General features: G+C 41.8%; 2 protein-coding genes and 1 long non-coding RNA gene across 5 annotated transcripts; 2 read left to right on the top strand and 1 right to left on the bottom strand.

Moving 5' to 3' along the window:
* Positions 1 to 10,476: 10,476 nt before the first annotated feature.
* LOC128907653 (uncharacterized) lies at positions 10,477 to 104,175 on the bottom strand. Of its 3 annotated transcripts, none has more exons than XR_008465684.1 (5): positions 103,984 to 104,175; positions 19,443 to 19,514; positions 17,967 to 18,008; positions 16,546 to 16,602; positions 10,477 to 12,387 (listed from the first exon to the last, which is right to left on the bottom strand). It is a non-coding gene; the product is annotated as an uncharacterized LOC128907653 (long non-coding RNA). The 3 variants fall into 3 exon arrangements; XR_008465686.1 differs by lacking the exon at positions 103,984 to 104,175 and adding an exon at positions 78,677 to 78,717 and having other exon boundaries at positions 19,435 to 19,511; XR_008465685.1 differs by lacking the exon at positions 19,443 to 19,514.
* Positions 44,876 to 47,504, top strand: MAP10 (microtubule associated protein 10). Its single transcript, XM_054196779.1, is given in 2 exon segments — positions 44,876 to 45,483; positions 45,485 to 47,504. Coding segments are annotated over 2 exon segments (2,445 nt in total). The 5' UTR covers positions 44,876 to 44,893; the 3' UTR covers positions 47,340 to 47,504.
* A 2,562-nt stretch (positions 104,176 to 106,737) lies between the features above and the next one.
* Positions 106,738 to 119,800, top strand: NTPCR (nucleoside-triphosphatase, cancer-related). The gene is made up of 5 exons (XM_054196780.1): positions 106,738 to 106,862; positions 109,401 to 109,563; positions 110,666 to 110,762; positions 113,546 to 113,755; positions 118,506 to 119,800. The coding sequence occupies exons 1-5, from the start codon at positions 106,829 to 106,831 to the stop codon at positions 118,572 to 118,574; spliced, it is 573 nt and encodes a 190-aa protein (XP_054052755.1). The 5' UTR covers positions 106,738 to 106,828; the 3' UTR covers positions 118,575 to 119,800.
* The last annotated feature ends 209 nt before the right edge of the window (positions 119,801 to 120,009 follow it).

The following is a 120,009-nucleotide window of genomic DNA, read 5'->3' as shown; positions in this document are numbered from 1 at the left end:
AAATATTCTACCCTATTGAATTTTCTCTTGGTGCAGTTTGGAAGCTGGAAGCAAGGCAAGAAAACCAGTATCACAGACTCAGAAAAAAATCATCAAACATTGCAGAGTCCCTCCAGAGCAAACCGCATCTACTGTCTGATACATGCTTTTTACAGAGCGTTGCAAGAAATTTGAATCTGGGAAGGTATGAGGTGAATTCAAGGAGTATCTGAATTGTTGGGCAGAAATAGCAGGTAAGAGCCTAGACTGTGACGCTATTATAATCTGGGAACCATTGAGATCAAAATCCTGTCAGATTACTGGTGTAATTTTATTAAATGCTCAGACATATACATATTCACATTTATGTATACGGGGTGTCACACCCCCAAACCTCCCATGAAAGCATATTAGGTACTCATATTGCATTAATAGGTATTCATATTGCAATTCGTATTGCAACACTGTTGGCAGCGGTATTTTTTAATTTGTTCCCTGCCAGTAGGAACACCGTGCTAGGTGGCATGTGAAACAATCCCCCCACTACAATTTAGGGCAAGGACAAGACGCCTTAGAAGGACAAGACGAGCAAATGAACAACACGTGGATATTGTATTTTGCCACCCCTTTGTTGGCACAGTACGGCTCACCACCTGCCCAGCAGATATTTTTCATATGTTAGTTATTTAGAGTACGTCAACAAATGCATTCTTATGTATAAATGTTAATTATGCCAATGTAAAGGAAACCAAGATGGTATTAATGATCCTCTCTGCACTCCGCTTTGAGTTTGTTTTCATTTGATTCATTGAGTTGGCCTCAGAGTGAGTTGCAGGGTGGCTGAGGTTTAAAGGTGCACATGATGGATCTCTCAGGCTGGACTACCCAGCAGCCTTTGTAGCGAAGGTCACGTCTTAAACCATTCCCTTGCTCGTAATCATGTCAGAGTCAATAAACATTTATACCTGAATACCAAATGTAGCAGTGCTGGTGGTTTAGATTAAGGAGGAAGGAACACGGGTCAGGCAAAGAGACCACTCTATTGGTTTTCTCTGTCACAGTACCTTTGATCAATACAACTAGCATCTCTCACCACCTGTCCCACCACCTGAGAATATCCTACCTACCTCCAGAGAATAGCCTGCCTGTAATCTCTTATAAAAAATACTATTACTCTCTCGGTATTTTTACAAAACCTTGAAATGTGATCTGTTCTGGTCTTTCTTCAAGGTGAGACCCGATCTTTTCAGCCATGAATTCGCAAAGCTAATAAAACAATTCAGACAAGTTCATGAGGGTGTTTCCAATGTCACCAGGACAGATCATAAATTTTGCCGCTTCTGCCAAAAACAGGAGATAAGCTCTAGGCTAAATTGCAAACTCTGCTTAGTCAGCTCAAGGCTGAGCCCGAATGCTTCTGACACCCCCGCACATATGTTGAAGTACTCGTAGTTAGCCTCTGGCTTTCAAAATTGGCATTTAAGTAGGTAGAGTTTGTGCTCCTCTGGGTCTCAAATATATTTTACTGAGTGCAAAATAAAGTATGTAAATTATTAGTCCCAAGATTTGGGTAATTAGAGGGTTAGTCATTTATATCAACAATTGCAACAACAAACAGAGTGCTACAGTATGCCTTCTGCATCTCGCAGGACCATTTGGCACTTAATGACAGTGAAATTCAAGGTATGCTGCCGACAAGCCATCCCTCCCAAGTGACAGCCAGAGCTTGTGAACTGCCTTCTATGATTTTTCTGCCAATGCTGCGTGCAGGTTGCTTGAAATCTCACTTTTGTGGGAAATTGGGGAAAATGAGGGACTCATGGCTGACTGAGCATTTGCAGACTAAATTTTGTCTAAAGCAATGTTTGTTTTTAAGTGGTTTCAAATCATCCATTGAGAGCAATCACTGAAGGGATGGGTTCACTGTGGCAAAACAAGAACAGTTTAGGAAACGTTCTCAGTAATTTCAGTAAATTTGGAATACCCCTTTGTGTGCCTTTCCTTTGAGCAACTGGTGGTCTAGACAGTTTTAGAAGACAAAAGTAGAGAAAAAAGAATAATCTGAGTTTCCGTGGAGACCTTATAGCAGCTTTCCAGTACCTGAAGGGGGCCTACAAGAAAGCTGGGGAGGGGCTGTTTGCAAGGACATGTAGCGATAGGACAAGGGGCAATGGTTTTAAACTAGAGCAGGGTACGTTTAGATTAGACATTAGGAAGTTCTTTACAATGAAGGTGGTGAGACACTGGAACAGGTTGCCCAGAGAGGTGGTGGAGGGCCCATCCCTGGAGACATTCAAGGCCAGGCTGGATGAGGCTCTGAGCAACCTGATCTGGTTGAAGATGTCCCTGCTTACTGCAGGGGGGTTGGCCTAGATGACCTTTAAAGGTCCCTTCCAACCCAACACATCCTATGATTCTATGATTCTGAGTTTAGAATCCCAACATGATGCAGCATCTGAGTGCGATCTGGGTGCAGCAGACCTAAAGCACATGCTGTGGTGGTGCAGCCAAATTCTTCACTGTCGTGGAACTCAGCGAGATATTCATGTCAATGAAAACTTGTAAAAGTTACTCTCCCATTTTGCACCATCATACACAACCCTTTCTTAATTCCTATTTATTGACATGAGAGTCCATTCACCGTAAAGCTTGGGAAGCCCTGAGAACATGGACCAGTGCTCGCTCTCCTACACTGTCAAAGACACCAATGACAGCTGAAGGTAGGTCTTCAGTTGCCTTGAGATTTCATACTTCCTGAGGATTCGCACCCATCCCCTCCTGTTACTGATGGGTTTTTATTTGATATGCTCTTCAGAAAGTTTTACCCGCCAGCACCATGCAGTTTGGTAAAGCAATTCTACCCCATGAAGCAGATAATTTGAACGCTACAGAAGGTTGACATTTTCTGACACGTTAATCAGTAAACAGTTACATTTAAGGGAAAAAGAGAAAGAGAGGAATAGAGGAAAAGAGAGAAATTAGAACTCTCTAATTGATTCACAAACCAAAAGGATCAAGAACACTTTGGATTATTTATTCACAGTTAACAATTTATCCAGCCCTAATTACAGCCGCTGGAACATTTTCTTAGCTGTAATATTAATTATACTTCTTTCATGGCTGCTATTTATATGAGCAGAAGATGAAATATGCAATTAGGTGATCAGATGCTACAGCAGTATCACTGATAATTTTTTTCACAATAGGTATCATTATCCTCTTAAAACGGTGCTAAAGGTTGGGCGTAATTGCTGCCCGTCGTTTAGCATGGAGTACAGAGAGTTCCGCCCTTACAGAGGCGAGAGCGGGTCCAAGGCATTCCCTGCCCCACAAGCAAGCCCAGATCACCCAAAACAAAGGCAGAAGTGTGCAGAAAGGTTCCTCTATTTGCAAAGGCTTGAGTATCAGTTACAAGCACAAAAAGAAACAGAGAAGCTAAGGGAGAAGGCTGCCAAGAAACACCACATCAGAGTCAGGACAACACTAGGCGCACAGTCCCGAGAAAAACTAAAACAAAGGGAATTCTGCACCTACATGCTGAGTGGAAAGGGGCTCAACGCCGCAGGCAAGGACACCAACCAGCTGGAATCCCCATGCCGTCAGAAAAACAAGACTTTGGCTCGGCCAAGAAGAAGAAATTCAAAGAAACCTTTGATTCCATCACCATTTTCTCCAGCTATGGAAACAATCTATCGTGACACTTTATATTTAGCTGAACGCTTGCGTCAAGAAGGATAAAAACAGGAAGAGCACAAATATCTTGGTATTTTATACTGCTCTTTGTATACTGCTTTTAATAAGAGGTAACACGTTATTTCCATTTTGCAGGTAGTAAAGCTGAAGCAGAGAGAGACTAAAAATATGCTAAAGCATTACTGTATAACGCAACAGAAAAAATAATATTTCCATTACAGAAGCGCCTATAAAACCTATTAAAGCAGTAAGGTCTTAAAATTACTTTTTATGGCATGTTAAAAAAGAAAAAAATAAAAGGAAAAGGGCAGATACAGCATATTTAATGCCATAGACTCTTGGAGTAAATTATCCACATGAAAAGGTCCATATTAAAATCTGACAGAACATATACTGGCTTTATCTCTGCTTATTGTACATCTCACATCCTTTGTTCCCATCAAGATGATCTTCCCTGCAAAAGAACAGAGGAGCCCTATCCTAAGGCTTCAGTTTCCCTACTCTCAAGTTTGAGAAGGAGGGGTTTGCAAACTATCTTTTTCCCCCTTCTTTCAGCAAAAGTCTGTTCTGGTCAGTTTTGTGAGCCTGGCTTCTAAGGTTAGTTGACTGTTTGTCCTTTCTGTGCGGAAAATGAGAGCACTACCACAGATTCAAGGATTTCCTTTCAGAAAGAGAAGTATAAATACGAGAGGATTATCACATTTACTATTTAAAGTCCCAGCAATCTGCAGGATTTATTTTTATGAGTCCTGTTAATTGTCACAGTTATAGGAAACAGTAAACTTTAACTAACAGAAAGGAAACTGGGATGCTTGTGTTTTGCCCTAACACAGAGAACAAAGCCGAGCCAGACTTTTTAGTTATTGCAAGTGTGTGCAAATTTGAAGGCCCAAAAAGATGACGTGTGTTTGCAGAAAGTAAAACAATTTGGTCTGTGATTTACTGCTCTGGAGGGGCAGCTGTGAGGCTGAATCTCAAACCGGTGAGAGGATGCCTAACACTTGCCCATCTGCGAGAAACGCTTTCACTGAGTAATTGGGAGCAGCCGGATTGCTGGTAGGAACACCCCGACCCTACCACACTCTGGCAGGGCACAGTTATTACCCAAGCGTTAGTTAAAAAATATTTGGTGGGCAAAGGTTTCTTTAAAGCTTCTCCAGAAGTGAAAATTTTTAAGGGAATGTGTCAACCTGGGCCAAGTTACAAATAAGTGAAAGCTTAAATAAATAATTTCCACAGCTTTGCGTTTACATCAGCTGTTCCATTCTGTTAATGTCAGATTGTTTTTGTGAGGCAAAACCATTTACTTTTAAGCCGATTATTTTGACTTCTATTTAAAATACTAAGGCATTATGTTTAATAATTGATATTAAACTATTGCAGTGTGACCAGAATGAAAAAATTAAATGTTTTCAAATTAATTTTAAGCAGGAATTTCCTTTTCAATACTTTAAAAACTTTGATTCCTATTCATAATACCAATTTTCAAATACTTGAGTTTCCATTTTCTAACCGGTTTTTGCCGGTTAAATTGCCTTACGGTTTCATAGTTCGACCTAATTTTCACTGTTTCTTTGTCCATTTAATAAATAATATCTCTTCCTACAGCTCATTTGGAGCTCACTGCTGGAAGTATATTTCTGTAGGGAGTTCTTTTTTTATGGCCATGACACATTTCGTTCCAAAATTTAACGTATTGAATTCCTTTGGTTTCCTTAGCTGACCTGGGCTTGCCAGGGAGAAATATGTCGCTTAATATATTTGAGGCAATAGGAGCCCTCATGCAGCTGATGAAGCAGCAGCACTGGCTAAGGTTAATGGGGAGAAACAATCCCCTTCGAACATGCTCGGTGTGGTACCATGGAAATCAGAACGATTTCGCTAAGCGAAGAAGACATTTTTCTTTGAATACTGCCTTCTTCAAAGCAAACTCGACTCCAGCCTTGCTCCTCAGAACCGTGCACTACTTTCTAAGGCTGAGACACATGATGGATGGCCCACATTGTTTGAAGACAAAGCTGTTTATAAATATCTCAGCCTATGACAAAGGGCCTGATCTCACTTATACCAATTTTAGCCCAGCTTTACATTAACTTATGTGAAAGAAGATCCGTAACATATAAACTCTGGAGAGTAAAGTTTCTTCCAGAAATGTGATCTGCTTCCTGTATTTAAAAGATATTTATGCTCCCTCTGTAGCAGGCTGGAGTCTGCAGGGATATTTTTTTTTTCCTGAGGAAAGATTGATTTATGATGCTCTATTCATGCTGCTCTGTAGTCAGTCCCCTCCGCATTTAGAAGGTCTTTACCTTCCTACCTTCAGCAGCAGGACTTCTCAGCAAATGCATCCAGAAAAAGGGGATCACCAGGATGAGGCTGTCACCTGACGACATCTGGGCAGACATGATGTCATGCAAATTTCGGTATCTCACAACAAAGACTCTGAACACAATCGCTTAGAAAACCAGATAAAATACCTCCTGTCCCCACTTTAATGAACATATGTAATTATCTTCCCAACTCCTCCTTCCATAACCTTGCAGCCATTGCCTGCTTGCCCTCCTTTCCAGGCTTGCCGAGAAATATCCGTAGATCCTCAAACACGTACCACTCAAGCCGATGGACTCATATGTCTGAAAATCAGTGATGAAGGCGAGCTGGAAGATTAGAGAAATGCCACAGTAGGTCATCCAGAAGAATCAGCTCTGGAGGGGAAAGCAGAGTCCATTAATAACAGACTTGTTTCTTTCCACTTCAGGGCTCCCAAGGTGCAAAGCTTCAGATGTGCAAGACTTGACAGGCCTGTAGCACTTACAATTAGGGTGCGCAGACAGGGGCATTTGGCACCAATGAGACGGTTTGTAGGGAAAATGTGCCATTTCAGTCATCTGAAAATGGGAACGTTAGACACTTGTCACAGGCAGAAATTGGAGAGAGACGGCAGCCGAACGGGGGACAGAACACTTGTAGCCAGCCCAGAGTTTAGTCAGTGGGAGAGGGGTGCCTCAGTGATCAAATATCCAGAGAAGAAATGGAGCTGTAAGAAACATTCCAGGGGAGCAGCAGTGCAGTTGGAAGAGGGGTCAGTATCGCTGAGCCGAAATATAAGACTCCTCAGGACCCAGAGGAGAGAGTCAGTGAAGCCAAAGCTGAAAACCAGCAGGTTCCACTGCACCCACATTTACAAAAGTTGAGTTTCAAACCAAATCAAGGGCCCAGCCTCTCCATGGGTGAGTCTCTGAGCGGCTGCCTATGGGATGTGAACGGCCTGTACCCAGCTCGGCTGCTGCACCCACTCCCAGGGAAGCAGCTCTGGGGCTCCGTGAGAGGCAAACGAGCAGGGGCGATGTCCGATTAGCATGGGACTGATGTTTCTGGTTTCTCCAGTCTGAAACTCCAGCCTGAACTCTTAGCAAGTTAGTGTTTAACATTCACTGATTAAAAAAAAAAAAAGGCAGAAAATTCCCACCTCAGACATAAGCAATGTAGTATTAATCAGCTTCCCATCTGAAATACATGATGCTTAGGAAAAACTCACCAATACAATCTCCATAATTAAAATGAAATGAGACCACTCATTCAAAACAAACAAACTCTTTGAAACTGAAATTGCTTTCTTAATTACAAATTATTTTCCCCTTCAGCTCATGTTCTTTTGGATTCCTTATTTCAGTGTGAAAAGAACTTGAATTTTTGGTGGTTTTTTTTTAACCTTTATAATCTCTCCAGGGCTAGATTTTGATACCACCTTCCACACTAAGTTCCTGTTGGCATTGTTGGTCTACAAGAAGTAGTAAAGTTTACTTTATAAGGGAAATCTAGCTTGATTCTTATCTTTCCTTCATTAATATTATCAAAAGATGGCTTCATCTAAGTCAGCTGTCTAAAACTAGTGAAACAGAGCAGGGGGAAATAAAATCTCGGTATTTCCACCACTGTTTGTTCTATAAACCCTGGAGAGACTGAATAGCTATTCTGTTGATCATTTCTACTTTAGCAAAAAGTTCCTAGCCACTCTCCTATAGCCTAGCTTTATGTCTGCTTTTTTTTATAAACTACACCATATCAAGGATTAAAACCCACCTCTTGAATCAGTTTGGAGCATAGACTTGACTTGTCGTATCTGCTCAAGAATGCTTACTTGAACACATCTTGAACATGCTGGTAGAAATACATCCTGTGTCAGGGAAAGCAAACCTCAAGAGACTAGCTGCTGATTTTATCCATGCAATGAGTTACCATAACACGCACAGTAACTGTATATACAAAAGGACTTCCTACAGAAACGTGGATTTATTTTACTACAGGAAGAAAGTAAGTGAGCATACTAGAGCAGTCCATGTGAGGAACACAGATTAACAGTGTGCTTGGCACTAAAGTCACACTGGTGTAAAGCTGATTCACTTCTGATTTACATTAGTGCAAATTCAAACTGGCTGTGACTTTTTGGTTAACGTGACGGTAAAGCTCACTAGTCACTGATCTGAAGTGTTTCCCTCAGGGCAACTGTGACAGAGTGATGACTTCAAGAAGGCTTGTGTCACTTGTGTCACTTACCGTCCATAGAACAAAATAAGCTTCAGAAACCTGAAGTATTCATTAAACCAGTGCAACATGGAATTGGAAAAATATCACGCTGTATGAAGAAAATAACACAGAATAAAAGGCCTTGCCTTTTTATACAACTCTTTTCAGCAAATGATGCAGGTGTAAGACAGTGTAAAATCATACCTCTCCATTAGTCTATGTAAATGACAGTTTTCTAAATTGTCTTTGTATTTGTGTCTCAGTTGGTGAATCACTTCCTGTGCTCTTGCTACATACTCTTCAGTAATGATGACGTAAACTACTGCTGTAAATGACAGAAGAAAAAATATTTCTTTCCTTTCGACAGAGAAGTTGAAGTCCTCATGGAAAAGGAAGAGCTCTGACTGTTCGGCACCTGCAGCTATAGCAACCTGCCAGCATGATCATTTAACAAAGTACAGAACAGTGATAAACCTCTATTGCATTCTTCCCAAATCAAATAGATTTTCAGCATAGAACAACACGTACCTAAAACTCTGCAAAGTGAGGTGAGATTGCAGTGACGAGCAAACTCAGAGCAATATGTCACAAGCAATCATATGTCCTGGCCAGTCTTCCAGAAGACAAGCAGACATTTTATCTCTCAAGAGGGCAAAAGTAATGAAAGGGCTTAATGCATTCGTTCTGTTCTCAAAAGCAGGGTCCAATTCTAGCATAATATCACAAGAAACATCTGTTTCATGTTGGCAATCAGTCATTCATCAGCATTTAAGCCACCGTAAATTCATCAACCTGGAAAGCTCCTGAGGGAAATCCTAGGACTGGAAGAGCAGGAATGTTGCCGGTCCAGATGAAGACAAAGGGACAGCTCTAGGTAGGGAAGGTCCCAAGCCCCAGTGACGGGCCCCCTCCTTTTAAATGTGTACGACCAGACCTCATCCAAATCACACAGGCACTAAAGCCACGCACACGCATACCATGCAAAAAACTAAGACCTCTTTGCTGACCCCTATATCCAAGAAGAAAATTACCTCCTCAGGGCCTGTCCAACCTGAATGACTCTATGACCGCATGGTGTCAGTTTTTGCCACTTCCCAGTGGTATCTATTGCACTGGGTTAAGCAAACCTGAGAACAAGGTGCAGCCCACTGCCCACGGGCAGCACGAGGCACCTCTAGCCAGGCGAGCGTCTATGCTGCCTGCCCATTCCCCGGAGCTGGCTGTGCCCTCGGTGCCAGGCTGGGGAAGGTTGGCATAACTTTAGCCTTTACTTCTGCTGATAGGAGGAAGACGTCCGTACGCTGGAGAAGAACGGCCACAAAGACACCGGCATTGCAGCACTTGCCGTCTTCAATAAGCACTGAGGAAGGCAGGATGGCTGGACTGTTGCTGCCTCTGCACAAAATAGGTTTTAATGTCAGATACTTAAAGTGGCCTAAATATTACTTTACTGGGGGTAACATCAGGTACCACCATCTGACTCTGCTGGCCTTAACTCACAGCGATCAGACCACTTTATTCCGGAATGTGCCACCACACCTGCTCCTATATATGTCTTACAATGCCCCCCTTTACAGTGACAGTTCCCACGAATTTAGCTTGGCTAAAATCAAACTGTACGTGTGTACATCAACAACCAAGGAGGTAGTGATTTAAATTCATTAAAAATACTTTGGATACACAAATTTCTAATTTCTTACAAATGTTTTCCACATAGCTGACACTAAGTGCACCCATTAAGTGCACCCTGGATGACTCCAGTCGCAAATTGAGCTGGAAGGCAGCTAGGAGTGACTGTCACCTTCCTCTGCCTCACTTTCCCCACCTGGCAAGCAAGAGAGCAGCCCGGCCCGCAAGCACCACCCGAGTGCACTTCAGGGTCCAGCACGGTGCTGAACTGGAAGTCTCTCCCAGCAGCTTGTTGCATCAATGCACCGTGTGTGCTTTTAGAGACACTTACTTATCATCTCCGCTCCTCACAGTTAATTTTTACAAACACAGGCCAAATACAAGAAGTTAACAGAACAAAAGTCTCGAAAGGTTTTGTTTTACTACAGAGGTTTGCCTGCCCTCTTCCTCTGGCCCAGAAAACCTGATGTTTCCTTGTGCATTTGTCATTCTCAGGCAAAGATTGCACATTTGGTGCACTCAGAATATTTGATTTAGAATTCATATGTATAAAAATTCACTGAAATCCCATTTGCATTTAGTGTTTTTTTAATACAGGAAAAAATTACAGATATTATGCAAGATGGCAAATACTTAAAAGGAGCATCCCATGGGTGCTACATTGCTATATTTGGCTCAAGCAGTGAGCTTTGGATTTTTTCTTTTGGGGTGAGACGTAAAGTATATTCAACACACCTAGTACCATTTAGGATCTCCTAGGATATCCAAGCCACATCTGACACAGGACTTCTGGGAGGCCATTGCCTGCTGGAGAGGGAGGTAGGAAGCTAAGTAGAATACTTTTAGAGCATCTCAAATGATGCTAGATGCTTGCAAATTGCTAAATTGTTTCCCAAATCTTGTTTCTTCCAGTGAAGAAAAGAAGGCAGTTTACTAGCTTAAAAAGTTTCTGCCAACTATCCCAGGAGACTCCATATCCAACCCCTCTCTCCTTCTGCTTCATTTTAAAGTCAATTATCTGCCAGGGACAGAAGAACATTTCCTTACTTGCTAAGTTCATTTGTGTGTTCAAAAACCTCGAAACCCCTCAGTCCATATAACTTAGCTCTGAGCTCCTATTGAGGGATCCACCTTCAGAAGCAAATTAGAAATCATAACAATCATCTCAGATAGATAACTCATTATAGTTGCACCTTCTCAGATTTATGTATACGTGTGCAAGAGCTCTGATGGGTCTTGGATGCCTCTCTGTAAAACAGGCCAGGCCACTTAAAAAGCAGACATTTGCCAAAACTACTTATGGGTGCACCAGTGTATTGGGTGGTAGCCTCATATATCCAGCTAGTCTTACTACAAAAAGCAGAACTCTGTTGAAGTTGAAGGCAAATGTTTTACTTTCATAAGGTGATGGTTCCTGGATCTGAGACTCACTTATTCACAGTTATTAACATTTTTCAGGCTAAGAGTATGTCATCAGGAGTATAACAATGTCAATGTAACAACGCATAACAAGTAACAAGCCAATTTCAGTGAAGCAGTTGTAGTGATGGATTGTTACCAATTTTAAAATACTTGACATACTTCCTTATGTCTGGAGTTAGGAGATATCTTCACAGGCTCTTTGACAGATTTGACAAAACACAGACCTTTACCCCTGCGATAGCTGCCTTGAGTCTCTGCACAGACAAGGAAGCGGACAGACACTTGTAGGACACGATGCTCGTGTCTCAGTATGGGTGCCTGGAAAGGGCAAATGAACTGAGCCATAAAAGGGCTTATTTCTTCCCATAACGATAACAGGCGTGCAGGGTGATCAGCTCAGCTCACAGAGACTGGAGAGTTTCATGTTCAGCAAGAAGGGTCCCACGGGAAGTGCCTGTCGTCTTCATTTTGGTAATGGCCCCAGGCACTACGACAGATTGAAGGGGAAGATACGCAAGCAGAAGGCCAAGGGCTTGGCCTAGATTATCTGAGATGTTAAAGAATCACATACCACTCTTCACATATGTTTTCTTCTTTTCAAAAAGCAAAAAGTGAGTATTATTATTTTTTAAGGTGGGTCCTTTGCCATAACCCTCAACCAGGCTAAGAAGGACAGCTGAGGGCGAGCAGTTACACTGAAACACAGGAGGACACCCTCTGCTTTTTCTATCCAGTAGGCAAGGCTGGGATGTTTGTAAACAGGAAAACAACTTTGATTTATGCTGTTCAGGAAAAATGTCTTTGTCTCTATAACTGGAAATGCAGCTCTTCGTGAAGTCAAAATTTCTGTGGGTAAAAGTAATTTTTCACTTTTTCATTAGAACACAGAAATGAAATGCCTTTGAATCATGTCAGCCTGAATAGAAACGTGTCAGATGGATTTGTGGTGTGTCAGTTCAGCACTAAGCTGCGTCCACTTGAACTGCTGCAGTGCTACACACGAGGCTTCAGCATAACATAAGCTTTCCCAAGAGGACAGTTTCTCAGGCTGCCCCTTCGGCTGAAACCTTACACGTAGATGGTCAGCGCGTGACGGTGGTGTGGCCAAACGGGTTCAGTCCATTCAAGACACTCAACCTGGAGAGAAAAATCAAAACCAGGGAAGCTGGAAGTAAATGTCCCACAGGACTCAGATTCTCAGTCTTCTAGACACATTAACGATAAAAAGAAAAAAAAAATAATAAAAGAAGCACTTCATTTCGGTTAAGAAGCATTATGAGTAAATGTGAGACTGGAAAGTTTGGATCATTCCCAAACTGTCTCAACTTTTCATTCAAAGCCATCAGGAAGAAAAATTAGAAGTATCGGAATTTTCCACAGGATGGAAATCCTGGTCTTATTGTCCACCTACAAGAATGACCTCAGATTTTCTGCATTGAAGATGGATGTGGACAGGAAGTGCAAAGATGAGATTTTTCTTTCTCAACATTAGTATTTCAATTTATCAATGATTCAGGAAGAAGAGAGTCTACTGATACACATTTAGAGGCAGCTTTTTCAAAATAAAAATAGCCAGCTTTTTTTTTTTTTAGATGAAAAGTTATATTTAGCAGAAAATAAAAGACAGAAATCCTACAGTATGTATTTCTAGGAGCTATAATTATAGTTCACCTCTTTTCAAGACAGATTAAATACATGATTAACAACGCTTTTGCTAAGCACCAAAATGATATTTGGGGCATATTCTATGCCCCAAACCTTTTTCTTATTTTGTCACATTTCTAAAGATGAGATTCTTTCACATGTGAAAGATTCCCTGAAGGACAGGTGTTTATAATGGAAGTGACAATGAGAAGTTGATGATTTTCATCTTAATTTAACCAAGAATGTGAAATCATTGAACAGTATCTCTCTTTAATTATAAAACAAGAACATATTTTTCTTCTGATTTTGAAGCAGCACAAGTAGAGCTGCTGCTTTAAATTGATGCTTCAGGCAATCTCACACATTCCCTGATCACCTTAACATTTCATATACGGGTGGTATGCACATTTATTTGCAATACATGCCCAAGGGTCAAAGTATGGTGTAGGCTACCCAATTAGAGTTATAAAATATTTATGCAGATGTATAACTCTGCTGGATATGCTTTAAGTGCTCCAATGCAAGAAACAAAATATGTGTGTGGAGGAAAACAATCTGCACGATACAAAGGCTATCTACGTGCAATAGGTGCTGCAAAATTTGTTCAAATAATATTACCCAGCTTCTGCTTTTTTTATCCCAGGCTGTCCAAGAAGATGGTATTACTGAAAAAAATGAAAGTAGCAGATCCTAGATTTCTGCCTCACTTAATTCATTCCTTTCTAAACATCTATACTCTTAAGTGCGATGGCAATGCTTTTTTTCTACTTGCTACTGTTGTAACTTGATACAGCAGTTGCACATACAGAGATAAAGTATTTAAGAATGTGCTGCCTTGATCATAGTTAACTTCATATGTCTTGCCAAAAGGCAATAGGTTTCCCCCTCCGGGAAGCAGAGTCAGCCATAGCTATTTCCAGTTAATTTACGAAACAATTTTATAGTCTCAGGATCCCAAATTAAGGTGTAATGAGGTGGAGGAGATCTATGTGCTATCACAGCATCTCGTGATAAGTAACCTTCAAAGGAGTATTAGATGAAATAGTCAGATGTGTACTTTACATGCATCGTTTCTGGGACCTATCCCCAACTCTACATGTCTGGAAAAAAGCAATTGGCAAATTACTTGTGAAAATGAGGGAGTCCCTTTGTTACTAAGGTCTCCAGCCACCCCTGGGAGCATGGAACTGCTTATTCAATGGCAGGAATTAATGCCAGGCTAAGGGACTTTGAAGAGGCACCTCATCATGTAGTGGCTTTCAGCCTGGGATCTGCAGACCTGTGGCATGCAAAGTGTCTTCCTAAGGTGACCACGAGAAAAGGTTAAGGAAAACAAGAATATTAAAGTAAGAGGCTTAAATACCTCAGTACCTCTTCTGGAGGATGTTTCTGGCCCATCAAATAAAAATAAAAAGCCCTCAGCCTGCTCTTAGTCAGTGTGTAGAACAGTCCCGTCTTAGACTAAAAAGTAAAAGGATTGCCTCCAACAGAGTTAGAAAAAACTGACATTTAATGAGAGTTGTTTCTAACATGTTCTCTGCAATCTCATCTTTTAGATTGCATAACATTTTTTGTCCTGTCATCTTGCTGCTGTTTTCATTTCAGAATTAACTGTGCAAATTAACTCTTTGTCACCAGAAGCAATGGACGTTTCATTTTGGTGTCTAGCTGTGAGAGTCCCAGATCCTTCTGACTTCGCACAGCTTAGTTTGTGATCAGTAGGCAGACCTCCTCATGGCTACTGCGTCTGCCATAATCTTGAATATTATGCATGCCCACTCTATTTTGTAAAACGCACAGTGACTAAACACCAGACTGTCTTTGAAAAAAAAACAGTCCTTCATCAACTGAATAGCTTTTTCTGGGCTCTTTGCATACATCATTGAGTTCTGTATACCAACCATACTCCCCTTGAGTTTTCACTGACTTGCTTGCAGTGTCAATGCCCACCTAGCTGTCTGCAAGCAAAATGGATGTGCCAGGAAGGACAAACAAAAGTCTAAGGACACAGTCACTCTGGTAATTACCACTCCTGAGGAGCTGTGCTTGAGGGGGCCCTTTGTATGCCCCAGAGCAGGGCAGTGGTTGTGACCAAGTCAGAGGGGCAAAGCTCTGCTTGGGACTTCCCACAGCCACAGCTGGATGGAGCCGGGGACTGGTAAGGGATAGAAACCGTCTTCCACATCACATCTCTTTCCCTTCTCTCCCACAGACAGCAGAATGGGACTTATTATCTCTGATAATTAACAAACCCAAGGGACCACCGCTGAGCAAGTACCGTGACCAGCTCTGGCGTAGTCAGATTGTAATCGCTTCTGCTTGGGCTTGCGCTGAATTGGCTCTCATGTATCTCTACGGGACCAGTGCCTGAGAGGCAGAACTGAAAGTGCCACACCTATCTTCTGGAAGAATCAACACTTGACAAAGTATCCTGAAATGTGTTTCTCTGCCCGAAGTTACACAGCACCAGGTTAAAGCGAAAATTCCTCGTTGCTATGGTTGCCACTTGCTCTCAATCTCTTTACTACTCCTTGTTGAACAGCAGCAAAGGAGAATAAAAACATACACAATGCTCGTAATTGCCTGGTGCATATTTTAACATTTCTCTTTGGTGGCTGCTTTAAATTATGCAGTAATATTGCTGGCATGCTTCTCCAGTCCCTCCTCCCTAAGAGGATACATTTTACATTGCTGAAATTGGACACTGGGTGTAAGAATCACATATTTGAATATTTTTTTCAGTAGCAGATGTGTCACATGCAATGTATTACAACTCAAGCTGTAAAAATTAAGTGGCATTTGCATTCATTAAGCATACATGAAATCTAATTCCATTAGGTCCAGCAGCATTAAGGTCTGTCTGTTGCTGCTGATGTTACAGCTTAAGAACATTATATCTTCTGGCTAGATTCTGTTTCATAACCTAATAAAGACAGGAATTACATCCTGGCTTGATGCCTTTGCAAATCCAGCTCAGCGAACATACAACAGGAAAACTGGAGGTGTAAATTATTTATATTCATCATTGTCCAAAATATCAATTTACAAACAAAGGTTTAACAGATTAAGCAAACTACAGGCACCATTCCCACAGCAGAACTAATTTAAAAGACAACAATATGATTTGCTGAAGCCAAACCTCACTTCTAATCTTCCCGCTTTGTTACCAATACGATACAGAAGAACTTTTAGCATTTCATCAAGGCTATTTAAAGAATCAAAACCTTACAGTTACATTTCAGTCAACTTCCCAGAAACGCTGATCTGCACAATCCCCCAGGAAATTCAGGGATACTTTACTTTTTAGATTTTGATGTTTTTAGCTGACATAGAAATTCCATAAAGAAAAGGAAGGCAAAATGTGAAACAATTTGAATTGCAGCTTTTATAATTAATTCTGCTGAAAGGATATAAAATAAACCAACATGGACAAATCACTTTGGTCTGCATGTAGTTTCACAGAAGACATCACGACCAAGAACACAAGAGTGCCTTCCCTTACTACTCTGAATCTATCAATTAAAAAGCATGAACTGAATTTTTACTGGCACTTTCTGTGAGACGAATCCAGGTGCCGGTGTAAATTTTCATCCACAGCCCTTAATTTCCAACTATCAAATTAACAAGTGTTCATGAAGTAAAAGTGCTTACCTTCCAAAGTCTTTGATTTCTTCTCTGATTCTTAGTGGCATTGTCAGGCTAGTCCTCCTGTTGGAAGTACCAGCAAAATGTTTATTTCTAATGAGCTGAACAACAGATCTATTTCCATGGAGATGTGAGAAACAGAAAAGGTTTACTTAATTATGTACAAATGATGCCTTATTTTCCTATAAGTAACTTCCCAGTGGTCTGAGACGTTATTTTTCAGAAATCAAAGTTCTCAGCTGTATCTACAACATAATTTCAATGGCATAAATGTCCACCACAGGCAAGAGATGATTATTTTTGCCTTTTCAAGGATTCCTTATGGACAACCTTAACTTTGTTTCACTTTAAAATGTGCTAAGTGTATATCTTTTATTTATATGTATAAATGAAACATAAATGAAAATATAAAATTAAACTAAACTCATGGCAGCTTTATTTCCATTTCCAAATCATTCCGTCATCTCTTGCAAAAATCCCTCAAACTACTAAGATAGCCTTTGAAATTCTTCAAATCTACTCTAAGTCACCCATACCTTTCTCCGTAGTCAACAGGAGATAAGAACCTTCAGAAAACAATTAATCTCATCTTAAAATAGGTGGCTTAGATACGAGACCTGAGCCATTTTGGAGGTCACTGTTTCCCTCTAGGAAAGCGTGCATTGGCCAGCTTGGATCAGTAACGCTTACAAAGCTCAACTTAACTGAGATCTCACCTGGTTATCTGCTTTAACTGAAATACACTTTGAGAGCACACTATCAGCAGTATGTTTCCTGTTAAATTATTGCAACACTGGGGAAAGAAGCTAAGAAGCTGTACATCTCTTTAGTTATGAGTCAACATAAATCATTTCATCTATAAGAAAAAAGCACGCAGGGGATGACTTAGCAACAAATGGTCCAGGCTGCCTTGTGTCCAGCTTAGAGAAAAAGCCATAATGTAAAGTCCCAGTCATATTTAGGAAGAAATTAAATAAATGTCTTTTTATGAAGTTGGAAAAAAGTGGCATTTCATTTTTTGTTCTCTATTTGTCATGTTTTCACATTGGTGTCTGTCTGGAACTTGACAGACCACAATATATGAACCTATTTCTGTGACACTTAAAGCTGGAGCAATGCAGAAGGCTGTGATCAGAGTCCCTGGCTGCTTTGCACTGCAGAAGTGATACAAAACATGCAGAAAAGGCCTTTCAGGGGAAGCTGAGTTTACTTCTGTCTACAGCTTGTCTGCAATGCATCAGCTGATCCTGGCCTTTCCACCACAATACTCTGTGCCAGATGTACGTAAAAACATTCGACTCAATGCAGTATGGACTCTGAGCTGGGAAACATTTTGGGCAAGGGTGGTGGCGTAGGGGAAGGAGATTTTTCATGGATGCTCATGGCCCAATGTAGGAAACTGCCTTTCATTTACAGAGTGCACTTACCTTCCTTCTCCTTCTCTCTCTGGCCCAGCACAGAGCTCCTGTCTGTAACAACAGAAACGTGTTTTATGTAAATCACTTCCCAATGGAGTCACTGATTATTAATGCAGACAGCTCTAAAGGGAGAAACCCATGGCATTTAGCAGCAAGAACTGTTAATGAAAATGTCATTAAAGTCAATCTGCAAGCTATGAAATGGCCTCTCTACCTTTTCCTTTTTTTCCTGTCTTACGCACCTCTCCATCTCTGGGTACATTTCCCTCAAGTCAATCTTTTTTTGGCACCAAGTCACAGCTTCATCTGGAGGAGGGCATCAGTTTCTGGCAAACTGGTCATATTTGAGAGGAGGCGCTATTTAACATTGCGGAAATGTGTCAGAAATACATCAGATAGGTATGGGACTAAACGGTAAGGCTGAGGAAGCGGAGATCCAATTTCCAGCAGCACTGACCTGGAAGTTGCAATGTAGCCCTTTCCTACATATTCAGTAGGATTGATGACTGAGCATCTTGTTTGCTTAGATTTTCCAACTTCTTCATGCTTGTAACTCATAATATTCAGTAGAGTATCTTTCTGGCACGTGTGTGTTGTGGGGAATCTACTTAGCTAATTCAAAAAGCGTAATCCAGTATTTCTGCTGAAAATTTCCCTACTCCTTCAGACCATTCATATCTTAGCATAACAGACTATATTAACTGGAAGCAACTGTCAAATAAACTGACTCAAACGGGCAAGGAACTTCCCTTTTTTCTCTGTTTCCTTGGGACTTTCTATTTCCATAGCTGAATATTGAGGGCTTTCCTTTGGAAAAAGAAGCTATTGGTACCAGGGAGAGGTCACCCTGGTCTGGGTGCACATGTGCTGGTCATGGCTCATGTTCATAAGCTGTAAGGGAATTGGATACCTTTATCCTTAGATCTGAGAGCTTTCAGGATCTGTATTTTATGCATGTGATTATACTAAGCCCCCCAAAATTTGTTGATAAAGCCAATATACTTTATTAAAACAGCTACCATATTTATAATTATAACCAAGATTTTAGGCACACAGAAGGTGATGAAAGTACGTGTCCAAAAGTCTGTCCATTTTTTTTCTAACAACTTTATCAGTCAATTAAAAATAACACTACTCCACTCACAAACCTTATCTCCCTTATGACCTGACAAAATTATGGCTACAACGGCCTACATTCCATAATCACAGGATCACAGAAGGGTTCGGATTGGAAGGGACCTCTGGAGGTCACCTCATCCAACCCCCCTGCTGAAGTCACCTAGAGCCGGTTACCCAGGATCACATTCAGATGGCTTTTGACTATCTCCAAGGATGGAGACTCCACAACCTCCCTGGGCAACCTGTGCCAGAGCTCGGTCACCCTCACAGTAAAAAAGTCCTGATGTTCAGACAGAACCTCCTGTTTAAATATACTGTTTAAACTGTACATCAACCTTTATTTGTGCTCAGTACACACCATCCTACCTTGTCAGTACACTCCTTTTCCCATCAGCTTGGAAATGGGTTCAGGCTTTTACACTGCCGTATTACAACCTACTGGTGGTAAAAGGGAAAATTATGATGAGTCTATTTTTTTCCCAGCACAGAGTGGCAATTCAACGCGATGTGGCAAAAGATGGCAAAAATAAAAAAGAAAAAAGGAAGCACCATTTCCCCATTCTGCAAAGAAGCAGAGGCACTGAGAGACTGCCACCAGCATAAGTCTGTTCCCCCTTCCCCCGTTACTGTCCTTGGCACGAGGAAGGAGAGAGTACTGAAAATGTTCACACCAGGCAGTAATAGACAGCCAGCAATGGGCGGGGAAAAGCAAAGCAAAGCTGTGTCTCCCTGAAGTGTTAAGAAATAAATGGAAGTCCACCAGACAGACAAAACGTAACCAGCATTTCAGAAGCTGCTCTTTTTGCCTTTGAAACTTGTGCCCCGGTTTGGCAGCTGGCACTGGAGAAGGCCACTAGCCCATTCTGGCTGCCACAGGATGCCTGTGGGACAGCCGGCAGCGCTGTGTGACAGCCCGCAGTGATTTGCTGTGGATCGTCCCTGTATCCGACTGCGATTTATTGTGCAGGACACATATAACGTTATGCCTCGGTGGATGTACTTCACTGTCACGCCTGATCAAAAGTGTTGCCTGGGAGCGATCTTAGCTTGAGAGAACCCCAAGCAGTTTTATAAGTAAGAAGTCACCCCAAGGTGACACTTGAGAGGAGCAACATTAAAGTGTACTCATCTCTCTTGTGTCCGTGGCTACTTCAGAAGCTCACAAACAAAGCCTAGCTCTGCTAGCTGGTACTCAGAGAGTAAAAGGATCCTTATGCCCTTGTTCATGTTTTATCAGTGCTTCCCAAGTAGAAAACTAACTAAAAATGCTGACTCCAGTCATGAACACTGGAATTTTAAGTAAAGATAGTTAAGTAAAAGATTTATTTTAAGGATATTTAAGCAAAGATAAAAAATATGTAAGCTAGTGAGCTCACTCTTTCTCAAACCCAGGGAGAGACCAATGGCACAGAAATGACACTTCAGGCCTGATCTCAATGCACAGAACAGATGGGTTACACACAGAACAGTCATATACCCATGCACACATGCAGGCAATCCCCCTGTGCAACGCAAGCTGCAGTCCACCAAGGATTTTCCTTTGACTCCAAGGAAATATCTCCATTGTGCACAGAGGTGTGGAGCAGAGACGCCTGAGCTAGCTCCAGAGCCAGCAAAAGCACAACACCATGGGGCAACACAGCATCTGCGCTAAAGCTCCTGTCTGAGACATGCCAAGTGCAGGTTTTCCATATGCAGGGCTGAGGCACCACACCATCTCTGCGCCACATGGAGATTGTTCAGCACAGAGACAGGCTCAGTGCGGGGAGAAGGAAACGCTCTCCCCTTGAATCCACTGCATGCAGAGAGCAGACAGTCCTTTTGAAACATGCTTCTGGTCAGCACTTACAGTATTACCACCAAGACCACGCTTTCTTGCTCTTTAATTCAGTCTGTCTGTAGCATCCTTACTATTCTGTCTAAATTGATTTTCTCCCCATTGGTACAGTAGCCACAAGCAGACAAACAGATCAAATTCTCTTTACGCTTTTGTCATCTTCTTGCTAGGCTTATTCATAAAAGTAAGGTTCAAGTGTTGTCTTGTAGCCCTCCATCAGCTCTGTACCCATCTGCTGAAGTCAGGAACCGAAATCTCAGACGACGGGCCCCATCCAGCAGCCACGAATGGGTTAAGTGAGTCTCCTGGGCAAAATAAAAAATGCCGCTTCTCTGTTAGTAGCTGAGATAGGACTTGCCTCAGGTAAAAGCACTTGGGGTGGGACTGCCAGTGCTATTTCTCTCCTCAGCCTGACAAACAGTTGAAGGGGAGGATTTGTTAAAGATTCATCAACCTTTCTCATTTGTTTAAGAACTGAGAAATCCCACCCAGGAGCCCTCTGAGCAGCCCTCTTCTGAAGGCGGGGGGAAAGTCGCAGGTGAGAAAACAAGCAGGGCAGCTTGCTTAGGAGCAAGAAGAGCTACACTTTACAGATGGTAGCCACCAGAAAGAAGCAAAGCAGGCCACCTTCTCCTTTCCCAACCAGGTCAGCAGGGGAATCCCGGTTCTGTGCTATGCCGGAGGTCACCGCAGACACTAGAACAGCCTCTCTGCTTTTACAGTTCAGGCAATTTTTAATCTGCCCATGTGGAATCCAGTAATGCCACCAAAATTATCCTTTGTCATCAGTTAGCCCCAAACCCTTCTGTGGCATCAAGTACTCTAGCAGATTTTTCTTAATTTGCTCTACTAAAACTGAGTGAAAATGGCTATTTCCTCTCATTTTTCATACACATGATAATGTAAGTTTTTCATGCATCTTTCTTTTTACTACACAGTGCACCAGGGTCCGGTGTCCCAAAGTCCTCTGAAGAGCTAAGATATCAAAAAGATGCATATCAGATACTACCAAGCTATGTAAAATGGACCACCCTGAAAAAAAAAAGTCTTTGGAAGCTTACCAGAAGACTTTGCAATCGAAAATACAGTAAAATTAATTTAATTTTTCTGAGCTCTTTGAAAGATTCAATGCCGCCAAACATTTAGAGATAGTTCATGAAGTTCTTCAATGAATGAAATGTTTGGGATTTTTTATCAGAAAGTAGCAAGTGGCTGAAACAAGTGTTTTGCAGTGAAACACAGCAGCATTGCCAGAACTTTTGTCAGGAAAGATTTTTCATCTCTAGGGTGTGATTTATGGTCAAAACCCAAGAGGCTTAGGCTTGACAATAGCCTAAAGTCCTGGGCTCTCACAGACCTGAACTTAAGACCCCTGTGTACTAGGCAGGTACTATAAATCACCAAGCTGTTAACTACCTACCAAAGTCAGCCTCTCACTTTCACAGGTTGGCGTTGCTCCATTATGCATTAAAAAAATTGAAGATTATGCAGGAGATTCCTGATATTTCTGTGGTCAGAGCACTTTTCTGGAATGTGGGAGACCAGTAATGCTGAATCTTTTTCACCTGATGTGAGCTGATTAATGAACTGTTGGCTATGCTAAATGAGGATCTTTCTTTCTTTCTGCAATTTTTTCCCATAAAAATAGAAGGAACTTGGTTTCAGGCCTATATGGAACAGAAAAGTGTTCGTTTGGGGTTTTTTTTTAACCCTCAAAGTTGTGTACAACTAGAAAAACATCTCTCACCCAGCTGTTAGAGATGACTCATCCCTGTAAGATGGCTGTAATTTTCTTTTGGGACATTCAATAGCTTCCAGGTGAGCAGCAGTGCAGCACATAATGGGCACGTCCTGAACTGTAGGGGCTTCTAAAGCAACCCTGGATTAAATGAGGCTCCTTGGAGTTTAGGAGCAGAGATTCAGATTTAAAGTGTATTTAGAGGGAGAGAGCTGCAGCAGCTGAGAAGTTGCAGGGTTTATACTTTGCCTGTGTCTTTACCAGGGCTCTACTGCTTCATGTCCAGGGGGAATCAGGATTCAGGAACAAGATATTTTTTTTTAAGCAGTCTGCTTTAGATATGGGCAATAAAATGAAACATTTGTTGCAGAGGGACCCCACAGTTTCACAGTTTGGGTGGATCTAGGTCCCGTTTTAGCCTTAAATCAACTTCGGAATAAACAGTGCATTCTAGTCTAGTGCCCCTGCCTTCACCTTACCACAGGTTAACCAGGGGCCATCATACAGAAAGTTATTGTTTCATGTAACCAGCAATAAAACTAGTTATCTGGATCACTGCACACTTACATATCAACAATAGGACATGATTTAGGAGTCCTTGGTCCTACCATTTCAGATGCGAAACCACAATGAAGTGTAGCCACCATGTCAAAAGCCACTCTTGGGGCTAGGGTTTGCGCAAAGTGGAGTGTACCCAGGAGATTTCACTTATGCAAGACAGATGTTTCTGAGTTGTGCCATTACAAATACAGCCTGCATATATACATACTTGCACATCCCAGCTAAGTGAGGCGGGAACAACTACTGGCAGCCTGGAATTTTTACTTTTGAGCATCCCAGGATGGCTCAAAGGATGGGCTAAAGAAGCAGGCTGCCTCCTGCAGCCCATGGGCAACAAGGTATCTGGACAGTTGGATTTGTGGTGTGCTCCCACGTGAGCAGAGATGGAGGACTGTGTAGCATTAAACTTCTCACAGCTCTTCTCAGAAATCTCCTCCTTCTCCTCAAGCCCAGGCAAACCTTCCTCCCCAGGCCCTGAGCAAGTTGCCTCTGAAATGGTCAGGTCTCAGGTCCCACCAGCTCCAGGAGGCAAATATGGTACTTCTCTTGCAGCCACTCAGCAAGCGTAAGAGCATATCAGACCTGGATGTATATTGTCACTCTTGTCCCTTCACATTTTCACCCCCATTTCCTCAAGCAGTCACAGAAAAAAAAAAAAAAAGAAAAAGAAACCAGTAACTTTATTAAAACTACCTGCTTCACCTGCAGCAGGAATATATTCTACTGAGAAAGTATTCCCTTTGCAGGTTAAAAGTCAGCTGCACAATTCTTTAGGATAGAATAAAAAAGCGTCCCCTCCAAGCAAAAATGTACCTGGGTGTCTAGGGATCTCTTGAAAATCTCCAGCTTATCAAAGCACTGAAATAGCTAGAGAGCTGGGAGAAAACATGATGAAAGCAGAAGCTGATCTCCCTTTTCCAGTCAGTCCCCACCCACATCATCCCCAAGGAAGCGGGTATAGCTACCCTAGCATTCCTGCAGCAATTACTTATCCTTTTCTTGAAGACTTCAGATGGCTGAAGGCCCACTGTCCCTTTGAAAAGCCAGTTGAAAAGTTGTTCTTCCCCTTTCACTCCTCCAAAATAAGTTTTAGACTGGCTCTTACAAACATGAAATACCATTTTTCTTCTGAAAGCTTCCTGTGAAGACGCAATAACTCTTAAGACCTGGGTGTTGGGCAAAAATCCTCTGGGATGTAAAAGGCGCTGCCTTCATTTCAGGTGTGCTGGCTGACAGCTGACACATACTGACAGTAAACATGCAATGACACAACTATGTTTATCTGCACATACTGTTTAGCTTGTGGCCATCGTCACAGTAGATAAAGCTCTCGTGTCCCATTTGAAGAGACAGGTAAACAGATGTAGCTTAAAATAAGAATACCAAGCACCTATAGTATTTCCTGTGTGACAGACACTATGTGTTTGTGCATATGTGTATGACAGACAGTGCTGGAATATTTTAAACACTAAACTGCCGCATGCAGAGATTGGTAAATTAAATAATCATTCATTAGTTACCATAGTGATGCAGATGCAATCGCAGCGAACAAAGAAGGAATGGGGCAGGGGGGTACGACAGAACAAATGCTGACAGGAGCAAGGCCCTGCATTGATTTTTGTTAATACATTTTTACTGATTAAAGTCCCCAGACTGCAAGATCTTGTTCCATATTCATTAGTGTTTCACCTGCCTGCAAAGGGAAACGGCAGATACTCTGATACAGGCTGAAAGATCCAAATCCTGAGCTGGAGCAAATTGGTATAGCTCTATTGACTTTGGCAGAGAGCAGCCAGTTTACGGCAGCTGGGGATCTGGCAAAAAAAGAGCATCTAATTCTCTTTAGCTTCTGCAGCAACTGAATACTACTGCATCCTCTGCTACTTCATAACTTCTTACAGCAGTGCTCTCCAGTAAACAAGCACAGACAGGGAGAAGCCGTCTTTCCCAAAGCCAGAGCGCAGGTTTAGCCATATAACTGTCATTAATTTCAATGGCAACTATATAGCACAGTCTTCTAGTCAGCCTTGAGAATCTCATCAATAATGCCTTTGCCGCTGATAAGAGAAACAGCATGGGGTTAAGAGTAGTGCTCATCAAGCAGGGTTGAAGCAGAGGGGGATGCCCAGCCCATCGGTCCTCCTGCTCGCAGGTAGGGCTGCACCCAGCTGCGTCACCCGGACCCCTGCAGCACCCAGGCACGACAGAAGCAGTATCCATCTGTAGGAGGCTAAATGAGAGAGACAAAAAGAGGACTCTGCCCTCCTTCGGGTCACTGGCAAACATGCCCATGGCCAACTGCCTGACGATAATGCTAAGTGACTGACCTGCTGAAAGGCCAATTAAAACTTCTTAATTTATTTCTGCATGGGTATTCAGATAGAATAGAGTGCACTGATAGATGGAAACTGTGCTGAGACTAATGCCGAGGTCTGGGCTAGAGGACAGGGTCTTCCCCAAACCAGGGCAAACTGCCTCAGCCCTGTCCTATGCCATATGCCCCCCTTGCCCCAGCCAGTGGCAGTGGGCAGATGAGCGCCTGGCCTGCTGCCCTGCACGGTAAACCAGCAGCAAAGGGCACTTTGCACTGAAACACCAACACTAGCACCTGACATGGTTACAGGTCTCTTTTTTTACTCCACCACCACTTATTTGCTGGTGATAAATTATGACAAAGGAATGGGGTGGACAACTGGGACAGTAACAGCTCAGATGCAGCAAACACAAGAGAGACACCAGAGCACATGTCAGACATGGAGTGGCCTTAGAACAAATCCCCACCACAGCCTGAGTTTCTTGCTCTTTGGGCTTCTGATGCTTGTCTTAAAGCCAACGTAAATCTCCCAAAAGCTGTGACTAGAGCCATCCTTTGGCTAAGGATTCTCAAGAAAGTCCATGTAGAATAGGTGACCTATTGCAACCCTTTTTAGGAAGTCAAGTATATCTGCCATATATTGGAAATATTACATAGATGCTCCAAGAAAAATCATCAACATCTTAGAGGCAGAGGTGAAAGTAGGAAACTGGGTAGCATTGTGCCCAGTCCACCTTCACAGTACCCGAATGTTTCTGTCCAAAATGACCACCAGCTATCACTGACCATTAGGGCCAACATAGCACATCATGTGAATGAAGCTGTGCATACTCATCTGAGCTGCATTCTCCAGACACCCATTGTGAGATCAGGCACTCTCTACAATGTAGGAAGCAGAAAGCCAGGCTGAGATCCCTTCTCCCAGCTCTAGATCGGTGCTGTAAGAAAGAAAGGACACAGAGGCATAAAGAAAGCCCCGAAATATCCAGTGGCTACCCCTACTGCAAATGGTATAAGATGCAGCTGCAGGTACGCCCCCCAAGCAGGCACTTGCAGACAAGCCCCAAGCTGGAGGTGCAACACCAGACAGCGCGGTTCAACAGAGGCTGCTGGCACGCAACTGATAAAAGAACACTATTTTCTGCAGCATGTGCTAGACACTGGGAGCAAAGCAGCCATGCTGCACTTTGGATAGCAATTCAGCCCCTTTTCTTACACTACTAGCCAAAGACATCTGCTCAGTAATGTCTTAAATCCTTCAGCATCCTGTAGCTTTCATTTGAAGGGCCAGTGTTCTTCAGCCCTTTACGTATTATTAATAATACCTGGTAGGTATTATTAAATCTAGTTAGACATCTTGAATACAGTAAATAATAACCATCTTTACATAGAAATCTTCTTGATGATAATCCCACTGGAAATGACCAACCTTTTTTATCTGAAGGTAAGAGAACCAGTGTTAAGCTTTTTTCTACTTCAATGAAAAAAAAAAAAACACCTCATTGCTATACAGTGAGCTGTGAGAGGAAAAAAAGCTTATGTTTACAAGTCATATTTTGTGTTACGTTTTAGCTGATTGTAAAGACTCTCTATATACAGCCTGAGTCCTGTAAGCAGACCTCTGTGCAGAAGAGAACAGTCTGAGGTTGCTGGTCTGTGTTTTTTTATTTCTATTATATGTGTAAGTAAGTGGCTAATAGCCTCAAAAAACCCTCTTTGCAATCACAGCACTCTGAAAAGCACAAAACCTTGAAAACATGGTTCGTCTCCTCCCTCACTTCCACAGGTACCAACTAGGAGTAATGCTGCTGAATACAAGAGGAAAGAAGCATCTCTCGCCTGCTCCTATGGCTGCTCTGCCCCTGCCGCCCTGCGGACATCACCCCTCCCCGGGGATGCGGCCTTTTACCAGGACTCACACCTCTGGCAGAAAATCCTCCTCCCCACACAGCAATCAGGTGGCAGCAGCAGATTAAACAGCTCCCCATTTCCCTTTGCAACGAAGCGAGTGCCTCGCTGCAGCTGGGCTCCGTCCGTAGCACTTGCTATTCTCCTCAGGCATCAGTAAATCTTGGGCTGGGAACGCTCTTCCCCGTATGAGATGTGTCCCGCGCTCTTACCCTGTGAAGTCGTATAATGGAACCGCATATGGGGAGCACGTTGACATTGTTAAGGTTAATGATATAACAACAGAAAGCACATTTACAGGCAAACAGATTATAATAATTGCTCGAGCGAACAATACGAGCAACATATTGCAAATTGGCCTTTGGTGTGCTTTAGCAGTGTTGTCGTCATCACCCCATTTTCACAACGGGTAGTACACTATCTGTGATCCTGGGGGATGCAATACTTTCCGCAGAGACTCTCTGTACGTAGCTGTTGACCACACATAAGACAAACACGCACCCTAGAGCTTACTGTATACCCTAAGGCACCATCAGGTGCCCCTCCTGCAGCTTTGCGGCATTCAGAGAAGGGGGCGATGCGGTTTCAGCATCGCATGTGTCTTGCCTTTGACTTCCCAGACAAATGATCAGCTACTGATTGCAGGTGTTTGGCAGCAAGAAGCCCTCAGCACGAACCCAGTGAGGCATTAACTGCTTTAGCACCATGCGCTGAGGGGGCGCAGAAAATAAAAAGCAACTAAATCCAGAGATTCTCCTCCCCAACCCAAACCCAAGGGGAGCCGCTTCTTGATTTCTTTACTTGTTAGTCCTTTTTGGGGATGTTTTCAGTAGCGGTCATGACTTTTTAATGGTTTTGAGTGATGAAAGCCTTTGACAAGAGCATGTGTCACAGAAAGCACAGTGGTGAGCCATGGCTTTCATATATATGTTAACCAGCCTTTATAGCATTACGGGGCCTGGGCGACACAAGAGTAATTCAGTTAAGCTGCAGCGAAGTACACGGTTTCCGTACTATACATCAGAAGACGGAGGAGCATGGGACTGAAAGGCGAACAGCCAGAGAGCTGGGGGAGCTCCATGGCGTCCCACAGCACACGGTTGATATGGAAATGCCGCTGTGTGAAACACAGTGGGACACGCTCTGCTGGGGACAGGGCTGCTGGGACCACTGTGTTGGGAAAGCAGGCTGCGAAGAAAAGCCTTTCCAGCCAGACAAGTGTTTACGCACAACTTAATGCTGAAGTGAGAATTCGGGACAGCTTGAAGCGCTGAAGAATATCACGTTTCTGCTGCAGATAGATAGCCAGACTTGCCCACAAGCAAAATTCACTCAGAGACATATACAAAGTGAGTTTGCTTTTCCCTCTGATAACATGTGTCCTCCCCCACCTCATATAGGAGGAATCTCTGGCTGCTGTATATCTGCCTTTGAATGAAACTCATTACTCTAAACTCCTTGGGAGCTTTTTTGAAAATCTTACTTAAAAAGTCCTGGTTTCCACCAAGATAACAGTTGTCTTATTTAGAAAATGACAATAGCCTCAGCAGCTGTCCAAATTTGCAGTCTTTAAGGAGAGCTCCTGAATAAACGCAAGTATTCTGCTTTGTTGGTTTTTTTTTCAATTTAGTATTTTCTACAGAGGCTTAAAAAGTATCGTCTACTATAACACAGAATATTGAGATGAACAGAACAGAATAATATGAAATCAAACATTTCTGAGGTTAACGTAGAGCCGTTTATTGGATTTCTATTTCTAGGCTTCAATTAGAGTAACATAATTTGTAAAAAGCTGAACAGGTAATCAAATTGCAATCAGCAAATCTTCTTAAAAAAAAGAGACAGAGAGAGAAAAGATTTAAACAACAAGCTTTACAGATAGGAGAATAAAAGTAAATTCACTTCTACAGCCCCATGGGAAAATCTAGATGTAATCAATTCAGGGTAAAATTTAATTAAAAGACAGAGCAGTGGGATGGGGGACAAAATTCAGGTATATAGGAAATCTTTGAGAAATACTCCTGTGAGAACACAGTAAGATCATTGTTATTCTGCTCATACAGTTGAATCATATCAGTAAGCAATCCGTATACGTGCATCATCTGACTTATGGGGAAAAAAATAGACTCATTTTCTCCCCCTACCCAGATAACTCCCAGCTTAGAGGGGCTAAAAGACCATAACAACTGCTTGACAGCATTCCAAATATTTCTGAGCCTATCACAAAATAGTAACTGGTTTATCAGTTCTGCTTTATCTAAGTCTTAACTCTTCACTGGCCTGCCACAGAGTTTTGGTTGAAAATGACCCAGAAATTAAGCATAATAATAATTACAAAAGGGAGGGAGAAAGAAAAGGAACAATCAAGGTTATCTTTAACTAAAACTGCCAGTGTTGAGCTCCCTGAGACAGAAAACCTATTCAGTAAGGCACATAATTCATTATTAAAGACAAACTTGTAACTCATAAGGAACGTTAAGTTAATGTACGCTACAAATAGCAAATTATGTAAAACTGCATAAACTATTATATACTTACTATAATCAAAAGATTATACAGCTGCCTTAGAAAACACCTGGGAAATGCTAGCCATTGAAAGATAGTGTGAGGAAAAGATGCGGAACATAACAAAAATGGAGAAGAGTCTGATGTAGCTCAGAAAGTGTTACATTTGATCTGAAAAGCATGACAAAATGAAGCATAAAATGCCAAGAGAGAAATTAATTAAATCCTCCATTGCAAAGTGCAGATTATATACTGCATTTCATTTATTGGGCTTTTTTCTGCCAGGACACTGCAGCGCATAATGGGCCAGATCCTCAGCCAGTTGTTACCAACCTGTGAGTCAGCTCAGGTACCTGCACTGCCCACGGGAACGCTGAGAGTGGACCAAACAACAACACGTAAACAGCTCAACACCAAGGGCATGCAAACAGAAATAAAAGACACCTGGCAGGTGGGTCAGAAACCTCCAGCGATCTGGAAACAGCACACAGCACCTTTGCGGCCACGCTACAAGTCCAGACGAAGGCCAAGCAAAAAAAAAAAAGTAATGTTTCAAACGTCCACCTCAGCAGAGAACTGTCAGGACAGTTAATACGCATTTCGGCACTCATAGTAGTGAGAATATGCGGGAAGATTTTCCCAAGGCTGGTCAGTTCTGCCAACTGTGTGAGGCCACTCATGGTGTGCTGCTCCCTGGGGACTCTTCCAGCACAGAAACAAGTACAGGCAGTGGTCCCAGACCACTCCACGGTGGACTTTTGTGGTCACTGCCCAAAATATAAATAGCTCCTATCCATCACTACCACTCCCCGCGGGCTACTTTCTCCTCAGCATACTACTTTCTTGCTCCTTCCCTGGTATATCTGTGCCTTTACGGAGGCCTCTGGGTCACGCTGTAGCATGCAGCTGCAGAAGAAGGGAATTTGTGGGTGAGAACTACCCCCATCCGCATCAGACCTATTTTCCAGATAAATATAGGGTTGTCTAAAGAGTAACCACCAAGATTTTCATATAAACTAAAAACCAAACCAAAAACCCAGCCCTAATTTCAAAACAGCTTTAGTGCTGTACACCTGTGACTCCTGCACACGTACGGCAGTTCTGCACCTGTATGTATAAAACTAGTCTGTGCCCTCATTGTACAAGAACAGGGAGCTCAGTGATGGGCTGTAGGGAAACCTCGAGGCTAGGTAGCGAGCAAAACGCTGTCAGAAGGAGGAAGTAAAAGTGAAAAACAAGGAGAAATATATCCCCCTAAACCCTGAGTGAGCTTCATGCTGTCCTCGTAACACCAGGAGGTAAAACATTTCAGGCAGAAATATACAGGCAGAAATGTAGTTGTCTAAGTTGACAGCATTCCTTCAAAACTCTGCGGTATGATGATAATGAAGAGTTTCCTATTTGTGCTTTCTTGGGAGAGGTTTCCAATTTTCAAAAGGAAAATGAGAGAGTTTGCAGAAGAGAGATTAAAAAATCTCCCATTGACAGATGCAAGGAAAACGTTGTTCTGTTTTGTTTAAATGGCCTTTATAAAATGTTCATTGTCTATCAACTGAGGTATTAATTATTGATAGGGGAAAACCAGCAGGCAGCGCTGCACTAAGTTTGATTGAGAGAGGGGAAATGTGCTGTCTTGTACCACCAAATACAGAAAGTGCCTGATGCAGCGGAAGCTGTCCCAAATGCAAAATCATTTTTAAAGGAAAATTTCCACATGAAAGGATGACGCTGGTAAGAATAAACCTTGTTCCTCTCTCAGTCCCACTTTCTCTGAGTAAATGGGTATGCTAAAGGGCTTTTACTTAGCTGATAGGGTATATCACATTAACATGCTTTCTTAAACTTGTATTCTAACTGCTAGGAAAACAAAAGTGAAAAATAAGTTAAAAGCACTCAAAACCAAATGAACAGCAAAACCTCTAGCAGCCAACAAGGTTCTAATACAAAGTAGAAGAAATACATACATAAAAGAGATGTCTCCAATATTTGCTGGAAGCTATCTGGAATGATGGATGTGCTGGAAGAGCCACTGTCAGATTTTGCTTAAAATCAGATCACAGTTCAGTGTGTCAGGAGTTAAATTGTGTGTCAAAGAAACCTCCTGGAATTTTAGGCCTAAATAGGAAAAACTCATGACACCAACTATTTGTAAGAAATTTTGCCAGCATGGCAAAAAGTTCAGCTGAATAAAAAGTCGAGGTGTATGCTCTGTGCGTGCTGGATAAGCAGCGAGTATTGCCCAAACCGAGATGCGTTTTCAAAGTTCACTTCCAAAGACAACAGTGGGGACGGTGTTTTTTCCAACCTAAAAAAAATCCTTCTATTGATTTTCTTCCCTTTAAAGAAATCACATGCCTACCACATTTCAAAGGAAACCGTCCATCCTGCAAAAGCTCTTGTTTTTCTGCTGTTGCTTTTCCCCGGGTCTCAGTAGGGGTGCAGCTACACGCTTGAAATGTGTATACAGCAGGCTAGCACATTGCTCACCCACTGTATAGTCAAAATCCCTGCAGGCAGGCAGGCAGGCTGGCCTTACTGCTAACAGCAATTGCAGAATAAGAGATTCAGAAGTGCTAATGAAAGCCCTGCTGAAGAAACTGAAGAATTTTTGAGACACTGTAAGAAAGCAATCTGTAATCAGGTGTATAATTACACAACCTGGTTCACACACAAAGTCCCACCTAAACTTCCGGCTTTCCTCTCCTCTTCGCACTAAAATCTTCCTTTTTCTTTTTTTCCTTTCTCTCTTTCCTTCTTCTTCTACATAAACTGTATTCTTGGCCCTTTGAGTAGATTTACAAGATCTACTCCTGACCTACTTTTCTATTGTAACTCCTGCAGCTCTCATCAAGAAACTTGGCAGAACCAAAAGGCTTAGTAGCAAGGCAGTGAAGTCCTCTAACGAGCTACATCAGCGAGCAAACCTTCCCAAGCCTCACCCTGCCCTTGTTTCAGTTTCTTTGTCATTCAGGTCAGGAGCAAGCTCTCAAAGGAAGAAGCCTGATCTCCCTCATGGAGCAAAGACTGCGGAACCAAGCTCTTGAATTTAACCAGGATAGCAGCCCATGGAGGACCTTAGGAGCAAGCAAGGACATTTTGAACTTTGAGAGAAGAAACCAAACTCACTTGTCCTACTTGGAGACTTAGAGCTTTGAGCAGAAACATCTGATTTGGCGTACCACTCTTGGAAGCTGATAACATGACAAAACCTAACAATAAATGCAAAGATACAGGCAAGGACAAGAAAAAACGGCAATGTGGTTAACTTGGATATCGCACTTGTCCAAAGAAGTAACAAAGAAAGTGACAGTGAAAACTAATAGTTTTGGGTTTCCTTCTGCTCATTTACTTTTTGCATCTGGCAGAACTGTGTTGCTTTTCACTCTTTCATCTCTCAGCTATTCTCCATTCCTGCAAGACAACCCATACAGCAGGTGCCCACGTGTGCATACAGCTCCCCCGGGGCTCTGACAGGCCTGTACACCAGCACAGAGAGGCACCCCATCAGCCACCAGGCGGGATTTGCAGCGTGATTTAATACATTTCACCCTTGCTGAAAAGGTCCTTTACAAAGCTCCATCAACCTCCACCATTCCTAACTAATAAAGGGAAAAAAAACACCTTAAGAAACTGAAAGGAATTTTAACAAGAGAAGTCAGTGCATGCTCTTTTTTTACAGGGTGTTATACTAGAAATGGAAATCTTTTGCAACTTAAAAAGCAGCTAGACATGGAGCATAACCAGGACCAACACTTCTCCCACTGGGGAAGCTTCAGTTCCAGATCTGGAGCTTTACATTATCTCTAGCCTTCACACATCCCACTACAGCATCAGGGCTCCAGAAGGTGCAACCGCTGGCACAATATAAAGGAAAGGTTTTGGTTGTCTGGGCAAAGTTGATGTTTTCAGCTTCCCTAGTGTTCCTGCTAGGTTACAACTATAAGTAGTGTTCATGAAGAGAAGCCTTTATTATGTACAGTACAGCACAGTGCAGTTTATTTTCTTCAAGCAAGCACAGAATATGTGAAAGTAGCCAGAATTACTGTTGTAGGAGCTAAAGTACATTTTTTTCCACAGTATGAGTAGACTCACTGACACCATGAGCCACACTTGGTCCCTGTATTATACTAATATGTATCTCAACCCTGGGAGTACCTCTCAGTGATGCACAGATTTTTTTGGCCAGAAGAGTCTATTATGATAATTTAGCTTGGTCTCCTGAACAGCACTGGCAACATCCATTCGTTTAGTAGCTCCTTTCAAGAATACCAGCAGAGGAACCAATTAATTTTGTTTGTGATGGCAATCGTCGTTTGCAGAATGCCACCTCTCGCCTACTGACAATTTCAGCATGGCAGCTCCCCTTCTCTGGGGCCAAGAACAGCCTTTGGATACCAGCGATGGAGTGACGGAGCCACAGGCAAACCTGTGAACAACAGCTGAAACTCTCTGTACATAGTTACTGGTTCCCAGTGTGATCCAATATGTTAGTGCCAGAAAATCACAATCAGCGTGTTTTCTCTTAGCTGGCTTTAAGTACCTGCAAACTGTGATTTCCTATTCTGGAAAAAGCATGTATTCATGGATCTGTTAAGCTGATAGTCTCACTTATTTAAGCTAATATCGTTTCCTTTTTGCCTGTGTGATTTCAGAGGAGTATCCAACACGCTTCACCACATCTATGCAAATATCCTGCCACAAATTATATTGATGATATATCCTCCAGCTTGCAGATCAGATGATAGGATCATAGCACACTGTTTAAAGATCTGCCTTTTATACAATCAGCGACTGTGCCAAGCAGCAGTACATGACAAAGCACAGCCTTTGTTTATAAAAGAAAAAAATAACCCCCCACCGAAGATCTTGTTGTTGTGTATATGGGAAATTATAGGAGTAAAATTAGACCAGTATAGTTTAACAATAAAAGCTACACTCCCAGGGCTGACATTTTTCTTGAACAATATGCTTTTTCCTGACCCCCCTTTTTCACAGGGATTTACGATAGAGTATTTTACTTCATGTTGGGTCAGTTAAGGCTGTAAACATGGTCACTGAGAGCCGCAAGGTTCATCAGTGCTCCTCAAGTTATCAGCATCAGCATCCATCAGCTGTCTGCACTCGTTCACATGCTCAGGTTTGATCTAATCACCAGATTTGGAACAGGGAAGCTATCCTCTTCCAGATTAGCTCATCAGAGACCGCTGTTTTTTGTTTGTCTTCCTGTGCAGCACAGTGCACGGTCTGGAAGCATCTGCAATGTCACCCAGCAAACCTCATGCTTGCCGGGAGGACTTAGAAATGCTCTTGATCTCTCCTGTTCTCCTCCTGTGGCACAATAATAACGGGGCACTTGCTCTTCTAGCACAGACTTGGAGCCTGTTGTGAGAAGCCTGAAAATGCACAGCACCCTGGGGTGAGATGAGCTACAGCGCACAAGGCTGCGCATCTGCAGCATGCCTTTCTGCAAGTTGAGAGGCACTGACTGAGAGGATGACTCAGGTGCTGCCCTTCGGTCCTGTATCTTTAGTTCACTTGCGTGGCAGATCCTTTGCTCTGGAATGACTGCCACGGAGGGAGCTCTGCAGGCATTGTAGATGCAATTTACCTTCATATCTCTAGATGTATATGTCTACCCCTGAGCTATTGGCTCTAGGTTCATTTATAGTGTGAGGAGTGAAAGAGAGTTTTTCGGGGTTCATCTCTATTTATGTCTACGTTCAGTCTGCATTTGGTCAGACAAGTTCCACCTGCAATAACAGTACCATTTCAGGCGCCTGCTTTAACTCCCAGTGTTGATGTAAGCAATGTGCTGGGCTTTGCTTTACACTCTGGTTGTGAAAAAGACTCTTAAAATTTAGCATAAGAAAAATAAAGCAACTAAGTGCTCCATTTGCCTGCCAACCTTACGAAAGACTGAAGCGTAGAGACCAAGATCACCCTGCTCAATTGTAGACATTTAACCAAGACAGCCAAACAAGTCTTGGTTCCTGTACAATCAACAGACAACAAGAGGCTCCTCAGAGAGGGAGCTGGTTAACCTGAAGATCTGACGGCTCTGAAGAACCTCCCTTCCTCCCTGCAGCAGAGGACAAATGTGACTAGGTTGCCTCCGCTAAGCAGGATGAACACAGGCCTTAGAGTAGAGATGAACAAACTGGGAAGATATACGAATGAGAGCAGAGAGTGAAATGAAAGCTGCTGCAAATTTGGCATCTGTTTTGTGCAGTGTCTCTTTCTCGCACACAGATTTGAGGTGCAGGGGTTGCACTTTGCTCACCCCTTGCTGAGAACCGCACGTAGCCACCCCCTCTCACATGGGCTGTCCCACCACAGCCAAATACTCCCATTCCAGGCTGCAGCACCACGTTCTCAGTGCACTTGGGAGAATGAGCCTTTTTTCCTGCCTAAGATCAGCCTACAAAAGCACAGCTGAGTTTTCAGAAAGTATTTTACCCCCTGCCTGCTCGCAATGATACAGATAGCTTTCAACAGAAGTGAGAAAGTATTGGGGGGAAGGAATCCTCCGCGGAGAATTTCCAGTGTTAAGGCCTTCATGAAAGATGTCATTATAAAGAAATGAATGAATGCATTTGTCAGCCTCTGGGAGGTTTCAGAGTGGCTTCTATTTTTATCTCTTTTATCCCTTGAAGGAACTGAGAACTAATATTTGTGATGCCTGACTGAGGATATTAATGTTTTCAAAAAGCTGCCATTCCTTCCAGGGCAGGAAATAGAGTAACCCGTTTGGGTTTTTTCACTGGTTTGTCTCTTGAAATGAAATTTCTGTGACTGTGTTTCCAGTAAGATGTGCCTGCAGGACCATCCAAACCTTCTATTCCTGTCTATCCAGTATCAAACCCTAACAAACCTGAATGATGTGTGATCAGCTAATACATGTCCAAAATACACTTCTTTTTCTTTTCTTGCAGTATTTTTGCTATGCTATGTGCTATTGTTTAGTTCAGGACTTAGAGACAGCCCAGAGACCACAGGTTCATGTAAAATCACGATATGTGTTTACTAAAGATAAAATGCTGAGAGGAGGAAAAAAAAAAGAATGAAAAGGATGTTTTCAGAACAGAATAATCTCATGGGTAACTGTTACATCGGTACCAAACTCTCTGAGGGTAATGATTTGCCTGCCTGGAGCAGAAATATTTCTATTTATAGTTAACAGAGTGGTAAATCATTAGTCCAGTTACCGGTACATTCATGCCTTATACAAGCTTCCACAAATAAGAGAAGGCTTTTTGAAAAATCATCACCCGCTACTGCAAGACTAGATGAGACTTGTCTAAAAGACCATTGATGTTGCATTTGATGAAGCAGATGGGTCACTGCTGAGCACACACTATTACCTTGCCAGAGGCTAGGTCTATTGTCAGAGCAACCCTTCTGGCCTCCATTGGCCCAAACAGCAAACCATCAGCAGCGGAAATTGAGACTGGAGATCCCATCAAAAGGAGATGGCAAAAGAGCTCACTGTGTAACGTTGTATTAAGGACCCTTCCTTTATGGAACAGAGGTTTAATATATATTTTCATTTGTTACGTTTCATATCTCACTCTTCACAACATAAAACCATTACCAGCCTAGTCACGTGCCCGCTGTCTCAGGACTTAGCGTGGGGAAGAGGATGAGACGCTGCAACCTCTGAGTGCCCTGCCGCAGAAACAGGGCAGGCTTGCATTTTTCAGAACTTTTTCTTCTTGATTATTTCCTCTCCAAAATTAAAATAAGCAATTTAAAGGCAAATTTGAATTAGCATATTGAGGACAGTTTATTATTTATGAGATGGAAATCAGGATCTTGGATGACTGAACTCATTAAAGACCATTTGGAATAGTTCCCATCTATTTCTTCCACGGTACCCACACAACAAATAATTCACACAGTAATTAATGCCACGTCTTCCCAAACAATACATGCTTCCGACAGGAACTGTTCAAATAGGAAATGCACGAAACTGCACTGAAATAGCAATAAGCTTAAAATACATACCAGCAAAACCAGGAAACTCTGTGTTAAGGCAATCAAAGCTGCTTTAGCTGAACTTACTGGGCCAAAGACATCACTGAATTAGCTCAGAGAAGGTTAGTGGAATTAGACAAAGGGGGAGTCTGGCCTCTGCGCTGGCACAGCTCTTGTCTGACCTTGTGTCAGGGGTTTACAACAGGCAGCGCCCTGCCCTTCTGCCCATGCAAACTACACGATGTAGCACAAGCCTATTTTCCTCCCTGGCTGTAGCCCACAGGGCTATTTGCATAGCAGTGAATTAAATACTTATCCAGCATTGCAAGTACCTGTGAAAAGTTCCTACAGGCATAGCTATGCTCTGCAACGCAGCACAGTCCTGGGATCCCCCAGACAGGGCCAGCCGAGGAACCGGCAGCAGGACAGCTGTGTCAGCACAGTGCCGTGCCTGGACTAGCCCTCTCAAGAGCTGGGGAGATAATTAGCTCAGGCAGGCTGCCACATTTTTAGCGCCTGAGAGCCCTGCATGGCAACACGGAGCACTACGCAGATGCACAGGCCTCTCAGAGCATCTCCCCTTGTGCTGCAGTGCTCGCTCCTGAAATGCAGGAAGGAGCTGGTCAGGTCTTGCAATAAGGAATTGCTCGCTTCCAGCTGCTCTTCACTGCTTGTGAAGGGCTGGTGGCCTCACCACCGGGCTGTGGTATTGCATTTCAGAAGCAATCAAAACAATCCCGATGATAGCCACTTGCCATCACTCCCCAGGGCAGGGGCCTGTGGGGCTGGCAGGGATGCTGTGTGCTCTGTGCATCCCAGAGATTTGTTCGCTTCCAGGGGGTACTTACCCACTCAGCATCTCTGTGAAACACTGGTCATGTCTTATGAGAGGAACTCAGGCACAGAGAAATTAGATCTTCCCAAGGAAACATACGGCAAAGGAGAGCTGAAGCTCGATCTCCAGATTCCCACATTTATCATCCTAAAACACAGTTTATTCTTTCCTTCTAATCAATAAAGCCATGTAACAGGCCATGATTTTGCCCTGTCCGTACGTTTAAGTTTCACACCACAGCCGCAATTATGTTAAGTAAGAGTCAGCAAGTTACATGCATTAGCAGGACACCAGTGGGAAGTTCTCCATACTTACCACCTGGCAGAGTAAGAGTAAGGACAGAAGCTTGAAGGGATGAAGCGTGCGGGAGGGGCATCACTGTTGAGATCCCTGGAACAAAGCTGTCAGCCAAGAAAAGGACCTTATCTTTAGAGCGGAAATCCCACTGCCAGACAAGCCAGGGACAAATGTTCATTAGAGAGCCATCTATCTCACAGTCCACCTTACTGAACCATGGGATTGCCACCATGCCTCCTTGGAAAACAAGAAAAGACATGAAAAATACAGCGCTAATTGGTTCCTCTTCTTGTGACCTCCACAAGCATTTTCATACCTCCTGTTCACTAAGTGGGGTGGAATATTTCTGCCCCCTTCCTACCAGGCACAAGCACACGGGTATCACTGAACCTCATGCACAAGCAGTGAGGAGGATCTGGTCCAGCTCTGCAGCTCTGCATAACAACATCCCTGGCTCTTTTTGTTCTGCGCTCTCTAAAGAAGAGCTCTCAAAGCAGTCAAATTGATTTTGATTAGTTTTTAAAGGGAAAAAGAGAAACAGCTTAGAGGTTGAAAATGTGCAGTAAACAAAACAGCTGTACTGTAAACCTCTCAAAAAACATACGTTGCAATGGTAATTATGACAGATTAAACAATGAGTGTCATCAGTGTGATGGTACAATGCACACAATACTGTTTCCTACTCAAATATTTGCAGACATCTCCGTTTTTTTTTTATTTTAATGAAACCTCATCTAACTATTGAATTGACTTTAAGAACCATCCTGAGGCTCACAAGAGCTTTCACTGTCAGAAGCTCTGTCAGATATTTGAACTGCAATTTGCCCCCAATGGTTCCCAGCTTGAGCTAGAGAAATGCTGTAAATGTAGCTTTTTAGGGGGTGGTGAGTCTGAAAAATCACTGCCTACAGAGAGAACACAAAACCCTGAGTGGCACTGAGGACCTATCCTGCTCTACAGTTACAACAGGAATTACAGAAGGACCCCACACACACCTTGAAGAAAACTTTTTTTGCAGATTTTCTCTGCTTCTCAAACATATGCACGCAACTGTGCTGCTGTGTGATTAAGCTGCCCTCGTCGGATGGCTAAGCACCTGGAATCCTTTCGTCATTCAGAACCTATGTGCATGACAAGTATGGGCCGCAACCACGAGGCCAAAGAAAATAAATTGATCCCTCTGAGAACTTTCTGAGAGCTTCCCAGGTATTGGATGGGGAGTAACACAATTTAAACAATGATACATTAATTAATGCTAAATGACAGCATCAAACCCGTGGGGTTTCCATTAATACCAAATGAGTTGATGATGGTTTATATCAAATAAAAGGAAAGACTGATGGTAAAGCCTCCATGTGCTAATAACACACAGTTATTTAAGGAAATTGGCTTTGCATGTTACTGGGCATTATGCAGGGAATATTAATGGTCTGAATCCTGAGGTTGACCTTTCTCTATTGTTTTGTTTTAAGCAAAGAAGTCTATTGGCTTTAGTAAGAACTTTTTTAAAATAAAGGAAATCACCTCAGATGTGGCCCTTATGGATATGTCTCATTGTCACGTTCAATATAGTTGTCTAAGCTCCTGTATTTGTGACATCCTGCTTCCTGTTGGCTCTCACAGTGTCATTCTCTCTCGAGTATTGGCCAGATTTTCCCATGTTTCCTTTAAGTGTCTGCTTGGACTGAGTTTCCTCAGATCCAAGAGAGACGATGAACGCTGCTCCATACAGAAGGAGAAGCTGTGTTTTGCCACAGTCCCATTAATCCTTGAAGAAATTTGGAGTCAGAAGGCAAGCTGGCAAGGGTTGTATTTCCAAGCTGACTGTGAAAGCCACGGATTCACACACATCTTAAAGTCCAACGATTTTTCCCCCCCTGAGGTAATGAGAAAACAATCCTGTGTGCCACCCCTGCTGACTTCACAGAAGTAACTCTGCCATAAGCCTTAACTCTCACCACTCTGAGAAAGTAAAATACTAAGGACAGCAATGAAATCATTAAAAAGACAGCGAACAGAGTGGTGTTTGCCAAATGGAGAAGGGCCACACAACTAGGTGAATAATGTTTATTTTAACACTCCCCAAGTCTGCTAAAGATAGTACAGAATGAAAATAAATGTGAGAGCTACCATACTGAAGTGACAGGAGTTAACAAGCATCTTTAAGGTAGCAACGCAAGGGAGGTATTTTGGACCTGTACGTCTGTACAGGTTCTGTACCAGCTGTTCCAGCCACCCAACTGATGGGGCACTTTGTGGACAGGAGGGTACACCCTGAGAAGTGGGGAGAAACCACGGTATCCTTCATTTTGATGGATATCAAAATGCCTGTGCCAATAATGCCATCGCAACTGTTCCTAGACTGCTCTATACATCACTAGATCTGGGTCAGCACGAAACTAAAGATCATGAAGTAGAATTTAGACACAGAAAACAGCTAAAGCTCCCTGCAAAACTCTGCACAATATAGAAAAACACGGGCAAACGGTAATTTCTGAATAGATTTAACATTCTCATTTTACTTTATTTCTTTTCAAAACCTTTCCTAGGCTCTTCAAGAGAGAAACCTAAATATATTGCAAAAACCTCAAATGCTTTGCTCGTGTATTTTATAATTTTTCATTTTTTCTGAACTGAAGAAGAGAGTTTATGAAAACTGAGAGAGTTATCAAAGGCTGACATCCTTATTCCTGAATTTCTTCCTGTTTATTGCCCTTTTGCGAGTGGCTGACTCAACAGACAACTGCAAAAAGACTAAATAAGTCTTCTCTGGGTGGCATTTTAAGCTGGAGTATTTTAAGAACTGCTATTATGTTGCAGCTGAATATTCCAGCAGACTGTCTGACCCCCTTCCGAATCAGAGTGCCACCAGGCTAAATATTTGCACAAATTCCAAGCATTGCCCTGCAGATTCTGCACTGAGAAAGTAATTTTATATCCAGGTGATCAATGGCTCTTTACTCCAGCATCTGATCTGTAAAAAACGCAATCTTTAGAATGATACCAGAATAAGTAGATTTATTTGTAGATCTCGCAAAATCCGTGTTTTCTCAAGATCTTTTTTTTTTTATAGTCATATTTCTCCACCCTTAAACAGCTATAGAACTGTATAGAGAGCTCTCTCTGTATAGAGATCAATAAATCTGAAATTTTACAGAAATTAAGGGCAAAAGAAGGCATTTCAAAAGATAGATTTGAACCTAAATTGCTGAGTTGCTGCTAATGATACCAATTGTCTGGGTTGGAATTTTTTGAGATGAAATGTTAGCACTTCACACATACAAATAAGGTCAGTGAAAGACTTCACTGAATCAGCAAAATTCCTCAGTCTTCCAGTCTTAGAAAAAAACAGAAGAATTGAAGTCTAGTTCTGAGAAAGGAGGACTGAAGAGATTCCACTGAGAAGAACCAGAGCTATTTTAAAAAGATTACTGAGTGTAACTAATGTAGATTCTAACACATACCTGCTGTCTTTAGCGCAGTAGCAGGTAATGAAACTTGGTTCCATAACCCTGCTTCTCTGAGGCACACCTATTTTCTAAACCACTCTTTTGTGACATACAATTTAAAGAAGTGTTATCACAAGTCTCCTTAAAATGGTGGTTAGTAGAAACTAGGACTATTGGAAAGAAAAAGGTCTTCTTTTTTTTTTTCTAACTTGCAAAATGCTGTTTTCTGTTTATTTTGAAGAGAAATATGCTCTTGTGACCAGAGGATTGTCTTAATAAAACACACCAACAAGAACAAACTTAAAAATCAATACCCCTTTCTATTTGAATAATTGTTTTGTCACTAACTCACTGTTGTTACACAGCTTATTAACACCTATAGTTTTCACAAGTATTCAGTAATTTTTATTTATATTGTCTGTGCAGAATGAAATACAGGAATAGGGACGTGAAACTGAAAATTTCAGTTTCACATGAAACTGTTGGGAGTGCAGAGGCTCAGCATCTTAAAACAAGGCCTTGGTTTCTCCATAATTTAGCCCCTAACTTCAGTCACAGTTGCCACACACAAAGATGGGTCTCTTGGCTCCACAATTTGCAAGTTTCAAAATTAAGAGTTTAGAAATCTTGGACTAATTATCATAGTCACAGTATGCCCATCTGTAAAATAGGCAAAATGCCTATCCATCATCTTCCGGGGGATCTCAAGAGCAACTATTTGACCACTGTTAAATGCATCTGTCATTTCAGCGTATCAGAGGGTCTTTTGTCATTCTTCCTTTATGGAGAATGACAACTAAACTGTTAAGCCCTCCTGGGATGGGAATGGGCTGGAGGAAAAGGAAACACAAGGAAAGCAGATGACTGATGGCAGGAGATGAATGTGGCAGCAAAATGGACTGGCCATTTGTTTCATCTGCCACAATGACAATACAATGGCAACAACCGAACACTAGCAGCCTTGATGGCAGAGGACTTGTGGCTCTTTGAGTCACGCGCTTAGAATAGAGGCAGTGGAGGAACTGAGAAAAACTTAATTATTTACTTCTTAAGCCCTGGTCACAATTCAGAGATCAAACTCCTTAACTCTCTTCCCTGACATAACAGCTAATGAAAGGTGTGCTTTAAATAATAATGATCAAGGGACCTGACCAATAGTGAAGGGTTGGATTCTTTAACCATTTCCCGCTGGTTTCCACTTTTCTAAAAAGTGATTGTGATTTGGCAGGGGAAGGAAAGGGGAAAAAAGGAAGGAATTAAAAGAACAAAAGGAGAGGGGATTGGTCTTTCTTTCAGTTACTTCCCTAGTGGTAAATCATGAGGATGTACTGTAACTCTAACTGAACACCATCAATTTAGGATACATTGTTTTAGAGTCAACTTACTAATGAACAAAACAATTTTCTTCCCAGCTTGGCATGTATTTGCTGTGCATGTGGCAAGGAGACTGTGGTGTAAGGGAAAGGCGGTCAGAGAGGGAAGGGCACTCTCTTTGCCAGGTGGGAGGCGAGGAGTGAAATTCTCCACAAAGGTGTCCACCACAACTCCCAGTTTACATGCGGACAGAAGAGAAAATAGGACTTTATCAATGCATGTCCAAGGCACTCAGGCATTACAGAGATGGAGACATTAACTATGAAGAAGTAACATTTACAGCCGATGAGAATAATCTGATTAATGTGAAACCACCGTTTTTAAAATCTGAGATATGTACAGACCCTCAACTGTGGAAAGACTCCAGCACACAGGCCTTGGCACAGACTTCAGTGTTTCTCTTGGGGTGAGAAGGGGCCGCAAAAAAAGCAGAAAACAGTTTAACGTCCCTCCCTGCCTCCACAAGCACTCCTGCTGACTGAGCACGGCGGGCCATCCCACCCCTGCCCCCCTGGCTGTTACTGGTTGTGAACCACGATGGGGAAAATATGACCAGGGCCTCAGCCGCTGCCTTCAGAACCAAAGAGCAGGGGCACGGCACCAGCTGCCACATTACGAAGGGCGCCTGCGGGCAGGCACCAAGGAGCACCTGGTTTTAACCTGCCACCTCTGCTGCCCCTCACCCGGCCTGCCCACTGCAGCCTCTGCCAAGGGCAGGCCACAACACGGCTGCTGTGAGCCCTCCACTGGGGCCACACAGGAGGCCACGGAGGCCCCTCAGAGTCCCTGCCCTGCAGGGGGTGGCGGGCAGTGGCTCCCAGGCCTGTCCGGGGACGCCGACGCCCCCCTCGGCCCGGACTACAACTCCCAGAGCGCTTTGCGAAGGCGCGTTACGGGGAAGGCCTCCCCGGGGCGGCTGAACGCTCACCCCGCGGCGCTCCTCTCGCGAGAGAGCTGGCGGCTTCCCCTAACACCCCTCGTACGCACACACAGAGCTCTCGCGAGAACCGGGCCCGGGGACCGCCATGGCGGCAGTGGCGGCTGGGGGTGCGGAGGGTCTGTTCGCGCTGGAGGTGCTGGTGGAGGCGGTACGGGTGGCGGCGCCGGGTCCCGCGCTGCGCCCGGCTGTGGCGCTGCGCCTGCTGGACTTCCCCACCCTTCTGCTGCGCCCCGCCGCCGGGCCGCCCCTGCGGCCGGGACGGGCCTTCCCCTTCGGCCGCGGCAAGCGCTGCCTCTTCCGCTGGCCCCGGGGCTCGCTCTGCGCCGCGCTCCGTCGCCGGCCGCTCCGCGCCCTGCTCCTGGCGCTGCCCGCCGAGCTCGCCCCGGGGCCTCCCCGCCTCCTCGGTAGCTGTGGCGTCTCCCTAGCCCCCGCCGCCGCCGAGCTGCTGCAGCGGCCCGGGGCGCCTGTCTCCTGCGGCCGCCGCGGCCGCTTCCCGCTGCGGGACGCCGCGAGCCGCCCCGTCGGAGAGATGGTTCTGGGCTACCGCCTCACCAGCCTGGAGGCCGGTGAGGAGCCGGCACCGCCCAGCCCCGCTAGCCCCCGTGCTGCCACGCTGCCTGCCACCTCCCCTGAGCCTGGGGGGGAGGAGGAGGGGGGTGAGGAGGAGGAGGAGGAGGGGGGGGGAGGAGCTGGAGGGCAACATCTTTTGCCCCCCAGTGCTGTACTACAGCCACGAGCCTGCTGAGCCTCATCCACTGCCAGCAGCAGCAGCCATGGGGAAAAGGGAGCATGTCGAGGCCTGGAGACCGCAGGAGAAAGACGAGGGCCAGAGCCCCCCACGTCCCAGTGCTGGGCCCTCGCTGTTGCACCCTGCCAGCCCTCAGCAGCTCCACAACACCCTGGGGCAGCTGCCACTGCTCAGCGCCTTGCTGGCAGAGCTGTCATTGCTCACCCACAGCACTGTGCCTGCTGCTGTCCACCCCCATCTGGTCCAGCTCTACCAGGCCCGGGGGAGTGGTGGCATGGCTGCACGGTCCCCCAGCCACTCCTCTCCCCTCAAGCCTGCAGAAGCAGCTGAGAGGCCTGGTGGAAGCAGTGGAGCTGCCAGCCCTCGATTCAAGCAAGGCAGGCAAGAGGCCACCCAGCCAAGGTCTTCTCGGGCTGGGAGAGGACCTAAGAAAGCTGTACCCCAGGGAGATACAGGCTCTGAAAGGAACTGCAAAACTAAGGAAAACAGACCTCCCAGAAGAAAACTCTTGTATGGGCTGACAAATACATTGAGGCTACGGCTGCAGCAGACCAACCCTGATAAGCTGATAATTCATGAAAGGAGAGAGCAGTACAGAAAAAAGCAAATGGAGATGCTGAAGGGGAGGAGCCCTTTATCCAAAAGAAAGATGCTCAGAAATGCTGGAGAACAGCATGTGGTTTCTTACAGGCATTGTATCAAGGGAGACAGTTCAAAGCAGAATAATCAGTTTGATAAAACTGTTGGGACTTCACTAGAAAACGGTGCTCTCACAGAGTGCATTTCTGTGATGGGAGATGTGTCCCCTGACCTGCAGGAACAGGCTATTGCAAGTCTATTGAAGAAGGACGAAATTGCAAGTGAGGAACGTTCATGCAAAGTAAATACAGACCCCTTGGTGGATGAACCTGTATTTAAATCTGCTCAAAAGGAAAAGTATGTGAAAGCCCAACTGCCAGCAGCTTTCCCATCAGATGCTAATGTAAAGGGAAGTAATGAGGAAGCAATACACTTAATCCATCGTAAAACCACGGAGCATGATACAGCATCTGTTGTCAGTGATCATAAACCGAGCCCCAGCAGGAGTGTTGAAAACAATTCTGAATTCATATACTCAGATGACTTTGTTGCTAGTCCTGAGGACACAGTTTATTCAGAAGATTTCACCAGTGCTGAGTGTACGGGCAGGGACTCAGCAGCTCTTGACAGCAGTCCTGAACCTTTGTGGCTTGAAAGCCCAAAGCGAGGTTGGTCAGATACAGAGCCGGAATCCAGCAGGTCCAGAATTTCAAAGACAAGTCAAAGAGCTGAAGGTACTTCAGACCTTGTGCCAGTTCCTTCAGCTTCATCTCCAGTCCAGTCTTTGAAGAGAAACAGTGACTTAAAAACCAGCAAGAGAACTAGTGGTGAATCTGTTGATTCACTTAACCTTGCTCAAATGGAGGCATCATTATTAGATGAAGAACAGGAAGCTCAACAGATCAGTAAGGAAGAGAACAGGGCTGATCAGCACATTAAGCAAGTATCTACACTGAGAAGCAAACAAGTTAGCTCTGTTACTGATCGGAGTATGGGAAAGGGGCAGACCTCTGCAGGAAAAAGCCAGCCAGTAACTCAGGTTAGCTCGCTCTTGCCGTCTAACATGTCTGATCTTCAACTTAGTGTCCTGGAAAACAGTATGTCAGACAAAGAGGATGATTTTCTGGGAAAACTATGTGTTCCTAATCAATACAAAGACATCAGTGAACTTGTAATAAACAAGCTTCCGGGATACACAATGTAATTACAAGCCGCTGCCTGGATTAAGATATGAGATGTAAACTTTATAAGGCCTGTTACGTTTAGCTGCAATATATACAAGTTAATTTAAGACTTTATCATGCACATTTAATACACTGGTGAATTTACTTAAGAGGTCTTTTAAATAAACGACTGTTTGAATCTCTAACGAATGGCTCTTAAGTGGTACCTACAGCATGAGTTCAGTGTCAGTATCTTAATACAAAAGTAATCCAAACAGCACAAGAAGCATAACTTAACTGTCAAAAGCAGAAATGAAGACAGAAGCACCAAATGCAGTCAGTACCCACAAAACTTGTCCAGGGTAGAAGTAACAACGTACTACAGGAACAGCCAAGTACAAAATACACTCCTAACTGAACATTTTTATTCCTTATGAAAATAGTTCCATGCTTCATTTTCATTACAAATAGTTACTTAAAACATACAGTCACAGCCAGTAACAGCACAGACTTTTATCAGCTAATCTGTATAATGTATGTGATTCACTGTTCTGTCACTAAATATGGTGACCAGAAATAGATGAGCCCTTTTAGAATTTCTTAGGTTGAAGTTTCTCATTTAAGTTAGATTTCCACAATTTATTATAAAATAGTTTAAGAATTATTGGTGACAGTAAATCTATATAATCTGGGAGAGCTTTGAGAGGTTGATGGAAGTTACTTGACCTTGAAGACTAAGGGTGTGCAAAGAGTAGGGAAGAGTACAGTAAATTTTCAATGCTTCACAACTCCCTGATTGCATTCTCTGACACTGGGGAAAGGGGGGAGTCAGCACCCACAGTCCAGAAACTTGAAACAAACGAGCATATTACATCATGATTTAAGGATTCAAGATAATGAAGAATTTGCCATGTCCTCTTTTCTGTTCCATTGGTTGAACTACTACCCACCACATCCCCTTGTCTGTTGCAATGGTTGAACTACCATCTGATGTTTTTGATTTCTGGTTTGGTTTTTATGACTTCCAGTTTGATCACTGAACTTAATGTCTTTGCTTAACTGCTGAAATTTTTTAGAGTCCATCTCCCTGTTAGAAATGTCAGAGACGTTCTTTGACTTGAATCTGAAGAGAGCTCAGAATTCCTGCTTTAGTTTTTATGCCTCTCTTGTCCCCCCCGCCTTTCCACTCTTTTGAATAGTTTGTCTCCTTTGCCAGCTTTACATTCCTAACTATCTCATCATTTAGGGCATTTATCCTCAGGGTTAAATGAGAGACTTACCAACTCCTCCTTTCCTTATAATTTACAATCTGACTTCTTTCCTGACTTTTTTCATTTCTCACTGTAGTTTTCCATGTACTTACTGCAAGAGCCTGTGTTTACACTTTAACATCTTGGAGGCATTTTTTTTATTTCCATCCTACTATGTGTTTATTTTGTAGGAATGAGAGTACCTCTTCTATTTAAAGTACTAACATCTGTGAGGATTATTCAAGTATCTGGTGTTGACTTCCGAGAACACCACTACTGATTTTTAATCTAAAGGTAAGCATCTGAAATTACCCATATGTCAAAGGAATTTCTGGACAGAGCAATTCTTAAATGTTATTTAGGGTACCTCTGTTTCATCAGCTCCAATTCCAGATCAAAATGTTTTTTTTCTTTTTTCTTCTAATGCCGTGGACTTCTTTGATACACATGGATTCAGACTGTCATTTATACATGGCAGTAATTCTGATTTTATTGATGGAATAAGATCTTGTAGTTCTCATGGGCAAAACTGTCATTAAAATACAATACTGCTCAACTATTTTCACTGTGCAGCTATTTAAATGAGTTGCTAACACTGAGTCTATGATTTGAAGATGATTACTTAAGAAAGGTTTATTTTAAAAATAAAGTTAATTTTCAACCCCAAATGGGTTGAAACTCAAGGGTGAATTCTCAGTCCTTTTTCTATCCCCTATCCCATGTTCACTTTTCAATTTCCAGAAGCAAATATGGTAGGAACAATATTTCTTTTGTTTAAATAATGAAACTAATCTCTTTTCAGCTGATTTTATTTGGGATAACATTTCTAATGTTTGTTGTGTAATAGTGTTTCTAATTTTATCAGGAGAATGATGAAAATGACAGAAAATGCATACTAGGAAGACAATAGGAGACATTACACAAGGACAGAATGTCAGCATCATGCTTACATGTTTTAGTCTGGTTTTGTCTTCTCAAATATAGACTCAAGGTAGTTATTATTGCATGGAGAAGTTAACAGTTTCTCCTATCTGGGATAATATACTTTCAGATATTGTCTACATTGTTGTGAGAGTAAATGAAATTTTACTTAATATTCAAACAGCAGCTCTCTGTCAACAAAAATGGGAAAGAACTTTGTGTCACTGATTTATCATTGGAAATACAAAACATTGAAAACACATATGAAAACACATATTGGCAAGAAATACCTGCTAATAACATAGCCCTATATATCAACCCAACAGAGGAAAACAAGGGATACTTACTATCAGTATAAAATACGGAAAAAAAATAGCAGCAACAAATTCCCTTTTGTACAAATCCTGTAATAATCTACACTCAACTACATTATACTAGCTACCCCATTTTGTCATTATAACTTGCATCCTGTACCCCTGTGATCGAGTTGTTAACGTCAAAGATTTAATAAAGAGATTTCTCTACTTTAACGGAAGTATTAGACCAATTTTTCATAAAGACGTCATTTCTAAATTGTAAGGGCTAAATTGCATGGATTATGTTTGTGCAGGAGACATGGCAATATGCTGGGAGAAGCAAATAATAGAAGCATATCCCCCACAGTTCTTGCACAGCCTTTCCCAATGTAGGATAGACACTTAAGAATACAGGCCTGTTTCTAAGGTAGCCCATAAGCATCCTGAGAAGTAGAACCATAGTGGTAGAGCTGGCGTGTCCAAGTGAAGTAGCAGGAGAAGTGTCGATGCTCTCTCTGGTAGCTCTGCACTACCTTTCTGATTCAGTCCTAAGAAAGCCAATGCAGGAAAACTAGGAAGACTACTTTCCTAGAAACATCTCAACTAAACCTGTTCCCTAAGGACTGCTTCACAGACTAGAAAAAGAGAAGATAGATGAAGAATCAAATCTTGTCCCACTACGCACGAAAACCCTGATTTTAGATACAGCTCAGAATAACATATTTTTCCACATGCATTCAATCCATGGTTCTTTGTCAGAGTTCCTGTAAAGATTATTAATTAGTACTTATTATGGTGTGGGCCCTTTTCCGCTGGGAGACTGATGTAAAACCAAAATGGTTTCTTGCGGTCCCCCAGCAATCTTCTTGTAAGAGCTTTCAGTTGTTACTGAAGGTTGAGCAATCCTCATAAACATGCAGTCTCTGTTACAGATTTGTTACGTGCTTGACAGAGCCAATGGCTAGTAACAATGCAAAGTGCTACAAAACCAAAATATTTACTAAAATCTCCCTATTTCCTAATTTCCATAGCCCTTGAGATTTCATATATAATCGTATTTTGACTGAATTTGCTGTAGTTTTTGGTTTGGTCTCATTGACTCATTAACTCTAAAATAATTTCCTCGCTCCACGCTATTAAGAAGTAAACTATAGTTACTTCAAGTTTTACATTGTTGTTAGTTACACTTTAAACTTTACTACAGTGAAATTAAAATGTGAGAAGTAATGACCTCAGTTTATTATAGATTCTCACTAAACAAGGCCATCTAGCTTCCTACGTTCGACTTGTTACTTTAGCAACTGATCTTTGCTTTAAATCTGTATGATATTCTAGAAATAAGGTAGATGGGTGTTCAAAACCATAGTTTTATTGCTTAAGATAAGGGTGGTTAAATTAGCTCAAATAAAATTGAACTTAATGTTTCACCACCAGTCCCAAACCGAGAAATAAACTCTTAGATGTACACATTAATTCTTTTCAAAATGTATGACCCTAAAACAAGTTTGCTATGACTGTATCTTAAACAGTTATTTCAGCATACTATTTATTAAAATAAATTTAGATAGCCAGTACTATATAACTGCTGGTGTGATGGGAAGAGCAGGATACCAAATATTGGCAGTTTGGGTCACTTTACCTCTTCTATTGTAACCGTTTCCTGCTGTTACGTAGGTCTGATCAGTCTTATTACTCAGTCAGTGGCGAGGAATATTTTTAAGAAGTCCCAGCCAGGCATGTTTCCTCCACTTAATTTTGTGCTTTCAACACTGATGAAACAGTTTCTTTTCTGTTTGTGATTTCTCTGATGATAGTTCCTACCACCTATTTTACAATTTGTAATCCCGTCATCATTTTGATGTCTCATTGAGAGTTGGGGTTGTTCAGCCTGGAGAGGAGAAGGCTCTGGGGAGACCTTATAGTGACCTTCCAGTACCTGAAGGGGGCCTACAGGTAAGCTGGGGAGGGGCTGTTTGCAAGGGCATGTAGCGATAGGATGAGGGGCAATGGTTTTAAACTACAGCAGGGTACATTTAGATTAGACATTAGGAAGTTCTTTACAATGAAGGTGGTGAGACACTGGAATGGGTTGCCCAGAGAGGTGGTGGAGGGCCCATCCCTGGAGACATTCAAGGCCAGGCTGGATGAGGCTCTGAGCAACCTGATGTAGTTGAAGATGTCCCTGCTTACTGCAGGGGGGTTGGACTAGATGACCTTTAAAGGTTCCCTTCCAACCCAATACATTCTATGATTCTATGACAATTTTCCTCAGTTTTCTGAAATTACATCCAGCCCTGGTAACTGTGTGATTGAATTTTTTGACTGAGTTACTCATTCTTACTGCTTTCATTTTTCTAGGCCCCAGTATTTTATGATGCCTGCTATTATAATCATTTTGTTTCTCTTTGTGTAACTGCTGCTCAGAGTTAAATTCTAGTCATTATTTGGAAATCTTTGGGACTTTGCTATTCTTTTCTCTGCATTTGTCACCAGCATCTACTTTACTGCTTGCTCAGCTTTGATTGTCTAGAAAGAAGTCAAATCATTGAATCTTACATTTGTATCCTTAAAAGGATCTTCACCAGCTCCTGTGAAATGTAACACCGCTCATTCAGAGCTGCAGAATGACCATCCAGGACTGTGAATGTTGGCCTGTAGTTATCAGACATCAGGTTTCTCTACCTCTCCCAAATTCTGCCTTTAATCCTTTTCTAAAGTTTTCCAAACTAACCTTTCTTTTAAGATGACTGAGGCCATCTCTGTGAGAACAGATGCTGGCTTTAATTTAACATGCATTTAGAGCTAATGGCAATCACTTCTGCTATAGCTAATGTTTGCTACCAGCTAGCTGCTTGCATTTTCCATCCTCCCTTTTAGTCAGTATACTTTTTTATTTTAATTTCAGTTTTGTTCACATTCAGATTCTTCCCTCATTTTAAATGCCTTGTATGTATGCAGTTGTGCTGTGTTGAAGTCACCCAGATGAGCTGCAGCTTCACTGCCGCCTTCTTGTTTGGCATTAACATTCACCTGTATTAAACCGTTTTTGTTTTGGTTTGGCTTTTATGATTTCACTTGTCTGAATTTTATATGACAATTGTAATGTAAACCTCCCCTGACTTTATGGAATTGCTTGCATTTTCCCAGAAGGGCAGTCATTGTTCTCTGTTGGTTTCTAGAGGATGAATTTGAATGTCTTATGCTGGAGAAAACTGTATTAATCTTCAGTTCTGCAGAGACCACTGCAAGTGATTCACTTACCAATTGTTTAAAATAACATGGCTTGGTAAAGGTAGTGTTTAAATAACATCAGAGATACACATTACTCCTAACTAAATTAACATTTAAAGATTGATTCAGGTACAGTTAATAAAAAAAAACAAACCCAAACTTAAAATGCTAAGTAAAAAATCTTCAGATGTCTATTATATATATTTATTCTAATCAGAGACATTTCTCAAGTATTTTGAGTGACAGCCTAGTAGATTTCCTTCATACATTGCAGTTATCTAAGCTAAATCAGCTAAGAATTTGGTTCTCTACGTATCCATTAGCAGAAGGTAGCAGGTTTTCAAAAGGAAGTAAAGGCATTTACATGGTCAAATCCCCTGAAATTCCATGGGAATTAGTCACCTCAATAAAGGGTCGCAGAATGGAAACCCATGCAGAAGGCTCTAACAGTATTATCTCTTGGAATGCAAAAATGTTTTTGAAAGAAGATAAGTCATGCTTCAACAAATATTTTCAGAGCCATTTGCAAAGTTTAGTGCTATCATGATTGAAAGAAACTCCCTTGGCGTCAAGGAAATTCCAGCTCTTTTTCTCTTGTCTTTAACTGTTGGCAGATGCAGTATTTTTCCTGTCCCTTATGCTTATGTACTAAGAGTACATAACCTTTACTGTCCCCTAAATTTCAATGCCACCACGCAGTTATGCCTGTTGTTCCTCACAGTATCTCCAGAGCTTTATCTGAGGGACATCTCCCCTCCACCCCCAAATCCCTGTTGTGCCTTTCACTTTGATGCCTTGCCTGTTCCAGCTTCTCCTCATCACGTATTTCATGCCATCTCCACAGCTCAGCTTGCCCTACTTACCATTCAAAAAAAACCTCCAGACACTTCTCAGACACCTTCACTGGCTTGTTCTCAACTTTGGTATCAAACTGAAGCTCTGCCTATTGTCTGCTGGGCTCTGCATACCCTTCCTGATTCCACTCACCTTAGTTGCCTATTCTGTGCCCATTTCTATGTAACTCTAACTTCTTCCATTCTCAAAAAAAAAATATTAAAAAATCTGGAACTTGCTGTACGTCTGTGTTTCCTTCCTTCATCTCAGTCCTGCTCTTTCTGCCTGCGGGTAGCTGCATTGCTTAGAGTTCTTGTCCACAGGAACATGCCAGACATAGAATTTCAGAGAGAAACCACCAGATCACAGGCTGATCTTCTCTACATTGCAGTCCTTAACATTTCATCTGCTTAGTCCTGACTGCTGGTGTCAACACTGGGATACGACTACGCTAATGATAACACTGATCAAAAATTAATGGCATATGCAGTGAAGGAAACTCTTCAGGAAATGTGGTCAAATTTTCTAGCCTAGAACACAATATAAGTAGCATGGGATGCAGTTTTAATTTTCTTATCCATAACACTAACAAGACTCAGCAATAGTATTATTGTATGTAAGAAAATGTGGTTTCTCATTCATAGCCATAATTCATAGCCATTGCTGTACTCTTCTGAAATGCAGATAACAGTCAAATTGTTGCAGGTCTCTCATCTCCTACTGTTCCTGTAATGCTACTTTACAGCGCTCCAAACATTGTGCAGTTTTATTTCTGAAGTGGAAAAGATGCATAGGATTTCTTCAAAACAAGCATCTAACCAGTTGTTCAGGGTCCTTCAACAGAAAGGCAAGAACCCGAAAGCAAGGTACTTCAGTACATTTCCTACATACCCATTTTTAATAACAAAATATTGGAGCAGATTCACCATTATCAAAACCTTTTATCAACAGGAACTTTCATTCATTTTCAATAAGAGCAGCAGATTCACTAACCCTTGGTTCACTTCCTTGGTTTTCATCACTGTTACAACACCACCTTTTAATTGCATCCTTTTTCCAAATTTTTAGCTGTTGATTAAATTTGGTCAAATTACACAGATGCTGTGTGCATTTAGTTTGGGTTAATACAGTCAAGGACTGTATCGAGGAAAGCACTAATTGCAACAGAGTCATAACTGAAATTTGCTTTCCATTTTTCTGAAACGTTATAGCAGTACAGGAGTCAGCCAAAGAAACATCCCTTGTCTGTTGCTGGCATCACATTTATATGTCCAGAACAATGAGTCATGGGAAAACTTAAGAGAAGTTTGGTGTCAAGCTGGGGGCTAAGTTCCAGATGTTCCTCTGAAAGTTTATTTGCTTCTTTTGAAGTCTTACAATGCAACTGAAATTTTGTTTCCCCAGCCTCTATGAGATTTCTAACAAACCTAAGGGAAGACAAAAACTAATTTTCTAGAAAGCGCCCCTGTCTTCTTAAACACACACCAACCTAGGCAGAGGAAAGCTATTCGAGGAATGTTTACAGAAACAATTCAAGAAATATTTCTAAGCACTTTCCCATTCCACTTAACATCCCAAATAATTTGAGAACAGCTTCCTTCACTGTATTTATTACTTCTACTTCTGATCTCAATAGGATGAACTGTGAAGATATGCATTTTGTTTTGGTTTGAGTTTAGCAATAGTGTAGATCCCAGCAGTCCTGCTTTTACTGGAGCCATCTCACACAGGCCTGCCAACAGTTCCGCAACTGGAGTAAATACTAAAGTTATGGATCAGATGTACAGCATAAAGCAGAGTAAAGCTGTACTGATGCGATACTAACAACAGGAGTTTGCTCCCTGCACTCCAGGTCAGAGAAAGTATGTCTCTCTGGAACAGCCCCACAAGCCTTGCATTTTGACCTGCAGGACATTAAAATGAAGACAGACAAGAACAGGAAGGAAGGAGTAAGTTTTAGGGACGAGTCCCTCTTGGAGGGACCCTAGTTTCATTTGCTTCTACCCTGGCAAACTTAAGCATCTCAACTGGTCTCTCAGTAACCTTCCTGATTGCATGAGGAAGAGTTTGTCTTTTAAGACAAACATCTGGATAAAAATTACTTATATATCAGAAATGACATCGTGGGTTGGACTCTTAAAACAGGTAATAGCCCATCCCTGCACAAAACACCACAACTTGCTGATCTTTACTCTTTTTTCAGTTTGGAAGTTGTTTTGGACAAACAGTTAAAAACAAGCAGTACGCGTACAAACACACACACCACCAAACACCCTTTGTCACCCCAATTAAAGATGACAGAATAAAGCAAGAACAACGGAAGAAGCAAAGAGGAAAGCCCTGACACTTGAAGTTTAGAAATTGCTATAAAGCCACCAGTGGTGACAGGGATTACTTGTACTCTCTTTTTGCATCATCTTCCTGACAGCTGTTGGGGAGCATCAACAAGACTTTTAGACACATCTGGAGGGTGAGTGCGTTGCAAACACATCTCTTGATTGCAAATGAGTTGCTCAAATGCATCATCTGGGAAACCTCCCATCCCCAGTCCTGCAAGTGGTCAGGAAATCCATCGGGCACCATATCATCTATTATTGCACTCTATTTTCCAAAAGCTGCCTTTGTGATTGCCCTCAGTTCCTATGTCTGGAGTAGGCAGCTGGTTCTGTCATTCAGTATCATGCTTGTTACTTGTGAAGAGACCTAAATAGTTATGTCCATTTCTGCCTGAAAGCTCCCTCTCGCCGTTTACTCAGAGCAGGCCAGATTGCAGCTCTTACAATAATCCTCTGCAAAAACTTTACCTCCTACTGCTTCATTATCCCACACGCAGTCACAGAACCAGCTACGAGGAAAAGGCCAAGCTACCACTTCTTCATGTACATGACCAAAAGGGAAAAGACCTTCAAGGACACGTTCAGGCAGACAAGCAGGGTCCAACCCATGCCTGCAACTTTAATGGGCTTGAGTGATCCTCCTCCCTTTCTGCCCTGGGTAGGCCTGCCCCGCTGCAATAAGCAAGCTTTTCTAAGCCCAGCACGAGTGTATTTCCCAGCCCAAAAGGTCCTGAGCGAGAGTTTGAGAAGTATGAAGTGTGTTGATGAACATCCTCCCAGCATGTATCCTTTCTTGCCTTTCATAAACCTGCGATGGTCAGCACATTTTTGCCATTTGTTTGTCCTGTTAACATCTCCTACTCTAACTTCCTAATTTGGGTATCCCATCCCACATCCTGGAAGGCATTTGCCTCAGGATGAGTGTTACTTACATTGCACATACTGATTTGATGAGACAGTGTAAGTTGAACTACCTCCCTGATTGGATCACAGCTTTTACAATCACAGAAATTCTGATTTTTTAATAAGGAACCCCTGGTTTATTGTGGATAAAAAGCTGTTAGGGTCTTATTGATGGTTTAGGAAACAAAACAACAGCAAAAAATCCCAACTTCAAGAGTTGCCTATGGAAATTAATTACTTCACACTGTTTAATAAATCCTGAAGCAATTCTTTTTACATTATTTAAACAGTAAGTTATGTATATTAAAAATTTGCACAGTACATATAGCAATTGTCCCAATAACATTAACACAAACAACATCTGCTGCAATTCAGCACAGAATATGTGGACATAAGAATTAGGAACCATCTGGTGACCTGTCACTTGCCAGTACAAGAATTAAATTTCAATTAAGTTTTATTATCAGAAAGTGTAAGTGGCAGCTCCCACTCGAAACCCCAGAGCCAGTAAACTGTCCAAACAAAGAGAAGGATGTCACTCAGTTAATGGTTTGGATCACGCCACTTGATTACATACTTTGTAAGTAATGCGCTCCCTTCCCATGTTCTTGAGCACAAATTGCTTATGCAGTTGGATTTTTAAGAAGAACTGGCTGTGTGGCAGGTAAACTGGGAATCCCATTGCAATTTACTGAGAACTGGGCAATACAATAGATGAGTCAATCATTTCCCAGGTTTGACAAGCCAGGATTGAATCTTGTGCAAGATAAAAGCCCAGCTGAAAAACTTTATTTGAACAATAAGGCTATGCCAGCTCACACTGAAACTGTGTTTGGGTTTACCTGGAGCTGTGAAACAAAACTCGAAGTGTGAGAAAACCTCTTCTCTCCTACCTCAACGCTTACCTTACCATCAGAGAGTGATTCCGGTGATGGTCTTCAGGGTCCCAGAAGTAAACTAGCCCATCAGCACTAGATGAACAAGCCCTAGATTTCCTGTCCTCTCTTGGCCATTGATAACTATTTTTGCTATGATTTTTTTTCTTTAGTATTTAGTATATTATATAACACTAACGGTATGTCAAAAAAATATCAGTCACCTCATCCAAAAATGCTTCATCTTTTCTACATTACAGTTGAGTTACAGTTCCAGTTGCATTAAAGAAATTGACTCTGCAGCTACTGACCCATGAAACTTACTACAAATCTCAATTTTGTAGTCAAGAAACCAATTTGTGATACAATCACAGCACCTGGAGGAGGTTTGTTCGGCTTCAACCGACCTGCAGTTGTCTAAACCAGAATCAGAATTTACAATAAGAAAATTAAATCCAGATTGTGACCCACTGCACTTTGAGTTCACTCAAGAACAATTCCACAAACCCACACTGCTGAAGAGAGTTACAGCCTCAATCTCTGGAGAATTTCTCCAGTGCACATTCACAAATATGTGTATATACTTGACTTTGCAACATTAACCATTAACCTTAAAGTATCCATCAGCTTAAGAAGGAAAGTAGAGGATATCTATAGGTTCATTTTAAAGTTTTCCTCTTTTAGCAAAGGTGACTGTGCAGACAGAAATCACTACCATCCTCCACACAACCAAACCATCACAGCCTTTAGATTAAGCTTCATTGCACAAGTATAATATTGTTTATTGTTTATATCTGTGCTTTTTGGGCACTTTGTATTAAGTAATGTATTTTTCAGTCATAAAATTATTTCTCACAAGCCCTACATTTAGTAAGGCAGCAAGCTTTGTATAAACAGAAACTATTCTCAATGTTGAAAAACCCTAACATAAATTGACTCTACTCCAGAATTCAAGCAAACATCAGTAGCATAATCCTGTTCTCAGAGTAAGCTCTGCTTGGAAACTAAATGGCCAAAGTGCTCCCAAGGGCAGCAATTAGTATTTTAGCCAGTGGAATCATTTGGGGAGACTCTTGTAAATTTAATGAATTCCCCAGTAGCCAATCCATCATAGTCACTAATATCCTGGCAATATTGCTACTGATAATGTTGCCAATACATTATAAGCCGTCATTTATTGCCTTAAATTTTAATTCAATGAATTCTGCATATGAACTCTTCTCAGATGGTGATACTTTGTGCTAATGCAATCATAGATGGGCCATTTGGGAGCATAACACGACTGAACTCGGTACGCTTTGCAGGACGTCACTGGGAAGGCAAGACATTTCTCACCCAAGCTTCTGTTCTTTATCTATTACCTCCCTAATACTTGTGCCTCTAAACTAGAACATAATTAGATCTACCTGTTCTGGGCTTCATTTTATGGATTAGAGAAAAGCACAGGGGAGAGGTCTGAGTGAAAACTCAGGCTCCCTATGTATTCAGCCAGCTTGTAGACATGAATATGGAAGTGCTGAATTCAGCAGTGACATACAGAACTACAGACAATAGCGCTTGGAGGACTCAAGACTTCATCTCAGCCATCCTGTTCCCCTTAGGCAAAAATCAACTTGGAACTATATCAGTCCTGACAGATTTTTGTCTAGTTCATTTTTGAAAAAACCCAGTAAGAGAGATTATCCGTCTTCCCCAGGCAACATGTTCCAGTGCTTAATTATCCTGAATGTTAAAAGTTTTTCCCAGTGTCAAATCTTGGTGTCCCCTGATACAATTTAAGTTCATAATTTCCCATCTCATACGCTACAGATACAGAGAACAAATTATTCTCTTCCTCTTTAGGGGAGCTTTCTGCATACTTAAGACTTACTTTTCCTCTTGGTATTTCTCTGGATTAAGCAACCACAGGTCTTTCAGCCTTCCCTCACAGGCCACTGGTCATTCTTGTTGCTTTCCAATTGCAGTCATACCACATCTTCTGTGACATACAGTACCCTGAGCTACACACAGTCACTCCAGTGGAAGTTTCCCTAGGACCTAGTAGATAGAAAGAACTAACTCACACACCTTTCAGCCTCTCCCCTTTTACTATTATCTGTGAGTGTAATACACATCCTTCCTCTTCTATCAATTAGCTGTTAATGAAAATAGTGAGCATACCCAGTGTCATAACAGACCCTTACAATGCCTCACTACTACTTATTTCCATTTGGGCAGTGACCCACAGAGAACTATGCACTGAGAATACAAAACCAGCCACATGCGAAATTTCCCATCCAAAGCATGTTCCCCAGCTTATCTGCAGGAATGTCGGAGCATCCTAATGTCAGGACTGGTGACATCTATCGATTCTCCCCTATCCAAACAGCCTGTTACACAGTCATAGGAAAAAAAAGATTAGTCTGATTTAATTTGTTCTTTGCAAATCCATGCTGGCTATTACTCATTTCCTTGTTAACTTCCAAGCACTTACAGGATGTTTATGTGATTATTTGTTACAGCATTTTTCCTCTCGGATTTCAAAAGGAAAACAGTCAGGCAATGTGCAGGTAAGCAGGAGTAAGGACAGTCTTTCCAGAAAAACAAATGATGAATAAGGGAACACAACATACCTCAGTGGCTTATGTCTATAAGCAACCAAAACTCTAATAGATCAAAGTGCAGTTGAAGAGCCAAAAAAAAGGCTTTAAAGTGAGACTAAAGAAATCCTTTATGTTCCTTACTCATCTTTACTCACTGTTAAGGCAGACCCACAAGAACACACAGAAATGTAATAATGATAGCATTAAGCCATAGCAGTACGATCAGACTCATTCAAATTCCTGAACAACTTTGCTTTAACAGGATAACTGTTACAAAACTACACTAAAAAGACAAGCAGTTCAAGATGCTCTAAAGAGAGGTAGGTATTTACATGAGTCAGAATAGAAGTTGCATTTCCACTAAGTAGAAATTGCATTTCCATGTAGGTTGGAAATGACTTACAGTACAAATTTCTCACCATCAGTACTTAGGAAGAACCTTCCAGGTGTAATCAGGAAGAGGATTATCATCATCTGCAAAGCATCAGGCACTGGTTCTTGCTGGTGACAGAAGAACCCAAATCAGAAAGAAATTCAAATGTTTATGGGGACGTAGTACTTGGGCTACGTCAAAAATAATAAAGTAAGCAGGGCCAGAGCATAGACCTATGCCTGGTAAATGAACAACCATGCTGTATAACAGCCTGCACCAACTACAGCTGGGCTTTTGTTGCACCCATCAGCCCTATCCCACATGTGCAAGCTTGGTTTGGGGGACAGCATGAGCTGGGGGCAGTTCCCAGGAAACAGACCAGATACGACCATCCCTGTACAGCAGAAAATGAATGTGATGATATGGAAATGATTACAATTCTGCTACTTGACGATGGGCTGGAAGATAGATCTCGGCCTGCTGTATTTACTATTATACATGTAGCCTTGGAGACCAGCCTGGAAACAGAAAGGGTTTCCCAAAGAGGCGTAAAGAACCTTACTAAGAATCTGTGACAAGCTGAGAACATGCCTCACCCAGTCCCTCACTGCCATCTCGATGTTGTATTTTTGGCTTAACCTGGCAAGCAGCTTGCTCTCTGGCTCACCACATCAAGAGGCCAGCCTAGGCATCCAATGGTTCATATGGAGAGGGCAAGTAAAAAGTCCCAAATCCCTACAAGCCTTGCCCCTGGATCCTAGTGCATGCCTGGATAGGGAAGCACAGATGCCTTTTTTCCCCCTCCAAGAACAGCATATCCCTCTTCAGCTTATGGCAGATCCCAGTGCAATCCAGGAGAAATAGGTATAAGCCCCTTTTCCTTAAGGAACAGCATAATGTCAAAGTGTTCTTTTTCCATGAATGACAGGGCCCCTCCAAATCCCAGCTTTCATGGTAGAGAGTCTTGAATGTAGTTGAAAGGGCAGAGATATTGCAGGTCTTCAAATAAACTTCAAAAATAAAGCAGAAAGTGAAGCCAAAATGTGCTGTCATGCCTCCACGTCCCACTATCTCCAATCTTTATCTCCTTCCTTGGACCTGAGACCACCAGAACTCAACCCAGTAGAACCAATTTACTTAATCATTGCTTTAAACCTCCCTCCACCATTTCCTTCCACTCCTGTATCCCTTGATTACATTTCAGCTTCCGACCAACAGTTAAGCCTTCTCTTTTCAAATTTGTACAAGCTCTTTCTGAATTTTCACAGCTGGACTCAGATTATATTTCCCTCAAATAAAAGGCTGCAGCATCCTTGCCTCCCTACAGTTTCAATACTGTTTGGATTCAAGCCTACACCGAGTCACACACTTCATGCTTTGCAAAATTTTTGAGTTTTCCTTTCATTCATTTTGACCATCCAGTCAGCACTTTCATACCTAGAAAATACTTTTTAAAGAAAAAATATTTTCAGTTTATTGTTTACTGTGTATTGAGCACCAGAATGAATAAAGCTGAGGGACAGACACCTTGATCAAAGGTAAAAGTTAATCTTCATGTCTCAGCAAACACTGGTGGAGTCTATAAAATCTAAAAGAAGATTCTTTGGAGCACAAGGACAGAGTATTTCAAGAAATGTTTTTTTTAAATAATCACAAATTTAAACAATAATATTGTTAAGAAAAGCATATGGCACATCACAGGTGAACCAACATTTGCATGAGATAGATCCGTAAAGGAAGAGAGAAACATAACTGGAGAATAGCTTTAAAAGTTATGAACATTAAAACCAGCAGCAGAATTTGCAAAGCCACAACAGAGCTAGAGCATGCCTTCCTTCATTGCTTATGCATGACTCCCGCTTTAGTGTGCTTAATAAATCATTCTGAACCTTGTATTCATACTAGATTTTTAAAAAGATATATCAAACAGATAGTTCTTTAACTTCTGTATTTATAATTAATTTTGCTTTAACCAACCAAAACGTATCCTTTAAATACACACTTAAACATGTAACTATCAGAGTAGGAACTGCTATTTTTAATTTTAAATGTGCCCCGCAACCATATTAATCAATTCTTATTTCACAAGGGAAAAAGACAGTACCACCCATAAATGTACTTTGCATTTTCTGATTCAGTTTGATTTCACTGTTCATAGATAATCATTAGATGTGATGCAAGAGCTTAATATGGTTTTTCTTAACACTTTCGCTATAGAAAGCTATTCCACAGCTACTGGGGTAGCATAGAATATGTTTGTGTGTTACGCTCTTTTTCGCATGGTCCATGATAAGAAATTAACTTTTGACTCTAAACTTGGTTTCTGTTCTCCAAAGGATAAAGTACAAAGCACCAAATCTGAAGTGGATTTGCTTGGGTGGTTTGGGATTTCAGTAACAATTGCTTTAAGCATGGATATGGGGCTTTTAATACAGTTCCTGTTACATTATTCAGGCTTAAATCTATTATCAAAAAAGTGAATTTGTAACTTGTAAACAAAAGAGAAAAAATTTATTTACTAAGTCAGATTTCCCATGAGCTTGGACTGGAGGCTTCTTGGCAACAGCAAGAGCTTTGCCTTCTGTGTTACTCTCCCTTCAGCAAAAGAGATGAGTTGTGTGCTTTTACAGTATGGAGATATATTCATGGGATGTCGATTTTTATCTGTAACCTATCAGATTTAACAACAGAGGCAACTTTGAATTCCAGGAGTAAATCCTTACTTAGTGCAAGCAAGGAGGGGAGGAGGAGCAGAACTCAGCATTACAGACTGGCAACAACACGGAGAATCTGTCATCTTACTAAATACATTTAATAAGCCTATTTTTGAGTCAGCTATTCTTAGATTAATTTTTTTTTGGATGCACCCCATTTAAAGGTGTTAGCCCTCAGAGCATAAAAATTCAAGAGTAAGAAGCTGTAAATTATGGAAGAGATCTCCCTTCAACAGAGGGCAAACAGGAGAATTTATCACAGAGCCAGAGCGCAATAAAGCCTGGACTTTCAAAGATAAGCTGAAAAGGCCTTTCCGTCGGGAACAAACTGTGTAGTTAAATAATGACATGCCAAGTTTTAAAAGCTGTTTTATCTGGGGCTTTACAGAGTGGTTGTACTAAAGGTCCAGTAAAAAGTATAAGAAAGGGGCACATGTACAGTGGCCCTTCCTCATTTTACTCCCAGCCTTTGCTGGAGGCATTGTCCCAGTGACGCACCCTTGACAACATGCTGATGATCCCTGCAGTGCTAAAGTAATCATTTCAGCCAGCTGCATCCCAGACACCCTTGCTCCATCCTTTTATCCTGTGGGAAAGCACACATGGGGCTCTCTCAGATCCCTCTGACTTCCATTATTTTCCAAGGGCCTGTGGTGGAAACTGCCATTTTTCCAGAGGAGCAATGGAAAAAGCAAAGGATGATTCACAACACACACCTTAGTTACAATTTTAGAAAACAAATCAAATCAGACTAACATGATTTGTGACACTGGAGATACTTTTAGGCTGACCCGATGGTCAAGATATCCCAGATCAACTTAGAAAGATTATAAATTTAAATTAGGTTCTTTTAAATGATAGTTATTGTTCTCAACAAGAACATTAGGCATTCATCATACCATTAGGCAGTCTTTATTTCCAGTGCACTTCAGAGCTTGAGACCACCATACGGATAAATGCTGGCTGAACACAAAGGTAGATTAAGAGCCTGTAAGTAACATCTTCTCTTTCTGCACTCTTGGCTGATCAAGAATGGCACCCTGTCCATCTCTGGAGTGCCAGAAGCACTGGACACAGAGTTAGTGTTATTTTTCTAAAAGACTGATTCTTTTCTTAGGCCCCTACACTGGCACTGGCAATGATGTACAAGGCAAAAAGGTCAGTTGCTTCTCCACAAGCTCCACTGAACATGCTCTCTTGAAAGCAAGAAGAGCTCATTTCTATGGATGAGCCCAGCAAACAAAGATCTGGAGTTACTGACAGCGTGCTGGAAGAGCTCTGGTTTTAGAATGGCTGCTGGTAACAGGAAGGCTCAGTGATCAGGCATCTCCATCCCTAGATTCCCACAATGCCCCAACATACTGTGAGGTTACGAAAGGCTGTGAAACATTGCAAGCCTAACTGAAGGGGAAGAGAGATCACTAGGCCTTTAAAAAGTCTTCACTTTTGTCTGTCATTTAGAACTGGTTCTACAAAGAGGTAGAATATATAGTTTTACCAGGCTCTTTTAGCCCCCTGAGAGCCCCTGAAGCATAAAAAGGAAGACATTTATTTTTCCCTTAGATACCTCAGAGTTCAGAAACAATACAGGTCATTCATCAGTGTCAAGTATTGAGCTTCTTCCTTTTCAAAATAGGTTTTCAAATAATAAATATTCATTTATTGACCCAGAAAATCTGACTTTTTGTAGGCTTTCTCACTCACGGCTACAAAATTAAATACTGCATTTTCATTTGTATATTCTCCATCCTCAAATACCCATCCTTCTTTAAAAATGCTATGGGTAACAATAGTAATAATAAGAAAGTAGTCCCCAAAATAATCCAAATCCTTGTGTAACCTGCAACAAATCAAGGCAGAAGGGTTATTGTGGGAAAGGAATTAGACCATGAGGGACCAAGAACAGGGTGATGGGATAAACTTTCCGTGGGCAAATGCCCTACATGATTATTGAGTCACAAGGGTTTCATACTTATTCATAAATTATATCTGGAAAAAACAGAGCTTCATAAAGAATGTGGTCATCCAGGTAGGTGGAGCAGATAGAAACCAGACACTTCAATAATTTCTTTTCAAAACCAACCCAGACGAGTAGTAGTGAGAGATCAGCTCCAGCCTAACTCCCTTAAGTCTCCCCCACTTCCCTCAGAATGTGGAAATAAATAGCCTAAGACCTACAAAAACACCCACTAACCCTCCACTCCAGTGGCCCATCTCTCTGCCTTCCCACAAAGCAGTGACTTGTTCCCTGGGCTTTGACTGTCACCACAGGGACAAGCCAGGACATGGGCCAGCTCAACAGAGCCACAGAGAGCTGGAGACCAGCACTGCTGCAACATCACTAGAGCAGGGACTGATGGCCCCAAGGGCTGAAATGGGGCCCCAGGCCACGGGCTGAGTGGTCCCAGGTAAGGCTTATCAGGGCCACCGAGGCTTGTGGGTGCCTCCAAGGCCATGACGCTCTTCCCAATCCCTTTAGCTAGTACAACATAGATCTTGCCACTGCAGACGCAGCTGGCATCAAATTCAGAGCCAGACTTCAGTGTAGGTCTTCCAAAGACCCCCTGCCTTTCAAGATGAGATTGCCTAAGGGGTCTCAGGGCTGTATCCCCATCCACACAGCTCTCCCCAGCAAGAGATGCCCTCAGCCATGTGATGGGGAGCAGCTGTGGATCCTTCTTCCCCATCCAACCCACCTGGGGCTGCATTCACTCCTGGCCTTTCCTGTCCCGCTCTGGAAAATGGAGCCAGCACACAAATCCCCCTTCACTTCTCCCCGGTAGCCTGGGCTGGGGTTTGATGTGGCACACTAACCACAGGCACTGCTCGAAGACACGTAAATGTAAAAAAGTGCTGACCCTTGTAATACCTGTCTGCAGATACCCTGTAATACCCTCTCTGCTTCATCACCACAGCATTTGGCATACTCTATTAAGCACTTATTTTTTCCATAGCTTCCCACAAACCCAAGCAGGGGAACGGCAGTGACAGTAACCATTTGCCATCTAATAGCACAGGGGGGTTTCCTGCAACTACAATTTACCTAAATGCCATCTGCTCTCCCACACACTCAGGAACGTTTTTCTTGTGTAAGGAGTTCTCCTGGACCTAGTTTATGCAACCCTCTGAGGCACGTTAAGCTCAAAGCCTAATTGTTTTCGAGACGAAGACATATTGTTTAGACAATCAGGGTCTAAAATTACGTGTTCTGAAATCTAGTTGTGGTTAATTACTGAAAAAGGAGTAAGAAAAAAAATTCGTTTTTCTCCTGCCTTTGCCTCTGTGTGAACTCCCCCAGTTTGTTTTTGTTAGCTCTCTTGTTTATAGCCATTGTGGGTCTCACACTGGGTTGTCCCAAGGTGCATTAATAATTTCAAAGCACTCTGTTCTTCTGTGTATTCCTCACCCTTACTAGAAGAGCATTATTAATCACCTAACAGTCCCATATGTCTCCAAACTGAGGGGCCTATCGCTGCCTCCAGAAGCATCTTCCCAAAGCCTCGTGGGTGAGCCTGCTCATTCTCCCTGTGCCTTCCTCCACTGACCTGAGTGTGTACAAATTGTGCTGACTTTTTAAAAAAAGAAATGACTGCAGGTGCCTAGCTCTTTGTTTATTCTGGCAAGGCTGAAAATAGCAACTGATAACAAATATTTTGCCCTTCACAAGGCTTCTCACAGAGATGCAGCTGTTATCTCATCTAGTAAAAGTGCCAGCCCTAAGGGGAAAACAGACACATAATTAGGTTAGGATAAGCTTCAAAAAGGTGACTATCTAAAATTAATACCCATAATGCTGCGTGGGCTCAGATCCTTAAACCTAATCCTCACTTGTGCGGTAGGGAACAATTATTTCAAGCTTTTTGTTTCCCATACTTGTCTCTCATGGATTGATGGCTCTGTTTAATCATCAAAATCACCATGTAAGAGGAAAAAGCATGGCTCTGTTGAGGTGGACAGACCCCCGGGACATAACCTTAAGTTTCTGGGGAATATATCACCCTCTGGATTCCTGAATTTACAAACCTGCCAAGGCAAAGTGCATCCACAGAGAGCCCACTGAAGGTTTTACAGTGAGGCCAAGATGTTATGCAGAACTTTGGGATTTTTGTCTGCACCCTGTGAAAATCCACACAACAAATGGTGGAACCTGTGACACCTTTTCCCCAGTAAACTTTAGCACCCTGACAGAAGCAGCTTCCTGTAATTAGGGACAGAGTAGTTAGTGCCAAATTTGAAAGGAACAAATCCAGGTCAGATTCAATTATTAATACACATTCCAAAAATATATTGGGCTTTGGACAAATAGCCTCCAAAGTGAGATAAGAAATTTTATATTCTGAGCCTCTACCATCCATACCAAAAAGAAAAAGTTGTTCAAGTACATTGCCATTTTCATGAAATAGCAATTAAAATAGCACTAATACAGAACGGAATTTGTTTTGGAAATTGAGCCACATCTGAGAGCCTCACTGAGGAATTTCTATCTCATGGTCCACTGCAACAGTGTCTATAGGAAAAGCTCCAACAGAGAGACTAAGCAAAAGGTCATACCAGAACATTTATAATGGCTTAGTCTGAGGGATCACAAAGCTCCAGGTACAACCCATTAATCCATTTTTGCAACACCCCATCATCCCTTTTTATAGATATCCAAGAAGAGAGACATAAATCATGGGCTTTCTGACTTAATTTTTACATTATGTCTGCAACAAAGGCTTGAAAGCTTGCCTCAAAAGTTTATGAGGACAACCAGGGCAGTCTGTCAAGACTATGTTTCCCTGCTCACATATATGAAACTATTTTTAAAATTACGGGGTTCTACAGTCTGGTTAAGAGGCAAAAGGGATTAAGCCTGATTTAAAACACTTGAGGCTAAACAATGTTTCATATTTAAACAGAAATACCTTCCTGGGACTTCACAGGGCACATGTCAGTTATATCTGTAGTTACACGTAAGCACATAGACACACACTCAGTAACTTACTGCAATTAAAAATAAATATGCCAAGTCCTTGCATGAATCCTTGAAAAAGCAGATGTAAAGGAGACTACAACCAAGCAGTTCTGGGTTGGTAAGATAATATTTTTAACAGTTTTGACTATTAATGCATAGATAGAGAGAAAATTAGAAAGCCAAGAACCTGCATCAAATAAGAAAATACACCTCAATGTTCAGCTCCCAGTTTTGACTGTCATTCTGTTTTTCTTCAAACTTGCAGACTTCTGTGCCCCACTATTCTGCAGGCAAATGCTTATTGTAATAAAGATGGAAATATTCCCTTGCCACTGCCCCACACAGTCTAAGGAAATAAAAGAAATTGCCTTCTTTTCTCTGGATGGATTCCAGCCTCTGTACATTTTGATAGTTAAAACAACAATAAACATTCAGATCCATCAATAAAATGAATCATTAAAATCCCATAGTTTCTCCTCTCTCACTAGGGGAAGAAAATCAGTCGAAAAGAGACATTGTTATGGAAGATCCCAGTGTAAGTATAGCAGCTTCTCATCCAGAGAAGGTTTTGTATATGCCTTGGGCCATGGCTCTGCTTTTTCCACGAAAAGCATGGAATAGAAAATACGTGGACAAGCAGTCAGGATGTAGGGACACATATTACAAAGGCTAATGTGTATCACAACTGTCCCTTTTGTAACACTACAGCTCATTCATCAACAAGGAGGGCTGGAAGAAGCTGTGGCTCAGAGCTCCCTCAGGCCAAAACCAACACCCGTGGGTTGCTCTACAAACTTAGCTTATGGTGGATGATAGCTCATGGACAGGAGCTGCCTAGCCCAGTTTCTATTGCTGTTGCAGATAGCAACCCACAAGCGTTTCATTGGCTCCAGCTTATTCTCTTTACTTCATTTCACAATGCTGTGATTCATGACTGGATGGTATCCAGAGTTCCCACTTGTAAGGCAGTACAAAATAACGAGCAAGGGCGGTTTCAGGGGTCCTGACGTGACTGACTGCCAGGCACATTGAGCCCACACTAACAGTTCTGTTTAAGAGCAACAACAAACCTCCAAGTACGGTCCATGCTGAGCATGCAAGGGGAAATAACCCCACTGCTTCAAGAAACTCATAAAGCTGCAAAGGCTTCTGTGCCCAAGGACAGATAGGTCCTGATGTTGTAACTCCTCAGAGAGCTAGGCAGGACACGTCTGTTTCAAGGATATACCTTGAAGAAGTCACCCTGTCACAAAATTTGAGAAATTCAATAGCAAATAGTAAGTCAAAAGCACTTACATTTACTTCTGCCGAGGGGAGGGAAGGCGGCAAATAAGTAAAGGGAGAGCCCTAAAATGTTATGCAAAAAAGTAATCACTGCTAGATCTTGTCTGTAAAATATACACTGCTGATATCAACTGACAACCTCAGTCACAAACCTTACTGAGCCTTTTCCCAAAACAGTATCAAGCTTCAGATTTCACAGTCAGACCAGCTGAACTTTGCCTGATTCCTAGTTTTTGGCACAACTATTGGAAAGCTTCAGACGCCAAAAAATTATTCTTTCAAGATAAAAGGTAACATGGATCATAATCAGTCATGTTGCAAAAGTACAGAAGTGGCTGGAGTTACACTGGGGAGCAGCCTGACCTACCATCTTCCAGCCTTAAATGAATTACATGAAAAAATTTGCCTTTTTTATATTTTGCTTTTACAGGTCATTAAATACCAATGTAATTGCTGTGCAGTTTCATTTCTAGAACATGAATTATAATTAATAGCATTGCAGTAAGTTAATTTAATATGGTAATAGCTTCAGAATAGCTTAATTGTTGTCATTATAGAGCACCTGCAGATGTTCATCCAATCAGCCCATTCATTATCTGACCATTCTCATGTATCCATACGTAGAGAAAACTTTGCCTGCAGGAAGGGTTATGAAATGTTTCCAGTGTTACTACTGGAAAAAGCTTCGCCTTTTCTAAGGGTGAGAGGTCTAAGGGGAAGGGGGTGGTTGTAGCTACACAGGAGAATTTTTTTTGACATCACTGACATTTTAGGAAATGGAACCATCTCTCAATGTCTGTTACTGGAACGTGCTGTCCTATACTGCCTTCCACCTGTGCAGCTATTATACTATGCCCACAAGCTCTGTATAAGTCAGCACTGGGCCATTTCTGCATCATTTCAAGCAAATTCTCATGAGGACATGATTGGGAATAACCAGATGGCACTATTCTTGCTCCACTTAATGGTGCTTATCTAGATGAAAAAAACATGTTGTTTCTGGAGACCTAGAAGCGGGGAAATTGACAAATACACTTTATAATTTCAAACCCTCTCATCAAGAAACCTTCTTTTTTTTTAAGGCGTTACAGCAGCGTCAGAATATTTGAACAACTGGCCTGCAATTTTTTCAGTCTTTGCCTTCCTAAAGGCTGGCATTTTCTTTATGACTTGTATACCTCCAAGTGCACCCTTGGAACTAAAAAAGACAATAAAAATGAAGGACCTAAGTTTCATGGAAGTAAAATACTACATCCAGTATGAAGGTAAGGAAACAGAGGAAAACAGAGTGAAGTGACTTTCCACAGTCACTTTAGTTAAGAAATAACAAATGGAACAACCTGGAATCAAAGAAAAATTGAGGTGGGTCTGGAGCTTGCCTCGTCCAATTCCCCACTCCCTGCAGGGACACCTTCAAAGTGACAGCAGGTTGCTTAGGGCTTTGTCCAGTCAAACTTTGTATACCTCCCTCTCCGCCTTCCCTGGGCAATGTGTCCCTGTGCTGCATCCTCCTGGCTGTGACATTTTTGTCCCTGTACCAAGCTGGTGTTTGTCTCATTGCAGCGTATGACTGATGCCACAGCATGCCTGTCACTGTGCACCTCTGGAAAGAGCCTGGGTCCATCTCCTCATCCCTCCTAGCTGGAGGCAGCAATCAGATCTCCCTGAGTTTCTTCCAGGCTGAAGAGACCAAGTTCGTCCATCTCACCATTGCGCTGAAACTGTTTCCATTCAGAAGCGAGTGTGCTTTTATTCTTGGCTAGAGCTATACAGATTTGCTTGTCCTTGTTTCCATGTCAGGGTTGGTAGCTTTTCAGGACTGGCATGCAAGACTGTACTTTGCTTTCCTAAATTAGAGGCTCTGTGTGCTGGTAGGAAGCCAGCAGGAGATGCTTCCTCTTCAGCGGGTAAGACAGTGCCAATCAGCCTACAAGTAGTACCAGGCCTCTGTGTGAACGAGTAGCTCCTGGCAAGTGTAGGTCCTGGGGCTCCTCTCATTCCCAAATGCTATCTTTCCCAAAGTGCTGCAGGCCCCAACTCTTTGCTTGGAAATCTGCCTGCAGTTAGTGCTGCCTGAGCTGCCTCGGTCATAATGACTCAAATAGATGTAACCTTGTTTCCAAAGCGTGCTGCAGTTATGTAAAGCATGAAAGGACGGTTCATCTCTTTATGAAAGGCAATGGGTGTTCTTTACAATTTATTCAGGTTCTTACTCTGCAAGTTAAAACTTACAACATTAATAGAGGCTCTACACTGACAGCCTTTAAAAAAGAAGGACAGATGACCTTTGTGGCATGCGCTGTAATTTTCTGTAGCACAAGAAACATTATAGCATCATTTTTAGGAGAAAAGAGACAAATTTCTGGCAAAGGAGCAAGACTAGGTAAAAGAAGCTGAATTTGCCTTGCAACCTTCTCTCCTCAGTAGCAGAGATCTGATTTTGCTCTTAGATTTGTTCAAATATAGTAAAATAACAGCAGAATTCAGCAAAGGACAGACCCTTAATTCACAGCTAGGTAAATGTGCCCTTCATCCTTATCTATATATTTGACATTCAGGTTCACTAAGTCCAGGGACCATTGTGCAGCAAAACTATAAAAGAACATTCATTCTGATTTAGTTTTGTGATTAATCTGAGGTCCTTGGATCTAATTCAAGGCCATCTCAGTCTCTCAGATTTTAGAACAGTTGTTCCTATTTTATACCAGCATGTGTTAAAGAAAATATTGGCCTCTTTTCCTGGAGCTGGACTTGTGCAACGCTTACATGTAAAAATAATCCCACTGAGACCCCCATAGCTGCTTTGATTCCAAAAAGCTAAATGTTCCTATCTACTATGAAGCGAGGAAAGGAGCAAAGGGCTCTGGGAACTGGAAGAAAGGACAAGATGAAAACACCGATGAGATGGGAGAGAGCTTTGCCCCATATTCCTGGTGACTTCGCAGAATCTCTTCCACATTAACATTGCAAAGTTTGGTATCTGCAAGGTTCAGAGGAGCCAGCGAGCAGTCCCTGGAAAGAGCATAACCCTTAACGACCAGCATGTTTTTCAGTCAAAGTTAATGCTGCTTCCAGCAATGTTAGCAGCACCTCAGTGCAGTTGCAATTGTCCCTTGCAGCACAGAGCAGCAGCAAAGCAGCTCTGTCAGGAGGGGTTTTTAAGGACTGGGCTACCACTTCTTGGGATAGTGAGCAACAGCAAAACAGTGCCGCTGCCACAATGGAAATACTGCCCTACTGAGTCTAGTTGGAACAGCCTCTGCCAGGCTACATGACTGTGGGGACATGAAGGTGATGTCTCCTGAGCCTTTCTTTTCTTGCTGCAGGGAAGTCTCAGATTTGTGGTGTGCACAGGCTATTTGTGGAGAGCTTTCCGTGTCTCATGCTATCACAAACCTCTTTCCTCTTCAGGAAGGTGCTTCGGGTTTATGTCAGTTTGCAGAGCATTTCAGAGAGTTTCTCCTTTCTACCAAAGGAGAAAGGTAGGAGGCATTTCACCAAGATGAGCAGGAGCTAGCACAGAAGAAGAGAAATCACTCCTCAATTTCACAAGTGCTGAAGTCTGATCAGCTTTTGGCTGACAACTAGGAAAAAAATGAGAGAGATGTGCTTTCTTTGCCTGCTTTTGCTCTCAGGAAAGATCTTGAAAAATCTAACTTAAATGAGACTGAGAAACTGAAGAAAAGAGACAGGGGAGGTAGAAGAAAGATGACCCCAAACTGACTGTTCGCTCTCTCCTCTGTGATTGATTCCAACTCACCCACCTAACCTGCAGACAACCCCTTCCAGGAGAGGGGGGAAAAATCCCTTTAAGGGACATTTTTCTCTGAATTGAGAATGCTCAGCTATCTGCAGTTTCCTCCCTCACTCTGTGAGAGACTGCAGTCCAGAATGGAATCAGGAGGCCTGTCGTGGCAGGGATGGTGAATAGGGTAAGTTATCTGCTAGTGAAACAAATGATGTCTCAAAATGAAGAAAAAAAAAAGAAACACGCAAAAAAACCCAACCAAAAGAGAGATTCTGCCAGATCAGACATGAACACAAGAGTCTACTTATCTGAGAAGAGTTACCCGTGTTCTGTCTGCTATCTCTGTAATGTCTGAACTATCTCAAAGGGAAAGACGGAGCGTTAGCATACAAACAAGAAAAGCAGTAAGAACAAAATGATGAAGCTTTGCACGAGAGATATCGGAAACTCAGAGACTTTCATGCCAACACACGGTAGTGACAGTCTGTTGCAATTGCTCTGTTTGACATCAGTCCCTAGGTGTGGTCTCTCCTCTGTACATTCACCGCTAGCTGGCTGGCCATGAAAGGTGTCAGGCTGACAGCCAGGCAGACAAACCTCCACTGTAGTGGCCTTTGGGGAGGTGGCTGGAGCTGGAAGGAAATGCATGGAAGTGGAACTGCTTTTCCTTTTATTTCATTAAAAAACTGAAACAGTGGTGTTTCCCTTCCTCTCCCTTTCCTGAATCTGGGAGGAGAGAAAGGTAAAATAAAATCTGTTTCAAAAGGATAACAAATTTTCAGCTCCAGTGAATTATCACTATCATAAATGTCATTATTTTTACTTAATGATGCATCTCAAAGAAACTGTGTGCACATTACTTTCTGTTAGTGCACATTAGTGCATGTTAGAAAGCAGAGAACAATCTTATCAGTCTTCCTTAAATTTAGAAGTTTTGTATTTAGAAAACCCTGCAATACTCTGAGCTTATATATGCAAGCTATAACATTTATTGTACCATACTGTATTTTGCTCAATCTTAACACAGTTCTGCAACAGTCAGCAAAGAGTCTATTCGGAGATCTTACCAGTTACAAATTTTCCAAAGGAAATTTGTTTTCCAGGGCAATTTAAAAAATATATTCTATTCCAAGCTGTTAGAGGACTTTTTTTGTCTTTGAACTGATTTCACTGTTTGTTCTCTAGCAGGCAGCCCACTTGCAAAGAATATTTGCAAGACTCGTTATTCACATGTGAGATCCCAGCAACACTGCAGAACCCACCACTGAAGATGTGTGATACTGAATCAGTTCCCCAGCAGACTGACCTAACCTCCATAAACGTGTCGTTAAAAGCTAACTACTTCCATCCCCCATCTGCACATGGAGGGAACATTAATCTTGAAGGCTCTCCATTTTATTCTCTGGGAATATTTGAGCAATTCCAATTTGCAGCAACACTTAAGTGACTACGGAAAGATGTGATCATAGCTTAAGTAATCACTCAAGTGCTAAGACTATTTTCTTCTCATTCTGCAGCCAATTCTCAGACCCCTTTAGCCGATGAAAATGAAGTTGTCCCTTGGGATTTGGAATTATACTACGTGCCGCAGATTCAGCTAAAAATGTCTTAGCTGCTGGACTACAATGTCACACAAAGCACATGTCGGTTCCCTGAACCACTGCTCAATCCTTAGACAGCCATTTCTTTTTCTAACCATGATAACTGACTGGGGGCAGTGAGTGATTCAAGTGGAGGGTAGCAAACGTTGTGTCATGGCAGCGAGAAAAGCTAAATCTGTTCATCCCATGGCTGAGTTTGTCCCTTTCTGCTATCAGCCAAGGGTGACAGATGAAACATTGTGTTAACCTGATGTAATTAAAAGATAGACCTGGGGGGAGACAGTACAAGCGACAGCTGTCAAAACATAGTTCAGGCACAATATTTAAGCGTCTCTTATCAGTGTTTATTCATTCAAAGGTTGTACTAATAGAGAAGAGCTTGTGTAGAGCTGCACATGCATGTCTGTACTTGGGAAGACAAGCAGCCCTTGCAGGCTTCTCACAGAGCTGTGCAATACTTTGGTGCTGGTTGCTAACACACCAGCTCAGTACTTTGTATCTAAGCCTACCTCTAGACAGTGTTTTACTTTTGCAGTGTTACGCATCACAGAAGTAGAGGCCAGCGATTCCTTGCTCGGCAGTCCTGTTTCTCCATCCCAGTGATACCCAACAGGCTTAACTCAGCAGAAATTGTCCCTTTGGATACCTTCCGCCTAGGCGATTTCTAGCTTGACACTGCTTCCTTTGTAGTTAAATACAAGTACTGCAAATGAAAAATGTTTGGCTAGATTTTACTCTCTCTAGCAGGGATGGGCAGGGAAAACACTGCCCTGTCTTACAACAGTAGCTTGGCTAATTCCTTGTCAGCCTTCAATTGGCAGGATTCATCCCAGTTTCTTGGCTAATTCCTTGTCAGCCTTCAATTGGCAGGATTCATCCCAGTTTCTTGAAGCACAGTTTCTTAAGAAGTGCCCCAGGATTCGATCCAAATTGAAAGCAAGTCTTCCACACTTCAGTCCGAAGAGACAAATTCTAGTGTCTGAGCCATTTGTCTGGCTCTAGTCACAGGGAATGCTTCCAGGTACCCTATACAGGCTGATACAGGGAAGCTATACGTGATCCACTTGCAAACTGCACATGGCTCAGCAATCGCAGGTTTGCCATTCCTCTTACAGTACTACTCTGTCACAAAAAAGCCAAAGGTTATCCTTAGATGGATGAAGCTAAAATGTCATACTAAGCTATATAAATAGATTAAAAGAAATTTAAAAAACTTCTGCTCCGTGAAGTGCTGGTAAGGCATGGTCTAGATTACTGTATCCAATTTTGGTAGCCCACTTCAAGGAAGAGATCTAGAGAAAGTGTGCAGCAGGGTATGATCAAAGGGATGGGAGAGATTTAATCTGGAAAAGAGAAGGCAGAGGGGAAACTGTAAGCTTCATGTACACAAAATGCTACTGCAAAGCAGGGAAATGACTCTTCCCAATGCCTGTTGCAATAGGACAGAATTAATGTCTTCGATTGCACAAGGGAGATGCAAATTTGACATTAGGAAAGCTTTCTAGTGGGAAGGTTAGTTTAGCACTCTGGGTTAAGACTGCCTGGGGAGGTTGTGGAGTCTCCATCACTGGAGGTTTTTAAGAAGAGATTAGACAATCATTTGGTCAGAACAGGGGGAGTGGATTCAAGAAGCTCTCCTAGTCTCTTCTAATCCTGTTTTCACAGTCCTAGAAAAGAATTTTTTGGTTTGGTTTGGTTTAGCTGCAACTGTCTGTTTCAGACTCTTGCTGGCAGGGATGACATTTGAGAAGAGTGATGGGTAAAACACCTCAAAATGGATGTTTCTACATTTGCTTTGCATACTACTGTAATCGCTGAAACTCCCCAAACTTTAATGTGTTAATCCACCAAAACAGTGTTTTTTTCTTCCAAATCTGTGAGTCTGTACTGGAAGAAGGGCTGGATGTTAGGCATAATGAAACCTTAATCCTAGAAGCCCTGAGTGGTTTCCCTTTGATTTTGTGATCACAATAAGGTTTCGACACACACACACACATACACACAAGTATGATACAGAAGGAATTAATGATATGCTTTTATAGCATGAAAAGTTCATTTGAGCTCACAGCATTCAAAGTTTTCCTCACAAAGATCTCAGTTCCATAAGCCTCACTCATGCAGATAAATCCCCTTAAAACCAAAGGTACAGAGCCCATGAAGGAAACAGGACAGCTCACCAGAACAGGAGTCAGGACTTTGCATGGCCAAGGCACCAGTTCATTGCAGTACACTACTACTATTGCATGACATCCTTGTAACTACTGGCAGCTGGAAAAAGGAAGATGTTATCTGGAATGAAAATTGGAGATTAGGCAAAATTTATTTTCCTGCTGCCAATGAAAACACCAACACAGGAGGCCAGATTTTAAAAAAGAACATGTGTCAATATGCGGATATGCATGTGTTATCTTTTAACACTGGGTGTTCCCCGCTGCTGTATGTAATTTAAAGATCTGTTGCCATCAAAAACTTATGTATCCAGTCTTGCTTGCACTCCATTGTTACATCTTACTGTTCCTATTTTCAAGGACAATTTAACATTTTGGTACACATTTTTTTAAGGGAAGCCCCTGCTGTACTTTTCCTCCAGTGTTTTATTTTCTTCTGAACCTTTGACCTAACTATAAACAGGTTTTAGGTTACCATATTTAATGCATGTATCAAGACAAAGTCTCATCTGGACCTTCCTCATCATCCCTTTCCCACACCTCTTCCCCTAGGCTTCACATTAAATTTCAGGATTAAAATTTTTGTAGATGACAATACGAAGTGAGTCACTCTTTGGAAACTCTTCCTGCAGTGGTATGGGAATTTTAGTGGTAACGTGATGTGCCTTCACAAAGCACAGACGGGGGGATCTCTGTTCTGTGACTCCCGTTTGCCCATGCAGCACATACTTCAGTACACGTTGCATGCTGTGCAAGGGATCCTCTAGTCTTAAAGTATAATTCCCACTTATAGCTGTGAGCATTAAATGAAATTAGGAGGTGGCAAGAAGTTCAAAGCAAACAAGAGATTCTTGATACAATACATGGTTAAACTGCAAAACATCTGAGCACAGGAATACATGTAAAAATGTATGTATGTTCAAAATAGGGCAAATCCACAATCAAAAACCTGTTATGGACTCTTGAATACTAACATACTGCCACTGTCTTAGATATTCCCTGAGCCAAAAATCACTGGATCTTGGGAGAATATTCTGGGGAGGGATGGCTACAGGCTTGCTCCATTTTTACACTCCTCTCCAGTCCTCCCCATTTGGCTATCACTGGAAACAGGACAGTGATTAGGTGAACCTTTCTTCTGACCCTGGGAAGTTCTTTGCATTTTCTTATATAAAATTGTCTGTCGGTGATACGGAATGGACTCTGCTCCATGCTTTCCAGTTTCACACTGGCAGATGACTCTCAGCTACAAAGCTGACAATATAATGCAGACCCCAGCAAATCTCAGTTACTGAGCACAGGACTTACTCTTTGCTGAGAGCGCAGCCTCTCATGTGCTTGCAGCACAGACACATCTTGCTCGGAGACCCCCATAGCATAACCAGCCATCTTCAAGGGCAATGGCTGTGCTGGGTGGCTCCATCTGGCATGAGGAGTCCTGGAGTGGCAGGGACACCAGGATGCTGCATCGCAGGACAGGAAGTATCTTGGCAGGGGACACTGCTCAGGAAAGGCACACAGGAGTCAAAGGCATGCTTCCAGCTGCAGCCTAGCACATGTTCCCACCTTATCATATAAGCCAGTGTGACCATTCTGAGACCCCTGAGGTCCAGAATCTGTGCCTCAGTTTCTCCTGAAAGTAATATAGACACAAATACTTAGTGATAACACCTCTGCAGGTTGATATACTTTCAAAGACACTCAGGAAACAAACAAAAAACCCTTGTCATAGCAACTACCCTGTTGCTAACCCAAAGTTTAGGCTGTTGAAATCTGTGGTCCTGGGTGGTTTTCCCTGGTTCTAGAAACGCTGTGATTCCTACTGATACCAACCACATCACTTCACTCAACGTCACACACAGACTAGGCATGGTGGACAGAAAGAAACAGAGAAGAAAGTCTCCACTAAGAAAAGCAGCAAACTATTCCTTCAGCAAGCTGCAATGTGCCTGCCTCATACAGTGTAACTGCAGACAGACAGACGGGTCTCTCCAGATCTGTTTAAAACACAGTGATGGGAAAATTTTAGTCCTCCCAATTAGACAGCTGCCTAACCTGCTGGCGCCTTCTTTTCTCTCCTGCCTTATGCCCTCTTACACAATGAGCACCACGGAACAAGAAGTGGAGCCAAAGCAAACATCAGCTCAGATCAAGAGTTTGACAAATTCACAAGCAAACACCTACCAGATTTTCAAAAGGAATGACTGCTGCCTCAGCCTATAAACAAGGAACAATCACACACACCATCGGAGTTACAAGCCTAGCACTGAGACGAGGAACCTGGTCCCCATTGCTGGGGCTACGCTGCATCACTTCCTTAGGAGATCAACAGCGGGCACCCACCTCATGAGCATCTGGCAGCTCGTAACAGACCCAGATATACAGAAAGCATATATGAGTCCCAAATTGTTAACTCCAGAGATGAAAGTCAGTGAGAACGATAAATGTAAGCCTCTGTTCCAAAGTCCATGACATAAGTTGCCTTTATCATGTTATTCATTAGTCATATTATTCTGGGTATACTGTGTCAGATTTTGTTCAGCCTCAGAGCCCCAAGCCCTAGACAAACTATGCTATTTGGGAAAGACAATTTCAAACCATTTCCTAAAGAACAAACTCCTATTTGTGCATATTTGCCCGAACAGACTTAAAATGAATTCCCAGGTCTTTGCGGACTTCACACAATTCATCAATTTCTCATGATCAGTCTGGGGAGGCGCAGAGGAAGGCTCATGGTACTTTCATGTTTTCTCATTAAAAAACACCCATTGTTACATTAATAAGACAAGAGCATCTCAGCAGGACATGCAGCTATGTGACATTTCAAGGCTTTTGAAGAAAATGCACAGAAAGGAAGTGAACCCCAGCAGCTACAGCCAGCAAGAAAACAAGTAAATGAGCTTTTGGTGCAGAGAACAAAGAGGTAGGGAGACAGGAATGGATAAAGAAAGGGGAGATATGACAGAAAAGGGGAGAGCATTCTGCCTGGGAGCCTCATTAGTATCAACAGACCTGAAAGAATGAAAGACTTCAGAGGTCAAACCATTCTGATGTGTCCACCTCACTTAGGCTAGGATACAAGACACCAAAACCCCACCGTCCCACTCCTTCCAGTGTACCACACCCTGTACTCAGCCCCATTCTGAAAAGGCTAAACAAACTGGCTGCATTTATTGAGTGTATGTATTGCACCCTGTTTATTTTTTAAGTTTTTCCTGCAGAGTAGCCTGCGGAGTAGGACAAAGATGCAGGATACCATGCCTTATGATAGGATTCCAGGAACCAGTTCTCTTAGATTTAGTCGCAGTAAAGCCAACATATCTCAATTTTTTTTGCAGGCGTGCCTCTCTATTTGGGCCCATTCATCTTCATGTGATTATCCTTCCCTTCTTTCAAACACACTTCATCTGAGACCACACAAGCCATGCCTTCATGGCTATCAGCAGTAAATCCCCACCTCTTTGATGCTGCTGCCATGTTGATCAGCACTTCTCCACTGGGAGCAGCCATTAAGTGCCACCAGACTGAGGGAGTGAAAAGCATCTGCAAATACTGGCTGCAAGTCTAAACACTGACTCCCCTGCTCTGGAGAATGAGCAGCTACTGGCAGCAAAAGCAAATAAATGCATTCTTTCCAGAAACACTTACTAGTAGTGAAAAACTGCTTTTAAAAAGTAGATGCAACTGTTCAAGATTGCCTTTGCGTGAGCCTCATAGTTTGAAAAATACAAGTTTAGTGTGTACCTGGCCTAGTGCATTCCTCACCACACGGAACCCACTCCACCTCTATTAGAAAGGTGTCTCCCTTTAGCAAGAGGAAAGCATAAGCCTTTTATGTACTCACTTCAATCGTTTTCTCTTTTTCCTGTGTGCTTGACAGCCATCCTTCCAAGAAGCCTCCATACTTTGTTAACATGCTGAGTATATTAATCCCATTTTACAGTTTACTGAACTCTCTGTCTAACCCTTCACTTTGACCAAGCAATTCAACTTTTATAGTCAAAGGTAGAGAAATATCTTAACATCTTACATTTTTCATCATATATCCTCAGGCCTTTTAGATATATTTGCACATTTTTTGGCATATAACTCTTTGGGGGCATTCCCATAAACCACGTCATAGTCTTGCTTTTTTAAAAACCTTGGGGGGGTGGGGGGGTGTCACAATGTAGGAATAAAATACTCTCACAGAAATTCCACATGGCATAAATGAATCTTCCAGTTTGTTGTACTGCTTTGGAAATTTGCAGTCAGCAAATCAGACAGGATCTGTTTTAGCTGTCTTAGAAATACTGACGTTTATACATTTCCAAAACATTTTCCTCCTGGTCTAAAAATATCCACATTTAGACTCTGACAAAGGACAGGGTCTTTTTACTCACACAATTGGGTCAAATTGCCTTCAGTTTTTAAAAAATGTTAAAAAAAATCATGCTTCAGTGCTATAATCTTATAAAACATACCTCAACAAACAAACTTCAAGATACGTGGATACATTTTTTTCATATGGAGGAAATCAGAAACTGAAATTGCTTGAACCCACCACGAAAACAAAAAGAAAAAAAAAAAATCAAAGAAACTGCATTAGTAAAAGGTAAAAATACCGAACTTTTAATTAAAAGATCTGGTTTTCCCCTTAAAGAAAATCCCTAAATAGTTTTGGGACTTGTGACCTTTTAGGGTTGTTTGATTTTCATAAAAATCGAGCATTTTCATTTATCAAAATATTTTCATGAGGAAAATAAGCAATTCCCTGACCAGTTCTTTGAAGCATCTTGGATTATCTATCCATATTTGTCACATACAGGAAAAGAATAAAAAATATCCCACAGGTGGCTTTTTCCAAACTGACTCTAATATTAGTAGGCAGATGCAAATAATTAATTTATGAGCTGATATTTATTGTCATTTCAAGGTGATTAGGGATGTGCGTGTGAAGTAATGGAACTTACTGGCCTTAAGGAACTGTTCAGCACACTCAGCCCAAAGCACGGCACTCATCTCCAGAAGCCCCAAAGACAACTAGCAGAAAAGAGTACCATGAACAGGAGGCATTCTGAAATAGTATTCCTACATAAAAATTAAGTTGGAGGAAAATAAATACTGGCTTTTATTCCCGTATGACATGAAGAAACAAAGCGGATTTTTAATACTAAATGCTTCAAATTGATCCTTTGGTATTAAACTGCAAATAAACTTTCAGTAAGAACTCCTACAAATCCAGTATTACATTTGCAACAGAACTGCTGACAGTCATTGGAGCAACAGTTTACGGTACATTAGGCTGGTAGACCAGAACTACAGATAATAAAGTAAGCATATTTCCAGCACAATTATAATCTGTAAAAAGAATTGTTTAGGTAATATCTAAGCTTGTTTTCCTCAGATGCACAATCAGAAAATACTATTTCCTGAGTCAGCTCTTAGAGAAAAAGTATTCACATTTTTCTTCCTCAAACTTATGCTAATAAGTTATTAATAAGGTTCTTCTAATGAGATTCTGATTTCCGGGATTTTCACCAGAAGTTGTCTATAGATACCAAACATGCCACTGGTTTTGGTGAGTAATCAAACTAAAAAGTTCACTGTATTATTTTCTTTCCATTAAAAAGAAGTTAATTTTGTGAGAGTTTAAGGAAGCTGACAGTCCCTTCTTACTCAACAGGTACAATCTGAACAGCCTCCACACCTCTGGCTAATGGTGATAACCCTGGCAAGAGCTTCTATTCCTAAGCAGAGAGACTGAAGGAAGAAATTGTCTATGAGGGTGTGAGGCTGTGGAGCAACTTTTGGTCGTTTGGACATTTGAGCTAACACTTCCAAATTGTTTCCCATCTAGCACTAAAATAGCACTATTTGGATAATATATTAGAATCCAAAGCACACCTATTGTCCTTCCAGTGGTTTGAGCTTTTTTTCTGTCCCCCTTCAGATACTGAAAGCGGCCATCACTTCCTGCGAGAAGCCACACCAAATACCCATTATTCAACTACCCTTGATTTATCCTTGTGGCAATTTGAAACAGCTGCAGCAGAAGTCCAGAGTAGAGATATAATGAAGTTTGTTAAAAACAAGGAAGGCGAACACTGCACAATACCACACAACCTGCTCCAGAGAGCAGCACCTCTGGGAGGAGCTCCATTATGTCGATGCTACGAGCTGAAGTAAGAGTACGGTGCTGTCCCAGACAGATAACACATCAAACAATGACGAGAAAAACCGGGCAAAAAAAAATACACTGGTCTCAACAACTGTGTACTGAGAGTACTGCCTACGACTAAACCACGCGGTTCTGAAGAAATGTTTTATGGTTATTTCCCTATCTTTGTTGTTTGTTTTATTTTTTAACTGTTGACACAAGGGAAGTTTGCGCTATCCACTGCCAGTTTCAAAAGCCATCTAGTTTACATTTTGAATCAGGCTTTCTATGTGTATCTGTCTGTCCTCTGTATATCTTTTCAATGCCTTGGAAAATTTAAACAAAATTTGACACAGATGCTGATAAACAAAACAAAATAGGCCACTGGGTAGGGGAAGAAGACTACCAAGAGTGTGATGTCTGAGGGAAAGGAGGTCGGGCGATCTCACATGTTAATGGTCACCAAGGAAGGCACATGGGAAAGTGAGACGTTCCTAGTGCTCCAACCATGGGAAAGTCTTAACTGCTGCAATTGCAGTTCAATCACAAAAGAAAAATCCAAGGGGCTCCTTTTGGAACCAGACCTCAGTTTATGGTCGCTGGATCATCACTGTGCCACTGAGGACACAGAGCAGGGGCTTCCACATAAGCACTCTTGCTGGGTCTCCTGATCTCAGCTTGAAGCCTGGAGACAACCTGCCAGTAGGATCAGCAAAAAGGGAGGGCGCAAGGTTATGCCATTATCCCAGCCTCCCCTCTTCTGTGTTTCCCCCCTCCCTCCTCCTTTTGCCATTCCCTGGGAGTCTTTGGGAGGGCCTGTGCTACCCAAGTTTTAAACAGTACAAAGTTCCTTCTTCTACCAGGTGTGTCATTCCACAGTTGCACTACTGCTTTAGGTAAATGGATGTACAGTATTTTTAAAGTAAATATTCATATTAATATTAAATACTAAATAGTAAATATCTGGTCAGTCAGACTCCTTGCAGGCAAAGATTTCAGTACATAGTATTGGGTGTTGCTTCACAGTTCTCTGCTGTCCTATTGAGCTCACCAGTCTGTCAAGCTGGCAAATCCCTGTTAATGAGGGCACCCAGAATGGAAAATTGGATGGTCCCATCAGAGCACAGGAACAGAGGAGCATCTCCACATCTTCTGAGTACGTGAGATGAAAAATCAAAACATCAGATGTGTCCTGTAGTCCCCAAATGAACAGAAATGCTTTTCCTCATTCTCAGAACCTCCATTAAAGGAAATTACTGCACTTGTCTCAATATAAACAAGCAGTTCCATGGGCAGCAAAGCTAATCAAACCTATTTTACTATGAGCTGTTCTTTGTGGTTGGATTTACTGATAATTAATAGGATGGTAGAGCTGCTTATATAATCTTTTGCCATTAGGGCCTTATACTGTTTTTCTCCTGTGTGTACTCTCTGGTGTCTAAAACAACACAGATCTGTCTTGTGGAGACACTAATAAGGGCTCTCTCCCCCCTCTTCCTTGGCTTCCTCCTGAAGCTTGTAGGATTATTAACACCTCTGAGATCAATCCCCTCCTGCCAATCTGCCTGAACCTGTTGGTCCATCTCAAAAGTTGTTCATGGGGCCAGCAGGCATGATCTCAAAAACCTTCTTGACTTAAAAAAATGCTGTAAGGAGACAAGACAGCTGTGTTCATTTTTGCAGCTTCATTGAGTGGTAGAAGATGCTCTTGTACCCCTTTGCACTGCACTGAGAGAGATGTAAAAAAATCCTACAGAGTTCCCTTCACTGAACTTCCTCTTGAATGAAGAGGAAAGGGAGGAAGTATACGATAAAGGTATGCAGCACGAGAAACATTTTCAAAATTCATTTCGAGAAAACAGCATGACACAGAACACGTGTTCCCAGATGAGAAAACTCACTGTAGCTTTTTCTACAGGCACACTGTCAGTGGGATTTGTGGTTGTGTTTTGTGGCTGCTGAGATAGCAAGGAGCCAGAACTGGCAAACCAGCTCACAGACTCAAAAAACAAAACACCCCACCACCACCCCTGAAACCACTAGACTTTTACAGCAGCATTGAATTGTTATTTCTCAATTAACCGATCAGGACTTGAAATTTCTGTTGTTTGTCTGACTTTTTCCTTGCTGTCTACAGGCACCCATCTTTTCTTTTACTTAAACAGTTCCTTCCCTGGCTGAAGGGGCAGGAAAAATTTCCTTGTAGTCTACCTCACCCTGTTCTTCAAAAGCTTGCTAGTGTAATAAAAATTGAACACTAAATAGCCAGTATTTAAGGGATTGGCAGGTCTGTATAGTACAATACAATAAATCAATACTTACTGTGTGACAGCGTGACAGATACCTCAGAATGGTGGAAAACTCAAAAAGTATTGCATGAACTTTCTGACAGCTGTATGTATAGCCAAGAACTTTTTGTCTACAGAGCTAGAAAAGCAAGATAAAAATCCACTTCCTTCACAGACTTAAGACAGTGAGAACCAGTTAATGTAAATCCTCTATACCAAAATAAGGAAGATAACAAGTCTTTTGAAGTTTCACATCCTCACCTCATAAGAACAAGTGTGAAATATTTTTACTAGATTCATAGGCCTCTGTCAGTAACACCTACTGGTTTGAGGACAGTCAGTCTCTATTAACAGGAATGAACCCACAACCAGCACAGCTGCTGTTCGCAGTGCTCTGTGGTGTCGGCCTTTGAAGAGCTCTGGTGAAAGACAGGGGATTCACTGTTAAGCTATGGATGCTTAAAAGAAGGGGGAGTTAGTCCTAAATGTTTTTGTTCTGATTTATAAGTCCGGACAGGTCATGAGCAATACTGTTGCTTTAACTTGTGGTTTCTATGACAAAATAAGGCCTCTCAAGGTAGTCAGGGCACACAGCGTCCACAACGCATGCTAGGAGCAGAGGGCACAGATGCCGGAGAGAGAGCAGAGACCTCACAAGCTCTGTATCCAGATGCAGTGCAAGCACGTCAACACTGCAAAATACCTTTCTGCAACTTAGAGCCTTATTACAGAAACAGAGATTGTGCCGTTTCTCCCTTCCAGAGCTATAATCTGCACATGGACAAGAACAGAGCAGATAATACCAACTCAGGTCACTTATAGCTTTGGCATCGCCATGCCAGACTCCATTACAATTGCAGAGATGCGCCCTCTGAGAACTACAGAGAAGCTCAGCCAGGGGTTGCACAGTGGAGAGGGAACAGCAGGGCTATCCAGCCAGGGAGACACCCTCCTTAGGTTGCAGCCAGGACCACTGGGAACTCAGAGATGCAGGTAACTTAGAAACTACAATATATATCACTATACCCATGAAGGTGAATGGATGATTTCCTCCACTCCTGCGTGATTGCTTCAGTCCTGAAACATGATTAAAATGTGAACTAAGCACGACACTGAATGGGACTGAACTAAAAAGAAAGGCAAGAGTCTCCCTGAGACCCTTTCTCCAAGCGCACTTATTCAAAATGTTCAAAGGGAAAAGGTGACCTTTTTTTCTTTTCTTTTCTTTTTAATTGCACCACTCTTGTGTGATTCTGGGCAGCCTGGGGAAGCTTTGAGAGCTAATGTATTTCCTGGTGTTGGGGACTTTACCACAATTTCCTCCAAACCAAACTGACTGGAAAAGATACCAGTTTTATAACACCCAAACAAACAAAAACCTTGCTGTGATGAACAACCAGCAAGTTAGTCCAGAAACCACAATATTAAAAGATTTATGCTACTATAGTCACTCATAAAAGTAGTAGAGATAACTCTGACAAGGAGTAAAGCGATCCAGTGAGGACATGGGTAAACAGGATGCCCTGAAAAAACTAGTGCTGCCTCAGAGAAAAACCACAATGACGGAGAGCGTTTCCATTCCTGCCAACACAGATTACAGTGATCTGCAATTATAAAGGTGGTTTATACTTTCAGGAAAATTGAACCTTGGAACTTTATGCAGACCAGGACTGTACATCAACTACAAGTTTAAAACAGAAAACACTCATCCAGCCAGAGCAGACACCCTCACCAACAATTCCCAAGTCACTTTAATAAGCTGCAGTCAAAACTAATTGTATGGAGAAGTGTACAATCAGATTTAAGGTCTTGGAAGTGATGGAAAATCCATCGTGAGTGCTATGTCCCGGGAGCTAATTACCATCCCATTAGAAAATTTGGCACTCTATTTTCAATATGAGTTGGTCCAATTCCCCTATTAGAGCTCATTAAAACTGCCCTACAAACCTTCCTGTGTGTATTGAGAGTGATTAAGTCACCTCAAGTCACCTGAATGGGTGAATTTGAGAGCTTACCTTTTATTCTGGGAGACCTAATGAGTTTTCTACACCACCTTTCTCTCTTCTCTCCTTTACTAAGTGTATTAACATCAGCATAGGACAAGGAGGCCCAGCAACAGGCGCACTAATGCTGCATAACGGCAGAACATGCTTCTCCATCCCTGCTCTGGATTCCCTCTGCTACACTGCCAAGGACTGTGCTAGCTACTCAGCCTCAGCGTAAAACCAGGAGTACCTGTTCAACCAATTACACTTCAACCCCTGGCCCTTCCCCGTCCTTTCTGAAGCTTTCTTTCTCAAGACACAGCTGCCACTGTGTAAGTGGGATCTACATCTTTTTGCTTCCAAAACATGCAGCCTTTCATTTGTCATGCATAAATGCATCCAGTTCATAATGTAACACCAGTTGCTCTTCTTAAATGACCTACCTTGCTCATTTTTTTCATTCCACCCATTTTTCTCATCTGCAAACTTCCATGCAATGGCCTTGTATTTTCTTCTTGCTACAGACAAAAACTAATCCTCGAGATGAGGCATGAGTATTTTCTTAGCCTCAAAAAACTGCAAGCAAGATTTGTACCTTTCCTGAACAAAACATGGCCAGCAGCATAAAGGAAATCAGTGTTTCTATTGATGCAGACATGCCACAGTTCCACTAAGATACCAAACACAGTACAAAAGGCTGTTCCTCCATTCACCCCTCATAGCTTGTTTGGATTTATTTTTTTTAAAGAAAAAACTCCAGCCTCACAGTTCTTCCTTTGATGGAGGACACTGCCAAAAGTGATATTTGGTGGCTACAACTTGCATTAGCACACAAAATTCACAGCTAATTTTAATTACAAAGAGCTAATGTTTTGGAGCTATGCATTCTCTGGTATTTACTAGGACCATAAGATATCTAGGAAAGAGGAGAGGAGACGAGAAAAATTACTATCAATCATCTTTATTATGGAATACGTCCTGAAGTAGCTTTTCTACAAGTACAGACTTTTCAAAATCACATGAGCTTATAAAAAAGAGCATTGTTACTATTTCTGTTGTGGTTTTGTTGTTGAGTTTTGTTTGTTTGTTTGTTTTAAGGTACACTTAGCAAATCCTTTTAGCAAAAAGTTCCACAGGAAAGTCGAAGTTGGTCTTCTACAATCTGTCTGTTTTTATGATAGGAAAATATGAACAGGTGTACAGAATTTATTGTCTGTCTGACATTATTTTAAGTGTATCTTGACACCAGTTCTCTTTTTCAAACTATGTTCTGTGATGCATGAAGACAACTGGAGGAGTAGATTGAAATAGACTGATTATCCTTAACAAAAAGTTTCACTGATTTGCATTCTCCTCAATTTGAATGTTTCAAGAGGAAAATGACTTGGGGTTACTTGTGGATGAAAAGCTGGACATGAGCCAACAATGTGTGCTTGCAGGCCAGAAGGCCAATCGCATCCTGGGCTGCATCAAAAGAACCATGGCCAGCAGATCCAGAGAGGTGATTCTCCCCCTCTACTCTGCTCTCATGAGACCCCACCTGGAGTACTGTGTCCAGCTCTGGAGCCCTCAGCACAAGAAGGACATGGACCTGTTGGAATAGGTCCAAAGAAGGGCCACAAAGATGATCAGAGGGCTGTTGCACCTCTCCTATGAAGACAGGCTGAGAGAGTTGGGGTTGTTCAGCCTGGAGAAGAGAAGGCTCCAGGGAGACCTTATAGCAGCCTTCCAGTACCTGAAGGGGGCCTACAAGAAAGCTGGGGAGGGGCTGTTTGCAAGGGCATGTAGCCATAGGACAAGGGGCAATGGTTTTAAACTAGAGCAGGGTACATTTAGATTAGACATTAGGAAGAAGTTCTTTACAATGAAGGTGGTGAGACACTGGAACAGGTTTCCCAGAGAGGTGATGGAGGCCCCATCCCTGGAGCCATTCAAGGCCAGGCTGGATGAGGCTCTTAGCAACCTGATCTGGTTGAAGATGTCCCTGCTTACTGCAGGGGGGTTGGACTAGATGACCTTTAAAGGTCCCTTCTAACCCAACATATTCTATGATTCTATGATTATTTTTCTGAAGTCTGGTTTTCTCCAGATAATTATTTCCCTTACCTGCCTCTTAAAGAATTCTTCTCCAGTGTCAAGGACAACATTCTCTTTTCTAGGCAGTTCTAGACATTTTGTTAGCAATTCAGCCACTCTGTTCTCAGGTTCCTTCAGAATCAGACCAACACTGTAGCTGCTGGTGACTCATTGCTTTCCAATTTTCCTGTTCACTCCAGTATTCATTTACTGATGCAGCTTCGGTGTAGAGCAGGAGGCAGCACAACAGTTCAGATGCCTACTACTGCATGACCCTAAGTGCCCATTGTATCAGATTGGTAATGGCAAGGAGGGACAGAAGTTGGGATACAATCTTGTAGGTGCTCTGTCTGCCTAAATCTGTCCCTCTATCTCACAGGACAAAATATACATTCTACGTGAATAAAAAGTAGGGAATAGACAAGGATGTTCTGCCATCCTGTCAGAACACAGTGAGCCAAACTTTCTGCTCAGTTTCACTCTGGAGGCCACATTCTGCCTCTTATTTTTGGCTTTATTGAGGCTGTAAAGTGCATAGGCTATTACCAGGCATAAGAGAAGGAAGCGATTTTTAATCTGACTCTGTGTGAAAGTAAGAAAACTTACATGAACAGAAGTGTTTAAGTATTTTTATAGACCAGAGCCCCTGAAGACCTACTCCAGTGGAAGATTAAGGAACAGAAACTAGGCTGAAAGGGAAAACTGACACCAAAAATAGTTTGCGTGGTTGTTTTCGTTTCAGAGTGCATCACTGCAAAGACAGAAAGAAGTCAAAGAAACCAACTTTTCACACACCACAATTCTTCCGGGATTCCACATACATCCCAGGGCACCATAAACTGTAATTGTGGAATAAGTGATAATTCATGGCTTTGTTCATTTCTAAGCACAGGAAGTTCTCTCCACTTGTACCCTCTCCCTTGCCCTTCTCCTGCTGTTGACTGGGAGACGTAGTAAAGAAGCAATCGAACACAAGAAGCATCAAAGGAATAAGAAGTCAGAGTTCAGCGGCTCCTACAAGATAATCAGTGCATCACACTTGATAGAGACTAAGATCAGAGGATTAAAAAAACCCAAACCCATAGTTTTGAAGTGGTAAATAGTTCAGGAAAGCTACTTTGTGGAGACTGAAAACCATCTGGAAAAACTTCCTCCCATGGGTTTTATTGCATGTGCCTGGGTTCAGCATCTTACTGAGAATCCTTTATGATGAGAAGTCAATACCTACAACAAACAGTAAGACAAACAGTACCTACAACAAATTTCAGCTACAAAATTAAAGATTGCACTTTCCAGTAAGGAAAATACAGCAATCCAGTAACTTTTTACAGTGCAAGGGGTGAAAGACTGTTTACATTAAGTGGCATTGAGCTTGTGCACTATTTTTAACCTCTTTAATTGTTTAAGTATGTGCAATACTTAGGGATTATGCTAACAAAACAGCAAAATCCTCAATAACACCTAAAGATTTCTTTTTAATTCTTCTTGATGTCCATAAATCTAAACTGAATAATGAGCACTGTTCACCACTCTGTGGTCTGTGCTGTATTCTCTCCAATTTATACGTCATCATGAATTACTGACACACTGTAATACTAATTTTCTGTGTATGATAAAGATAAAAGACAACATGTAATCTGCTGACTCATTCTCAAAAATCAATTAATCTTCTCTAAATGCTGTCTGCTTTGGAAAAAAAGTGATGGAGAAAAAAGAATGTATGTCATGATGACGCTATGCAAATATTAATGCCACCATTGTGAAAAAATGTCAAAATGTATTGTCTAATGCACACGTCTGCATGAAAGTGGACATGCAGCTATGAAACTTGACAGGCTACAGACACTGTCACAAGGTTAAAAAATTCTATAAATTCAGGGAAATCATCTAGAATCTACATTGCTGGCTCAGTCCTGACCTGCAGACCACACAGTCTGTACACTGAATGTCTTGGCTGAAAAAATAAAACTCTCCGTTAGAAAAGGAACTTTCCTAACACTGACCTCAATAACCAAAAAAGGTTTAAAGGAACTTGTTATCCCAAGAGGAAGAAGGAACTGAATTTAATGCCTCTTCAGTGAGGAGAGAAAAATGGAAGAGTTTGTTCATCGTTTTGAGAGGCGCCTGTATTTTAAGACTAGGAAGTGGGATAGATGCAAGAGGATGCAAGATCTCAGGCTGACGCTTGCTAAGAATATGATGTATGGAGAGCACTGAAGTCATTTCAATTTTATTTCACTTGATTGTATGATACGACTATTTGTGTTCTTTCCCTTAAACATTCATTTTCCACCTCAGCAAAACTCTCCAGCATTCTGAACTGTAATACTCCTAGGCAGATGATTATATTCAGCAAATTATGAGAGTTTTCTCCTACTGACAAGATAATCTTCATCAAATCAAACTGTCCTTATGGATTCCATGAGGCAACTTAGATGTCACATTTAAATCAGACTTCTTAAGGGGAACAGAAGCCTTTCAATCTACCAACATTTCCATCATGCATCATCATAGCAAAGCAATTTCAATTTGAGCCACACACTGCAAGCAAAAGTTAAATTAGGAATTAACTTAAACTGGTAAAGAATGTTTTTTTAACTGTAAACAGACATCTGTTTTGATACTGACAACCATTCATTAGCCCTGGTGTTTGCCAACATAGTGCAGCAGATGTTAGTTTCTTGTGTATTTTCATAAGATGCGGTCATTGTTTAAGCTACATTCTAACAAGGACTTGGAATTAAATGGAACTAGTTAAATTTAAAATGGAATGTTATTCTCCAATGTGAGACACATTGAAGTGAGAAGAAATAATTCATAATATGCAAATGGCTGCAAAATGGTTGTAATGCTAACATTTGGCTGATCTTTATGCACAAGTGGAAATAAGTATACTGGAAATGCCTGTTATTGTGTCTCTGAGCATTCTTTTATAACATAGATGTGTGTATAAATAATGTATATTTGACAGAAGCACTATATACATGCATATATAAACACAGTCAGGTATTTAAATTATAGATTTTTGTCCAAGCCAATGTATTTAGTGGAAAAAGACAAATTAACTTCAATAAACAGGAAATCTCTATCTTTTCTCAGTCTCTCTAAACTGAAATGCAGCCCAGTATATTAAAGAAACCTCCCAGAGTTCAGACAGTTCACTCCCCATTTCTCTTTTGATACAAAAAATGGTGAGATATAATGAAGAAAGTTGCCCTCACACTATTTCAGTTTAACAGCAAAGGATGGTAAACCTATGTAAGATATCTCCCTAGATTTGAGTGGTTCATATATGTATCTGATAACAATATCTGAAGTGTTGGATGCTCATTTGGACTGAATTTTAAATCTCTGAAGGTTCATCCATTATCACCAGCTTACAGTCTGCAGGAACAAGAACGCTATTTACTTTATATTTTGTTTTTCTTATCTTTCCTTTTTTTTCCAACTTTACTACTGTGTGAGGTCCAAAATTACTGTAACTGGAGATGAAACTGGACAAAAAGATGTTCTATTTATCACCAGAAAAACTGCCCTACCTTGGCCTTTCAACAAAACTTAAGTCTGAAACTTAAAACCAGTCGCCAGATTCTGACTACTATCATGTCTTTCGTTGTTGTGCATTTAATAAAAACTTTATGGCCCAGTTTGAAACTCCCTATTCAGCATTCAGGGAACACAGAATAAGTAAAGAATTCTACAGCTAAGGACAAGACAAAGCTTGTAGGTCAATGTAACTCTTTTATTAGACCAACAAGTATAGCTTTTTGAAAAACTTGAATAAGCTTTTGGACATGCAGTCTTTTCTTGGGGTATGAAATACATAATAGAAGCAGCCTACTTAAGAACCATATAACAACAGAGAAAACTGAGATCTGTGACAATTACAACAAAACACCACAAGACCATTGAAAACCATTGAAATTTTGCTTTTTGAAACTGAGTACACAAGATAAAGGCAAGAGACAAGTTAAGCATGACATCTCTTTCCTAAGAGATCATAGAGTCACTGCTATTAGCCCTACAGTTAAAAGCACATGACTAAAAGTCAGTACATGTCCCAGGCTGTGTGACTATGCTATTCTCTTGCTATCTGTAAAACCGTAGTATCAACTTTCTACCTGTTCCACTAGAGCAGGCTCACACCAAGTACACTAATCTGTGTAAATTGCATATAGGACTTTGAAGGAAAGACATTTAAAGTACAAAGGATTTTATAATTAATAACACTTAAAAGAAAAGCCAAAACAACATGCAATGTTAAGGCCCAAATATCCACAATTATCCGACTATCAGGTTTTGCCTCCAGCTAGAGTTCTGAGGAAAACTTTGGAAGAAAATCATGGATGCAGAAATCATGGATGACAACAGGACCTGAAGACCATTTCATTTATTGAGATCAGTGGGTCTTTCTGAAACTACAAGATCTGAACCAGTGCAAGTGAGAAGGGGAGAGAGCACACTTCTGCCATAAAGAACCCCTTCCCTTCCAAGGTCAGCAGCATATCAGGCTATTTGGAGGACACAGGGGCTCAGACTTGCAAGGACAGGGGCAGCAGCAAGCCTGCTGTCTCTCACACTGACAGGATGTAATTGCAATCACCCACAGGTTCCAGCCCTTGAAGCAGGCAGTGTGAATCTGAGGTGAAGCCCAGCTTTTGTTTTGATTCCGTTCGCCAGGAAGGAATGAGTTTCCAGCAGCTTTAGTTATGAGGCAGGAAGCAACAAAAAAAACAGCAATAAAAATTAAAGAGGGCAAATAGGAGTCAAGAGACAACATAGCAAGTTAGTAGCGAGACAACATGCAGGATGTATGTGCATGTGTGTGCCTGTGCAGTATTAGCGCTTCCCATAAGACTTAGATATATGCCAGAACTTGGCTTACTGCTGATCATCATAATTTGAGACATCGGTGGCTGGTATTGTCAGAGGACATTTAGTATCATTGTTCACTAGGCATGATGTCTGAATATCATTCCATCCCTTGAGGAATTATATGCCAGACTTAAGAAGTAAAGTACTTTAAATAGAGGTATATTCTTTGCATGCGGCTTTGATTGATGCAGGTTATATAAGAGCTAATAGCACCTACTGGAAAGGCTCTGGGACCAGCTTGTGCTGAATAATGGTTAGCTGTGGGAGCCAGGATTCTCAGCCTATTCTCTTTAAGTAAAACCCCAAAACAATAGGATTAAAGAAGAGCAGGAAAAGCACCAAAGAACTAGCACTAGCAGCAAGGAAAGAGTGTCAGAAGTGTATTTAAGACTCTCCAAGCAGCATTCAGGCTTGTATAACAGTCTTGATAATGATCTTAAACTTACAGAGCATCTTTCATCCAGAAGGATTCATTTATGGGCTGTACGCGTATCATGGGAATAACTGTCTTCCCTTCTGCCAACTTACACAGTGAAATGCTGTTTACACCTCTGGAGGAAAATGTTGTGCTATGCGGATTGCTACATCACAAGCAAAATGGATTAGGACAGGCAGTGCCAAGTGCTACAACAGTCAAATACAAAACATAGTAGGGAATTCGAAAGAAACAGAACATAAATAAGCAAAACCACATTCTGGTCAGGACACCGAGATTAACAGAGAAACTTCCAAAATGGATCATGGTCTTAGTCATCGAACTTTTGCTTTTAAATCTCCATTGGACTTTCTGGCTGTCACATAGATTCTCTCAATGTATACTCATACAGGCTGCTCTCTAAAACATTAGCAACCAGCCAGCTGAGCCTGACAGCTGTTTCCAAAACTTTAAATAGTTATGTTAGATATAATATATGGTAATTACTGGCTTTTTAACTGTACCCAATGTAAAACAAGAAGGTTTTTAAATCAAATAACATGAAGAAAAGCATTTATAGAATAACATTTATATTTTAAATGCATTAGGATAATTCTCACTAGGGCCAACTACCCTCTTTAATTCAATTTCTTTCTGACTTAGTCCCATCATCCTTACTTACATAAGTTGTTTTTTTCCCATAAATGTGGAAAAGAACATGACTGTCCATCCGAGATAACATGAGCAAACTCAAGACTCCTGCAACATAAGAAAGAGAACATAAAAATGGTATTGACTGCAACATTGTAATAAAGGCTGGGGTAATTTTGCACTTGCCAGGGTGCAGTGATGCTTTGTGGGAATGGATATGGGCTGAGGCCAGGGTCCTGACAGTGCATAAAGCAGAGACTAAATTCCTCATTTTGTCACAGGGCAACCAACTCCATGGTAGAATAAGGAGGAGCCAAAAAGCCCAAAGCCAATCTGAGCTCCTTTAACTCAGTTCCAAGAGGGGAAAGTGTTCCACTTGCACCCAAAAAGGGGGAAGCAAAGCCACAACCAAGCTACCCAGAGCTACATCCTTCCATCCAATCAACCAAGCAACCATCCAACCAACCAACATACCTACTTACCTATAAATGCCCTGCCCTCAGGTTAGGAACTCAGGACAAGAACACAGACAGAACCATTCTTGCTATTCTTTCAGCACAGCACTAGTCTACTGCACAACCCCGGTAAATAATATAACCATTAAGAGCGTGGGTCAGGAGACTTATGACTAAGGGAAAAGAGAGCATCTTCCTGAGCCTTAACTCTTCCCCCGCAGCCCCACGTTTTCTTCCTTTCATGGTTTCCCTAATTAAAAAAGGACTTTTGTCACATTATCTCCCATTAGCTTAACAAGTCAGAGGAGTCAGCTCTCCTTTTGACACCAGACTGCTCAGGTAATCTTTTGACATTACTTTCCAAAATGTACTTTCCAACAATTAAACTTAATTCCAGGTTAACACAGATTTAGACTTTTCCCCTATGGAATAGGAATAATACTAAATGGGGAGAAGTTTCCCAGTGCAGAGGCAGGTATTTCCAATGAAGTTGGAAGGAAGGAGCCTTCCACCACCCCTAGGAACAGGCCATGATATTGCTGGTCCAAGGACCTATTACAACAACTAACGGTGGCAAGACTGAATACAAACCTAAGCGCTTGCAGGATGATGGCCAACCTCTGACACAAGGTCATAAGGCAGGGACCCATCCTTTACGAAATTTTAAATGTAGAATGTATTGCCTTGCTATGATATTTCTGCCCACTTGGTGTTGATCCACTTGCTTCACTCACAAAGGATTTTTACTTGAAAAACACCTAAACTACAAATGGATCCAAGTATCCATCATGCCGACAAAGCACGTTTTACGAATAAGTAAATAACAGCTTTTTCTTCTGGGAAGAAAACAAATCCTCAATTCCTGGCAAGGAAGCAAGCCACTGTTCCTAGCAACTAAGACTTCACAACAACAATCTAAACTCATGAATCAGAATTTCTAACGACAGAAACAGAATTATACACAGCCCTCTACAAGGGTTTATAGGAGAAATTAAACATAACTACATTACCAGTAACATGACAAATGCAGCTAAGCTAGAAAACATGATAAAAAATAGTAACTAAAGCAAATGGTAACTATGAAGATGGTTTTATCATTTTAAAAATGCATTTCATCCATCTGATTGCTCAAATTACTTTTTTTTTCCCCGGTAATATTGAGCTGAATTGGCTATTCAGCAGTTTCAATACCATTAACTGCTAATGCTGAAATAGGGTTTTGTTTTCCACATCAGGCAAGAAATGATTGACAGCCATGCCAGAGTTTGTATAGATTTTAGCGCAGGAGAGACTGTTTGTTTACTCTCTGTGAATTTCCTCATTGTGGCTGGGCAAAACCACAGGTGGCACTAAGAGGAATTTATTTAGCAAGCAGAATTTCTTTCCTTTGTTCTTTTCTTGGTAGAAAAAGAAAGAATAGAAAAGTAACTACCAGCGACTGGATTTTCTTGGGAAAATGTGTTTGTTCTTATAACAAGAGCAGGGGTATAGGATCTGCCTTAAACTAACAACTAGGGTGAGGGGGAAGATGTAACAAGAGAAACGGACAGGCATTTCTTTGATATTGACACAAATGTAAGCACACATTCTATCAGATTAGTAGAACAGCATCCAGTTTCTTTAATTAAACAGACAAAGACATAACAAGATTCACTGGCTGAAAAAGAAAGCTAGAAAAATCTGAACAGGAAGAAAAATGCGAATTTTAAATTAAGGTAATTAACTACTGGAATATTTTATTGAAATGTGCTGGTAGATTCCTCAGCATCCCATTTGGATTGCTTTCTAAAAGATAAACCCTTAAAGAAATATCATGTATTAGGCTTCACACAGAACAAGTGGGTAATATTTCATGGCATTTATTAAAACACAGATACGAGTAGATGTGCATAATGGTCTCTGCTGACCCTGAGGGATCAAAAGCTTTAAACCAAACTGAATATACAAAAGAACAAGAAAACAATTTATGGATCCTTCTGCCAACTTCATTTATGCTGATTAGTATCTTACTGGATAATAAAATCTAACTGAAATAATTTCAAGGTATCACTAGTGTGAGTAAGGCTGGCAAAATCGCAAACTTCCTGTTTTATGGAAATTAGATTTTGTAGTTATGCTGTCTCTCCCATTTCTTCAGACTTAATAACTTTTGAAACCAATAACTAAGTTAAAAAACAAATGGGACACTAAGTGTCTAAGAAATTAAATTCTTGAAGCTGAGGGGCCAGGTGTATAATTTGCTTTTCCTTATCACCAGCAAGAATCAACCTATTGACGTGCCCATGTCTGGAGACTTAATACAAGAATGTGGTGCCTGGTCCTGGCAAGAAACCAGTCATGTTTCACACATCTCCTGGATTTTGTTGGGGCACATGGACATAAATAATCCGAACGACAAAGGCCGTTTGGGTTTCCAAAAGGCCTTTGAAAAGGCCACTTGCCTAAGGATTTTGGAGAGACAAACTGCCATGGAATAATCTTATTATGGGTAAATAATTGCATAAAATACAAGACAGAAAATGTAGGGGTAAATGGACATTTTTCATGATGATTAAGTTCATCACTAGATGTCCAATTGTATAGAGAAGAGAGGACAGTAAAGTGACAAGGCTTGCTGCTGATGCGAAATTATTCAGGATAGAAAAAAAACAAAAGCTGAATGGCAAGAGCTACAGAAGTACTTCACAATACAGAACAGCTAGCAATAAAATGACAGATGTGGGGTAAAACAATGCCATTCATTGTAAATATGCAGAGTCCCAGCAAACCAGGCTTGGTTTAGGCAGTGAAGAATTGTACTATCTGCAGATCCAGCCAGTGGGGTAGGACATTAGATTCTTTTGCTCATTTACGAAAGATTCAAGTAATTTTACCTAGCAAGAGGAGGGATAGATTGTATCACCTCCTGAAATGCTTTGTGAGGGCAGGAAAAAAGCTTGTCTGCTCACCTCATCTGTTCAGTTATGATTAAAGGCTTGTCTCCACACACACAAAGGAACACTGAGGCATGGTGGCAGGCAGGGGAACCCCAATAATCTCATCAGAGATACTTGTCTCAGCTTCTCCAGAGCCGTCACAGGAGGGGGATCAGCCCACAGCCAGAGTGTGGAACCCCTCAAGATGAGTCAGTGGAAGACCTCTCCAGAACACCTTACCAGACTTACAGGATGTTCAGGGGATGAATCAAGGTGGGGAAAAGGAGGGATGAAGGTGGTTTGGGGAGGAAGCATGGAAAAATAGAGGGATAGAAGGGAACAGTTTTATGTAAACAGGTTGCTAGTCCTCACTCTTACCCCTCCATGCTCTGCACCTGATCAGCACAGCCTGTCCTGTCTTCTTATTAAGCTCCATTTTAAAGTATTTTCTTAGGTGAGGGGACCCTCTATTCTGTGTGCCATTGTGTGTCTAAGGTCTAAGTGCCAGCAACTGGAGTCAGACCACAGGTCATAGGAGCAACTGGGGAGACTGGAGAGAGTAAGGGGTCTAAGTGCCAGCAACTGCAGAGGGTACCATGAGACACAAGGACCACCATGTCTAGGGTGCAAGCAATAGGAGAGGTCAGAGCATATGGAGGTCTAATTGCCAGCAACTGAAATAAGGAGCACAGGTCATAGTGACCTGTGTGTCTGGGACGCCAGCAACCTCAGAGACCAGAGTGTGTGTATATTTTGTGGGTGCACATGTCAGTATATGACCATTAGCTGAAGCTGGATTACTGTGCAAGTAAGATAAAGGGGCTTGGGAACTGGGTATCAAAGCAGCCACAAGTCTGGGCCAGATACTAGAAACACCAAAGGGGCTGAAAGTGAGCTACTGGAAGGATCCAGTGGTCCAAGCCAGCTGCTGGAGAGACTGTGAAGTCTGGGTGTCAACTGAGAGACTTGTTTGCATGTATATATCTGTGCACAATGCAACTGCAGACAAGAAGATCCAGGGCCAGCTACTGGATAGACTGAATGTCTGTGGCCAGTTCCTGGAGGATCCATGTGTCTGTCTCTGCATGCACGAGTATGAGTGCATACATAAGAGAGTCTGAGTAACACCAAGCCTCAGAGGCGTGTACAAGCAGATACCAGCAGCTGGGAAGAGTAGGAAATCCAGGAGACAGCTATTGGATAGACTGAGGATCTAAGGCCAGCTCCTGGATAGCTCCATATTGTATGTATGCGCATATAGATATATAGGTATGTATATTTTCTGTTAAAGGGCTTTCACTCTGATCAGCCAGAGAGGGGAACAGGATGAATCCATTGCTACTGTTTATGCTGTGTTTTCTGTTGGTGTTGATCTGCATGGCAAATCATTTTGTATGTACATACGTACACTGTGTGTGGGTGTGTGTCTACTGGGACACGTGCTCAGTCTCACTACTAGTTTAATGGGGGAACAAGGAGCAGGAGCAGCCTTTCCTCTCTGAAGCCACCAGATTCAGCAACTCCAAACAACCTACACGGTCACTCCATATTTGCCCTCTTCTGTGTGGATGCCAAAGAAACATAAGGACCTTCCTCGAGCATCTTTACACCTGTCCACCAGTATACTGCAGGGTTTACCATTGCATCCTTTATGCATAAAAGCTGTTAATCAAAAAAGGAGCATCTCTGAGGAAAATAAATCTGAAAACTACATTCTTCTAAATACATATATACCTACAGCTTGTCAGACTGGCTTAGCTTTTCTTTGTATTCTCTTAACTATTCACACCTGATTGATAACTTTGGATATTTTTTTTTTACTGCATTTAAGGAGATTAGGCCCCAGTGGGAGATAATTTGCTTCACTTCCCTGGGATTTTTGTATTCACTTCATCCTGTGGTTTCTCTGATTGAACTGTCTTACAGGAATTACTGCTCGATGCTCTTGTTCCAGTATAGCAGCTTGTACGAAGCACTCTGCCAACTGTCACTCAAAGTAGTATAGAAATTCACTTACATTCCTGCCTATGTAAAACAACAATCATAAGAGTGACATTTTCTTCACAAAATTGTTACAATTTAAAAAACAGCAATTCAAAAATTTAGGAATCCCATCACATTTATTCTCCATTGCAATGAAGTTCTTCCTCAATTACAGGCTATTCCATTGACATCTAGCACACAGCAGAATTCAGTTGAAATTTGCAATTTGCAGGTGAGTATCTATGTCAAAATAACAGATTTAACATAGTAAATTTATTTTTATCATCCCATAACAAACCAAGCTGGATTTTTTTTGAGAGTGAATGCTTCCTGCTATTTCTACTAAAAATATAAGAATACCATATAAAATGTCATGCAGTTTCAAGGACACTATTTTCTTTTTGAATAAGTAGGAGGGGGAAGATTACTGAAAAGAGCAAACAAGAAAGCTGTTTCATCAGGAATAGGAACACTGAAACATGGTTTCCTATGGATTTATGCTATGGGTTGAGCTCTATGTGGCTTCTCTCCTGCCTAATAAGGATTCTGTTTATGCTGCATAATTTCCCTCAGACCATTAAAAGGTTCTTCCTCATATATCCAGACATATGTTTGAAAAAAATGTATAGCAATTTATTAGATTTTTTCCTTTTTCTTCTCTGCCAAACTGGCTGCAATCAATTGCGCAGGAGGTTCAGCATGCTATGCTGGTAGAGTCAGAAGACTGCATTCTTTGAAGGCTGATTGGTCTCTGTCTACAAATAGTAAATTCAATTTCATAAATATTCTCCAACTTCCACAGAGAGAATATTTATAACATTTGATATCATTTATTTCTTACGTCTGTTTTCAGGAAATACTTTCAGGAATTTCTTCTCTTCTGGGGAACACAACCATTGATGGAACATAAAGGATTTCTATTGCATGAAACACAGACAAAAGATCCATAGGTAAATCACTGATAGAGGGAGTACCACAGTTTTCATGTAGAGGAGGCCCTGCATGTAGCTAATGGTTTATCTCCCTGGAAAGTTTAAGATCAAAGACTTTAAAGGCAGGCTGTAGATGCTCAAGGGTTATTCTCACACACCTGCTGACACCATGATAACTCCACAGGCAAAACAAAGTCAAGCCAGAAATACCATCACTAATATCATTAGATGGTCAGTGGGATACAGTTAGGCCCACTATGTGTGAGCAGGAGCACTCTCTGCAAGTGAGAACAAGGACAAAATAAGGAACTCTCTAAAATTAAATCTCTTAAAAAACAAAGTGTACTTCCCTACCCTGACGTAAGCAAAATGCTGTACAAATTTGAGGTACTATGAATCAAAAAGACAAGATCTTTTGGATAGCAAGAAAAGGGTTTCAAACTAACCATTCTCTCTCCCATGAGGGGAAAAAAACCCACAAACCTAACACCAGATAAACCAAGGGCTAAAACTGTAACAACGTGTGGAGCCTTCCTTGAGGCAGAGTGCTGAAATGTAAACTACTGCCCAATTGAGGTTGCAGGTCAGAAATGGTAGATTACACTCTCATTCCTTCCAGCTTCTACTCTAGGGAATACCATAAATATCATAAATGACCTCTTTTCTTAGCCACTGGTCTGGAAACTTGCAGTTAATTAATTTTACCCCATTCAACATAAAGGTCTAGGACTCTAGCCAAGTGTTTTTTAGTGAACATCCAGCAATAAATGCAGGCTTCCCTAGGCTTAGCTAACAGTTTGCAACAATGACTGGCAGCACCTTCCAAGGTCACTTGGAATCACAACCTGCCCTAGTACTCCAGAGGGGGTCTTTTCCAGGCAGCAGACTTCTGTAAATACTTCTTTCTTTGCCTTGCCCACCCATACAGTTCAATTCAGTATGAGCTGAATTTAACTGACCCTCACCTAGCAAAACCAGAGTCTAGGTAGTTGGACAGGAAAATATTTTTAGTTGGCAAACTTTTAGGAATAAATGACTACTAATTACGCTAACCATATTGGAAGAGGAAAAGCTGGGTTTTTCTCTCCTCATCCTAAAAGGAGTAAATCCCATGTCGTCTATTTTCTTTTAGAGCTACCTACACTGATAGGGTATGGGCTGTTTCTATTAATTTCAGCTAACCATCTCAAGCCAAGAATGCAAAAAATCCAGCATGCAGGCTGACTCCAAAGACTACTGGTTACAGCATACAGCTACAGAGAAGACAACTTGCATGCTGCAGCTCATGCTTCTTGAACAACCTGCATGTTCTATGCAGTCATCAGATTATAGAATAAAAAAAAAAGGAACAAACCTAAATAATGAATCTTCGAGGAAATACACATAAAACTTCCGATTCACTTAGCAAATACAAGGTCGTCTTAACAGCAAAACTCTACAAAAGCATAACTGGCATAACTACTTCCTGGTTTTGTTGCATTTAAATGACTTCAACCTAGACAGAGCATTCAGAAGGAAAGAACACTTTATGGTACAAATTACAATGGAAATCAAAGTGGAATGCTAACTAATTTAAACCCTGATGCTGCAACTGCTTAACTAATACAGTAGTTTGCAAGACCAAGGTCTTGGCCACACAGTGAAATAACTGTCAGAGTCTTGTATCTGAAAACAGGATGAAATGGATCTTAGACTATGCTACCAGAAATCAAGGGTTCTGTCAAACAATAGCGATAGCTCTAAAATTCTCCACATGCACTTCTGAAAATGAAAGGTTGATTTTTAAAACCTAGTAAAACTCTTACGTTGAACAAAACAACATTGTCTGGGTCTTTTCATGTGGCCTGCCTGGGCGACCAGCCAATAGACTGAAACCGTTTAATATTATATAAAAAACCTACCTGTAAAATCAATCACAGTAAGCTCTGCACAGGAAGTTCAGGGCAAGGGTGAAGTAGCCAGTTATAACACGTTGTTCTTGTGTTAATAGTCTAGTAAATATGCAGTTCTTCTCTGTGGCTCTTTCTTTAAAGATGCCTGACAAACACCCACAGGAAACCATAAGTTAACATCACAACTTCATTGCTCCTGAAAAAAAACACAAACCAAAGCACTGGAATGTAAACTCTGAAAATGCAGTTTTCATTTTAGATGACATTGGAAGCTGTCTTTGTTACCTCTCTACTTCCCTAACCCCCAAGAGGCATGCCAGAGTTGTCAAGTTTTTTTAATTAAGTATTTAAGCATGAAACACATTCCACACTACTTATGTGAAATGAGGAATAAAAGTCATTATGTTTAAGAGAAAGATAAATTAACTAAATGTGGTCATTGGTGAAAGCAGAAAGTAGGCAAACAAGAATTCGGAGTTATGATCTCCTCTCTGAAATGACCTCTGGCCAGATCCAGCGAAGTAATTAAGCCAAAGAAAGGTACAGATGTTCTAAACTATGATACAAACAGCCCCTGGTCTCCTCATAAGTAACATTTAAATTTTGCTTTGGATGACTCCCCAAATTTTACATAAAACACAAGTGTACTGATCATATGTAGTATACCCAGTGAATTGATCATGTGTAATATATCCAGTGACTGTACAATGCTGTCGAGGGCAGAAAGTAGACCTTCCCTCCTCTACATTAACATCTTAACTGTGCTCCATCTGGCCCAATCAGCTTGAATTTGTGGCTGTGCCATGTCTCAGCCTTAATAGGAACAGCCTGGGAATCTGGTTATAATGGACAATATGGATTTCAACTCCCTTAACTTAGGCTGTAGTTGAAGAGGATATGTTTCCTACTACCTGACTAAATGGTAGCCTATTACATAAAGCAGAAGTGCTTCACCTGCAATTATAGAGCAGCTGTAAAACATTCTGGTTTACAAATCCCAGCTAAAAAGAAATACTCCTCTACCATCCTGAAACATTGTACCAGATTTAGAGGTAGGGAGTGTTTCTAAGCATCCTCCCCCATGTTTCCTACTGGCAAGCTATACTAGTTCCGATCACCTCTGTGAAATACCTTCCTTTCCCTCTGTACTGTCTTGGGATCCTAGGCATCAGCTCTAGTTCTGCATGCCACCCGAGGGACCAAATGCATACTTTATTAACCCCAGCTCTTAACATCTCTTTGTTGCAATTCCTTCTTCTGAAAGCGATTATAATTTCTACCTCACAAGAGTGCTGACCCTTAACTGGAGTGCAACTGGAAACTGAAAGAGACTCTTGCCTTCCTCAGAAGCCAGAAGCGCAGTGGTACAAGGTACTCTTATTATGCAGTGTAATAGCTGACTGCATCCATCACACTTTCAGATGATGCACTGTTCTACACAGACCCTGCTCCTAGCTGACCTGAAAGTATTGTATATTTAAAGATGCAGAATCAGTAAATAGAGGGTTGCTCTTCATCTTGCTAAGAATATAAAACAATACAAGGAAGAGTGGCCATACGTGACGTATGAATGAAAAACATTTTGTTTAATTTATGGAAATCTGTTTATTGTGATGTACACTCTACCTGCTGATCTACAGATTTCATCTGGCTGAAAAGGATACTAATTATCTTTGTGAAAACAATAAAATACCTTTAAATCCTTGGGAAATTACTGAAAGTGAAAGCCAGCCAAAGAGGTGCTGAACCTGTACAGAACCATTCTAGCTGCAGCAAGCAACAACCAGGATGTATCCCTGGCATAGCTCAGTATTTCTGGGCAACCATTTTGGGGTTTACAGCCAGGCAGGGATCAACATGCCTTGGTGGCAGGGCATTGCCTCCCCCAGACTCCTGCCTGTGCACCACACAAAAATCCCTTTCCCTGCTCTCTTACAGCTCTCCGTTGCCCAAGTCTAAACCAATAAGGAGGCCGCATGCGTAAGGCGTGTTGGGATGCAGACAGATGTCTGTCACTGTCTTTGCTAAACCTGCCAAACCTTTCCATTTGTGACCCAATTCACTCAGATTTGTAACAACCCCATGTTTATATATTAAGCCCCTAGTTATATTTGCTGTCTGCAGCGAGGTATTGGACAACCTGTTTGTCTTTTGACTGGCTTGCTGCAACCTGGAGCACACTGTTTACCGAAAACAGGTAAAAAGCTCTAGGGAGAGCTTTCTTAGCATATTCAGAAATTAAAACAGGTCAAGCTGACTGGATAAAGAAAATGCTGACCCACATTTAGGAAACTGGTTTTCTTCCCTCTCCCCTAACCTTAAATAAAGTCCATCTTCTGGGAAATACCACGGCCCCGGTCCATCCCGGGCCGGCCACAGGTCACGAAGGCCCCGTCCCCCGGCGGCCACGGCCCGAGGCCTCTGGCCGCAGGGGCGGGAAGATCCCGGTCCGCCGCCCGACACCGCCTGCCCGGGGCGGCTTTGGAGTCATCCCCGCCCAGGGGTTTCCACGGGAGAGGCCGGGCTCCCCTCAGCTCCCACCACCCGGCACACTCCCGGGACCGGCCGATTCCAATGGCGCGTCGGTCGCCGCGACGCGACACCGCGAAAGCCGCCATGTCAGGCACCGTCGGGGCAGGGCCTCGGGGCGGGCACCTCCCGGGGCGCCGCTATGAGGGGCGAAGCAGCGGCGGCAAAGCCCCGCGCTCCCTCGCGGGCAGGAGGCGGGGGCAGGGCAAGGCGGGGCGGGGCCGGGCCGCCGGGGCAGGGGCGGAGCGAGGCGGGGGGCGCAGCGCGGCGCTCCCGCCAGCCGGGCCGCGTCGTGGGGGGAGAGGGCGGAGCACGGATCCCCGCCATGTCCAAGCACGTTTTCCTCACGGGACCCCCAGGTAATGGGGGCAGGAGGAGCCTGGGGAGCAGGGCGAGGGGAGGCGGCGCCGCCGCCGGGGCCCGGCCCAGCCCGGGATGGCCTAGCCAGCCGCCCTGCGCGGGGCCGGCAGGGCTGTAAAGCGCTTTGGGCCAGGGGAAGGAGCCGGTGGCGGTCCCCAGCACCGGCCCCGGGCGTGAGGGAGCCCTGGGAGCGCCTCCTGCTGCAGCCGGGCCCGGCAGTTGCCTGCGAGGAGACCCCGGCTGCCGGCCTGCAGGCCTCTAGCTGCTCCCCTCCCCGGGCGTCGCCAGTTGAGGTCAGAGCTGCTGCCTTCATTCACCTGTTCCTAATGAAGGTCCATTTTAGCTCTCTGCGCCGTCCCCTGTCATGTCCTTTTCCAGGTGCTACTGCTTTGTCGCTGGCCCCTGCCCTGAAGTTCAATATTGGGAGGGAAAAAAACCTCCTGGACAACTAATCCTGCTTCAGTTAAACTGCAGCCATTAGTAATTTCTGAGCACTCATCTTTTCTGTAACTTAATTGTTGTGATTTAGCACTTCCAGTCAAAGTAATGTTCGGTTGTAGGTAATAATTGGTATTCCAGATGGGCAGGCCTTGACTGAAGTGATGGAGTAGTTTATCATGGTAGGGGAATCTGATTATTGTGGAGGTAAAGTGGTGTAGAGTATGAGGGTTGAACTACAAGGTTGATAAAGAAATAAACCAGTTATTATGATTGCAAAGCTTTCTTTCGCTGTCTGGAAGTAAAGTAGTGGGCCTAACTCTCCTTTTGGGGAACCTTTTGCAGATACCTGTCTTGTCTGGAATTAATTTAAAACGCTACTCTAGGCTGAGATAGCAATACCTTCCACCCACTTAATTCTGTTTTTCCATCCACTGAATAAAGGCAGCCTTCCAGAAGATGCAGAGCTTCAGCCTGCTTAGGCCTTGTCTCCGTTCTTTTAGCTGAAACTGAGTGTGCTGTTTTGATTAGCTAAATGTATAAGTTTAAGCTTTCTTAAACTTAGTTTGAGTTTGACTTAGCTTTCTTTGGCAGTTTACTGAATGAAGGTAACCAAATTAGAGATAGCAAATCTACTTAGCCAAATTAGTATAAATTCGTTTATAGAGACAAGGCCCAGCAAAGATGGTACATATTGATGGTGCCACATTTGACATTTTATTGTTGTTCAAATGCCAGGAATCCCTTTGGCTTCAATTTTTAAAAGCTTGATTAATAGTTTGACTAGATGCCCTTGAAGCCACAGAATATTTTGCCATTGATATTGACTGTTAAGAAAGTAATTCCTAAATCTGCTTAAAATCTAAGGGAGGAATTTGGTATGTGCATGTTGAAGTTATTTCTGTTGGCATCTTTAGGCATCTCACATTTGGTCTATATTCCTTGTCTCCAGGAATTTAAGGATTTATTCTGCAGGAGATTTTCTATCTTCTGATTTTTTTTTTGACAATGATTAAAAATGAAGTGTTAACACTAAATTTTGTGAGAGGCAATAAAGTTGAGTTTAAAAGGAGATTGTCAAGGGATGTACTTGTACAATGGCAAAGGAGAAGAAATAGCTCCTTTGTGGGAACTGAGAGGATGTCTGAAACATGGCCAGTGTTCACCTTGTAGAAACTACATCAGACTGTGTTAGGAGACATCAGGTGGCGAGGGTTTTAAGGATCTGTTTTAGGGTAAGAAAAAGGATTATAGGACCACAGGATAATTCATGTGAGAAGGGACTTCAGGGGGTGTAAAGAAGAGTCAGCTGTGAGGCCAGACCAGGTTGCTCAAGGATTTATCCCGTCAGATCTTGAAAACCTCAAAGGATGTGAAGACTGTACAGCTTCTCTAGGCAACCTGTTCCAGGGCTTGATTGTCCTCACAAGAAAAAAGCTTTTCCTTGTATCTAGTCAAAACCTCTGTTGCTTCAATTACCATAAGAAGCGTGTTTTTGTTGTTGGAAATACTTTTTGCCATGTAGGACCCGACATCTCAAGGGCACTGAGTGCTTCCTATTTCTAGGACATCAATGGATGTAGTATGTCCCTTGTGCCAGTTAGGCTCCTGGTAATAGCAGTCAATTTTGACCTTATGATCTAACACGGGGATGAACTCAGCTCTGTTCTTGAAAAGTAGTGAATAGCAGCAGCAGAAAGGGAGATTCATCAGTCAGTCTTCCAGCTAGCTTGGCTATCAGTTGTGTAACAGTATGGCTCTGCTGTATTTACCTGCCTTGGGGCAAGCTTTGTGGCCTGCCCATGCAGTAAGCTAACAGGTTTTGTGGTAGTCTGGGATGTTTTTACCATTCTGTAGTGACTCCACTGTAGGCATACTTCTTAAAGGCTAATAAAACATTACAGTGTCAGTACAAGATGAACTTTAGAAGGTTTTTTTGCTCTTTCCTTTCCTAGCAATTACCAAAAAAAACCAATTTGCAAACTTTAAAAGTAATCAATGTTCCTGCTAAACTGAATCATTACTGTGGTGTTTAAAATGGGATAATAGTGGAGAAGATGATTAATCCTGTGTGCTTTTTATTTCCTCTTTATTTTTAGGGGTTGGAAAGACAACTTTAATCCAGAAAGTCACTCAAGCTCTAAAATCCTCGGGCATTCCCATTGATGGATTTTACACAGAGGAAGTTAGAGAAGGTGGCAGGAGAACAGGATTCGATGTTGTCACTTTGTCTGGAAAACGAGGACCTTTATCTAGAGTCAGGTACTGAGGTTTTAATAGCTGTAAGTGGCTTATTGTTTTTTACTTCTGCTCCAGTCTGTCATCATGTTAAATGCTCCTCCAGAAGGTGATTTCCAGCACGCATATGGCTTTCATGGTCGGGTTCTTTGAGAATGACACTGCGTGACCTGGCTGATAGGGTATGTGGACAGTGTCTCTATTGCATAGTGAAATATTGAAAATGTGCTAGAGAAGGGTATTCTCTCTTGCTGCTTATTCTACACCAGATAGAGAGGAAGCACTGCTGAGCCTTTTATTGTGAGGCTGAGTCTCTTAGGGATACAGTCAGTAGCTTATTGTAGGCAGGTAGGAAGTTGGTTTTGTTTCCACCAGCTAATTTATGGGGACAGAAGTAGAAAATAAGAGGGAAATTGCATATAACATTGTTTTAAAGAGCCACCGACTGGCCCACAAAACCCACATGTGAATTTTAAGGAAAAGAGGGTTTCAGAGCCCCGCTAAGGAGGGGGGGGGGGGGGGCTCTGAAGTGCAGAGAGGCTCAGTCTCTCCTGATTCACTAGGCTTAGCTTTTCACACTTTGTGCAAACCTTAGTCTAGATCCAAGTGTGATGTTAGCACCTCATTCAGACTAAATAATTTGCATACTGCTAATAAAGGAGGTTCACCTAAGATAGTGTGATGCAGCACATGCAAACGGAGTGTTTTTCTAAGGTTGTTTAAGGGTTTTGCATCCCATACTGAGATTTGGGCTACTGCTGTGATGCGGTCTGTAGTGTCACATTACCAAATTCAAAGATCTGAACTGCAGGCATGTAATTTGATTTCAGTGTAAATATACCTGCTGGCTTTTGGATACCATTACCCTTCCATACAGTGTTCAAATTTGAGCTCACATAGTTGTGAAGGTAGCTTCTGGTATATTTATTATCTTAAAGTATGCTATCTGCAATGTGACTTAAAGCATGGTTTACAGAGTTTCTTTCATTTTGTTAGAGGAATTAAGGGGATTTGACTTATTAGGATAATTTCTCATAAATCCATTTGAAATGACTGCAGTGAATTCTCACTAAACTCATTACTTCGAAGGAATTGTGCATTTAAAATATCTCTTTTTCAAATTCAGTTCTGATTCTTCTACTTCAAGACGTGAATATCGAGTTGGACAGTATGTTGTAGACCTTGTTTCATTTGAGCAGTTGGTTCTACCTATGCTGAGAAATGTGAGTATTCTATGAAAGCTGCTGAAAAATGGATGCTTTATGATAATTAGTGTTATTGGAAGACCGTGCTAGAGCAGTAGGTTTTGGTATGAATAAATGGCCTGTTTCTTGGGTTTTGCTGATTCTGATTGACTTTTAAGATCAGGAAGCTGGAGGGGCAAATCTGGTTTGTTCTCTGGTGCTTACTGTGGTGTTTGAGAAGTCACAATCCCCACTCATTCTTGATGTGACATTGTCCTATGAGCAGGCCCTCCTTGACCTGAGAGACAGTAGATAGGAAGTTCCTTCCTATGCCACTGTCTTGTATATTGAAAAGTAAACAAAATGTAAGAGTGTCTTACCACACAGAACTGGATGGGGTCAGTGAGTCCAAGAAAAAAGCTTTTGCTGCTGCTCCTCTTACTTACAGCCTTTTATTCCCTGTTGCTCTGATTCCCATCTTCTTCCAGAAGAAGCATTTGTTTCTTGAATCTAGTGGTTATTTTTGATTACCACTGTATAAGTACCTGGAGACTGGTAGGTTTTAACTGATAATAGCAGTCTAATAATTTGGGATTTAGCCTGCTGCACAAGGAGTGCTCTGGTGTGACAACGCTTTCCTCACAGTTTTTTTTCCTATCCTTCTCCTAATATTTTGTTACAACTGTGCAAGCAATATGGTGATTATCTCCCTTTTTCCTTCTCCTCCCTCTCTCTCGCTCCAACCTTTCCCCTCTCCAAAATTACACCAGAACAGATCTGATTTTGGCAATAATATATGACAAATGGTGTGCAGCAGCTGCTGAGCTGTACTACTAAAAAAAAATCCTATTGTGATTTTTCTACACTGCCGAAGCTCGAGGGGCCAAGGAAGACGGGACTTCTTAATGAACTTTGAAAGAACAAAAAAACCAAGGAGGTACAAGGAGCAAAAACAAGATTGAGGATCTGATTCTTGTTTTTGTCAAGGAACATTAAAGTCTGAGTAGGGAAGCAAAGACGGGGGCAAGGGAGAAAGGAAATACTAATAAAATGGGACAATTTTTTTATGATTAATTGCATGGTAAGTTGATTTACTACGTTAGTAAATAGAAGGATTGTTTAATAAAAAAGACTTCATTAAGCCAGCACTGTACTCGGAATCCTTTTACTGCTGCATTAATGTGAAGTCCAGGAGAGATTGTGCTAGAAGGGTGTTAGCAGTGTTGAATTTTTCAGGCTATTTCTTTTTCTGCAAGAAAAGAAGAGTGAAGAGAAGAAGAAAAGGGGCTAGCAGGGTTGGACAGTGCATGATGCTGTTCTCATTGAAAGCCCTGCTAATCAGTTTTGTGGAAATGTGGTCATGCATGTAGGTGGCACAAAATAGGAGAGGAGGAGAGTGAGGAAGATCGTAGAACTGAAACAGGAGAGTCATAGGTATGGTCTGGTTTAATCAGGGAGCAGCACGGCAGGGCCATGTGCCCATATAGTTTTGAGGACAGCTTCAGCTCTTAAGGCTTGAGTCTCGTTGACTCCAGTGAGAACAGGGGTAGATCCTACAATGGATGATCTTTCTGGTTCTGGAAACTTTGCCAGGCAGGACTGAGGATTTTTTTCAAAGCAAAATGCTCTGTTTCTCAGTGTGTGACCTAGTGACTAGTATTGGCTTTTTAGCTCACTGATCTATGAAAGGATTTTAGATAAAACGGTTACTCAGCAGGGACTTAGCTTGAAAAGGTTTTAGGATGCACGTTATACAGTTCTTCCACTTTCCCAGAAGCAAATACTTTGCCTTCACAAGGGAAGACATTTCAATTTTTCTTCTTTTTTTTTAGGTTCTGTATAATATGTCTGGTATTGGTATATATTCATGGATCTACAGTGATGTTTTGACTTGAATTGATTTTCTTCTTACTTCTGTAAATAATGGAGTGCAATTCTCTGTTACTTTTACCAAGAGAGAATAGGCAGTGCACTTCCTTTTCTGTTGACTACTTCCTCTGCTTTCTGAGTTGCTTTTCCGTCTTGTTATCTCTTAGACTTCCCTGCTGCTCACACCGATCTGCAGCACGGTACTGTTTGTCACAGTAAGCAAACCTCAAATGTGGTTAGTCTTTATTATGGTGCCTGTCCTACAATCCAGGGGGACTATAGAATAAGCTATATCTCGACAAAGAAATGGAAGATGACTGTTGTTATGTGAGAGAGGCTTGGAAACGGCTTGGTTGTTATCCAGATAGCTTTGAAGAAAGCTAGTTGTTCTGAGAGAAATGCTGGTTTTGACCCTCCCTTAACCCAGCTACAAGAGGACAAACTTCGGAATCTAGATTTAGTGCAAGTCTTTTTTTTTTTTTTTTTTTTAAATACTTGTCTTGTGTGGATATTGATCTATTCTAAATGTATAATTTGATGGGAAGGGTGAAGTTTTGAAAAATTGGTGTCCCTCAGATTGATTCAGAGCTGCTAGTAAGCTAAGTGCAGTTCTTAATTGTCAAATAGCTCATATGGGACCATTGTGAGAATTCTGCTTTGAAGGAAAATGATATGTTGATATTTGATATTAAGAATATTTCCTATTGTAGTTGGTATTTATGCTGTATGTATATTCTCATCTTTCCAAAACTCCATGCTGGAATACAAATGGTAGAATGATAGATTTATAAGTCTGTCAGTTACTAGCAGCAGCTTTGACTCTTCCATTTTCCCCAGTATTACAATTGAATTGAGTTTTTTTGGGGGTGTTTCTTTTATTACCGTAGAAGTTATTTCTGTTGCTTGGTCTAAGTTCTGTGTTGTTTACAGTCTCTTGATGCACTTTTCCACAGGTAAATCATGGCAGTGATGCAGAGAAAAAGATTTGCGTCATAGATGAGATTGGCAAAATGGAACTCTTCAGCCAGGCTTTTATTCAAGCTGTTCGTCAGACGCTGACTGGCTCAGGGACCGTGGTACTTGGAACTATTCCTATACCTAAGGGAAAGCCACTGGATCTTGTTGAAGAAATAAGAAGTAGGAAAGATATTAAAGTGTTCAATGTGAGTAACATTAAATATCCTTAAAGAGCCTTCTGTTCTAGGTTGCTGGTTTGTATTTGGCTCTGTTAAAGAACTAATTGTTACTACCAATTGATAGCTGTGGGTAGCTTGTATGAAATAAGTTTTTTAGTTTCCATTTTATTCTTAATGGGCAGGTGTTCACCTTATTAAAAAAAAAAAAAAATCACAGTTGGCAGTTACTGTAGCAGTCTCACACAGCTGGCTTTGCTTGTGAGGGGCTGTAGAAGTAACGATATAGTTGTTTTAAAAGGTTTTCTTGCTGTAGTATTATTGCCATATAAGTATTCATTATTCCTAAGAGTTAAATCTTTTATAGTACAGTCAGATTTAAATTATTTTTTTTTCAGACTGGCTTGCAGAAGTATTAACAGTAATCATATTCCAGAAAAAAAAAGGCAGCAGTGGAGTTTGCAGAAATTATTTCTAGAAGAAAGACACTTGTAAATGGAGTGTGCTTTTCTCTGGAGTCAGTGAACCGATTTTGGAATTCATTATGTTATTTTTACAGACATAATTCTCAGAATATTAGAGCCTCAAAGTGCATTTCTGATCAGTTACAGGGAGGTTCTCAAAAACTTACCACATCAAAACATAGCCTGTTCATAGGAATACGCGCGTGAGGTTTCCTTAACATCTCTGTGTCCTGGAGGCTTCACAGAAACAAGCTAAACGCAGCCCCCGCTCCTTTGAGCTCAGTGTGTACTATTTGTAGTAAAGAATAAAGCTGTATATCCAAAACTGAACTGTGCATCTCTAGAAATTACAAATTCAGTAAGTGGGACTTACACATCCTGGCTTACTAAGAGGGGTGATACGCTGTAGAGCAGCATACTGTTGCAGCCTGTTCTTTATCAGATGCACGTCTGATGCATTCTCATGCAGTGAGAATGCTTACTTTGTTTTCATCCAAGTGAACGAGGAAGGAAAAAGCACTGTCTTGAGACTGAATGATCTTAATTACTGCAGAGAAAGCAAACCCTTCATCTTCTTTTTTCCTCTTCAAAGTGGGATTAATAAAAATGCAGTGCTCAAAAAAGTTCCTCAGATTCTTTTACTTGGTAGTCCCATCATCATCTTCAATTTCTGTTTTTTAAATCAAATGCCAGTTTAATTAAGTACTAAAGCAATCCTAGGAGCAAAGATGAGAGAAGATTCCTTTGCTCATATAAGCATTCAACTTCTATCGCGCCTTTCAGAGATAAAACCCCAGGTTTCCCACTGACAAGTTGATGTGACTTAGTTGTCAGGCTACTGAAGAGGGATGCACGTGAATGTGAATTTTGTGTGACCTGCTTTACAGTGGTAGGGCAGGGGAAGGGGGAACGGAGAATGCCTTGCTGAAAGTAATGGTCATTCGGTGCTTAGGCTGCAGTCATGGCAAGGCAATAGTGTGCGTTTGGTCCTCTCAGGAGCAAATGGAGCGCTGGGAAACAGCGTTTGGCTTTTCAAGGAAGCTTTTGAGGCTTCCGCTGTCTCTTTTTATCAGGTGATGTTCTGAGGGCACGTACCAGTCAGCCCTGCGTTGTTAGCTGTATCAGTCTGCCCATACATCTTTCTCTTAAGTACTGACTAGACTACAGCCAGCAAAAGTCTTCCTGTAAATTTCAATGGAGCAATGTTTCTCTAGCTAAAAAAAAAAGTCACTAAAAAAATGAGTCATCCTATTTGTGCTGCTGAGATTAGGATGTGCAGGTTTCTTTGTTTAACCACAGAGTTCTCTGGTGAATCCGTTAGCCAAAAGCACGTGTGTGAAATGTGTGACGGACTGCAATAGTTCCCAGGTGGCAGAGACCTGCTATGCTGAAGTGTTGTGCAGGAGAGCATCTGTCTCGCTTGCTTCAGTGACACACTACATGCTCTTTCCCAGCTAGTTAAAACGTGTTCATGAGTAAGAACAGAACCTGCCCGTGGGGAGTCAGAGGTGTTACTGTCTGAAGTAAATACTGGATCCCCAGCTATGTTCTCCAAGGGCTGTGGCATGGAGAGAACCTGGAGTGCCCAAATTGTTCATGATCAGTAATTTCTTACTAACTTTTATGGTGCCTGGAAATGTGCAGAAGTAGGTGGCTGCCTTCCAAAAAAGTTCTGCCTGCTTTGTCACTTAATACGGAGTTAGGCTGTGTTCACGTTACTCAGCAGAGTTTTCTTAGCCTTCTCTTAGTGTCACAAGGGCAGTTCTGATGTTGGACACTAAGTGCACAGAGACAGCTGTTTGGGGTTTTACAGTCCGTTCTGTCTTGAAAGCATATTCAGTGTGTGTAAATGGGCCCAGATGCCCTAAAAGCAGTTGAGGATTTGGTCCCAAATGTTTAATTTATTATGTTTAGAGCACTTCACGATAGGAGCTCTGATATTTAACACATTTCTTTCCATTCTTGCCCAATTTCATTTTGCTGAGAACAAAACTTTCCAGTGAAACTACAGAGGCTCTTTTTGCGCTGCCCGGATCTGTGTAGTTTTGCAGACAGTGTCATAAATAGGATCAGATTATCCTTAGCAGCTGGCACATACTCATTTTCTCCCTTTTTCCCATCTATTGATTTTGCTTTCATGAAAGCCATTAGTGAAGTTTGGTTGCATATGCCTTTTAAGAAAGAAAATAAATAGTTAAATGGATCAGAAGAAGAAATGGTTCCATTTGAACAAACTGTACAGGAGGGATTTCCTTGACAGTACATTAACAGTTAGGGGAAGAAAGCTTTTGTCCTCTACTGTTGCCTGCTTGGACTCTAGGTGGTAGTTTCCTTCAAATTACCTAAATGCTTAGTATAAGCAGCATCTACTGTTATTTTCAACTCCCTGTTTAAAAATCTACCCATCTGTTTGTACATTCAGTACAGATACTGGGGGATTTGTTTTCTCTGGGAAAACTGCCTGCACAGAATGTCTCCAGATCTTAAGAGGAGACTTGTATCTATCAACCAGCCTTTGTAAAACAGTTGTGAAAATTTCCCAGCACTTGGCACTTTCTCTCTGCAGCTCTCACTGGACTTCTGGCATGTAGGTATGGAAAAGGCATAGATAAAATATAGTATTGTTTTTGTTGGCTGTGAGACAGTGGGAAGAGCTATTAAATGTTCAGAAGGTCCTTTGAAAGTCAGGATATCAGGACACTTGCTGGGAGATTTAGAGTTTGGCTGATCTATGCTCTGTGCCTTGTTTACCTTGGGGTCTCTCAATAGCTTTACTGAAGAGCAATTCTATTCTTTGTTGTCTTGCCCTCTTTGTTATTGTGGGGTTTTCTGTTTATCTTATAATAGGCTTGGAATGATACTCTATAAACAGCACTGTTTTCAGGCAGATCTTCCCTTTCACTCCCCTTTTTTTTTAATGTCACTTTTTCATCAGTCCTGTGTTGATCTGCTCTCTTGAATTCAAGTGGTGTAGGTGAGACCACCATCTCTAGGTTCTACAGTGTTGGTTTCCAGTATTTGGATAGGATGTCTGTGACTAAACAGCAGTAGGCTCCTAGGGCCGGATTCTTCAGGTAGGACTGTCACCTATTTAAAAATAATAATAATACTTTCTCCTGTTCGCTATTGACTGTCATACTGGAAGGGATACGAACCCTTGCGCTCAGATCTTAAATGCAGCTACAGGGAATGCAGTGAAAGCTTGCTGGTAGAGAGTTTTATGCCATGCATACTGTGTCCTTCCTTGTCAAACAGCATTTCTCAAACTTTGTTAAAAATATGAACACCCTTACTTTTTTTTTGGCTCATCTGTCTTTGTCTGATTTCTTCCTGCCCGCTCTGCAGGGATCTGAACAGTGGGGAAAATTTCTTAGCCTGTTTAAAATGAGGCTTTTGCTGACACTTCACAATGGCTTGTTAACCCTTTCACCACCTCAGCCATCTCCCCGGGTTTTGGTTGAGTTAGTAATGCATGGCACTGTGGGTCACTGGGCTCTCTATCAGGATCCAGTCTATCAAGAAGGAGTAATTAACAACCCCCTTCCTTCCCCCAACACCCCCCTCCCTGTGCTCTGTCTTTTCTGCACCTGGGAACTGAGCTGACTAGCAAGTGCTGGCGTTTGCTTGGCAGTTTACAGTAATCTCTACATGCTGCAATGCAGATGGGCCCAGCAAAAGACAGGACACTGGGCTATATGGATTTTCACATGTACTGATCTTAAAACCCAACATTTCCATGGACCGGTCAACCAAAGGCATACCTCAGTGTGCTATAAAAGCTCCCCAGCATTCTCAAGTAGTCTTCCCCCCCCCCAAGGTGTTTCTATCCTGCAGTGCTAAGGTTTCTCAGAATACAGAGTTGTGCTGCTAAGCCTGTTTTAATATTTTTCATTGCAGATGTTTTTTGACTTGGTCTGTCATCCTAATAAATACAACCCTTTGAAGTACTGAAGGCCTAAGAACTCCACTTTATAGTAGGAAAGTTATATTTGGTAATTGAAAAGGATTTCTAGTAATGACAAAAGTACATACTGGTTCTTCAAGTGATTCTTGTTAGTTATTCAAGCCCTGAATAATGCTGCAAAATACCCTGGGTAATTAGATCAAAAAGATCCCTGAATATTCAATTACATATGCAGGTTTGTGGGGTAAGCTTATTGTGTTCTCAGTAGCAGAAGGTGGCAGGTGTTTGACACTCAACATTCCTCCACTGAGAAAGAAATGCATTTGAATTTCTGCTTTGTTTGGTTTTGAAGTAAACACTGATATAGAGGTTATTCATCAAATTACATCAGTTTTAATTTCTCTTTCTCTAGGTTAGTAAGGAAAACAGAAACAGCATTTTGCAAGACGTCTTGGCAGCTGTGGAATCTTGCAGAAAATGAAGACCTTTTCTTGCCTGTAAACAGTAAAGCTTTTATTTTAACAAAACATTACAACATTTTGTGGATGTTTTTGAGTCTGTCCTTCCTGCTTTATCCCCTGGAGGCTTTCCTGGAGCCTTCAGGGTAAGCAAGGTAAAGCTGGTAATATTCTAACATGTGAAAATGAGATAGCAGGATTCTTATATTCAGTTCACAAGCTGATCCATTCAAAAAAATGAACAGATGCATAGCTAACATCCAGTTCTAATCTGGGTATTTGAAAGTTAGGTGGTCTACTCGGATCCTAGTTATACCACGTAAAAGCAATTAACTGTCAAATCTGTTGGAGATCTTCATCTTTCAGAGTGCGGTGTGGACTGTTCTGCCTAGAAAGCAATTCAGTATCTGGAAGTTAGCCCTGCTGTAACAGAGCAGAACCCTGCCCAAAATGTCTATGCGCTCTGCCTGGTTTATGTAGAAACACCTTTGTTGGTGACCCAGCTTAGGTGTGCCCAAGTGTGTTTCAGTGTGGGTGCTGACCATTCGTGAGGTAGAAGGAATACGCAGATGCTCTGTCCCTACCCCCAGACACCCTTCTCTCCAGTTGCAGTACAAGAAGGGGTTATCTAGAATTTCAAGGAAATTTCCTGTAGTCCCAAGTGACGTTTACAGAATTCCGCTTCAGGAAGAAAGATAACCAACTCTAACCTCTCTTAAGTGGCCCAGACATGTTGATAACGGGGCTGCATTTTGGGTTTATTTTCAACTTTCTGATGGCAATCCTGCCTCGCACCCCCTTAAAAAATTATATATATAAATCTCCAAGTCCATGAAGTTCAGTCAAATCTTGACTTGTGTTTTTTGTGCAGGGTTATTAAGTCAGGATCAACTTAATACTGCATTTGTCTGTATGGGTTTTACAATCTGTTATGTTTAGTGATACTTTTTGTTTGGTTGGGTTTTTTTTCTTACTCAATTCTTTACATGGTTAATGGTGAAATAAGAAGTGTTTGAGAGCATTAGACAACGTGTTTCCCTATGAGGTGTGCAAATGTGTTCAGGAGAAGTGCTATCACTTAATCAGTTTTGCATGTTGTGAAAACAGAATTCCTTCCCAGGTGCACACTTGTTCATTGTGTGATTTATAGTCATCTCTGGCTGTGAAAAGTTGTTAAGAATTCAGTTGTTTCTTAACTTTTTTCTGTTCAGTTCAACAACTATTAATATGAGCAAGCTATTTAAAAGCATTTTCAAATATCTGTTGTATTTATTGTTATCTATTTCTGTGAAACAGACACGCAAAGCTGTAGGGAGCTGCATGGGGAGAGGCATTTTTCCAGGTGCCCTGGAAACAGCAGGCAGTTAAAAGGTGCCATGGCCTTGTACCCTGACTTCCCATTACACTACCATTCTGCAGTTGTCTTAAATGAGGACTGACCTTTAAAGCTAAATAAAA

The sequence above is a fragment of the Rissa tridactyla genome, chromosome 3 (assembly GCF_028500815.1).
Source record: "Rissa tridactyla isolate bRisTri1 chromosome 3, bRisTri1.patW.cur.20221130, whole genome shotgun sequence".
In the NCBI taxonomy this organism is placed as follows: domain Eukaryota; kingdom Metazoa; phylum Chordata; class Aves; order Charadriiformes; family Laridae; genus Rissa; species Rissa tridactyla.
The sequence above is the reverse complement of the archived record's forward strand: the minus strand, read 5'-3'. Positions and strand labels throughout refer to the sequence as shown.

Excerpts from the sequence above, each read along its gene's own strand:
- NTPCR (XM_054196780.1), top strand. The coding sequence starts at position 106,829 with ATGTCCAAGCACGTTTTCCTCACGGGACCCCCAG. Across the intron at positions 109,564-110,665 it reads GGACCTTTATCTAGAGTCAG|TTCTGATTCTTCTACTTCAA; the intron begins GTACTGAGGTTT and ends TTTCAAATTCAG. Across the intron at positions 113,756-118,505 it reads AAGATATTAAAGTGTTCAAT|GTTAGTAAGGAAAACAGAAA; the intron begins GTGAGTAACATT and ends CTCTTTCTCTAG.